Genomic DNA, 125,473 nt, shown 5'->3' with positions numbered 1-125,473 from the left:
TTATGAAGAAGTAAATTCATATAAACTAGACAGGTTCATGTGGATAACTTTTAAATATTCCATAATTTTCATCTTAATAAAGTGACAATTTAAGCATAATAAAAGGTTCCTGCAATTCCACTGAAATTCCAGCATATACAAAAAGTGTAAAATAGGCACAAAAAATTTTTGTATTCTGAGTGTCAGCAAATCAAACTAAAATTTTGACAGTTTTGAATTGATGAAATTTTAGGGAAATTCATTTTACTGGAAGTTCTACTGATATGTCAGCTCGGAAAAATGTAGTAAAATTTTGCTGATATTTTTCAACGAAAATGTAGCGTGTATTCACTATTTTTTTACAAATTTATTCGTTTTCGTAAGCATGTTTTGTGTTGTATATGCATTTGGTCATCAAATTTAATGAAACACCACAAAAAAGTATATTTGCTACAATATATCTACATTATCTTAGCGTACGTAATGAAGATGCTGTGATCACAGAGAACAGACGTCCATCTTCAGCATTCAACTTGTGTAAAATCTCTAATGGTTTCGAAGGTAGTTGGTATATCCAAACCAGGTGCGCTACTGTCGTCATTTTTTTTTTGTGGCTGAGTTCGACAGAATTGACAGCGGTTATTCCTCTACCCAGTCAAACTAGTCCGGAACCGGTTCGGACTTCCAGCATGAATTCCAGCTCAAATGCATCAACCGATAGAGTCGGAATCGGTTGTTTTCTTTGAGCAAGATTCCATACTGAATCCATTCAGGATTTCGAACCAGTTACGGAATGGATTTGACGGATAGTTGGGATAGGTTGATGTGGCGGCGCTAGTGTTTTTCGTATATTAGTTCAAATGTTTACACACGTTTTTTAAATATTTTTGTTCGATCGTGGATGTCTGTTCTCTGTGCTGTGATATAGGTAGAGTCTGTGGTATTATAGAGTCCCGTACAAAGAAATGCGCAACACTGCATAAAATGATGCCTACTTCTTTGTTGCTTGCACCCACAGTTTTTGCTGTAACTTTGAGTGACTTCAACCGAGTAACACAATAAATTCATACGTAGTGAATTGAAAACTTGCTGTTTCTGGGCTTACTGGATTTTTTTTGTAATACTCTTCCATGTAATTTATTGTACATTGTTACTAAAAAGTTTAATAAAATGAATAAAGTGTATAGTTTAGTCGATTGAAATATTTTGTCATAGTATTATTTTAATCTACTTAAACTTTTATTGCATGTCTACGAAAGAAGTATGTGTGTTTTTTTGCACGATAGGTAGCCATCTGACTGTTCGATTAGTACATTTGGCTTCACCCTGTGCGAACTATTAAACATAAAAAACACCTTTGCTGTGATGTTTTCCAATGCAAACATTCAACCAGTGTTTCTAGTATCACTCCAATCAGCTGTCGTTGCAAAAACCAACGATTTAGCAATCCTCGACTAATGCTGACTTCGTTCGTAAATCTGAGTAGCTTTAATGTTTACAAAATAGATACAGAAGTTACAGTTCCGGGTTAACCTATAGCGACTTGGTTTTGAAGCATTACCGTTCCAATGGGTAGGGGAGACCAAGGAGGGTTGAAAAATTGTTTTGATTTTGCTAGATAATTAGACATAAAGTGTCATTCGATGACTGCTTACTTTTAAATTTCTTACTTCTGTTTATGCATTATTAAATTACATCAGAATAACTGGCACAAATCAATAACAAAGCATCAATATATTGACTTTTGTAAAAGTCTTCTCTTTGTTTCAGTACTCCTCATACCGAGGTAAGTTGAAACAGCAACGAATGTGAGCGGAAACAAGTAACCAATTATTCTAAATATTATCAAAACGTTTTCTAAAGCATTAAATGTAACAATTGTGTCATTTTTATTCGTTCACGCTAAGATAATTCCTTAGAATGGCATGCATTCTTATCATTATTTCTCACAGTGTATAAACTGACACTTAGTTTGAAAATTAATGTTAGATTTTGGGACCAAATGCATGAATTTCTGCAATTATCCCAACAGCAATAACAGTAAGATACTTTACCTAACCACTAATTAACTGTAACTGTAAAATAAAGAAATTTGATATCTAGTTTTCATATATTTAGTTATGTATTATTTTCCCCTAGAACATTCTGCATTCATTTCAATGATTGATACGACCAGTGATACTATTTATGGATACAAGTGATACGGGTTTATGAAAACAGGCAATTTGGTATCCATGTCGGTAGTATTTGATTCATATTGAGTTATGGTCACTTCACTCCAAGCTTCAGAAGCTGATAGGAGTAAACAATTAGAACAAATTTATTTATCCATTTATTTAAATATTTATTAATTAATTAATTTATTTATTTATTTATTTATTTATTTATTTATTTATTTATTTATTTATTTATTTATTTATTTATTTATTTATTTATTTATTTATTTATTTATTTATTTATTTATTTATTTATTTATTTATTTATTTATTTATTTATTTAGTTGCCTTAGATCGAGTGCAACAGATATTCATCTGTTGCATACGAACTCACGTAACTCCCCTAAACCACCGAGAAGTGCCAAACGAAGTTCATCCGGCTGATTTTGTGGGGCTATGTCGGTTGGTGTAAAACCTAATAGTAAGCAGACTTTAATAAACAGAAAATACACATGAGTACGTGAAAAAACACGTAGATTGATTGACAATGGCAGCTTCAACGGTCCACATGACATGATTATTATTTGAATATCTTCTGAAAACAATTGGGTCAACACGTAAAATGTTCGTGTTTTTAGGAAACTTCAAAAATCTTAGTGACTTTGAGGTGTGCAAATTTACACTTCTAAGATGGCGGACATTTCGAATCTTAAGAATAACCATATTTTTTTCTAAAAGTTGATCTACAGTGTCCGGCACTCGAAGTGAAACCAACTTAAAAGGTCATAAATTCGGTTTGGGATATTATTTTTATTTACTTCAAAGCACAAAATGTGTGAAAATAATCAAAAATTCAGAGTCCATTCACTTTTGTTCTAAATGACCACCTTTTCCCTTGACTATGGCCTAGCGATGGTCAAACACGAATCGCAAGCTGCCCGAATGTGACTTGCCGATATCTTGGCCCACTCTCGGACAATGGCTTTTTTCAGTGTCTTGGCGTATTTTTTACTTCGGACCTTGCTTACCAAAATGGCCCACGGAGAATAATTCATTGGCTTTGCGTTTGATGAATTCGAGAGACATTGTGTGGTCGAAATGAAGTTTGGAACGTTGATTTTTTGCCATTTGTTATTCAATCGTGCTATGTGAGACGGTGCCGAGACTTGTTCAAACGTCTGCTTCCGAAATGTTTGTCCGCCCACGGTTTCAAAGCCGCCTGCAGACCACTTTCCCGTTAATATGTCGCATTTTATTTGACGCCAGGCTCAATGAAAACGATTGGAGAGCTCTCATCTGCGGTTACAGCGATCCGAACCATTATTTGTGGCAGTTGCTGCCTCTTGGTGGCCAGCCGATAACTCTAATCTCATATGAATGGTGAGTCAAGTAAACCCTATCGTTTTGAGTGTTTGCGAATTGCTCAATTTGACACATTTTGACATTGAAAATGTCTTACTGCACTATCTGGGGCACGGTGTCATTCTAAAATCTAAAATCAAACGATGTCACGTTTTTGCGTCACTATTTTGAACAATAATAACTTTGTTATTTATGAACGGACTTCCGTCTGGTTATCACTAAACAATCCAGAATTAACTGAAATTATGTTTTATTGCCATAGTGTTATTGTTTTTCAATAGCACACTATTGAAAAACAGCACAAATGAATAGATCTTGGAAAACGTAAAAACTCTCATACATCAGTCAATCTATCCCCGGCAAAACCGTCAATAGGGAGCACTTTAGTGACTCAAATGAACACGAAAAGTTATAAATAAATGTACCGCGTGCCTGTTTGAATCAGTTGTTGCTCTTTTGCCAGACAAGTAACATCTTGCCTATCGCGTCTCGTACGACAGATTTGAGCACCCAGCACACTACGCTTCTATGAATGACGTCATCCTCGACTATTTAAAGACTATCATTCCTCGAGCGAGTTCATTCTCCCGTCGAACGTCGGTCCGTAAAGAACTACAGTAGCAGCCAGGCAAGTTAAGGCAATGCGGTGCTATGAAGTGCTACATTTTATCACTGCTACCGCTGGGGGTGGGGACGACGACAGGTCTAGGCATCCAGCGACCAAGCGCTCGTGATCTGGGATGCCATATTGCAATCTGTGTTTCGATCAAAAAAATCTTTTTACCATCTGTGATGACTAAAACAAACGAAAATCTGTGAAAATATGTTATAAATTGCATGGTTCTTTTTAGCTTTCATTTATGTGCGGAAAACTGTACATACTTTTAATATGGTGACAAACGATGTAAAATGTTTGAAGTATTCGTAAAATATAATGCTGTTTTTTCCATTTCATATAGATTAATCCACGTATATATCCAAACACATAAAATATGTGCAGGTTTCGTTGGCATCAAATAACTTAATTGATGTTTGACAACCCGGTTGTCAACAATTTCTCGACAAAATGAATACTTTGTCCGACCATATCCGTGAAGAGAATAAACGTGCGACATTTCGATTATAGTATCGCTTTTGTGGGCTGTTTTTGGCAAATTTAGGACTAAAAGAAACGAAAGCTTGGATATAAGTCGTATGCGTTACGCAGAACTTTAACTAGAATTTTCGTTAAAATTCTGTACATATCCATCCTTTCCCTACAATCGTCCCTACGGTTAGTATGCTTAGACAGCACCCAACCCTAGATTGGTTCAAATATTCGTGAAAATAATTAAAAACGCTGTTTCGGCTCAGTTTAACTCCCGATTCGAGTAACGTTAAAGAATTAGTTGATGAAATAATGAGGCACCAGAAGACATATATTTAAATCTATCGATTACTGGGGATTCGTTTGTTTTTGTATAACATTTGATTTGTGAGCATCGTATGGGTAGAACATAAGATCCAAACCATCCGATAAATTCCTCTAAGCTATATTAAATTATACTGTTAGACCCACTCACACACTCATTCACTCCCTAATCAGCTCAAAAATTCACGCACTACAGCTCGTCTGTTGTTGTAACGGATGCATAATCCTACCGATGGCCCTCTAGGCGAGGACGTGCTAAATTCAATTTACCTTCCATCATCACGCCACCCGCAAGTGTTTCACGCTCAGGACACAACAAAGTTCCACCACGCCTGCTGCAGTGGGGCAGTTGATTTGGTTTGGCGTCTAGGCAAGCATAAATGTACATGTATTTACGCAGCGTATCTAGGTACCAGATAGCGGCATAATCGCGGCAAGCGGCGACAAATGCGCGCTTGGCTTATTAATTCGTTATAAATCACCTCCAGCAAATGGCGCAATCGATGATGAGTGACTGCTGGAAGCCCCTTAAGCCCAGCATCCTGATTATTATATGATAATTATCGCCGCTACGCAATATCACACCAGACCTGCCGCCGATGAGGATTATGATGATGATGATGATGATGGCAATGATGTCGACGGTGATAATGGGTACTCGAAATACTCAGCTCATCGACAGGGGCAAATACTGTTGGCTCGAATCAAAACTTGTCGAAAGTAAACAAAGTTCATTCTATACCGTCAAACTTGCGCCCCAATGCTAAAAATATTGGTGCTGATGAACATTTTATCAGATTCCAATTGGATAGAACAGTGTTGTCATTGAATTTTTCGCAATGGTATAATAAACGTAAAACACTCTCAATACTATAGACTGGCTTTTGTCTGCATTTGCACAGTTGGATGAAATCACGAGAGAAAAGAAAGCTCAACCGAAACATTAAATAACCGGTTTTCCGACATTACAGGTTAGAATTTCTATATCGTTCCATCCTATGATACAGACTTACACATATTCTTTATTTTTTTTAAAGCCAATAATATTTATCTGTATAAAGACGGTTCGTTGCTCAAGGAACACATCGGTTTTCACAAAAAACAGCATTTTTTGTGACGGCAAAATACGAAATTCTTGAAGAAACCTTAATTCGGAAGCGAGTCTGCGCTGAATGTTTATTTGCACATCGTACCAACGTTTTTCACCAGATTGTATCTTTTTTATCTCCACAGATGCCATTATGCAAAATTCCCAGCTGTGTTCATAGATTTTTTTCAGTATTGCCATTCGTGCTTCCCAAGTCAGCTGATTATCAACATCCCAGTTCCGCTGCTGATAAACAGCCTATCCAATCAGTGAATGCAACTCAAAACCCATACGTTCCTGTTTGTGCTCATTCAGGGAAGAAATCTATGAGCGAATCAAAGCGATTTTAAATCTAATGGCATTGTATATTGGCAGTTGGTTTCCGTATCTTTTCTCAAGAGTTTGCCGTTGGGATCTGGTATATCGGAGTTGGGCACTACATCTTCGTTTATAATACAAAGACCGGAAACTGCTGCGAGCGCGGAACGTTCGCCTGAGCACATTAACAAATTCTGCCAGAAGTGGCTCGTTTATTGACTCCTGAATTTGAATCTGCACAGCATCAGTGATGCGACCTGCGGTTCAACCCGGTTCAATTTATAGAACAAATAATTAAACTAAGCATAGTAACCGCAAGCGAAGATTTTTTAGCAACGGATCAGAATACACGATTGAAAGCGATAGAGGACAAACTGAACGTGCTAAAACAATTCGAGTTTTCATCATATGTTACTGTTCTTGGAGGACTTGAGTGTTGCAGCTTGAATGAAGCTAACTTGTTGGAATGATTTGTAGACAGTCAGGAAAAAATGGAAACGGTTTTAAAAGGAATCAAAAGTACTACTTCAAAGCAGGATTTTATAGTTCAAATTAGAAGACAAACATATAAAACCTTCGCGAAAAAACTCGAATGTTGTTATATCTTTTTGTCTGACATTGGGCTAGACCTCGCCAAAACACTTCTCTCAAACGTTGCTCTTGGGAGAGGATCCTTTGCTTCAGATATTGCATTCTGTGACGAAGAAAGATTATCAGACCCATGCGTGATTTGAACCCGGATGAAATAGATCACTATTTCACTTTCTCAGAATCGACTGAATTATGTCGTGCTGGAAGATCCTTTCAAGAATAGCCCAAGTATTCAGAACCTAACTAGCCAGTTCGTAGATGGTCTACAGAAAACCTTTCCTTCGACAGTTTCCACGGTGTTTCGAACAGGAGATAAATTATGCATACAGAATGCTCCAGCTATGGAGGGACAAACAGACGACGATGAAGATTTGCTAAACCTGTTTGAAAAGTCGTTACAATTTGACGTATCCAACCCTGTTCCGACAAGGTGCAATTTTTGTCATTCTGTATTAGATTTCCAAGGATCCAGCACACTTTTTGCAACGGAATTCTCACGAATGGTATCCTCGCGTATCAATATAGAGCTGCATCATGAGGGCATAATATAGAGCACGCGCCTAATGGAGCAAGATACCGCTAAAGCAGTTAACGGCGAACTTGAAGGTGATGGACAGGAAATGGAATCGCTTAGGAAAGAGTTGTGTCATAGCTGTAGGAATATTTTTCTGGGCTTTTCCCCCGAATGATGTCTAAGCAACCAAGCCGCGGTGGTCGTACAAATTGCAACACAGTTGGACAAAATAATTTGCAATCGTGGACAAATTGAATAAAACTGAGTTTAATCTCAAAAAAGTATTACGAAAATAGATTTCTTTTCGTCTTAAGTTGGCTACTCATCCATTTTATTTCAATCAATTAGTAACACATTCGGATGATCCTTTCAATTTCGTGCGAACACTAATTTCCTTATTCAAAAGCAAGCAAACCAAATGAAACCCTCTGATAAAAAGTGACATGCCATCCGATTATCTATTATAGGATTTTCTCTAACATTACATCTGTAGACCCGAGCCATATTTCATATTTTATTGAACTTGCTGTTACTTATACCACTTACGCTTGTATACTGAACGTGGAATCCCACGCTTTGGCGTTGACCTGTTTAAGAATTGCTTTCAGTCCTTGACCTGGTCCACACTCAAACGTTCGGGGGAAGTAATCCCCAACTTTTCTTTCATATATATTGTGTAACGTTTGTTCCCACTTGACAGGTCGCACGATTTGTTTCGGCAACTGGTTCAGTACATGACCCGCATGACGGTATCGTTTGCCGTCTACATTCGAGTGAACACTGATAATTGGATCCTCGATCTTTATCTTTTTCAATGCCAGTGAAAAGGGCTCCACGGCGGAAGCCATCAACTCGGTGTGAAATGCTCCATTAACGGGGAGTCTTTTGATTCGTTTTATGCCAAACGTCTTCATGTTGGCCTCGAGGTATTTTAAAGCTTCTTCGTTTCCAGCAATTACCTAGAATAAATACGAATGAGTGTCTTGCAAAATTATAAAAAGATATTGAATACCTTGCAGCTAGGATACAAATAGTTTGCAATTTTGCACTCTGGATTTTCGATTCCTCGCTGTATACACCAGTTAACAGCTTCCTTACAAGCTTCTCCTATCCGTGCATCCGGTCCATATAACACTGTACACATGCCACCTTTGCTCTGCTTGCTAGCAAACTGCATTGCTTCCGCTCTAATCTGAAGCCGGAGGGCTCTGTCGAACGGGAATGCACCGGCAAATACCAACGCACTAATTTCTCCCAAGCTAAATCCAGCTGCCGCGAAACAATTTTCAATCGCATTCGGACGTTCCTCTTTAAGCTGCTCCAGAGCGGCCAGTGAGGAGGCCATAACCGCCGGCTGGCAGTATATCGTTTGATCGAGTTTATCTTTTGGACCTTCCATACATAGTTTGAGAAGGTCGTAACCGAGCACTTCATTCGCCAGTGCAAAGATATCCCGAGCGCCAGGATATTTCAGCAAGCGTGACGCCATTCCGACAAACTGAGCACCTTGACCGGGAAACAAAATGATAGTTGTTTCTCGCGAATCAATCTTAGGTCTGATGGATTTGTTAGCTTGATCGCTATTAAAATGTGTTCCCTCTACGTATGGAAGTGTAGCCCATCGGTCCTATTCACTATGTGGTCGCACATCTTCAAAGCTTGCCGCATTATCGAGCAGTTCCTGCACTTTTTCCATTCCTAGTGCAGCCGGTTTCTCCGGCGCAGTCTTACGCCATAGCCGATTGGAACCAGGAATTAAAGGTAAGGAAATAAAATACCTTTTTATTCAACTGATTCACCCGTATGGAAACGAACAACTGGCCAAAATCTTCCGAACAGGGTACATTCACTTATACCAGCGTACCACTGGAGACTATCTCACCGCAGACATCGTAAATATCCGTTTTTCGTGGTGTATCCAGACATATTCAAGACGACAAACATCGCGACAGTGCATTGTTTGTCAGTTCGCAATCGTGAAGCAAAACAAAATCGATACCTTAGATGAGTAGATACAGAACTGTATCAACTTTTAGATGAGATGAATGACGGCAGCCTGTTGAACGATGTTCCGTCTTTTTGGTCGTTGTCTAAAAATTGTTAGCAATCATTAGAATATTACTTTTAAAGAAAAGGATTTACCTACCCTAAATTACAGTTCTTTTTTGTACATCAACTTTATCCCAGAATTAGGGTTGCCACCTCCGGAGATGCTTTGACCCGGAGATTTTCACTGACCTGGGGGGTGATGAATTTTGAGTGGAACAAGACAGAAATTGGAACCAAAGCGATTGCTCGGCATTTTAGAGCACTTCAATCGCTTTTTATAACTACGTTAAAGTAAAGCTGAAAATTTTTAATGTTTGAGAATGGTTTTATCGGTTTAATTTGGTGTAGTATTTCACTTCCCCGCCTAAATGTCACCAGCTACTCTCACTGTGGAGGATAAGTCGCACGAGCACAACTAACAGGAAAAGAGGCAGGGCTGCGGTATCACATAAGAAGCACTATGTGGTGTCGGTTATTCATTACCAGAGGTCGCAACAAAAGGGCAAAACAGGGGGCAACCCCCTACCCAACACACAAGGGTCGTTGCAGGAGTAGCAACAACACCGGAAGAACTCGTTTGATGTTGACCTAGTCAGTTGGATTAGAAAAAATCTGCCATACCTTGGTGCAGCTGGTGATAAGCACCACTAACAGTGAAGTGATTAGGTAAAATTTGCAGCAAATAACTTTTTTACACCATTTTAAGCGACTTAGTAGAATGCAACATTTCAATTGTAGCCTATAGCGAAATATTACCTTAAATTGTAATAAATTTTATTTGTTTTTCATTTTTATTGCTTTGTGAAACAAATCAGCAATATTTGGTGAACTCATCTTCGCCACCTTGAAACGAAGGGTTAGTTAGGAAAAATAATTCTGAACCAGAGTAATAGTTAACTATGACTTTTTAAATATTTTGTAAAGAATCAATTAATTCCAAAAAAATTAGGACTGGTGGTATCCAGCGGGGAAAAACGATCGGAAATGGTGAGTGAAGCTAAGCAATCATGTGAAAAAATTCCCCCCAGAGGCGAGACTCGAACTCGCAACCTTTGAGACTCCGGCCCAATGCACTAACCCTTATGCTATCCCGGAGTCTCAAAGGTTGCGAGTTCCAGTCTCGCCTCTGGGGGGAATTTTTTCACATGATTGCTTAGCTTCACTCACCATTTCCGATCGTTTTTCCCCGATGGATACCTCCAGTCCTAAATAAGGTATTGGCACTTAAGTCAAAAGACAAAAAATTTAAATTATTAGTTTAATTCGAACGGGCGGGTTCGCTCCCGTCATACATCTGTTCACTGGGCAAGGGACCAGAAATCGACAGTCTTCATTAGCTCTGTCACCCACCGAAGTACGATGGGTAATGAACTAAAAATTAGACATCACACGATAATAAAAACCCGGGCCTTGGTATCCAGCGGGGAAATGAAATAGATCAAATGTGTTGGGGTGATCAGCTGCCGTTGTGTGTGATTCTCGCTTTGCAGGCAGGGTACGATCACCGTCGCCAGTGGGATAATCATATGTTCTTTCTGGGATGTCGCCATACCCAGGGATTGCATAAGGGTTAGTGCATTGGGCCGGAGTCTCAAAGATTGCGAGTTCGAGTCTCGCCTCTGGGGGGAATTTTTTTCACATGATTGCTTAGCTTCACTCACCATTTCCGATCGTTTTTCCCCGTTGGATACCACCAGTCCTAAATAAGGTATTGGCACTTAAGTCAAAAGACAAAAAATTTGAATTATTAGTCCAAAAAATTGATACTATGCCTCTTCTCACCAAACCCGGAGAAATTGATGTAAAACCCGGAGGTCCGGAGATCGCTCCAGAAAACCGGAGTCTCCGGGTCAAAGCCGGAGGGGTGGCAACCCTACCCAGAATCTTCTATTTCATAAACGCCGCAATATTTTTTTCATTGCGCAAAATCCTGCAGAAATCCTGGATGACAGTAAACATGATCACCGTTATTGGCATCTTTTTCGCCAAAGAAAGCCGGTTTTTGTTCTCTCTTATCGTATTTAATTCAAGTTTACAAAAAATACTGGAAGAGCTGATTGCTAAACTGCGAAGTAAAAATGTAGAGAACAATGACAGTGAAATTATCTGTGGGCATCGACTTTGCAGAATATCATGTCACAACGGTAATTGTTCCGATTCGCGGCTTTTTCGAAAAGAGGGTTAATTTCTTTTGGAAATGGGCCTAAATAGCCTATTTTACAACAAGCAATGCAAAAAATTCGGGGGGAAAGCTTTAAAGTAGTTTAAACTGGAAAAACAAGTTGTTCCCACTTACCTTACTAACAATGGCATTGCTCATGAGAAAGTGACATTGAGGGTGTGATGCGGCTGTGCCGTATAGCCGATTTCAAGGATTCGAAGCCGCTGAGAACCTGACGGACGAGTTGGTTTAGATCTTGCTATCGAAGGGTGCAATCAAACCTGTAATCCACTTGTTTGCCCGGTATACACTAACATAGGGGCTATCCCTAGTTTATCAGCATGCCAAAAAGCGATGTGGCGTAGCCACATTAGGCATTAACAATGTTTTATTTAGTAACAATAGGATAGTATATATCAACAAATAAAATATTGTCAGTGCCGAATGTGGCTACGCCACATCGCTTCATTCAAGTGGGGATAGCCCCTATGTTTGAGTATACCGGGCAAACAAGTGGATTACAGGTTTGATTGCACCCTTCGATAGCAAAATCAAGACCACCTAGTCCAGCGGATTCTCAGCGGCTTTGTGCCACTTCGAATCATTGGACTCGATTATGCAGCCATGCCGCATCACACTACCTTCGCCGTTAACATCACTTTTACATACGCAATGCCACTGTTATAAAGGTGAGTGGGAACAACTTATTTTTCCAGTTTAAATTACTTTTACAGCTTTCCCCCCGATTTTTCTTTCATTACTTGTTGTAAAATAGGCCATTTAGAACCATTTCCAAAAAAAATAAACCCTTTTTTCGAAAAAGCCACGATTCGGAACAATTACCGTTATTTTTGTTTTTTGTAGCTCAATGAATTCCAATAATGACCTTTTGTTATGATTCGCGATTAGTTTTCACTCAGGATCCTTAAACATCCCCTTCCACAGAACCCCGCATTTGGGGCATTTTTTATTACGATTAAGTTCCTTCCAAATGCAGTTATTACAGTATGTTTTATGTAAACAGGGTTCCAAGGTGAAAGTTGGGTTATCTCCGCAAATGCATGCTAAAACAAATTAGAAAGTCAAGCAATTTTAAATTATGAAACAAATAAGAGACATGTCTTACACCGATGAAAAATCACACAATAAAACGAAATGAAATTTAACATCATTTTCATTACAGACACTAAGCTTGGCAAAAACATAACTCTCTACGGTTATTGTGAGATAATTTTGGCAATTTTCTGATTAACTAGTGCTAAAATCCATGACGACTTACAGAAGGAATGAAGGAGTACATACTTGTCGCTTTTTCGCTCAATATGTGATAAAAAGCGATTAAAGTGCTGTAAAATGTCGAGCAATCGCGTTGATTGCAATTTCTGTCTAGTTTCACTCAAAATCAACCACCCCCTAGGTCAGTGAAAATCTCCTGATTAAAGCCTCTCTAGAGGTGGTAACCTAAAGCGGACCCTTCACAATATTGACAATAAAGCAAATATTGATCAATATATTAATTGTGTCAATCTTGTCAATATTTTTATTGTCAAAATTCCTGTCTTGTGTAGGGTCCGCTAAAAACAACAATGGGTCGATATATCGATGGTGCATGGTGTTTTAAAAATATTGATTCGGTAGAATACTTTTGTTGACACTATTCTTGTCTCGCGAGCAAATCCAGTCCTAACCTCAATACTGAACCAGCTCCTGATTATAGGAACTATACTGCCGCTAGAAGCATAACTGTCCCATGTGCTATGGGAATCCCTATACACATGGGACAATTATGCTTCTAGCGGCAGTATAGTATATATATATACTATACTGGCGATCGGTTACCCGCCGTTACCGTTTACTGTAAAAGAAGTGTGGGTTTTATCAATCAACAGCGTTCATAATGTTTACAAAAGAGTTAAATAACAGTGCTGCTCTTTACAAGCAAGCCATAGAAAATTTAATCATTTTTGGTGCATAAAAGATAAATAGATTTATGAATAAAAAGATGGGCTTTTAATACATACAAACATTGTAGAACAGAGAACAGACATCTATGGTGGAACAAATATATTAATAAAACGTATGTAAACATTTTAATTAATATACGATAAAACACTAGCGCCGCTAGACCAACTTATCCCAACTATCCGTCAAATCCATTCCGGAACGGATTCGAAATCCTGAATGGATTCAGTATGGAAGCTGGTTGAAAAAAACCCACCGATTCCGACTCAATCGGTTGATGCATTTGAACTGGAATCCATAGAATCCACAGTTTATTCTGGTTGCAGTTGAAAACTGGAAAATCCAACCAGCGACAATCGTATTTTCTCTGGTTTTAGACAATGGAAGCAGGTCGGAGGTAGTGCGCTGAATTTGTACAATGATGTGCTAAACAGCGCACTACTTCTGGCATCATGAATTAGCACTAAACAAGAGAACAAACGATTGTCGCTGGTTGTATTTTCCAGTTTTCAATTGCAACCAGAATATAAAGAACAGTTGCGCAAAGACTGAAGCAAATCTACCTATCGAACACTCAAAATGTCTACCTATCGGACACGAAGAATAACAATGCTCGAATGCGTGGGGAGTATCGTTATTATGTGATTATAATTATGAGAAAAAATTCAATGATGTAATATTAACATTATTTCAAACCAGGAATATTAAAGATATAATTATTAAAAAATATATGTGCACTGATATTTAAATTTGGCACTATTTCAAACACCGGAACAGCTCTGGGTAGAGTTAATAATCTTCCACCGACAGTGGAAATATGAAGGCAGCTAAAATTTTGACAAATTTGTGTATGCATTCTACTTATATATACCTATATGTACTTATTCGAATTTATCTTACATTGCAAATTCGACTGTTTTTGTCACTCTCAAGCGGCAAAAATTAATAAATTTCGTTCTTAGTTGCGGATCAGTTGGGAACCGGAAATTCTTAAATTCTTTATACAATGTTATTTATCGTACTAATTTCACAAAATAAAACTAAACACTAAATTTTAAATTTTTAAATGCACAAAATTAACTTCTAACTGAAGCGTTCGGGTGAAGTCATTTGAAATTCAACTAAAAATAAGAGGTTGCCAAAATTTAAAAAAGACCAATGATTGATCCAATGTTGCCAATCCTCTTTACGCAACTCTACCATTAAAAACTCTGACTGAATCCACTAAGTCCGAACCGGTTCCAGTTTGATTGGGTAGAGGTATAACCGCTGTCAAATCAGTCGAACTCAGCCACTAAAACATGACGAAAGTAGAGTACCTGGTTTATGTCCAGTTTACATTAGTGCTGGTTGCCATCTGCTGGTGCCAGCAGGCTGGCAACCAGCACGTTACCAGCATAATGTAAACGCTTGTCAGCAGCTGGTACCAGCAGTTTACATTATGCTGGTAGCGTGCTTGTTGCCAGCATGATGGCAACCGAGTGTAACCAGCCGTACTATCGAGGGCAATTTACAACTAAACGTCAGTACAAAGACCTATGCCGAAGACTGCGAGATAATGGGTAGTTGGTAGTTTGATTGGCTCTAGCAGACGAACGAAGTTGAATTCGAGTAAATCCTTTCTTAAGCATATTTTTCTTACCTTAGAGATCCGAAAAAGGCAAAAAAAACATTATTTTTTTTTTTTAATTTTGCGCTGTCAGACCCCCTTATGGGAAGTTTAAGCTAAATAATCAGGAATGGTTATGAGGCTATATCTAGGGACTAAAGAAGAATGTTTTAAGAGCTTCGGTTTCTTAAAAAGAAAGAAAACTATATGTCCCGATTTTATAAATGTCCCTGTTTTATCAGTCTAAAATTCACCAAGGGGCAGATAAAAACCGGAAGGAGGAATCTTTGCTGAAAACTGAACTGGAAAATAAATTTCTCATCCAGCAGGATAACGATCCCAAGCACACCGCCCGAAAAACTACTGCTTTCTTCCGTGCCAACAGAATTAAGTTATTAGAATGCCCACCCCAGAATCCAGACCATAATCCTATTAAAAATTGTGGTCTATTTTTGATCAACAAGTTGACGAAGGAGATGTCACAAATAAAACAAAATTGTTTTCAGCCCTTGAAGAAATATGGAACAAAATTGATGGTCAGTACCTACAAAACCTCGTCGAAAATATGCCCCGACGTTTGCAGGCCGTCATTAAGGTTAAGGGAAGCCACACTAAATACTAGCTACTATAAATACAATTTTTCAAATGCGTACTTTTTTTGTCTCTCAAAAATCAAACCCTTAATAGAAAAAAATAAAGCCTAATAACTCACAGACTTTTTCATAAAAATTCGAAATATTACAGATGTGGATCATTTTACTAAAACATATAATTAATCTAGGCGGCCAATATGAAGAGATATACAAGAAAAAATAGTTTTGTATAACATGCGTACTTTATTTTGTCGCGCACTGTAAGTCAAGTACCAAAAATGGATAGTTGTTGCTTCTTATAATTAAGTAGGTAACTCTCCATTACTCCATAAGCTTTGTAAACTTGTGAAGAACTCTACGGGGAAAACCTCTATAGTCAAAACAAAAAAATCAAATGGGCCCAAACCAACGTAATCTAGTAAGATCTTGCAGAAAAAGCATTCAGGAGCTCCCAAATTTTCCAAAAAATACGGTTGTTACCATTTCGATTGCGTATTTGTCGGGCAATGCCCTAAAAAGTGGTCATCGATGTTTCTATCGATAACTCGTCGACAAATCGACGCTTTTTGGCTTGCATGAAGATTTTTGTTTTCAATGTCACGTACTACCTGAAGTTATCGGGTGATTCAAACTTCTGGTAATTTAAATATGCGGAAATCTCATACAATTCTGTGCATTTTCGCGTAGGGTAAGATGCATTCCCTTACGGTATCACAAATGTATACGGAAGTTGTTCGATAACATGATCGTATACCGCCTCGACAGCTGGATCGCAGCAATTGGCTTAGACCGCTTGCAAAGTATCGGCGAGAAACTGAGTTGGTACTGATAGTAGGTTGCGAGATGTGCGAAACCTACTTGCAGTATATCAAATGGAGCCTGTCAGAGTAAACACAGGTAGTCAGCACAGATCCGCTTGGCTTTCACTCTGACAACATCTCTTTGATTTGCAGCAACCACGTTTCTCTCATTTTAATGTCAGTGCCAGCACCAGCTCAGCTTCTCGCCCCCACTCTGTAAGCACCCTTGCTGTCCGACACTCAATCGGCAATAGGACGAACGATTGTCTTACGTTGTCCTACAGAATTTCAAATAGCCTATACTAGCAAAGTACGGATGGCATTAGTTTTCTTGTATATTAAGGGATTAGATATTATTTCTATCAACATTCTTTCTGAAAAACTGCACCATCATGGCTGTTCGCCGATTTAAACTATTTTTTGTTAAAACTGTTGTTTAAAAAGCACAAGCTTTTTCGCACGACGTTTCAACTACATCAAGATTTAGCTATATGGGTCTTTGTCCGCTACTCTATAATTTTTATGTAAATCACATTGACGATCGTTCAGGTTTTAACGATTAAATGCATCGAGTGTGATTAGACAGGTATTATGGGGTAACCGTTAACAAATTCCGCAAAGGAAAATTTTATCCCTTAACCTGGTCGCCTGTAGTGTGATAAACAATAACGATTGTCGTCAAGGTTGGATCACTCGTGTAATGAGGGGTGGACCAAATCATTGAAGTCTTAGGCCAACCCGCATACCAAATTAAGATAGGTGGTTCCCGACGCATGCTCCCCCTACAACTAATAACCCTCCACTTAGAACCCAGCATTTAAAAAAATGGTAACACGAACACACTCATGCTGAATAAAGTAATTAAAATTATTTTTTGTTTGTTTCTAGTGTGTCAGTGTTGACATGTTGCTCATCGGGTTCGTGGCGGTCGTACGCTTGTATATACGTGCCAAGTATAATAGTAATGTAATAGACATTTCTAATTATATTGAACAAACCAGCTATTGAATCATAGTTTGGATAAATGAGAAAGGCGCTATTGCAGTACTAGAGGAAATAAAGCAAGCCTTTCAGTTTAATTTTAACGTGTCTGTTTTGAAAATAATTCGTATGTTATTTAGTACCCTTCCCCAAAGAGAATAGGGAAAGAGACGTATACTGCCGTAATACGCATATTTGTCCCATGTTCTATGGGATTCCCTATATACATGGGACAATTATGCGTATAACGGCAGTATAGTGTGAAGCCAAAAATACCTTATTGAGCAGACCAATCGTGCAATGTAAATAAACATTACTTATGCCTGATTTGGAGGAGATAAGTATTGTACATCCATCAAATTTAAATTTTCGTCAGAATTTAGTTCAATCGTGATTGTATGATGCATTCCACAGTATATTATCAGTAAAATTAAGCTTTAGAATTATTTCATCTCTGTATTTCGAAATGCACATTATTTGATAAACAAATTCAACGATCACCATAGGTTATTTTCAAAATATAATAGGAATCATTTAAAGTGCTGCCTGAATTCTAGTGTTGAAATCATCATAAAGGGAGTGTTGTCGTTTTGACTGATTTTCACTCTTCGTCTCTCTCCCTATTCTCTCTGCCCTTATCCAGTACCCTTCTTCTTCCATCAGCAAATTATGCCAAACCATAAGCATATTGTGGTTATCAGTGAAAATTAGCAAAAATTGCGAAATAACAAGATAGCGACAAGATTACGAAACGACCATTTTTAAGATTTAACCTTTTCAATTCCGCAATGTTACAAAGCAGAAAAAAAATTGATCGATATATGAAAGGTTTTCGAACGACTATTGGTTTTGAACCAAAAAAAAAGCTTAAGAGGATGCAAAGGTATCGTGTGGGGAATAAAAAAGCTCACTAATAGGGTATCAATAAATTACATGGGTATAAAATAAATAGTAGCAAATACTTTCCAATTTTCGATCAGCAGGTAGTGAAGAGGTGATAAATCCATGAACGGTCAATTCATGACCGCCCGATTTCTGACCAACAGGGCCTCTATTTTGCCCGATGTTTGTTCTAAATTTTGTGGTTGGAGTCAACAGTATACATTTTCAATTCTTTCGCTATTTTGGTTCGATTCCGTCGCGTGCTAATCTTCGGTGAAAAGCACAATAAGAGTCCCATATTGAAAAACTGCAAGCCAAGAAAAACGCTGTTCAAGATTTACATTTACATTGAACTAAATGGATGAGCCAATAATGTTTTGATTTTCTTTCAATATTTTCTAAACAAAGCTGGTAATCTTATTTGGGAATTGTGACTCAGTGGTGATCCAGAATACAATCGGACAGATAACTCCTTTTCGACAAAAATCCCTGTGGCACTCTTATACTATTATGGCCAGTATAGTTGTCATGTAAGTTCTGGAAGTTTATAATACACAACCAACCATGAAATCGTAGTGCAGTGGAGACCCCCGGGGCTGATAATACGGGTACATTGATAAAATCGGGACATATATTTTTCTTTTTTTAAGAAACCGAAGATCTTAAAATATTCTTCTTTAGTTCTTAGATATAGCCTCATAACCTTTCCTGATTATTTAGCTTAAAATCCCTTAAGGGGTCTGACTGCAAAATTTAAAAAAAAAAAAAAACTTTTTTTGCATTTTTCGGATCTCTAAGACAAGAAAAATATGCTCAAGAAAGGATTTACTCGAATTCAACTTGGTTCGTCTGCTAGAGCCCATCAAACTACCAACTATCAATTTTCATATGAAGCTGAAAAAATCAGGTCAAAAAGCGAATAAAATCGGAGTAGATAAAATCAGGTATTCATGTATTCATGATTGAGAAAGGCACAATTCAAGGCACTAAGAAGATTAAAATAGGTTGTATACTTACTTTCGTTTATTTCGATGGTTTCATAATTGATGGCAGTATTACCTATTGCATCATAATTTTTAGTGTTATTGTTTAATGCTTTTATAAATTTCCTCACGTCCCCATCATCGTCAAATTGCCGAGTTAAGATAGCAACCTGTCGTTGTCTGGTAGTTTGAGCTCGACTACTGGAAATGTTGCTCAAACGCTTAATTTCTATATCTGTATTTTTGGACATATTAATAATTTTGTCTGTAATGCAACATCATTATTAAAATTTTTAATTGACTGAGCAGATATTGAGATAGATATAGAATATACAGTATAACATTTGGAATATATACAACTTCGTAGTACACGCATACACAACATTGAAACGAACACATTTAAGATTTTAGCACTCCGGCACTCACGCGAATGGCTCCTCAAATGAGCAGCCGTAAGTAAGTAAGTAAAGTAAGAGCTGGGCCAAATTACCTAAAAATACTTGATTGTCTCGCCCAAAACAAAATATTAAATAAAAGGTATTGTCCGGCAGATCCAAAATCACCATAATGCACTTGATCTAATTAATTGTTGTTGCCTTCAAAAATTTTGTTTTTCCTCTTACACTTTTTTCAAAAAAAGCATTCCAAAACAACATTTGCTCCTAGCGCACGCATACGAATACTTAGAGCCGCAAACAACAGTCGAACAGAGCTACATTACAGCCATGAAAATGATATATTATTTAGTTAAAAGCAGGCATTGTAATTCTCTCTCACTCACGAAAAGAAGCTTAGGGATCATTCATAAATTACGTAACGCAAAAATTGCCCAAAATTGACTCCCCCCTCCCCCCATGTAACAAATTGTCACAAATTTCTTTATCCCCCCCTCCCCTATTACGTAACGAATTCCTTGAAAAAAAAATTTTCCTGGGGGAAAACATGTTACGTAACGATCTAGCTTACTCCCCCCCCCCCTATGTCACAATATGTAACAACTTGTCGAACCCCCCCCCCCCCCCCCCTAAAAGCGTTACGTAATTTATGAATGGTCCCTTATCCGATGTCCAACTTTTCCGAGATGAGTCGCAAAATTCTCCGTCTCCACAAATAGCATGAGAATGATTTTCCGGATAAAATTTATTTGACTTTTTCCTTCTCACCGGAGAAGGTGATAAAATTTTAATTTCGTGGAAATCAATAAAAACTTAAAAAATACACTTAATTACAAAGAAAAGCGGCAAAGAAAAATGATAGACTTGTTTTTTCGTGTTTTGGAATAACGGCAGCAAAGCAACGAGCGAAGAAAAGATACCGTGAAAAACTCTTTCACTCATTCTCCTGCTGTTTTATTTATCCGGAGAAATAACACGTTGTATTTATCCGGAGAAGTTGTGTGAGTGCCAATAACTTTTCGTGTGAAAATGTGAGTTTTTATCGTCGCAGTAGCAAACTATCCGGGCACATTTACTCATATGAGCGATAAATGCAATGCCTGGTTAAAAGTATAAGATACTTGTTTTAAAACTATGAGGTACGGGATTTTTCGAGCTTCCCGGTCTCTTTGGGCATAAGAACTTTATCGTAATACATATATACCACAACAAACATGTAGACAATAGATAGGAGCTACTATTACCACAGACCAACAAACATAACACTTAAAAATAATGCTTCGCCCACTTTAACGGTCATTTAACATATATTCGTAGTTGGGACTGTGGCGGCTTTTGAAACTATGGCGCCTCTGACATATGGACAAGCATAGACCACTAGTGAAAAATTGTTCCCAAGCCTGAGGGGTAACCCACCAGCAAATGAGTGTTTGGGACCGTGAATAAAAGCTGGAGCTAGTATTCTGGGAAAATTGCCGGATCGATATTTTTAAAGGGAATTCCCTCATAGTGTTAGGTCTGTTAGTCTGTGCAATTACTACAATACTAACTAATTAGATTGAACTACTAGTATCGAGTTACTGTCTAAACATGAAATGTTTTGAAATGAAATACAAAAATGAATCTTCTCAGCGTTCTTCATAAACGAACCGTATCAGGTATAATGCAGTGGAACCATCCTTTGAATGTGAATAATTCAATGTTAAGGACAAAGAATAATTCAAGCATGATTTTTGAAAACACCGTAACTAACAAATGTAAACAAACTGAGATTATCACTCCCCCGCATTCTACGCATCTTAATGTACATACTGACAAACTTTCGTTTGATTATTCGGTAATGCAGCTGAAAAATGCGCAATCGAAATAATGACGAACAAACAACTGACACATCCACAGTGCATAAATACAGTGTCGTCATGTTAGTTACGTTAGGTTTGATACTGCTGTAACACTTACGTTATTTTAATTTAATACTAAAATGCTTAATATAGGTAATGTTTCTATAAGGGGAACAAGAGCACGCAGTTCGGCAGTTTCCTAATTCTTGCCAATATTTTAGAGATAAAGAATGCAAGTTATGTTATTCCACAGATAACAGACGTTTAGGCTCGATTTGAATCGTGTGTAAATACCCGCTACTGAAATTCCGAATAAATCAGACGTCTGAAACACGTTTGGCAAACGTTTGTAGATGGCGCAGTGAACGATACAATGCAGTTAGAGTGCAGCTGTCAAACACGTGTAGTCAACAATTGCGCAGATGGCAATAGTGAAACACGGATTTCCAACGTTTATCAATTTGAAAGTTTACACAGGTTTTTGAAGAAATTGTGTTCTAGCCTAAACGTCTGTTATCTGTGGTTATTCTAAGCATCACTGATACACTTTCAGCACATTTTTATTTTTGATTCTCTGAATCTATCCTACAGTAGATCAAATCTAAATACTTGTGGCAATGCGAGCAAAAATGAGATACTAAAATCGACTAATTGAAAAATGTCGAAAGTGTAAGAGTGATGCTCAGAATAACGTAACCTTTATTTGTCTTCAACAACACACTGCTCAAAAGTGACAAACTACAAATGTTGGTTGTCCTCATTGGCATACTGCCTCGGCGGAACAGTTTAGTCATAGAATTGATTAAAAATGATAAGATTAGTCACCACAATTGACGAAACTGAAATAACGTAAGTGCAACAAAGATACCAAAACTAATGAAAGTAAAACGACGAAACTGTGAGTGTGATACTAATAACATCGTTACTTTAATTTTTCTTCAATCCGCTCTTTTAAATGTCTTGATCGCGAATGTTCGTTCCATTCAATGAAAAGGCACCTTTGGTGAGCATTTTGGCTGAATAATTGGTGTAAAAAACGGTATGGTTTCTAAATAACATACCGAATTCTGATATAAAGTCTTTAAAAAGAGCTAAATATTGTACCCGTACCAAAAAATGAGTACCAATGAAAAATGAGTTTCATGCATTTAAGGGTTAAGTCTTATCAATTTGGGATTGAATTCCAAGAATTGTAAATGAAATAATCATATCTAACTTCTGTGAATGATTTCGCAAATAAAACGTTCAAGCTTATAAATATAGTATTAACAAAAACCAACAATAACGCTGCATTCAAACGATTACGAACAGTTCGGCTACATTGAGATATTTAAGCTTTGGTTCGAATATGAAGGTACCGGGGAAGGATATTTTAATACTACGATTACATATTTACCTAGAAACTCCCATGGTGGCGGGTTGCAGCCAACTTCCCTCAACATTTTCGAGTGAAATGATTCTGCGGCATTGTTGGAGGTGACAGTTGTGCGGTATGCCGAATATATTCGGGGATGAATATTTAGTATCCATTGTTTTCGGAAATATTCCATAAATTTGCGCACGGCCTCTTTATTTTCGACCGATGACTTGAGATCTTCGTGCAGCAGGTTGATACCTTCTGCGATGCGATCCGCCGGCAAGTGAGCAATCTGCATCGCCATGCGAAATTCAATATACTCTTTCGTCCCCTTTGAAACGCGTAACTTCTGAATTATATAATTCTTTATGGCCTGAAATATATATTTAAAAATTAGAATTTAGATATGCAATAATTAGTTGCTTCATGAATTTCTAATAAGAAAGATACTGTTCGTGTGGAGCTGTGGTGATCGTAAAGGCTAGTTTACAGTTAGGGAACTGTATTACGGGATTTGGACCCCTGTATTTAAATAGAACACATTTTTTCAGTATGAATAACATTATTTAAAAAAAATAGGATAATCGGATGAAAAATTTATTTTTAACATGTTGAAGCAAGCGATATCGAGGATTTCTGTTCAATGCAATTCATACGATATTTTCTTATCTTCGAATATCTAATGGCGATATCTCAAGAACTACACGCCCTATTGGAGTAGTTTTGAGTTCTTTGGAATGAAGAATGATTGTGTTAAATTATAGATTTAATATTATTTTAAATTACTTGCGTTTATTCTGCACCAAGAAAAGGCAATTGAGAATTTGAATGCCATATCAGTAACATATCTTTATACTCCTTGTAATTTTTAAGAATGTCTCCCATGTGTCGCTTATCATGAATCTGACTCAAAATTTAGTGTAGTTTCAAAATATTTAGGTCTCATCTTGCACATTTTTGAGCCGAACTTTTTATATCTATGTTTTTGAAAATACCCATGTGGAGACGCCCTGTATCTCGTAAATTTTCTTACAAAGTGGTCACCTAAACAACAACATATTCTTTAAAAAAATAGTGATTATTACTAGTTTTGTCAACTATTTCTGCTATCAGATGTGATTGGCTACTATTATTGATGTGTATATTAACCCTTTAACGATCAACGCCTTCAAATGGGTTCTCATAAAAATAGTTTTTTTTATCCCTTTATGGGCAGCTAGGGCCGAGGGTGGTGGCTAGCGGGTTTCATACATCCTTGACCTGACGGACGAACCTATGGTGCCTTGAACACAGGCAACGCAGTTCCAAGGCCATCACTGAAATGAAAAATTCTGCGTTTGAGATGCACTTCCCCCGGTTGGCAGACGAATACCTGTAATTATTGCTTATAACTTTGTATGTATGAATCTAATTGTGAGTCCTGTGGTGGTGTGTGCGTGGAAGGTTTGAGTTTTAGCGTTCGAACCCAAAGGTGCATATCTGTCTGGGTTGGCGTGTGTGTTTATTAATTGTGTAATAGTGTGATCGCGAAGGGCTCGAGCGTTTGAATGCTAGCGTGTCTTTAACTTTGCGTGCATAAATTCGATTATATAGTCGTGTGGTCATTCGCATATTCGCGTGTATTCTTCAACGATCGCGCGCGGGCCGTGAATCTGATAATTAATTTTTAGTGTATGGTTAGAGGAACGTGTTGTCTAGTGAATATGAGCGTCATTTTTATTGGTCCAACTGAAGGCATGAGTCTAGGCTGATCGAGAGTAGAGACTCCCGGACGTAACCGATTCATGCGCGCGATGGTGTGTTAATGCTCGAGACAGTGGTTGTAAATTTATAGGTGCTGAAACGTTCACTTAATTACCCGAGTGTTTTAATGTTGGCGAAATTGCAAGCGTAAGTATGTGTGGATGATTGAAATTGTATGTTCGTGTTTGTGACCAGGTTTGTGTTATCCCGAAGACTAGGGGCGTTTGTGCGTTTCGGATGAGAGAGATTGTGAGTGTACATGAAAAAATATGCAATTGATTGTGTGAGTGTTAGTATGAATCTAACTCAAGATATAGCAATAAAAGGAACAATAACATGCCGAATTATAAGAAATAAATATGGATTTTTCGATTGCTAAATGTTTGTTAGGCATTTTTTCAACAATTTTGTTAATATTAGCTGCAACTTCCTGCAAATTTTGGGTTTTATAGGCCCCTTAGAGTGAAAAAATCCAAAAAACAGTCATAAACCCTTAAAGAGAAGAGATAGCGAGTTGGAATACTCCACAAAAATGTAGCTTTTTGAAGCATCCACAACTTTCCAAAACAAACTCGATTTAAAGGTATCGATGTGTATATCTGTTTCACTTTATAACATTTTTATCTTAAGAGATACCGTCGTGCGGGATATTTTTGCGCACTTTTTTATTAATTTTTCAATTTTGACTAATTATTACTCCTTTAATAATCAATGGATTTGTATCATATCAGCACAGATTTATCGTCATCGTATATGTATTATTTATGCCAAATATGAGCAGAATTGGTTCACACATAAAAAATTTGTTCATGTAGCGCTCAAAAAAAAATTTTGTGGACTAGCTGGGGGCTACTTAGCACTCTTCTTGAATTCGATATAAAATAAAAATCAACCAGTTTTATTTACTTATATTGAAATATTAATTTATACTCATATCAGAGGCTTTTTCAGCAATAAAGCATCACGCATTTATCGCATTTTCTAAAATAAGGGATTCATTTTAATTTAACATTTACAACGTTACTTGCCAGAAAAACTTGAGTGGGTTGAGACTGCATATTGTTTTTCGTATAGAAAAAAGAAAATGATGATAAATGGCAATATCAGTTTATTTCTAGTATGTAAGAATAGGTTTTTAAGAGCATTTAAAGATTTTTTGAATTATCAATTATAAAAATAGTCACACGGTCGGATTGAAAATTTCGTAAAATGAAAAAAGTGAAATAAGGGGCTATTTATGACGTATATTTGAGTGCCACGTTCTCAAGTTATGCACTTTTTATGTCAAGGGTAATTCTGAAATAAAGGTTCGAAACCGGTTTTTTCACGGCCAAGATCACATTAATTCGTAACCACTAACTTTGGAGGTTCAATGTCTTCAAAGAAATTATACAACATAATACAGAGCATCTCTTGAAAAAAAACAATTTTGGTAATTATCTTGGACATAATTACGGAGAATAAACTAAAAACATTATTTAGAGCCTTAATATCTTTGGTAAAGTTGTTGATAATGATATTAAAAACAACTTTTTTAAAGACACCAAATATCTTCAAATGCTCATAAAAACCGAACCTTACATACTAGAAACAAACGAAAAACGCCATTTTTCATCACACAAAACCTTCAAATGATCATAGAAAGTGATCCTGACGTACTAGAAACAAACGGAAAACGCCATTTTCATCTTTTTTCTTCTTCTTCTTCTTCCGTATGTGGTCTCGGTACACTTATGATTTTTTGTTTTGTTGAGCAGTCTTATTTTACGAGCCTCCAATCACTTTTACCGACCCTTGAATACAAATATCAAAGGTATAGTAAAACTAATAAAAGCGCGTCTGTTAGTAAATATTGAAAAACTAAAGTGTGCAAAATAGCCCCACATATCCAAGGTAATCCCGCACGACGGTACATATTTTGTAACTTCAACAAAGTTTCTCAAAATTAAATCCTCCACAAACTTTTAATAGACACCATTTTAATAATAAATGAAATTTTTTATGTTTTTCATCTGAGTACAATTGTGATTCGCTGGTTGGATACTTTTTAACTGGACCGCTTTTTAGTTGAATGTCAAAATCTTATGCCAAATTAACTTTGACAATCAATCTGACAATTATTAGAGATGTGAATAGATGCAATTACATTCCTAACGTCTCCTTTGGAGAGTTTTTGACATCTGTCAGTCGGTCCAACTAACGAATCAAATTCGTTGGTTGGACAGAGGTGTGGGCCAACCAGCGAATCACGACTGTATATGCCTAAATTGCTAAAAAAAATAGAGAAAGCTTCCTGAAGATATCGAAATACTATAACTAACAGTTTCGTCGCAAATATTAATATCCGGATTTTTTGGATTTCTTCCCATTGTGCGCCGTTTGTGGGAAGCAAAGGAGCTTTCGTCTCCCCGGCTGACCATAAAGGATCTAGAAGCACCGGCCCGCCAGCTAACAGCCAAGGAGGGCGATGCAGGTAGCCAAACGGATCCACCTGGGAAGAACACTGAGATGTCTTCCGGGAATCTTTGTGGGGAGCAAACGAATCCGGTGATTCGTCTCCATCGTCGCTAGGGAGGTTCCAACAAACGATCCACGCTCACCTCCCTAGCTTATTGCAAAGGACCGCTGCCGGAGCAGCAAACAATAATCCAAGGAACTATTAGTTTAACTTTTTGTTTGTGGGCATCTAGGCCGCTCTGACAAAAGCGTCTGTCGGGCAAATTTGAATTCGAGTATTTGGAAAACACCACTCATCTTTAAACCATAGAAAGTTTGAGCTGTTTTTAGACCAAAGCGAATAATTAACTATACACGTCGATATGGTCTTACCTGCTTAAAATGGAATAGGCATCCTTGATGTGACGCTTCCGGAAACACTGCAACGCTCGCATTAATAAGAGACTTCTCGAAATCAGTTACGACCCGCTCTATTTTAATAGGGAGGAACGTTTTCAATTTCCGTAGAATTTTCTTATAGTACTGCTCCGTCGGATGTTCACTGTCCACAAGAATAAACGCTAATGGAAACACCTGAAAAAACGTAACTGATTTAAGGACGATTCAGACGATACATCAGCTTCCGTCAACGTCAACGGAACGTCACCGTTCCGTCAGGATAAGTTTAATACTTTTCTCTTGTGCCCGTTCACACGTGCCGTACGTCGAAACGTTCTGTGCCGTTGATGTTTTGTGTGAATGCTTCCATTTAACTGCATGCAACTAATCTTGACGTTCCATTGACGTTCCGTACACCGGTGAGGGAAGCCTGATGTATCATGTGAATCGTACTTTAAACTTGACACCTACACCGAGGAAAAAGAACTTAAGAATTTCGTAAGTTTCAACTTATGAACCTGAACAATTTCGATTCCATTAAATGCTTATGCATTTCATATGAATTTCATAAGTTCGCCTTGGAAAATTCATATATATGTCCTAAGATTATTATAAAATCATTATTGTGAAAATGCCACAAGTCAAGACAACATTATTGGATTTAGTTTTGATATGGTGCTCTGCTTTAAATAAATGTAAGTGTGTTTTAGTTAAATGATATTTGTCGCAACTTATTTTTGTTATTATTTTACAGTATCTTTTCAAGGTTGTGTAATAACAGAAGTTTTAACCGTAGGTTTTTGGTCAATTCCGAGTCTAGCTTCCTAACACGGAATTTTTTCCAATTATAAAAATATAATATTCCCATAGACGAACATAAATTATTGTACGGATCGCTTATATAGTTCCGAAAATATAGACCATCCTGCCACATATGAAATTCCCATATAAGTCGAAACTATTTTTTTTTCAAAGGGTACCCCATTAAATATCTTTAAAATGCATGAAAAGAAAATCGATTTTATGTTATCTCGTAAAAAACCTGTATCTCCGAGTACAGTACAGATGCATGTTTTTCTCTTCGATTTCGAAAGGGTTTCTGAAAATACGTTTTTGCTTTATTTATACTGCCGGTACCCGCATAACAGTCCCATATGCATTTTCATCAGTTATGAGTTAACCTCAGGGTTAGATCTCATGTTTATTGTACTATCAAATAACATACTGAAAATTATTGATTTATTCAAAAAATGTACAAAAAACAACGAATGTCAGTCCCATATGATAAGTGCCCACATACCAGTCCCATATGCATTTTGGATGAAAGCTGCATTGCCCATAATCCAAGTCAATCACATGTTCTATGCGATTCCCTAACTACATGCAACTGATTACAGGCAGTGAAGGCTGTTATATTTGTATTGCAATTTTTTTTTACTTTCCTGATTAAATGCACAGTAACGAAACTGATTTGGGGGGTGCTAGGGCATAGTGTAGTTGTAAATCGTATGCAACTCCCCTGGGTACAAAATAAAACAAAAATCTTATGGGCGCATTTTCTCGACATGATGATTTTGCATATGGGACTGTTATGCGAGTACCGGCAGTATAGTAGTCACACATTTTACGAAACTGAAAACAAAACACGTGCACATATTCCCGATCAGAGAGTGTAAAAACATAGTGATTTCGTTAAGTACTGGAAAAATATCTCAGCAGAAAATTTTGAAACGGGACCTCAGTATTGAAACGGTTAAAGTATGCTGTTTCAAAATTTACTCCACGTTTTTTTATCAAATGGGTAACGTTTTTCGAAGAATCTGAAAATACTGAATATCTGAAATCGTTGGGGTATTATGACGCAGAGTGCATCGTCTAAACCAGTGATTCTCAACCTGGGGTACGCGTACGGGTATACTTTCCGAGGACATATTTGAAGTTCTAAGTCTTGTTTCCTGACAAATTGAAAATACAATCGATAGCATATAAAATCGACGTTTACCCGTGGGTCCGCAGCAACCCAAGGTGATTTCTAAGGGGTCCGTGATACGAAAAAGGTTGAGAACCGCTGGTCTAAACCATCATCATCTGACCGCTTGTACTTAATAAGCATCCCAAGAGCAGTGGGCTTAAGATCCCAGACATTATAACGTAATACCATTGTCGGACATTGATGCATACGCATGCTTCGTTATAGAACATTCAAATGAACGGTCTTTTATAAGAAATCTGAGCATGATCTTTGTGTTATTATTATTTTTATATTTTTTTATTTTGATTATAGAGGTTTTAACCTTAAGGTCATTAGCCTCTTCGGGTTAGAAAAATCTCTAACCCTATGTGCGGGGTTGGGACTTGAACCCAGGTGAGCTGCGTGCAAATCTTTGTGTTATTAGCTTTGTCTCTAATAGATATGATAAAGGAAAAAAATCATTCACTTACGTGTTCACTTATCGTGGCATATGCCATAAAGATCTGTGCGAATATTTTCGGGCAGGTTTTGAAAGTACCATCTAACTGCAAAGTTGTGCTTTCCACCGTGGACAGAGCAGTCAGTGTTGCAGGTACAACGAAAAATATGGCCAAACTATTAAGATAATTGATGTGTCCGTAATAAAACTTATCATCTCCGATAGTGCAGAATACCTTCCCTTTTTCGCTTTCCAATAGGTACAGAAAATTTTCTGGAGACGTTGGTGCTTGTGGATATGAACTGCTTCGTGCGGTTCGCATCGTTGCAACAACGGATGCATAGGTAGTGAATATGGCTGCTTCCTGATACCTTTGAATCAAAGAAAAATATGCAGATATTAGAAACACAAAAAATGTTTTTAGAAACGCATCGTTCATTTATACGCTATGAGTGATGTAAATAAATATCGCCACGGCATTTTGACATTAAAAATGTCTTGCTCTACTATCTGAGGCTAGGTTTAAAATATCTCCTAAAATCAAAAATACCTCCTATGAAACGAACCTATGTGAGGTTTGCACGCTTCTAACTCCGCTATTACAAAATATATTTTAATCATTTATGCACTACAGTCGTGATTCGCTGGTTGGGCCACACCTCTGTCCAACCAACGAATTTGATTCGTAAGTTGGACCGACTGACAGATGTCAAAAACTCTCCAAAGGAGACGTTAGGAGTGTAATTGCATCTATTCACATCTCTAATAATTGTCAGATTGATTGTCAAAGTTAATTTGACATAAGATTTTGACATTCAGATGCTTTTTAGTTGGACAATGGTCCAACTAGCGGAGGTCCAACTAAAAAGCGGTCCAGTAAAAAAGAGTCCAAACTGCGTTTTTGCTTTTATGCCATTATGCGACTAAAATACTACAAGATTGAGGTGAAAATTAGGTAAAATGGCTTTTAGTTAGATTTATAATTAAAGAAAACAAATCGGTGAAATATGCATTTTTATCGAGATTTCGACTTAGGCCCTTCTTCTCATATGGAATATAAAGGCTAAACTTACATTTTTTGACCGAACCGGGGCGAATGGTTATTATTCACAAAATTATTCTGTAAACGGCGGTTCTATTATATAAATGATAAATCTCGTGATAAATAATATTTACTATGATCATGTCTACTCGGTGATTGTTGCACATAAACATTCGAATATTTCGATATTTTCATGAAATTTGAGGAAAAGATGCACGCGCCCTTTCATTTGCATTGAGTTTCTATGCGCCCATTTGCTGAGCCCTATTAAAAAATATCCTGTCAAGCTCACCTATTTACCCAGCCCTACCTAGCAAGACAGAGTCAATTTAGCCCATTTACCGCGCCCTTCTGAAAATCATGTTCACTGTTTAGCCCTCTCGCAAATGGCGATTGCTGAAGGGCGAAATCACGACTGGAATGTAAATTGGGCGTAAGCATTCTTTTAGTTTCTATCCACTAAAAACACATAGGAATCAAATTCTTTGTTATATTGTTATAAGGTTTAACCAAAGCTGCTTTAGAAAAAAACATGATCATAAAGTAATTTATACCTATAATAAAAGCTACATTTAGAAAAGCATCGCCGAATATTGAAACTGATTTTTCTCCATTTGAGTACATTGCGACTAGGCCCTAATGAAAGATCTGTGTCGAAATCATATACATACCTAGGCTGGGTTTTCAAAAGGTCGTAAGCGACAAAAGTAAACAAACTGAGTTATCTACGTTATACTATTCTTCTATTACAGAACTTTCATATCACACGAACAGGATTCTTTAGAAACGGGTTTTAAGCAAACGATTAAATAAATTAAAAACCTATTTTAATCCACCTAGCGGTGCAATTGTGCCTTTCGCAATCATGACTCACGAGAATGTGTGCGTTGTTTATATTCATTAAAAGCACTTAAATGCATATATTACATTTTATTAATATACATCACATGACAAATATATACAGGAAAATAAATCATTATTCGAGTTCTAAAATTTTTAAAAATAAAAAACAGCCACGGTAATATTGAACTGAAAAAAGGTGCGAAATCGGCAAAGTCCCAAAAAGTCGATTTTTATAAAAAAAAAAAATTTTTCGAGATAACATAAAATCTCGACGTTTCATGCATTATAAAGATGTTTGGCGTCAAAAATACGAATTCGATTTCTGAAATTTCATGAGGTCCCCCCTTTGAAAAAAAAATTTGAGTTCCGGTTATATGGGAATTTCATATGTGACCGGACGGTTTAGTCTATATTTCCGGAACCATATAAGCGATCCGTACGAAATTTTATAGACATCTATGGGGATATTATAGCTATCATTTGGGACTAAGTTTGTGAAAATCGGCCCAACCATTTCCGGGAACTGATGTGAGTTCGTAAATTTTGAAAGATGGCCGCTTTTCCCGGGACTTCCGGAACCGTCTATGGTGGTCAATGTAGTCAACGAAAGTTTGGTTGGCCGTCGGTGACCTAGAACAGCAAATTTAAGTTGTTTGAGAGACATTTTAGCGAAATTTTTACCTTTTTTGCTTTCATCGGAGTATCGGTTTGAATCACAATTTGCTATGTGATCGCACGCCACCTGTAACTCCGGAACCGGAAGTCGGATCGGGATGAAATTAAATGGCCATTTACGGGGACGCAATATCTTTCATTTGAGGCCAAGTTTAGTCGAATCGGTCCAGCCATCTCCGAGAAACCGATGTGACTGTTATTCTAAATTTAGATACTTCCGCCGGGGCTTCCGGAACCGAGGATGGTGGCCAATGTGGCCAAATAGACTTTGAATGGATGTTAGTGACCTAATACTACAAATCGAGGCAGTTGTGGTCATATTTTGGAAAAATTTTCACCTTTATACATTCATTGCAGAATTTATTAAAATCGACATTTTCTGCGTGTTCGTACTCATCACCCTGTAATTCCGGAACCGGAAGTCGGATCCATTAGAAATTCAATAGCAGCCTATTGGAACGTTGCACCTTTCATTTGAGACTAAGTTTGTCAAAATCGGTTCAGCCATCTCTGAGAAAAATGAGTGACATTTTGTCACATACACACACACATACATACATACACACATACATACATACACACATACATACATACACACATACATACACACATACATACACACACAGACATTTGCCGAACTCGACGAACTGAATCGAATGGTATATGTACCTCGGCCCTCCGGGCCTCCGTTAAACAGTCGGTGTTCAGAGCAATTGCAATACCTTTCTATTGAGAAAGGCAAAAAGGTTGTACATGCTTTAACTTAAGGATTATTTCAAATAACGTATACGTCCTTTTGGTTTCACACGGTCGTATATACATCACCCTTGAAATGGTTAGAATGTGGAGATACGCGGGAAGTACAAGGACGTATGTAACATTTATTTTATTATTTACGCTTACAGTAAATGGACCTTTGTCCGAAAACTCTTGATTATTTTGAATATTCACATACGACCTGTTTAATCCACCTAGCGGTGCAATTGTGCCTTTCTCATTGATCACTTCCAAACGCGATTGATCACTATCGATCGATAGGTAGAACTGGGAAAATACCATGTTGGGATCAATAAGGGATTTTCAGTATATCAATGCACGACCTACCTAATTGCTCTGTAAGAAAAATTACCTTTCTCCAAAGTAGGAAGCATCGCATATTGCAGACAGCCGTAGTAGAGGATAAATTGATGCATATTTTCCGAAACTTCATAACACAATATGCAAGTAAACTCGTGGAATTGAAAAAAAAATACCGAAGTTCTTCTACGTCGTATTGGCACGAAATTCAATATAAAATGGTCCTTACGTCGTTTTCTTTTTGTTTACATGCCGCGTATGAGATCAAGGAGAAAAAACAGATTTTCGACGTTACGACCGAAGACACTAACATCGATTGAGATTGTTTATTTTATTCTATTTTATTCTAACCCTTACACTGCCAGTATTGAAAAGCATTCTGGTTTTTCTAGCAGGTATTTTACATGAATTGAATCGTGATGATCTAATAAATCGACTGATATTCTTCTTTTAGAGTTTTAAAAAGGTTGAAATAGATAATCCGGTGGCAAAGCTGAACACAAATTTTCCTACGCACACTACCAAGAGTTCAATTCTAACACATGCTTAAAAAAGGTAACTTGAACCTTAATTCTTCAAAAGGGCTAAAGTGATTTTTATAAACAAACTTGTTTCGTTCATTATGCCGCTAAACCTCTAATTGATAACGACCAATAATATGAATAAGCGATCCACCCTAACACACAAACCCTCATAAAAACTGGAACCAGTTCGGACACCAATAGTTACCATAGTTACAAAGAGCAAGCAAACATAAATGACCATATTGTATACCGATGGAAACCGTCTATTAATTCGATTGTCACTGTCCTTGCTTCGAGGCCACCATATTACAAACGCGTTTATTCTCTTTGCCTCGTTACTATTCCGTTTATTGCCTCAGTGCGCGTACCAATCTAACTGTACTCATTTTTTTTGTTTTGTCCTAGAGCTGCCTAAAACAATACTCAAAAATCCAGACAATGCAAGAAAATAATGTTCTCGTCATCTTCCCCGAACAGGAAGTAGGAATCCAGTGGATAAACTCCTGGATTTAAACTGCCCAATATTCCACATATCATTTATGCTGACTCCGAAGAAAAACAGATTTTGTCGACCGACTAGTGGAGCTTTCAATGGAACAAAAACACAGCAAAACCCAAGGAACAATTTCTAACAAAACAAAAAAAATATAACAAGAACGGGCTCACCGGCAAAAAATATGGAGCGCATAATTTTCCAAATTAGTCGGTTCCAATCCACCATCCTGAGATCTTCCGTTTCTGCAGCAGCGGATCGCCTGTGGTATTGCACTGCTCACTTCTTCGGTTCTTACCGTAAGGCACTTTCACTTTTTCTGCGGATCAACTCTTGAACATTTCCGAAATTTAAATCACGAAACTGTTCTTTACAAACTTCTAAATTGAGAGCAAAATGTCGCGGAGAAAAATTAACAAGAAAAAAAACGAACTCCTAACATCGATTGAGTTTTTTTCTCACTAAACTCAACGAAACATTCAACGCACTCTATCGGGGAGTAGTTGAATCGTGAATCATGGCTGCAGTCATTAATTCAATTTGAAATGTAATTGTATCTTAAATACAAATTAAATTATATTTTTGAAAAGTCGCATATGATCTGCTATCCAGATATTGGTTCTATGTGCTACGACGTATGTGAAATATCTACATGGAAAAAGACGTATCGTAAACTGGCAAAATGTCATATTAACAGCACAATATCGTAGTGTCCAGTGTCACTGGAGCCGGAAAACTGACTGGAACCAGCCGAAATTCCGGCTCATTTCCGGCACTAAATCTTCAATACAACGCAGTGCCAAAAGTCGCACTTAATTAGTTACTTTAAGTACTATTAAGTACCATGATGTACATAAATTACCGCCAATATTTTAAAAGTACGTGTTAAATTCATTGCAGAAAAGTACATCGCATTCGTACTTTAAATATGCAAAACATTTTAATTATTACCAATATGTACTTGAAGTACTTGCACATCTACAATAATTACATTGAGTATCTTATTAAGTACAACAGAAGTATTTTTAAATACTTTCATTCATGATTTTAATTACATTCAAAATACGTCGGTATTTTCAAAACGACGCACTCGAGCCTGCTAGTGCTGGCCCCCGTACACTGCATTTTCGACGAAAAATCTTTGCAATCTGATAGTAAATTGTTCCATTCTCTAATGACGAAAATTGAATGGTTCATCAATCAATGTGCTTGAAAATGTGTTTTTTATTTACTTTTCATGAAGTCAACCGGAGCACAAAGCTAGTCAATACCGCTGTACTTTCTACTTGAAACGTTAATATACGATGCTCCGCTCATTTGAATTCGAAAAAACTTCTGCTCGTTTGAATATGTCAAACCCGGGATGTCGTATATTCTAAGCTGGTGACGTTAAATTATACATGATCGTCAAGTGCATCAGGGATTGCTTAGCTTTACAACAGCTCTTGGAAACTTTCAGTGCTCTTTACTCGCTTACAATTAGTATTCACAGGTGCAGTGTAATATCGTATCATTGCAAGCACAAGCCAATTTCATACGACTACTATATTGAAGATCAGAATCTTAAGCGTGTACTACAAGTGTGGATTCTGGACCTTGGAATCACTTTGGATTCCGCACTGCACTTTCCGACATCATTCCTACTATATTATTAACAAGGCAAACCGCCAGATGGGATTCATATTTAAAATTTCTAATGAATTTATTGATCCTCTCTGCTTCCGCTCACTGTACTGCGCATTGGTACGGTCGATATTGGAATCTAACTCCGTAATATGGTGTCCATATCAAGCAACATGGATAGCAAGAATTGAAGCAATTCAACGAAAAATCGTTCGTTATGCACTAAGACGCCTTCCATGACAGGATCCTGTTAATCTTCCGCCATACGAAAACCGCTGAAGATTATTATGTTTACTCATGCTTGAAACAAGAAGAAGAGGTGCCCAAGCTGTTTTCGTCGCTAAGATTCTTCTTGGAGAGTTAGATAAGCCGGAAATATTGGGTCAACTCCACATCTATGCAACGTAACGAGTGCTCCGTGAACGAAGTTTTTTGCTATTGGAACAAAGGAACTCCCTGTGTGGTGGTCATGATCTGATTCGCTACATGTCTGCCACATTCAACGAAGTGTTTGCGGATTTCGATTTCAACGTGTGATCTACTACTTTGAAGAACCGGCTGCAATTTTTATTTGCTACAATTTCTTTTCTTTTTATTGTTAAGTTATTATTTACTGTTAAGTTCAGTATTGTGTATTCAATTGAAAAGATATGGGGTTTTTATGCCAATTTGAGAAGAGTTGATGTTTCACTCAAATTGGCTTTTCCCCACTCCCCATATTCATTAAGACCAACTCGGTCAGATTAATAAATAAATGAATGAATAATTAAATAAATAAACAAATAAATAAATGAATCTTGTCCAGACTTTTACTAGAGGACAAATACCCAAGGTGTACAATAGCCTTTACCAATAACTAAATATATATACAATACTTACTGTGGATCTCGACAAATCCTGTCGAAAATAGTTTTGTATGCTTCGAAGCTTCTTGATGCTTCTGTTCTTAATCTTTGTTTTAAGGCAGCCTTTAAAATCTCTATTCTGTTATTTGGGTGGTTGTGGACGCGTGATGTGTAAATCCCTGTACCGTTCCTGTAAAAAATAAATGTCAGTACGTATAAGCTATATAATTGTTGGAAAATTATAAATAACATAGAGCGACAGAGTGTGCGTATTTCACAATTTACTTGGAGGTGTTATAATTAATTGATTTTAGTTGCTACCACCATCTTAGAAAATCCAAGTAAATCGTGTGATCATGTACACTAGAGTGACAGGAAAAATGACCCCTATCGGCCCACCCCTGAGTCGATTCATAGTCCCACCAGGTGTGCTTGCTCCAAATTTGAAGCAAATCGGATAAGCCTAGCTACCGGACCAACTTGCTTGAAGTTTGTATGGGATTTTTCGACAATTTACATGGAGAAAACCCACTAACTCGCGTTTTTGCCGCTAGGTGGCACTGTATGCATCGAATTATTACTATAAGTGAAAATAAGAAAGATAACTTATCTGTCTATAACTTTGTCGAAGGTTGCTAATCAATCTGGTTTTGATAAAAGAAGTTATTAAACTTTTAACGAAATGATGTCTGAGCCAGCATGCATGGTAACGATTATTTCAGAAAAATGTTTAGTTCGTGCGAATCAAGTACTGATATACAACCATGCACTGCTACGCCCCATGCAAAACTGGCTCAAACATCACTTCGTTAAAAGTTTAATAACTTCTTTTATCAAAACCAGAATGACTAGCAGTCTTCGACAAAGTTATAGACAGATAAATTATCTTTCTTATTTTCACTTATAGTAATAATTCGATGCATACAGTGCCACCTAGCGGTCCGGTAGCCAGACTTGTCCGATTTGTTTCAAATTTGGAGCAAGCACTCCTGGTTGGACTAGGAATCGACTCAGGGGTGGGCCGATTGAGTTTTCAAAGATTCATTATTTTTCTGGACAGTCTAATGTAGACAATACGTAATAACCAGAAAAAAACTTACTTAACAATAAATCGTGCACTACAAACGCTCCTAGCGGCACATTTATAGTAAACAATATCTTTAAGCTTTTTATCCATATGGAAAATGTAGTTGTCAACGATGATACTGTTCCGTCCCCCGCGCTGACCAACGAAAACATCATGCGGAACACTATAATGAAAGAAAAAAGCTATACGAATAACCGTCTAATATACCGGCATCAGTTAAAATTAGGGTTCGTCGCGGTGCGGATGTGGGCGGTAAATGGATGGTCCTCACCGCAGCCGCAAAAAAAAATAATAAAACCGCACCGCTTACCTCAGAATGTAACATTCATGAAAAAATTCAAAAATCAAAATGCCGTACATTTTGAAACAAATATTTTCGAAACAAGGTATAACATTGTCCTTCCTCTAATTATTAGCATTGCCCTGAAGTCCTATGAAATGTAGCTGTATTTCATCATTATGCATACAAAAACGTTCTTCCGTAGCAATTAATAAGAAAACTTTTACTTTATTTGTCCCACAGTTAATTGAAAAAATAGGATAATAAAGTTGTACATTTTTTCTTTTAGTTTTCATATTTTCAATGACTTTGACACATGAAAATGAAATGAAAGTTTTTCGCATTTACGTAGTAAAAATACCTTTAATTCTCAAAGGAAATTCACCAAAAAATTAAAGGAAAAACATCAGTACTTCTGTATAGTAAAAAATGTTTTTCTAGGAATTTGTTACGTAACAGGGGAGGGGGGGATGAAGAAATTTGTGACAATTTGTTACATGGGGGGAGGGGGAGTCAATATTGGGCAATTTTTGCGTTACGTAATTTATGAATGTTCCCTAATGGCATATCTCTTCCCAGTATGGCATGACTGCGCCGCCAGCCATAAGAAAAATCTCTAAGTAAAACAGAATCGGATACTGAAGATGATGTTAAACTTGGATCCACTTCACCCAACACCACAATGTCGTGAAGATGGAGGAAATCAATGATTGGTTCCAGCGTGTACTCCCGTAATTTCGGATGGGCTGCGTAAATTCTGCAAACCCTTTGCTGGCACACTTGGCCACGTAGCCTGTGATATTAGCATAAGAAATTTTACCCTTCCTTTAACAATCCCCATTTTTTAAAATTTTCCTTCAGTTGCTTAATCCATCCATAAAAACACCAGTAAACTAAAACAAATGAACTATAAAACTGTTGAAAGGTAATCCATATCTCAGCTTAAGAAATTATTGTACCAAGGTAGTAACACTAAAACAAAAAGAATAAAATAAAAATGAAAATAAAAAAACTCAATAATCAGTCCAGTTTTTCATTATAAAAATTCAATTGACGTTAGTTTCTACGAAAAATGTTAAGTAGGACTGTTATGCCGAGAAATCGTATAGAAATAGGAAAATTCTACGCATATCAGTCCCATCACAATCTATGCAAACGACAGGTGTGAATCTAATTTCGGGACTTGGCCATTTCCTCGGATCTTCAGGAATTCTTAAGGTCGAACAGAGAATGGGCAAAAATCGAAAACGAAAAAAGCAGTTTTATTCCACACCGTGTGTTAGATCTTCATAAAAATCAATCAGCAGTATTGTAACAACATTCTACATAAGCTGATTGATTTTTATGAAGATCTAACACACGGTGTGGAAAAAAACCTTAACGGTCCCAATGTGATCATATAAACTTTGATTTACAATTAGTGATCAGTATTGACAATCTCAAGCAATTTAAAACTCATTTCAATTAGCTTTGCACTATTTAGTGGTTTGTATAGGAATTTTGCATGTGACCGCATACCACAGACTAACAGACATAATACTCAAAAATAATGCTTCACCCACTTTAACGGTCATTTGAAATATATTCGTAGTTGGGACTGTGGCCGCTTTTGAAATTATGGCGCCTCTGACATATGGACAAGCATATGGGGGATAGACCACTAGTGAAGAATTGTTCCTAAAAAGCACCAGTAAATGAGTGTTTGGGACCGTGAATAAAAGGTGGAGCTAGTGTTCTGGGAAAATTGCCGGATCGATATTTTTTAAGGGAATTGACTCATAGTGTTATGTCTGTTAGTCTGTGCGCATATTTCCACCCGTAACACAGGAACTAGAACTTCGATTCCAATGGAATTTAATAGCAGTCAATAGGGATGCAGTAGCTTTCAATTGAAATTAAATTCGCGAAAATCGAGTGAGACATACCTAAGAAGGAGATGTGAATGTCAATATGAGTTTGATTGGGCATCACTGAGCTGAAACTATACATTCAAGCCACCTTTTAAATAACATGCTTAGACAAAAGAGGTTATAACTACTACACTGATGATTTATTATCTCGCTTTTACATATGCTAGGCCCATTTGTTTGACAGATATTGCCCCGGGTACACACATGTCAAAGTAATGGAATACAATATGCTAGAGCGAGACCCCATGTTTAAGTCCGTGAATACATGGAGACAGTAGCGCTTTGCTCCCTCTAGTAGTTATAATCTCTTTTGCTGATACCGATTTATATAGGAATTTCATGCGTAACCACCAGGGTGGAACAAAAATAACATTCCTGCTCCGAGCAACTTTTTGGGTGCCAAACAGTTAAGGGAATTAAAGCATTTTGTATATAATTTGATCGTCTGCCACGGCTGCCGTGATGCTATGAAATTTCAAATTTTCATCAATCGTCCTCGAGCATCAATCGGTTTTTGCTTAATAACTTTTTTCACAAGCGTCAAATCGTTTCGCGATTTTCGAGACTTGGTTTTCTCTTTCCTATAAAATCTCCACGATTTATTTTTAGGAGGCAATGAACGACTCTTGGAGGAATTATTTTGTCAAAGTCGATTTTCCCATACAAAATCGCATGTAAACTCTAGTAACTACACTCTTCAACCCATAATTCCGTAAACGGAGGACAAAATTGAATGTAATTTAATAGCAGCCTATGAGAACGTTGAACCTTTCATTTGAGACTAAGTTTGATAAAATCGTTTTGGCCACCTCCGAGTAACCGGTCACATACATACACGTAGAGACATGGTATGGGACTCAGCATTGGTTAAAAAGCCGATTTCCAGAGTGATTGCATAGCATTTCTATAGGAGAAAACCAAAAACCATTGTATCTGATACCCGACTTTCACAGATGTTTCAAGTATTTGCCAAAACAGCAGTAATGGCCATGAGATCGGTAATACAAAACATATGTATCGTAAAAATACTAGGAAAGTCAATTACTGCTTAACTATGCTGTTGTTTATTATGACAATTTGCTCACTCCAACAATGCAAGAATAGCATAGCAAAAACTACCGCACTCATCATGGGTGGCTGATACAGTGATATCTTTTTATCCAGATTTTCACGTGCCATAATGGCGGTCTAAATTGTTCAGTTCGTAATACGTTAATGGCCCTTTATGACAATAATCGTTTACGTCAACCGCCCAGTGAGATTAAGTCATCCTACGTTAGCCCAATGCGTTGGATGTTTATTCAATTAACGCCCGAAATCTTCAACTGGGCGTTGCTGTCAAGCTGGCGTAAACGATTATTGTCAAAAAAGGGCAATTATCGTATTACGAACTCAACAACTTAGACCGCCATTATGGCACGTAAAAAGCTGGATACCACAGTATAGTACACTGCACAGCTGGCCATGTCCTTACGACCGCAAAAGGGAAGCGAACGATAACCTGTTAGCATAAGCTTTATATCAGGTTAAGGAAATAGTTGAATACCTACTTAAGAAGATACGGGGAACCCACGCAATCCCCATAGGTATTACGGATGTTCGATTTTGTTAGTAGGGAAGGAAAAAGAGATGTGTTTGGAGCAGGAGGGTGTCACTCCTGTCATCCGCTATGGAGATATACAGACTTTGACAGTAGTCAACATGTGATGGGCCTAGCGGCTTCTAGGCCCATGTGGCCCGTGCAATAGTATTGGGTTGTTTCGGTTGTTTTGATTTTAACCGTTATGTATCCAACGCGGTATGTGGCCCGTGCAATAGCATTGGGTTGTTTCGGTTGTTTTGATTTTAACCGTTATGTATCCAACGCGGTACCCGAGTACCGTTTTAGGTTTCAATTTATGAAATTCCAATATTTTATCCATAGCTGGAAATTGAAACTTTGGGACATCTTAGAACTTCACTAAGTCAAGCTTTTGGTTAATAATACTGTTGATATAGTAAGGGGAGGAGTGAGGAGGGGGTCCTGATTTTTTTTACTACGTAACAGGCCGACGTGGATACCTGGGTACCCAGAAACTGAAATACCAATAACTAAAGCAATTTCTAACCGACTTCGACAGTTTTGGTTGCTTTGGATTCAGGAACTCATCCACTTTTGGACATGATAAAAATTAATCGGGTTAATCCATTCGGCTCCCGGGAATCCGGGAGCATGTTCCAGTGCTGGGATACTATTTGTGAACTTCAATGAAATATTGGCAATATGGGTATCATAATTCTTGGAATTGCATCAGCAGGCTATATCTCGTGGTTTTGGAAACATTTGGTGATTTGACCTCGGAACGGACATTCCGGAGCAGGTTCCCGTGGGGCCGTGAGTGGCCATTCCGAGGTCAAATTGCCATATGGTCCCGTAACAGTAAATAACAAACTGCTAAGACATTATTAAAATTTACAAATCATACGCTAGTACTGGAACATTACCTCGGGAAATCCGGATTACCAAGAACCAGATCCATTCGTCCGGTTTAATTTTACCTAATCAAAAAGTGGACAAGTTCCTGAATCCAAAACATCTAAAACTTTCTAAATCGGTTAAAGAAAGCCATAGTTATAAGCATTTCAATTTGTGGCTACCCGGGTACCCACGTCGGCTAGCTAAAGGTATTTTTTTTTGTTGGACACAACAGTTAACAAAGGCAGATGTTGACTAGGACAAAATGGTTGCCTAGCAGAGGCTGGTTTGGAGTGATTCTATATATTCAACAAAATGAATAATGATAATTATTATTGATCTCACCAGATTTATTTGGGTGATGGCACCACACATCCAAACATCCCGTTTAGCTGGGTTACCACAGCAATGAAAAACTAGAAATGTAGTTGACGAAGAAGGCATCGGCGAGGACCCGGGTGACGATCCTGACTGCAAATCAGTAACAAACCGATGCTGACGAGTTCACTAAACCGACTGATTTCCACTATTTTGCATACTCGCACAAGAAAGCTTCAGTTTTGAACAATTCATTTCTTCAGTACAAAAAGTCTAAACTTACAGTATCAAGAACTATTTTCCAATCGGTGAAAAAACGTGACACACCTACTTCGATCATCTATTTGCTCACTCCAACAATAATTAACACATAAAAACTGACAATGGAATATTTAGTCTGAATGACTGGTAAAAATCAGAGTGTATGTAAGAAGAGTGAAGACAACTGTCATGATTATCCGTCAGTGATATTCCAAACGAACAAACGACCTATCAAAATACATGAATTTGACTCGTTTGGAATGACACTGACAAATAATAATTGTTCCAATTTTGACAGTGTCGTCACTCTCCTTATATGCACTCAGGTAAAAATGAAAATATAACACTGATAAAAAATCACACTATGAAACCAAAGGAAATTTAACATCATTTTCATGTCATGGTAAAAAAACTTTACGCATTTTTTGTATTCAAATTACTTATTTTCGGAAGTTATTCGAGCTGTCAAAATGGGTATTTTGTTGTTTCTAACAATGAGTACTTTTTATCCATTTCACAACTACTCGATGAGGTAATGTCAATGGGTATGTTGATCTTAACAATGGGTGAAAAATCCTTAAGAATTATTTCAAGCGAGTTAACCTGCAAACTAAGGATCGTAGCGAAACCTGAAAATTATCGGCCTGCATCGGAGTCCGTGGCAGAAACGGAACATTTCGGCAAAGCTCCGAAAACAACGGCTGTTTAGACTACTGAGGATGTTGCAAATATGCACCAGCTCGGCATTTTTAGAGCAGCCAAAAGATCCAGCCATCAAAAATACCAGTTGGCGGTTTTATTTTGTTAAGGAGTTTTGGAATAGGATCTCTATCTAGATTCCTATACTTTTATAAGGAGACAATATTGTGAAATGAATGTTATTTTGTTTTTTTAAAATTCAGAAATAATTCTATTCACAGTATTTTTCATTCTGGCGCGATTTTCATGAATGGGTATTTTTTACGCATTTTGTTGTAACAGTTCTGCGAGAAATAATGAGTAAAACATACCCAGGTTGACGTACAAGGTATGTACTCATTTATGGGTATAAACTCTTTACCCATTTAATGGGTTATTCCACTTTTATTGAAAATGCGTAGTTTTCTACGCATTAATGGGTACTTTATTTTATCAGTGTGGTCTCTAGTCTTGACAGATCGAATCGATGTCTCTGCCGAAGATGATCTTCGCAATCTGTCACACGAGATGTAGAAACTGCCTGCAAAGGCTAGCAATATTCCATTTTTAGCAATCACGTCGAAATTTGAAAATGAATGTAAGTAATACATTGGCTAGCAACCAGTACTTCCCCCAATTATATATTAATCTAACCTATCAACTAATTTACAAAAAATATTTACAGATTATCGCCAAACATCGTGATATAAGCCCAAATTGTGACTATTGCATCTGGATTGCACAGATAACCTATCATAATTCGACGCCAACGTACTCAATGGGTAAAATTTAGAGACCGGAACGGTTATCTCCATGTTCTACTATTCTACAATCTTTGGCCTCAGATAAATACACGAACTGCATAAGCCCTTTACGTTCCGTAGTATCCAGTATCACCATTACTGGTTGCCATTCGTTGCAAAAGATCCCCAAATTAAGCTTTCGCCCCTCGATTCTTTCGATATATATGCGTTCCAAAACAGAGGATGAGGACAGCTACGAAGAACATTGACATGACATGGCGAACATAATCATATACGGTGGCATTACAACTGATATCAACCATCTCCTGCCCATCATCAGTCATTGCCTAATGGAGCTACCGACAACGTCCTTCACAATAACAACCACAGCACCACAAGAACTAATGTAGACCAACTACTCGTACAAATAGCAGATAATGCGCTGAGCGTTTTTACATAGATTAATCTACGCGATGGGTTCGGTTGGGGTCGCAATAATGCAAATGAATGGATGCAAGCTGATTTCGTCTGTACTATTTTTATCACACTGATCATTGAGGTGCACATTTTTGTTGCACAGAGTGTTGATTATGATACGCATGCAGCGCCAACCGAAAACTGTATCGAGAGCTTTCGCAGTGCTATCAGAAGGTCACTCTTCTCACTGGAGTGTCCAACGTGCTGGACCTTTTGGAAGCTATGTGTACGTGTACGTCTGGTTTATCAAACTGGAAGTGTCCGAGAACATCGATGCCCGATACGAGTACAGATACTTTTAGAAGCGATCGAAGTGCGGCAGATCCGCATCCAGCATCATCCTAATAAAATAGTATTGTATGCCTATAGTAGACACTTATGTCATTTTCGTTTTCAAAAGTGCAAAACACCAATGTATGCGGTGCTACACGGATTCGAACTTGGGTGTAATCAGTTTTGCACTACACCAGTGTAGCATCAGTTAAACACGAATACCAAATATAAACGTAATGATTACCGTGCAGAGGTCCGCGGAGTGCTTTTGTTTTGCCCTTTTAATACAACACTCCAGTTGTTTACACTTCTGCTCGAATGTGGAAAGCCTGCTCACGAAACTTAGGACCACAGAACTACTCCGGAACACCATAATCGAAAACCCCATTAGTAAAGTATAGTATAGTTAGTCGCTATAACACTTAGGACCAACTTCTTCATCGACGTCTAGCTTTTGAACCAGGTTTAACAGTACATTGAATCTGGTTTAAAAATTAAGCGTAAGTGAAGAAACTGTGCCCTTAGTGTGATGGTTCTTTCGTATTTTGAGTGAACTTGTTTTCTCGTAAATTTGTACGAGTGGGCGAGCTGCCGCTATACGCATAACTATCCCATGTACTATGGGTTCCCCCGTTGCCCCATGTACATGGGACAATTATGCGTTGAGCGGCAGTGAAGGCACGGCCTGTCAGCATGATACTATCAGCCTGTTGAATAGTTTAAGCATTCGCGAGTATGTGCGGCTAAATATACTAGGACAGCCAACGACACATAATATTTCCGACTTATATGAGAATATGCTATGTGACGGGATGATTCAGTCTATATTTCCAGAACCATATTACCGATCTGTATGTAATTTTATAGCCGTGTTCGGGGATAATATAGCTTTCAATTTGAGACAAATTTTGTGGAGATCGGCTGAACCACCTCCGAGATTCGCCGCCCGTTAGCTAGAACTGCAAATGCTGTTTGGCATCCATTAGAATCGGATTTTTTTATGTGACCACACTCCATAACCCGTAACTTCGGAACCAGAAGTCGGATCGGGATGAAATTTTATAACATAGTGGAGTGCAACACCTTTAATTTAAGAGAAAGTTTGTCATCTCAGACTGTTATTCTGAATACTCCCGGCCGGGGCTTCCGGAACCGTCGTTTGTAGCCAATGCGGTCAGAGACTTTGAATGGCTGTTAGTGACATAGAACTACAAATCCAATTAGTTGTGCCAACACCTTAAAAAGTATTTAAGTACTTCGGAACAAATGTTTTGATTTTACTTCGCATGGACATGTAACGGTAGATCGAATTCCAGCTAAATGAAATCAATAACAGAAAAATTTAGCCATCGATTTATCCAATGGATGGCCTAATATTGCTGTCCGTGAAATGCGGTGTTCTTCCGGCTATATTACCCTAAAGTAAAGACTTACTTGTTGTCTCTTATGTCCAATTGAGACATATCCACCATAACTTTATTGTTTTCCATGGCCACTATATATAACGGGCACGTAAAATTTAAGTGCGATATATTTATTATAAACGTTTATATTATTTAAAAAATAAAACAAGCCAACAACACAGCCACGTTATCACAACAAAAATTTTCTGCTGCACCGGAAGATGCGACCGATAAAATTTTTCGGAAGGCTTGACGATCAAGCCTGTCTATAATATCATGAAAAATCTTAATATATTGTATAAAACTGGCAACTTTGGCTCTAATTGGATTTATAATGAACCAAATTGAATGGTTGATGAACACAGCATGAACATTGCGTCAAATGACATTTCGACGAGTTTTGTTTCGAGCCAAAAATAGGGGCCCCATCGACAGCTGTGAAAGGGCAGAATTATAGTTACTATATTCATAGTTAGGCGGAGACACTGAGCGGAGCCAATTGAACATGTCAAATGGCGGAGCCAATCGAGCATGACGTCACATAATATGTTCTCTTTGGATGTATATGGAAAAGGTATTGTGATTATGGTCATAATTATTTTACTCTTTTCTTGTGTTATCGAGTGCAGAGAAACGAAAAGAACAAGATTTTTTTTGTAACACAAAGAGATATTCGCACAAGTATGAAATCATATCATCAGATCTACGAATTGGTTTTCCATTCGTACATGTGAAGTTCTTACTCACGACGACAATGAAATCATTAAGCTAGAGCTTGAACATTGGCATGGGTTGCCAGTGTTTTCTTCCTGGAATAGGAGCTGCCAGTTTTCCGGCTTTTGTGTCCGCCTAACTCTATATATATAGGAACTCTAGGCAGAATCACTGTTTGAATGCATGTATGTACATAGAGGAAAGCATCCATTCTGCAATCTGAAAATGTGCGAATTTTAGAATGCAGCTGCCATCTACAGAGATTGCAAACGCGCAAGTTTTAAGTATTATCGAAAGCAGTGATGGAACAGTGGTAAACAGCACTGTGCTTATCTAAGAGGATTCGTCAATAATGCATCAACGTGCGGTCCATTCGACAACTTTGTACACACTGTGCACACGTCTTCGTACACGAGCGTCAAAAATTTTGGAAATTGAAACATAACAATCCGACTTAACACTTACTCAACTCAGGCTAAAACTTGGTTTAACCAATTTGTTCGATAAGGAATAAACATTAGCACATTGGCTTGCAAGAAAAAGTTTCGACTTCACTGTGGCAAACTTCATGTAATATTTTGACGGCCGTGTAGATAAATTCAGTTACCGATAAGACGAAAACAAAACACAAAGGGTTTATTGAAAATGGTATAGTTTTACGTTTGTTTGTGCTTTATATACGACGTTAAATTTTATTTTACAGTAATTTTTCTATAGAGGTGTTGTCTTTTTAAGTATTAGCAAGTATGAATGTGTACATTTTTTGCATCGAAACAAAAGGTTTTAAATATTTTAATGAAGCTCAAATGGAAAGCGTTATTACAACAAATTTACGTTTGGACTGCGATTCATCAGAATCTAACAATAACTTAGGGACAGGACCAAGCTAACACCGGATTGGCGCTATCTCCAAATACCAGCTTAACCGAACTCGCTTTCTAACGGCACATCACGCTTGGCTGGGGGTCCGTCAATCCGGCATCAACTTAGTCATGACACTAAGTTAATGTCGGATTCTGATGAAACATAGTTGAGACGCAAATCCCATAACTACTTTGGTTATAAGTTAGGTGCCCTTCACACCCAAATGTGCTTTTACCTAGAAATCAGACCAAAACAGCGCGGCGTAGTGCTAGCAATTATCTCACTGGTGAAATTCGTTTTTTTTTGGTGCATAGTCTATATTTGGGTAACCAGAGGTAAATTGCTATCCTGTAACTAACAGTACGAAACAAAACTTTTCCCTACCCGAACGACGTATTCTATTGAAACCAATTTCCAGCGTCGACCACTCACCAGAACCATGAAACGGGGGGAAATGCACAACCTTTTAATTGATTTATTATCTCGCATCGGTGAGCCGGTTTGGTGCATTATCGATTGATGTGTTTATTCGTCGGTTAGAACCCAACTCAGTAGGTCATTCCGCGTACGATCCGGATTGGAATCAATTAGGAGCTAATCGTGTTAATTACCTAACTGATTAGTATCCAATAATGGATCACACTTTCTAATGTATTTATACACTTTTCCGTCTTTTTTCCAGGTGAGCTGTCAGTACCACATTTGACGTAGGTCTCAAGAAACGCAATCTAGGTAAGTGTCGTTTTGTCAACGATATAGTGAATACACACCTGATGCAAAACAGGTATTTATTTCCCCCGTCGTAACCAGACGGTTGCATACCCATTTTCTAGTAATTACTGGAATTACCTAATTTATTTGATAACTCTCACATATTTATATTTGGGAAAAAAGCTATTCAGCTGGAAAGTTTCTCATTCCAGACGCCACAGCAGGCACCCACTCTTACAGATCGCAGGTCGTATTATGCTTCGAAAATCGCTATCCACTGTGCTAATTACTGATGGAAACACACAGAATCGTGATGATGCAGCTTCCTGTCAGGAACACTTTCGCCGAGATTTGTAAATGGAATGCTGCGGCGTCTGACTGGCGGGCTCAAGATTAACGCATTCAGAGAGCACTACGCAGATGAGCGGTGATCTGGAGTGAATTGGATTGTTTCGAAAACCAAGTGGTAACCGGAGAATTCCATTCTTTTATTAAGTTTCTATGGCCTTCAACACTGCAAAGGACAGTTGATGCTTAGCGTGTACACAATTATAATTTGATACCTAAAACAAACTTTTCTACATGACCATGTTACAGGAGAAAAACGCTTTTAATCCACCTAACAGTGTGATGAGACATTTCTTATAACTCTTATCACTCTCTTCGGATATTAAATCGTTTGAGAACATTTAGAACTTGATGCTTCGCGATGTTTTTCATAACACATACTACATGGGATAGTGGCAGGACTCAGAGAATCACTGAAATCAGCATAGGACAACATCAGTGCAGGAAATCTCAAACCAAATCAATGGGAAGGCGAAAAAATGGCCCATAAAATAGACATACAAACGAATTATTGCTAATGCTCTGTTAATAAAATGTCTAAATTCCTCAATCGATGCATTGTGCTGGGAAAACTGATTTTTCTAAAGGTAAAGTATATTGTACTAAGCCAAAAAAAAAATCGAAAAAATTTTTTTTAATCGATTTAAAGTTTATACTTTACTCAAATTTCCAACGCGACTGAGAATTAAGAAATCAACGCTTTTTCTTGAAAAAACCCACCATTCAAAGAAAATCAACAGTGCATATTTCCAGACTTGGTTTTATTTCCTATTTAAGAACTATTGTGTTTTTTACATCCTACATTGCATGATTCAGTGATCGAAACCAAAAACTTCATGAAGTATTTGAAATTATTAAATTAAATTAAAATTTGTGTTTGCTATTGAAATTGACAAAATGATTGTACATATAGTATATAGTCCCTTTGGCTATTGTTTACTTTTTCGGTCCCACCTATCAGCATTGAAGTATCGCCCTTACGTTTTTTTACAATACCAATTTTACAATTGGTGGGGGTTTGGTGAAAATCGATCTTTATGTCTAAACGGCATAGTTCCAAAACCGTAATTTTTGAAGTTTTAAAATTATGCAGAATTAATTTTTCAGAAAATAGTAACAGAGCAAAAAAGTACCAAAGTCCAAAAAAATCAATTTTGGTCAAACGTTATTTTTTCGAGTTTACATCAAATCTCAATGTTTCATGCATTATAATGTCATTTGGCATCAAAAATACAAATTTGATTTTGAAAATTTTTCCTCTCAGTTTATATGGGAATTTGCTGTGTGATTGCACTCTTCAACTCGTAACTCCGGAACCGGAAGTCCAATCAATAAAAATTCAATAGCAGCCGATGGGAAGATTGTACCTTTCATTTGAGACTAACTTTGTGCAAATCGATCCAGCCATCTCTTCGAAACAGAGGTCACATTTTTTTTCCACATACACACATACATACAGACATACATACACACAGACATTTTCCGAGCTCGACGAACTGAGTCGATTAGCATATGACACTCGGCCCTCCCGGTCGGGATTAGATCGACGAATTTTAGAGTGAATGAGAAAGGCAAAAACATTTTTAGCAAATGTTGAAATTTATGCATTTTTTGGTGAGCAGTTCTATGTTTCATAGACATTAAATCAATTTTAACTTCGCTTTCTATTAAATAAAGACCCTTATTACAGTACATCTCTACAAAAACGAGATCAATTTGAAAATAAATCTGAGGGTTATGATTGATTACAGAACTCTGCAATTTTCTAGTGGAATGTTTTCAGGCAGAAATTTGATTAGCATCAATTATTAGACAACTGTGAAATCAAGACCAATAGATCAGTTACATATCAGGACTCCATTCCGACAATTTATCAAAAGTTCTCATGATGTTTACAACAACAGGTAATCAATCTACGGATCAGATAATTGTTATTGTAATATTGAATTAAATCAGTCTGCATCAATAAATTTTCAACTTCAATCCAATATTTTTTTGTGTGTGTTGTGGGGGGGGGGAGGGGTTGTATGGTGTTAAACCCCAAAACCTTCTCTTGGCTACGCCGTTGCTTGGAGTTATTTATTTCGCTTTTCATTTTCCGATATGTTTCAGATCGATCCGATGGTTATAAGTTAGAAAAATTGCAGTCAGAAGGTTCGCACAAATGAGCATTTTTGTATTGATAAGTTATCAAGTTCCTTCCAGACAACTTGGAAGTGTTCGGTGATTATTTCTAGTGGTTGTAGATAGTAAAATGAAATACAAAATTCGTTTTATCGAAATAATGTTTGGCTTATTTCAATGGATTATTACTATATTGAACAATAAATAGGCGACAAAGAATAATCAACAAACAACAAGCCATAACTTTTAAAGCATTCAAAATAGATATTTGAAGTCTTCAGTAAAGTTATTCGCAAAAGTAAGAGCTACAAATTTGCTGAAGGCATCATTTCGATATAATCACTTCCAAAAAAAATTTGTGAAAATATCTCACTCATAAGGGGATTAATCAGCAAAGGCACAATACCAAAAGAAAGGGCATATTGCCTCCATTAAATTCTCCGAAGATACTATTGACCTAAAATAAGCCGTTTTGGCGTTAATAATAGATTACATGTTTTTGGTCATATTTCTGGCTATGGGAAACGATAAAAATCTTTCGTCCGCATTTAATGGTAAATATCTCTTTTGATAATAGTCCGATTTCAACAATCTATAGCTTGTACGAAAGGTATTCGTTAAAGCTGTCTAAAACATATAAATTGTAAATCTATATTGTCAATTTCGTCAGATAATTTAAAAGAAACTGCAAAAAACGCCATTTTTGCGCATTCAAACATTCATACCTTGGAAACTAAACATCAGAATCAAAAACAAATTAATAGCGTTCATACTGTTTTTTAGTTCTTTCATTTAAAATTGGTTTGGATAAGATCGGTTCAGCCATTGCTGAGTAACACGAATGAGAATTTGTCCGTTACATACACACACACACAGACACACACACACAGACATTGTCCCAAATCGTCGAGCTGAGTCGATTGGTACATAAGACTCGGCCCTCCGGGCCTCGGAAAAAATCTTGAAAGTTTGTGCGAATTCTATACATTTCTTTTATAAGAAATGTAAAACCAGGACAAATCAAGCATTTTTCTCGACTTCCCAGGACAGTCAATGTAAAGCCAGGACATGTCCTGGGAAACCAGGAGGTATGGTATTGGAATATAATGAAAACATATTTTGCGGAAATCTGTCTTATTTCGGGCGGAATTTCGGCTTAAAATGAACAACTGATTTCGAATCGTGGTAGTTGAAGACAAATGAAGACAGCTTTTCATTAAATGTGAAGACATTTAAAAAGTATTCCTGATATCCCTGGTAAAGAGTCTGTAATGGTACACGCGAAAATACTTTCAATAGAATTTTGATCTAAGCACAACAATGTGTAGTTAACCCACAATTACAATCCGATGACTGTAAATTCATTCTCTCGTAATAAACTAGATCTGTTAAAATTCAAATATGCTTAGTTTTGAAACTAAATCGAAGGACATTTTTTATAAAAAAGGACGCTTCTCGAAATCGGCGAAATTAAGGATATAAACTTTAAAATAAGAACGGTTCGTAATCTCAACCAAACTACATTGTTCTGAGAATATCTTCCGGTTATGCAAACAAGCGGCACTAAATTGTTTACTCACGGCATCCGAACTAATTGTTAGAAAGCTATCTAAAGCCAATATTGTGTTAATCTTTTTCGTCTCAATTCTACCGGAAAACCCCTCTCACTAGAACCGGCTATACAACCAATTTCCGAGTCGGATTCGCTTGTCACGATTAGACCGCATAATCCCTTCATCCCATTAGAAGATCATCGCCCAGAAGCACTTGTTCGAGCAAATGAAAACAGTATGGTCATTAGCTAGCCACACACAGTCGGGAACTTTGCCCACATTAAAGAAGGTCATTTCGCTGCCACTAACCGCAGCCTCCCAGAAGCGCCAACAGTACAAGCCAAACAGAATTATACACAGCATCCATTAACATTATCGAATTCCCCCTCGCATCTCTGTCCCTCACCGATATTCACACACAATTGGCCATGTCATGTCTACAATAGAAATTAGATGATCAAATGGCGAAAATAGACAGCAATTTCCTCCCCGGCGCAGACTTTATGTATAGTATCTCTTTCACCGCTCGGGGAAGCATCGCCATCAATGTGCGGGAATCGCGGGCTAGGCTTCCGAGCAGACCGAAATTACCGCCACCGAACCAAACCAGCGCACATCTCATCTGTGTCTGCTCGAGATGGGTTCGGATCCTTGCATGTTTCGAACGTGCCGCAACTGAAAGGGAATGTTCGATAGACCGAGGGACCGGCAAAAAGTGGTAAAAATGATTGATTGCGAATTATTCGATGAATCATCTGGCGGGATCTGGTTGTATTAAGAAAAAAAAAAAGCCTCGCATCTTTAAATGCCGGTCGTGTGTTGTGTATTGTGTAGTAGGTACCCGATGTTCACGACTATTAGACATATTATAGTCATTGAACCTTATCACTCTCGCTCAACAACAGCGATTTTTCTACTCCGCCTCCTGAGAGTGGCGGTAATCTAGTCTTGATGCATTATCGTAAGTAACATCTAAGCCTACTGTCTTGTGAATTGCAGGTGCTGCATTAGCAGAGGCTAGGCAAAACAAGTGGCACGGCGGTACTTTTTCCTGATTTCCCATACAGAATAAAACCTTAAATCGCCTTGCGATTGCAGCAATTCGCGTTGTAATATTTTAATAAATAGGTACCGTAAACCGGGGTGACTTTGATCACTCGAAACTTTTTTCGTAGATCGCTTATTAAACCAGAATAGTCTACCGAATCATTTTAGTTTGAAATGATTTTTACTCTTAACTTATGAAATACTGGTTTGTTATACTTTTTGAGAGTTTTGTTCGGTTTTATTACATTTCTTATAAAAGAAATGTATAGAATTCGCTCAAACTTTCAAGATTTTTCCGAGGCCCGGAGGGCCGAGTCTTATATACCAATCGACTCAGCTCGACGATTTGGGACAATGTCTGTGTGTGTGTGTGTGTATGTAACGGACAAATTCTCATTCGTGTTTCTCAGCAATGGCTGAACCGATCTTATCCAAACCAATTTTAAATGAAAGAACTAAAAAACAGTATGAACGCTATTAATTTGTTTTTGATTCTGATGTTTAGTTTCCAAGATATGAATGTTTGAATGCGTAAAAATGGCGTTTTTTGCAGTTTTTTTCAATTATCTGCCGAAACTGACATGACAGAATAACAATTTATATGTTTTAGACAGCTTTAACGAATACCTTTCGAACAAACTATAGATTGTTGAAATCGGACTATTATCAAAAGAGATATTAAACATTAAATACGGACGAAAGATTTTTATCATTTACCATTGCCAGAAATATGACCAAAAACATATAATCTATTATTAAAGCCAAAACGGCTTATTTTAGGTCAATAGTATCTTCAGAGAATTTAATGGAGGTAATATGCCCTTTCTTTTGGTATTGTGCTTTTGCTGATTAATCCCCCTATGAGTGAGATATTTTCACAAATTTTCTTGGAAGTAATTATATCTAAATGATGCCTTCAGCAAATTTGTAGCTCTTACTTTTGCGTATAACTTTACTGAAGACTTCAAATATCTATTTTGAATACTTTAAAAGTTATGGGTTGTTGTTTGTTGCTTACTCTTTGTTGGCTATTTATTGTTCAATATAGTAATAATCCATTGAAATAAGCCAGACATTATTTCGATAAAACGAATTTTTTATTTCATTTTTCTATCTACAACCGCTAGAAATAATCACCGAACACTTCCAAGTTGTCTGGAAGGAACTTGATAACTTATCAGTGTAAAAATGTTCATTTGTGCGAACCAATTTTTCTAACTTATAACCATCGGATCGATCTGAAACATATCGAAAAAAGAAAAGCGAAATAAATAACCCCAAGTAACGGCATAGTCAAGAGAAGGTTTTGGAGTTTAACACCATACAACCCCCCTCCCCCACCACACCCAAAAAAAAATATTGGATTGAAGTTGAAAATTTATTGATGCAGACTGATTTAATTCAATAATACAATAACAATTATCTGATCCGTAGATTGATAACCTGTTGTTGTAAACATCATGAGGACTTTTGATAAATTGTCGAAATGGGGTCCTGATATGTAACTGATCTATTGGTCTTGATTTCACAGTTGTCTAATAGCATCAATATCAAATTCCTACCTGAAAACATTCCAATAGAAAATTCCAGAGTTCTGTAATCAATAATAATCCTCAGATTTCTTTTCAAATTGAGCTCGCTTTTGTAGAGATGTACTGTAATAAGGGTCTTTATTTAATAGAAAGCGAAGTTAAAATTGATTTAATGTCTATGAAACATAGAACTGCTCACCAAAACATTGCATAACTTTCAACATTTGCTAAAAATGTTCTTGCCTTTCTCATTCACTCTAAAATTCGTCAATCTAATCCCGACCCAGAGGGCCGAGTGTCATATGCCAATCGACTCAGTTCGTCGAGATCGGAAAATGTCTGTGTGTATGTATATGTCTGTATGCGTGTATGTGTATATGTGGAAAAAAATTGACCTCTGTTAATCAGAGATGGCTGGACCGATTTGCACAAAATTAATCTCAAATGAAAGGTACAACCTTCCCATCGGCTGCAATTGAATTTTTTATTGATTGGACTTCCGGTTCCGAAGTTACGAATTGAAGAATGCAATCACACAGCAAATTTCCATATAAACTGAAACGAAAAATTTTCAAAATCAAATTTGTATTTTTGATGCCAAATGACTTTATAATGCATGAAACGTTGCGATTTGATGTAAACTCGAGAAAAATAATGTTTGACAAAAATTGATTTTTTTGGACTTTGGTACATTTTTGCCTTTCTCATATAGAAAGGTTATGCAATCACTCTAAAAATCGTCAATCATACCGGCCCGGAGGGAGTATGCAGTGAGGGGTTGCTACTTTAAAACTAAAACTAGTTTAAAATTTCTTAAGTTAAAAATTTTCGGCAGGACCCGGATCTCCCGGATCTTTCCCCATAATCCGCCGCTGGTTTCAAGCGATGTTTCAGTATCACATAGTATCTCAAGATCGTAGCTGTCGATCCGTTGTATGTATGTGCAAATCGTACTGAACATGTAATATTCATTTCCACCATTGTATTGAACATAACCAGCCATGGAATCGTAGTCTGGACAAATTAGACAAGCACAATTGCACCACTAGGTGGATTAAAACAGGTTTTTATTTTGGGAATGCGTCGAGTTGAGACGAAAACGTAATATGATTAATAACGAGGATAACACTTTCCGAATGTAGAGAGAAATTTATGAAAAATGACGATTTCCATTCGACTCTAGCAGGTCCTGATCGATTTTGATGGGCATTTGATTTTTGTTGTATGACCAATTATATGTATAGGTCAAATGTTCAAAAACAGTAATTTAAGGTCAAGATACCATCATTTTGAAACCGCCAATTTCGGAAGTTTAGTATCTTCAATGAGTTTTACAAACGTTAAACAGCGCATCATTTGATAAAATAATTTTGACGGTATATCGTCCAAGAAGTATTTATGGTGAATTTTCTCGGGTTAATATTCATGACAAGTCTCAACAAATTCGCTAAAGACACGAACTCTGTTACTATTTTCTGAAAAATTAATTCTGCATAATTTTATAACTTCAAAAATTACGTTTGCGGAATTATGCCGTTTGGACAGTAAGATCGATTTTCACCAAACCCCCACCAAACCGAATTTCTGGCTACACCGCTGACTTCCAGTAAGTAAAAACAAAGTCGTTCTACACTCGTTCACAAGAAACGTCTTCGAATGCTGAATATCTATTATAATACATTAAAACCCCGATTTTATCAGCCAAATATGAACATCTGTTTGATGGGCTCTAGCAGACGAACAAGACAGAATTCGAGTAAATCCTTTCTTGAGCACGTTTTCCTTATCATGGAGATGGAAATATGTAAAGTAAAAAGTTCAACATAATCAGAAATAGTTATCAGACTACATCAAGGGACGGGAAGAATATTTTAACAGCTTCAGTTTATTATAAAGAAAAAAATTGCCCGATTTAGTCAATGTACCCATTTTGTCAGCCTAAAATACACCATGAGACTGATAAAAATGGGTCTTTATTGCATGTATTATTCACTGTGTTTCACATTAATAGGTATATTTCACTTTTGGGGATTTTTTTATTGCATCGAACTACAACAATTTTTAGGTATGCAATAAAAATTGGACTAAACCGTTTTGCGCGTTTAGGGCACAAGACCTAATTTTAATTAAGTTTTGTATTTTTTGTGTTTCGAATTTATCTTGTCAGTAACTAGCACCATCTGGGTGTCTAGTTAGACGATGTATCTGAACTAGTACCCAAATTAGCACTAGTTAGACACAAAAAATTCCAAACAGTTCACACGACATATGTGAACGCCTAAAGCCATATGTCGTGTGAACTGTTTGGAATTTTTTGTGTCTAACTAGTGCTAATTTGGGTACTAGTTCAGATACATCGTCTAACTAGACACCCAGATGGTGCTAGTTACTGACGAGATGAATTCGAAACACAAAAAATACAAAACTTAATTAATTTTTAGGTAGTTTTCAAGGGGTTCTTCTAAAATTTGGCGAACCTATTCCAATTCGTATACCAATTAATCGGTATACTTAAGGGTTTATATGTTGCAGATAGAGAAAATACTGAATTTTTTTTTTCCTGCACAATATTACGAAAGCAATTTTTCTTAATAAGTTTGTGAAAATTATAAACTATTGGAAATTTTTAAATAGTTTTATTTTTTATTTAACCGTGATTTTTTAATAAATAGTGACCATCGCTTCACAACGTAGTCTATTTCTCATGGCTTGCGGTGAGCACGATCTCTCGAATTGCTGAACTGAAAATTATGGAATAGAAATTAATTTTTAGTATTCTTTACAGATTTAACTAGCCGCGCAGATAGCTCTGAATTAGACCCGCTGGTGCCCTAAGACGATTTCGCTAGATTTTCAGAGCACTGTGCACCCAGTGCATTAACGCAAGTGACGGAAGGTTATCGAAAAGTTTCGCGAAAATGAAAATTTCAGTAATGATGATGATTTTCCCAAACGGTTCGTTTTCGAGAGGTTTTTATTTGTTCTTTTGCATTAGGATTAGCGATAATAATTCAAATCAAGGATACTACTGGGAAGTCACCTTTAGAAAAAGTCGATGTCGAAGTAAAATTTGGAACTATGTACGCATGCACTTCAGAGATAGCGTGATATCAGGTGCTGCGATTTCATTAAATTTTCTTAGTTCTCAGTCGCGTTGGAAATTTGAGTAAAGTATAAACTTCAAATCGATTAAAAAAAATCGATTTTTTTGGCTCAGTACAATATATAAATTTAGTTTTCCCACCACAATTTAGATATTTAGATATTTTATGGGCCATTTTTTCGCTTTCCCATTGATTTGGTTTGAGATTTCTAGCACTGATGTTGTCCTATGCTGATTTGAGCGATTCTCTGAGTCCTGCCACTATCCCATGTAATATGTGTTATCAAAAACATCGCGAAGCATCACGTTCTAAATGTTCTCAAACGATATAATATCCGAAGAGAGTGATAAGAGTTATAAGAAATGTCTCATCACACTGTTAGGTGGATTAAAAGCGTTTTTGGGTACAAAAACTACAAAAAACCGAAATTTGACTTTACCTTATTTTTACGAAGCTTCATAAAGTGTCTATTTTTTATAAAACAAATAAATCTCAGATTTGAGCAAGAGTAATAAATTACAAGCGAGATTTCATTTTCCTTTAGAGTGGGATGTACCAAATTTACTTTTAAGAGTTTGTTTATTTTAAATACAATTTTTTGTGAAACTAGTTGGCAATTATTTCAAGATTTTTAAGCTAAAACTCGCAACTTTTTTTATTGTTCAATATTCCAACGTGTTAAAATGGATGAAACATTTGGTACATTGATAAAGCACTGAAATAAAACAATTTTAGCAGTTTTAAAGGTTTTCGGAATCTTTTATTCTAGTTGGACACAAATTATACTTATTTTGGTTAATCGAATTTTACAGTACATTGAATACTTTGCATAATACCATTTATCATCTATTTAACAATGAGTATCTTTCCAGAATTAGTTTAAACAAACATTTGAATGAAAAACATTAATGTGCGTGAACATGCAGGTTATCAAAGTCACCCCGGAATACGAAAACGGACATCAACTTGAAATCATTTTTGGAAAAATAGCTGTAAGCGGACAATTTTAGGTAAAACCATCCAATCTTGTTCTCCTTACATCAGTACATGGTTTAAAAATATTACATTTGAAAAAAATGAGTTGCGTCTAAAAATATGCAATGATTACTTCGAAAAGTGATCAATGTCACCCCGGTTTACGGTAATTTAATTTATACCCATTATTCGTCATGGTGTGGGTAGGGCGCTACGCTGGTATTAGAAACCACCCATAAATTCTCAAAGCCAAAATCATACCTTTTCGATCCAATTCACATTTGTCTGGTACGATCAGGGGTGCCAACCTTCCAGATTTATCTGGATTCATCTAGATTTTCAAGCCTCGTCCAGACAAACAGATTTACCTTTGTCTGATACAGATTTCAGGGCATTTGCCCAGATTTATCCAGCAATTTGAAAAATAATGAAGTAAGGGATCATCCATAAATGACGTAGCATTATATGGGGGAGGGGGGAGTTTTGTATTTTGTGATGATGTGTGCCGACAGGGGGGTAGGGGGTCATGTCATGCTACGTAGCTTTTTTAAAGGGGGATAGAATAGAATTTAAAAAAAAATTACGGTGACAATGGAGGGGGGCAGAGTTACCATCAAGCTACGTAATTACCAGGGGGTATTTAGAGGTTTGTGACGAAATGCTACGAGGGGGGAGGGGGGTGTTAAAAATCACTCAAAAAATGCTACGTCATTTATGGTTCATCCCTAAGATTCAAGAAATCTTCTTTGATTCATAAACCACTTTTTTAGAAAGCTGGAAACACAACATACCACAGTTTTTTCGCTGAAAGTCAAGAAATTTTTTACCGAATTATATCAGCTACAAGTTCCAGCAGTCCAAGATTCTGGAAACTCTGATATTCAAATTTAAGGGACCATCCATAAATGACGTAGCATTTTTTGAGCGATTTTTAACACCCCCCTCCCCCATCGTAGCATTTCGTCACAAACTTCTAAATACCCCCGGTGATCTACCTAAGCCCTATGTTATTTATACAGAACTATGAAACAAAACTTTCTACACCTATCTAGACCAACAAAATCGTTCACAAAAGCTAAACCAAACAAAATTTACAAGAAAAAGTGAACGATCATAAGGAACAGTGGTGAGCATTATGTTACATGTGAACAAATACACTCTACGGAGTGTATACCCTATAAATGGTATATTTCTACCCAGTGCTAAATTGTCACCCTGACGGGTTACATATTTCAGTGCTAGAAGCTGCCCAATTTTTACCGATGATGAAAACAATTTTCCTAGACTATTTACAATAGTTCAAATGTACGGAAAAAGTAGTCGAAAATAGTTTAAATTAATGGGTATTGTCAGTTTCTAATAATATTGCAAGATAATGTAGATACATATATCAAAATATCACTTTCACATCTAACTGAAAATGTTGCTGGCAGTACTGCTCTAGCTGTATCCTATCAGACTAATAGTGATAACTTCAGTTTCATGAGTAACATTTATGCCTGTTAGGCAATAGTCCCATTTACTAATCTCACCTATTTTCATGAGAATATTTGTAATTTGTTTATTGAGGGCTTCAACCAGATGGTCATTCTCCCGTACTGTAAGAAATTTTGGCCTAAACCAAAAGTTATAGCCGTTTAAAAACGTTGTTTATAAACAACATGGGCATGAAGTGGTTAAAAGCAGATATAAGATTATGTTTTAATGGGTATTAGAAGCATATCACTCTAGGAATGTATAACAAAGTTGCATCCAATTTGATGAAATATATTTCATTTCCGTTTATGCATCATCTTTGCACTCCCTCGCCGAAAAATATGTTCTACAAACGACTTTCGCTAGTCTACTTCGTTCGATGCTTTGTGGGAAAATAGAACTAGTTTCATGCAGGGCTTTGACGTCTTAAACGCAACACAAAATTCATTTTAATTTTTTATTTTGATGAATAGTAAATCCATTTAATTTCGTTATTTTTTTAAATGCATCACAAATGTTTAGTCCCTATAATGGGTATCATATCCATGCACAACACTTTCTTTTTCAATGAACATCTAAAATCAAGTGACTAAAACTAAAACAAGTGACTAAAACAACGCCATAAAATTAAAATTAAATAAATCGATTGGGAAAGACAGTCCAGTATAATTTAATTTGAACTCCTTACATCCCATTGCATTTATTTTGATTTCACTCATAACAGTTTACTTTCTCTTTCACCGTACGGGACTACGGTCTATAACAGACAATTTTAACACATCAACCGTAAATATACGCCTATTCAAAAATCCACCTCACGTAAGTCTTATCTAAGCTAAATATCCTCGAAAACCAGACCTAAATGACCCGATTCCATCATCACTTACCATCATTCGGCCCATAATCGTAGATCCGATCCGCTATTGCAATCCAAACGAGGCGAACGGTTTGCTCCGAACCAGACCCTAGAGCATCCCCGTGAACGGCCTACTGCTGGTCGGTACCGGGCGGTGGAAGAGCAATGAAAAGGAATCACCACAGAGACACCGACCAGAAACGCAATCACGTGTCGCAATTTCACGCACATTTCCCCTCCCCAAATCGCTGTCGCAACCTACTACTATACAGGAATGTTCTGCATCCAAATACGTGGAGGCACATCACGTCCAGCCAATTTCGCCCTGGGAACAGAGCAGAATTGACACAAACCATTCTAATTCTAAACGCACTGCACGCGCACCATATTCTGCAACTATACAAACGACCATAGCAAGCCGCAGCTTTCGTACACTTTCGACACAAACGAAGTGAAATTGATTTGACAGCGCAGGTGAGTTGTAGGTGTTCTGTTGTTGGGTGCTATAAATATTGGTTTAGGTTATGGGAGACGACGACCAGAGAAACGCGATATATTTTTGTTTACGCACCTCGTCGGTAACAATAGTGACGGGCCGCTACGCTCTGCTGCGACTGGACTTAGAGGCACGATCCCGAAGCAGCCTAAAAAAAGCAATCGTCCCCGCAGTGTGGTAACGTGTCCGAAACGTTTGTTGTTAACTGAAAATTGATTGTTTTTGTCCGCACACGCACACACAGCGGACAAAACACTTCCCAAATGAAGCTGGGGTAAATCGATGGATCGCGCGAAACGTGCTCTCTTTTCATTGTTTCCGATTGAAGTGAAGCGATTCTTGAATAACATCATAGCTTCAGTGGTGTTCGTGTCAACTAACAGCATCTGTGTGTGGTAAAAAGTTAAAACTTTGTGTGCGGCCAAAATGGTCTGCTGGGAGGTTGATATTTTAGTTAAAATATTCATAGTTAGGCGGAGACACTAAGCGGAGTTAATTGAACATGACATTGTCAAATGCCGAAGCCAATCGAGCATGGCGTCACATAACATATTCTTACATCTCTATGGAAAAGGTATTGTGATTATGGTCATAATTATTTTACTCTTTCCTTGTGTTATCAAGTGCAGAGGAACGAAAAGAACAAAAAAAAATCTGTGACACCAACGGATATTCGAGCAAGTATGAAAACATCTTCGAATTGGTTTTTCTATTCGTAAATGTAAATTTCTTACTCACGCCGACAATGAAATTTTGAAGCTTAAGCTTGAAAATTTGCATGGGACGCCAGTATTTTCTTCATCGAATAAGAGCTGCCAGTTTTCCGGCTTTCGTGCCCGCCTAACTCTAAATATAGTAACTCTAGTCGATATCAGTCGATTGTCTCTCTCTTTCTGGACCAAATCCGCCTAAATGCCGTTAAGATATCTCAGCTGACGAATTTCGCGCCAACTCGAAAAAAGCCAGCACCCTCTCAGATTTTGTCGAATCTTTCTGTACATGAGAACTTTGTCACAAAAAGCCACTTTGCATACTTTGTTTTTCCAAAAATGATCTAGACTTACTTTTGAAAAGGGTCAAACTTTTTTTACCATTTTTTTTTTCAAATGGCTATAGTCTAAAAATGACAAATCCTACAAAAAATGTTGTAGGAGTGATTTTCACAAAATTAGTCAAATTTATGAATAAAAATATTTAAAAAAATACTTCATCGACTCCTACACTGAAAAAATCGCTTTAAAAAATTTAAAGTTAATTTGCAAAAAACTCGCATCTTTGATTTGGATGAAATTTTGTTCGAAGATAGGTAATTATGTTCCCTACCTACCGTCAAAATTCAACTTAGGCACTTTAAGGAAAAAAAGTTATTTGAAAAAAAAACTTTTCGTTGTCCAAACTGATTTTTTTTCAGCATATTTTTATCGAAAACTGAACTAATGAAAGTCATAACCATCTCAGAATCCAATTTCCCACCTGATAGTTGCCTGATACATGCAAAAAGTTTCAGAAACGAATTTGGTATAGACTGGACTTGGACGAGGCCGAAGGGATTCGTTTAACGGAGATCTGGTACTACAATACTTAGCGCACGACCAGACAACATGTTTAATATCGCGATAACCGCCACCACAAGTGCAGAGACCGGTCTCCACGATCTCAATACGCCAATGGGCCTTCTACGTATAATGATTGTACATGACCCGAGATATCACCCGAATGAAGTCATGACCCTCATCCATTCTCCTGGACCAAGGTTTTTTGATACCTTTGGGATTCCTAAACTTCCATCGCTCCACGAAATTTGCCAAATTTCGAGTGTCCTCTGAGAAGAAATATTTAAAAACTCGTTGAAGCTACGCGATCATTCATAAATATCACCTTCTAATGCCTAAATGTCCACGTTCTCATTATCATACTAATCCAAGTGTCTACCTTCTCATTACCCGGAATGGAGCACTTCGAAAGAATTCAAACTAAGGTTATCTGCTATGATTATTCAGCTAAAGTACTCAAAAACTGCCATGTTTTCCCCGGGAAATACAAAGAGTGCTTTCCATGCTCCATCAAATTGAGAGCCTCCTGTAACTGTAACGATGTGGGCATGGTCGTTGATAGGTAAATATAAAACCATCAATTTTGTGGGGAGAATGTTAGCAGCACAGCCTCTTTTATGATTGCCCTCAACACTACTGTCATAATAATTAGCATAAAAGCGATGCATAGCTGTAATCATATGACAAACGTTCCGTGTATTCCAATCACAGGATGAATCGAATACACAACGTAGGCCCTAGCCATCAGACGAAACACCGTTTCTTTGATGATCTGTCCGTTAATCCGTTGACGGACCAGTGCCAATAATCGCGTTTTCCAGCCTTCATCAAGTTTTTCATTTGCATTTGTAGCGTCGCGTATATTGGGAAAAAATCGGGCGATCCGTCGTTCAAAAGTCCCTTTCGCGTATAATTCTAAGCAACCTCTGCCCACCACAAAGTAGGAGACTGTTCACGGTTGATCGCGTCGGTCGCTCGTTTCGTCTGACCTTTAATCATAGAGCTAATGCATTGTGTAAAATCTGAGGGAAAATGTAGGGACTGAAACATAGGGACACTTGGGGTTTTTGATGTACCATGTAGAAATTCCTGCGAGTTTCTAAGATTACCGAGACCAGGACCCACTTACTTCGGTTTTATAACAGCACCCTTCAAAGGACACTCTCAAGCCTTTACGAGGAAGCTTAGCAGAGAAAACTGATTTTCCTCTTTCGGAAATTTATAGGATGGCGAACCAGAATTTTCACTGACCGAAGCAAAGGGTTCTTGAAGGAGCGAACCCCATACTTCACAATTAAGGCCCCTACACCATCAATCTCTACTTCCCAGGCGGGTACATAGACAAGATACTTCTTCGTACACTGCCAAGTGATATTTAGTTAAATCTCGTATATATCGATGTTAAATGGATTATCTTTGCCCTCATTTAAATACCAAATTCGTAACTGATACTTTTTGCGTGTCTCAGACAACTAGCAGTTCAAAAATTGGATTCTGAGATGATTATGACTTTCATTGGTTTAGTTTTCGATAAAAATACACTGAAAAAAATAATTCAGTTTGGACAAGGAAAGTTGAATTTTCGACGGTAGGTAGGGAACATAATTACCTACCTTGGAACAAAATTTCATCCAAATCAAAGATGGGTTTTTTTGTAAATCGACTTTAAATTTTTAAAATCGATTTTTTTCAGAGTAGGAGTCGATGAAGAATTTTTCAATATTTTTATTCACAAAGTTAACTAATTTTGTGCAAATCATTCCTACAACACTTTTTTGTAGGATTTGTCATTTTTAGACTATAGCCGCTTGAATTAAATTGGCAAAAAAAGTTTGACCCTTTTCAAAAAACAGTCTAGATCATTTTTGAAAAAACAAAGTATGAAAAATGGTTTTTTGTGACAAAATTCTCATGTAAAGAAAGTTCAATTAAAATCTGAAAGGGTGCTGCGAACTCTGAACACGATTTAGCGCGAAATTCGTCAGCTACGAATTGATCGATTGGGTTTCTGTCGCATTTCGTGTACGGCATCAAGAACAAGAGACCCTAAGTTCAGTCTATGTTGCACCGTGACGAAGACTAAAAGGGACTAAATATGTCAGCAATCGGAGTATGCTAGGCGTATTGTGTCTTTCACGTCTTCAGCAAAGTCGTTCCAAATAATACAACAAACTTTGCTGAAGACAGAGAGTCTCCATTTTTTTTCTCGAAGGGTCAATTCTCAGTATTTAATTTTAGAAGAATTTATCACCAAAAATATTTTATAACACGATTCGTTGAAAAACGTCGTCGAAGATACTTAATTAATAACGGCTTGAAATGGGGAGAGTGATATTAGAAACAGGGTGAAAGTAGGATCTAATTAACAGTAAACGGAGCTGCAAAGTTCTTAAAATTTATTTGCGGTTACATTGTAATAGTATGAAATTACGATTAACAAAAAGTAGTGTGCAAATCTTATAAAACATAGTAACAAATCTTATAAAATAAAATAATTAAATTTATTTCCATTGGGACTTTCTAAAATTCGGAAACCTTTAAAAACATAACAAAAACCAGAAACCATTACCTGCAACGTTACACTGCCTTCAAAACCTGATCAATTAGCCGCGTTTAACAACATGGCTGCAACAAAGTCGTGCCAAGGCTAGTAAAAATGATTGCGCTTTAAATCCAAGAGAAGAACGAACTTGCCTTGCACGACTTGAACCTGAAACCGGCCGATATCGCCGGCAATACACGACCTCACAAAACAAAAATCTTCTTCAAACCCCGACACGGCCAACGATGCGCCCGGACGGTTTGTAGGTATCCAAGTGGGATCGGCTTTCCTGTGCTAAGCTTCCCTAGGCCGACCTTAACTTCGCAGCGAATCAAATTAGCACATCTTACCGCCACGCAGCCGCACGAGAACCACGTTCCCGGGCCCCGGTTCCAAAGATGGTGGCAGGTGCTTTCACAAGCCTCCGCACACCACCGCGGCTCCGCTCGGGAATTGATCGGAACAAGCGAATTATAATAAATGCAAATAGGGCCAGATTATGGCAGCGTGTCGCGCCCTCCCTTTGGGTAAAGATTCCTAATCTGGAGTTGCCGATCTCCAGCCAGCGCGGGATGTTGTACCGTTTTGGCCACGCGTAGGACTCGAGCAGGACGGCTGCTCGCTGGAACACGATTTTGTGGAACGGCGCGGACAGGCAGAGACAAAAAAGATGTTCTACATTCTACAAACTGCACCACAGCCCGAATGTAGCGCAAAGTGAGAGGACACTTTTTGTCGATCGCTCCTCCTTTGGCGATCGAAAGTGGGTCAGTAAGTGGGGTTCAAGAATGTCGCACACGATCGCGGAAGAAGTCGCTGCAGCAGCTCAATCGCAGATTGTTATCGCGAAAATGGATTTGGGACGTGCAGAAATTTAACGGCACTGCGAGATGCAGCCGCGGTAGTTCAATGTGTCACGGAAAGGCTGTGGAATTTATATTCACTTAGCCTACAATTTATGAACACTGCTGCCTGGTTGTTTCCTCTAGCAAATGAGTTGGCAAAATTGCATTGAATTTATTTTACAAAAAAACGAAACAAAAAGATTTCATATGAACAAACGAGCAGGTATTAAAGCGCACTCCACCTAGTAATGGCATCCTCCCACAGCGATAGGAGAGTTAAGAAATTAATTTACATAAATTGTGCACACCCAAGACTCCCCGCGTAGACAACCGCGATACCCTACTCGCACCGAACTCCCGCGCTGCTTGGGTAGAACCAAGTGGCGCTAAGGTCGTTAAAAAGTTGTTTGCCTCTCCGTAGGAAAGTGTGATAGAAAGGCATTCTTCAGCACGCTTACGAGAATGTGTGCTCTCCTGTGTGATGGAAAGCCACCTCCCGCAGCCATGACCAGAAGATTATTATCAAAAGGTTGTGCTGCGCTACATTCACTGTACAGGGTACCAGACCACTTTGCCGATCCAGGGAGGTGAGTTCTCTCCGGAAGATGGAAATTCTTCCAGAATGACGCAAAAAGTGGCAACCGCGAGCGCAATGGCGTATGGAGGAATTATTTTGCATATTTTACAGAGCTTGTCTTCACTGACATTGGGCTGCATTTTTTTGACGATGCTCCGGCCCACACGATGCCTGTTTGATCTCGATCAATGTGTTTCGTGATGTAAGGAAGACGTCACCAGGGCAACGAAAGTAGCAGAATGAAATATTGCGAGCAGCATTCCGAAAATACTCGGAATCCTTTTCACTAAGGTAATGCATCCGGGTATGCGACATATTTTTCGTTAAGCCGTAAATTGTTGTCAGTGAAAGCATATCGAGTGTTCTATATAGCGTTGTAATGGTATTAGAAAGACGTATAATTTTGTCGATGATGGCAAAATGATGAGGAAATGGTTAAACTTATATAAAATGTTCCCAGGTACGAGACACCTTGAAAATCAACCTTTTTCCCAATCCTGCTTAACGTTAAAGTAAGTTTTTCGATTGAAAAAAATTAAATAATCTTTTAAATAAATTTTTTTATTGTACATGAAATAGCTGATTTTAAAAGCTATTAAATTGGTTCCAGAAATCTCATGGTCGCCGCGAAGGAACTTTAAAAAAAAATAAGAAATTGTTTTTCAATGGATTCTCGGTTATTTCAGTCATGTACTACAGCACAAACGATGTTTATGTTAAAAAAAATCAAAAAAGCTGTTAGAGAAAGTAAAATAGTGCTAATGCTATAAGTCATTCACCGTTTGTACAACCATTGTTAAATATCAATCATACCACATATGTTTTAAATTAAAATAGGACGATACTTTCCGCATACAAAACTGGACATTTACACACTAAGCCAGCCAAAAGTTGTTCAGTAATTTTTTTTTGACGACTTGCACAGTAAAGTCATATTTTTACGGAGCTGTCAGCAAATTGATTAAAAAATTGCGGTAAAGTTTTCATTTATTAGCGTTTTTCAGTAATTTTTCGAATAATTTGCTGAAACCCGCAATATTTTTCACTGAATTTATTAGCACTTCTGTTTTTTTCGGTACATAAACATTATCCAGTAAAACACTGACTGATTGTTCGGCAAAATTGTTCCAACATTACCGAACCTCGTTAAAACTTACAAAACAGGTACAGCAAATCATCTGTCAAGTCGCCATTTTCAGAGAAAACTGCTGACTGACCAGTATTTTTTGACGTTTGGATGGAACGGATGGTGGCAGGTGCTTTCACAAGCCTCCGCACACCACCACGGCTCCGCTCGGGAATTGATCGGAACAAGCGAATTATAATCAATGCAAATAGGGCCAGATTATGGCAGCGTGTCGCGCCCTCCCTTTGGGTAAAGATTCCTAATCTGGATTGCGGAGAGTTCGGAAACCGAATTGTTTTACTGAATTGATTACCGAACGGTTTGCTGTTTAAAACCCCAGTAAAAATTTACTGTAACCAGTAATTTAAATTAAGTGTGATACGCTGTATACACAAACACATAGAAGACCGTTGAATTAAATTCAAGATTCCTGTGAAGAAGGCACTATAAATTGTCGAAACGTCGGAAAACATAAAAATACATCGTTTGTGCTGCAGTACATGACTGAAATAGCCGAAAATCCATTGAAAAATACATCAAAACAGTCGACAGGCTTAACTGGTAAGAAATTCTAGATGAGTAATACTGCCATACAATTTGTAGTGGCTACACGGAATGATAGAAATCAGCTCTAGTGCTAAATCCTATTTCTGTTTTCAAATTAGTTGAATTTAACAACAAATTCCTAAAAATAACAAGCGATTTAGTTAAAATTCAGCTTTTATTTTTCAAATTAAGATTTTGTTTTTAAGAGAAGGTTTTAGTTAAATAAAATCCAGGACACAATCCAGCAAAACAAAAACTAAAAATAAAATTTGCATTTTCAACGTTGTTTGCGGTTGAATTTAGGAATGAAAACAGCATTCTCAACCAAATAGATAGAGAATGCTATTTTTTTTTATTTCGGGGCTGTGTATATATGCTGTGAAAATTCAGCACGGCGAATAACAAAAACCTTCACTGAATTTTATAACCATGTCGTAACCATGCTCATGTCAAATTCACTTGAGTGAAAAAAAATTGTTAGTAATTGGTATTGTGGCAGATTTTTGCACAAAATATGTTAATGTTGCATGAAATTGTCCACGAAAAGTGTAGTATTTTGGTTGAAAATGGTGGTAAGTTTTTATTTTTCTCTTATATTCTGGCGTGGTGGAGTGAAATTGTGGCAATGTATGTATTGTCAAGAAAGAAGACTTAATGTCAGTGAAACAACTGTAGTATATTCGCAGAATGTATTTATTTAGCATGTTTACGTCCGTTTAGTTCCCTACGTATAAGATGTGTCAGGGGTGGATGTTAAGCGCCATTTTGAAATCCAAGATGGCGACTCCCAGTTAATCAAAAATTTTTGCAGCACGATCAGTATAGGAAATTTTTAAAAATGACCGACGAGTGAGTGTCGATGGTTGATGTTTAGCGCCATTTCAAAATTAAAAATGGCGACTTTCGTTTTAACGAAGTTCGGAAAAACCTAATCATTAAGGTTATTCTAGGAATGGTTCGGATGAGTTGTTTCCAGAGACAGATGTTTTACGCCATTCTAAAATACAAGTTGGGAACTTTACACGCAGAAAAATTAAGCGCATTTAAACCAAAAATATGTGTTATTGAATCCTATCGTTTATTGTTTATTACTTCAAATAATAAACTTATTGGTCTGAAAATATTTTTTTTTATCGCAACAACAATAAAATTTTGTTTTCAATCAAATCATTTTTAATATCAGTAATTTTGTTTTAATTTCAATAAAATATTTATTAAAAAATGGAATAATATTTTTTTTGAAACAATAAATATATTTTATTGAAATCAAAATAAATAAATTTATTGTCTCCCGACCAATAATTTTATTATTGAATTTAATCCATATTTGTATTGAAACTACAAATCTTTTTTGTGCGTGTAAGTTAAGTGAAATTCTATAATCTAATCACAGTTTTTTCGAAATGGAGGTGACGAATAGGTATTAGAGGTCGATGTTGTTTGGGGTTTTATGTGATTAATCCAGAAATTATGAAAGATTCAAATAAGGAATATTTGTCAAAGTTTGTGCGTTACGTTTTTAGATCCCATTCACGGGAATATATTCCTAACAAGAAATTGTTATAAGCCAAGGTTAGGAACCAAGGAAAAATTCTCGCAAATATTCATCAATCCTATTCGAAAACAACTATACTGAATGAGTTACAGAATTATATTCATCTTGATTGGGTTAACCCTTTGCGACGCGAGTTTTTCATCTTGATTGGGTTAACCCTTTGCGACGCGAGTTTTTTTTTTTCATTGTTAATACTGTTATTTTTAGCTTTATATAGGTTTCTGATTCTCACGTCAAAAATGTAAAATTCAAAATGCGGATCCAGTATAACGACTATGAGACCCAAAAAAACCGTGAAACGAGTTTTATACTGACGGTAACAAAATTTGCCAAATTCGTAAAAATGGTTGCCATTTTGTAGGCGCCATTTTGAATTTTCGAATCCTGGCATCAGAATCGTAATCAGTGACCCCAAAAACTCTCGTTAATGGAGTTTTATGCGCATTTTTTCGAAAAAACTGACCTACGAAAAATTCTGCAAAAAATATATTATTTAGTTCAATGTTTGATACTTTCAAAAAAAATGTTTGAGTCTCTAGGACTTTTAGTTCAGACACAGCCGAATTTATTGTAAAAAACGAGATTTTCGAGTTTTAATTGTTTAGTAATCAACAAATTCACATATTTTTTGTGCTAGTTATACTCCTTACATCCTTAAAAACATTGCGACGCGGAGGGACGTGTACGTCCCTCCGCGTCGCAGTATTTGTAGAAGGACGGGGGGGGGGGGTGGAAAGGTTTCAGCATGAAAAAAAAACACTTTTAAAAAAAAAATAAAACTTAGCTTGAAGCGAATTGATTGAACTTTAATACATCACAGTGAATTATTTCTATAACATGTTATAATTTTTCTATGCAAAAATATCGACAAACGACTCGGTGACGAAGCTTTTTATAGAACGCCTCTGGAAAAACATAATTTGCGGTGTTACCTGCCATTCAAAAACTACTCAACCGATTTCTTTCAGACTTTGCATAAACATTCTATTAAAAAAATACCTGACTCCTACGTAGAGTTTTTAAGATAAATTTTCAATTAGGGGTTTTTTACTCATTTAATTTTTCTTTCGTTTCGCGAAAAATTCCGCCTTTTTATTAATAAACACCCCTTTAATCGAAAAATTATCTCAAAAACTCAACGTAGTAGTTAGATACTTTTTACATAGAATGTGTATGCAAAGTTTGAAATAAATCGGGTGAGTAGTTTTTGAATGGCAGGTAACACCGCAAATCATGTTTATTTTCCAGAGACAAAAAGCTTCGTCACCGAGTTGCTTGTCGATAGTTTTGCCTAGAAAAATTACAGCATGTTGAAAAAATACACTATAATGTACAAAAGTTTTGATCAATTCGCTACAAACATTGTTCTAAAAAAATTCGCAAAAAAGTGTTTTTTTGCGCTGAAACCTTTAACCCCCCCCTCCCTCTTAAAGAAAATTTGGTTAAACCGGAAGTCGCCATTTTGGATTTAAAAATGATGCTAAACATTGTCCTCCGATACCCTCGTCAAATCCATTTCGAAAATACCCATATAGATTTTATTCTAAAGGACTTCAACTGAATCAAATTAATGTCGAAATATAAGTCTTAAAAACAGGAATTTTATTAAATCAGTAGAAAAAACGCCAAATTTAACCAAAGCTGTCGTAAATTTAAAAAATTGACATTCTAAATTTAACTACGAAAAATTTTAAATTTAAAAACAGAATGGCTTAAATTCAAAACTGACATTTGTTGAAATCAACTGAGGAAAAAACTAGATTGAACAAAGCAACCTCCCTAAAATTAAAATATTTTTTCAGGAATTCAACTAAATAACTAGATATTTTTAATGCCAAAAAGTTTTGAATTTAGAGTATATATTAGTTGAAATAACAGAAAATAGCACGAAATTCAGCACAAAATTTAGTTGAGAAGATGGAGTATGTGTCTTCGCTAAAAGTGACAGCATCATTTTCTCGCCAAATCAGCAGAGAAAACAGAAATTCCAACTAGCATTTTAGCTCTTTTCAGGAAGATCGAGAACAACTAATCAAAATCAGCAAATTGAAAATTTGCTTAGTTGTCCTAAATAATAACTAATTCAATTCAGTAAATCAACTAAGGTTTTCGCATCTGAGCCGAATTTTGGTTCTTCGTGTAGGACAAGCATAATCACACACCATGTCTTTACAGTTCTCAAGAAAGGAAAGGAATGCACCTTTCCTCTGGCGGCTGAACGGATTGCTAAGGACGTCTACATGGATGATGTTATCACTGGAGCAAACGACGTGGAGGAAGCAAAGATCATCCGAAGTGAACTTGATGAATTGCTGCGAACGGGAGAATTTCGGTTACGCAAATGGGTTTCGAACAATGAAGACGCTCTTGTAGGAGTCGTTGAAGATAATCTGGCTCCTCCTTTCGAGAACGATGTCGATTTTGATGCCGAACGAATGGTGAAAACTTTGGGTTTGGTTTGGGAGCCTCGTACGGATACATTCAGGTTTAAGATCCAATTCGAGGAGGTTCAGGCGGTTGCGCCAACTAAACGGAAGGTGCTTTCCTGTATCGCGAAGGTGTTTCATCCATTGGGGCTAGTCGGACCCGTCGTAACGAAGGCGAAGATGTTTATGCAGCAAATTTGGGAGCTCAAGGATACAGCACAGAAGGCATTAGACTGGGACGATAATGTGCCGTCATCGTTAGTAGACTCTTGGACGGATTTCTATGCTCAATTCCCCAATTTGGATGAAATTCGTATTCCTCGATTCGTTGCTTATCACAATGCGATTTCGTTTCAACTACACTCATTTTCGGATCCATCGGAAAGGGCACACGGTGCCTGCATCTATTTGCGTTCTGAAGACAGCAAGGCACAAGTCATGGCGTCGCTCATCTCGTCCAAATCTCGAGTTGCACCACTCAAGCGTCAGACGATTCCCCGGTTAGAGCTGTGTGGAGCACAGCTGGCGGTAGAACTGCATCAGAAGATGACGAAATCTCTCAACCTGACATGTGAATCGTTTTTTTTTTTGACGGATTCCAAAACGGTTCTACAATGGCTCGTACAGCCACCGAATACCTGGACGACGTTTGTAGCACATCGTGTCTCATTCATTCAACTCTCTACCCAGAACTGTCATTGGAGGCATGTACCAGGGATTCAGAATCCAGCGGATCAACTCTCCCGTGGGTTAGATCCGGGCCAAATTATTTATAGATTCAGCATGGTGGGATGGTCCATTATGGCTGGTCGAAGGTTGGAATTCATGGCCAACGCAATCAGGAACTCTACCAGAATCAGATACACATGAAATGGAGAGAAGGAAAACTGTCGTAGCTGTGGTAGTTCCTGTGAAAACGTTCAACGATTGGTATTTTGAACAATTTTCTGAATATACACAACTCATTCGTGTTACAGCATATTGCCGGAGATATTTAAGAAACCTTCGCACGAGAGCAAAGGAAAATTGCGGCCTTTACCACTTACCACCCAGGAACTAAGCGAAGCAGAAATGTGTCTCGTTCAGCTGGTCCAGCAGGAGGCCTTTACCAAGGAGCTCAAGGCACTTTTCACCAACGAACCGGTTCACATTCCCGAAGAAACTAAACATCCTATGGTAATTCCAGGAAACCATAAATTCTCAAAGCTTCTCGCCAGCAGCTATCACAAAACACTCTTGCATGCGGGTCATCAACTCCTGTTTAACTCAATTCGATTACGTTTTTGGCCACTTGGAGGGCGAAATCTATGCCGTTTAACAATTCATCGTTGTCTAATGTGTTACCGAGCTAAACCGAAACTTCAACAACAATTCATGGCTCAATTACCTGCACCAAGAATCACCGCTGCTCGTCCATTCACTACTACAGGCGTCGATTATTTTGGTCCTGTATATATTCGCCAAGGCTACCGGAAGGGATCAACGAAGGCTTACGTAGCGGTGTTTATCTGCTTCTGTACGAAGGCAGTACATTTAGAGTTGGTTTCCGACTTGTCTACTGCAAGGTTCATCCAAGCTCTACGAAGGTTAACGGCACGGAGAGGAGAATGTTCGGATATTTATTCCGACAATGGAACTAACTTTGTCGGTGCATGCAACGGTATAGCAGAACTCCTTCGTAACTTACGAGACCGCAAACACCACGAAGCAATTCAGAAAGAGTGCAGCAACAATGGCATCACATGGCACTTTAACCCCCCTGCCGCCCCTCACTTCGGCGGACTATGGGCAGCCGCAGTACGCTCCGCTAAGAAACACTTGCTCCGTGTCTTAGGCAATTCCTCCGTCTCTTATGAAGATTTTACAACCCTTCTAGCCCAAGTAGAAGGTTGTCTTAATTCCAGGTCCCTCACACAGCTTTCGGACGACCCCACAGATCTCCAACCGCTCACACCAGCTCACTATCTTGTTGGATCATGGCTACAAGCACTTCCCGACAAGAAGTATAACAGTGTTCCAGCCAACCGGCTCTCACACTGGCAGCTAATCCAGCAACAGCTTCAACACTTTTGGCGCAGATGGCATACCGAATATCTGTCGCAGCTTCAGGCACGAGTGAAGAATTGGCAGCCAGCAATCAATATCGAGCCCGGCAGACTTGTCATCACTGTCGATGAAAACCAACCACCGATGAAATGGAAATTGGCACGGATTCACCAAATACATCCAGGCGACGGCGGTGTAGTTCGAGTCGTCACTCTACGAACTTCGACTGGTTACCTGACGCGACCGGTGACCAAAATATGTCTGCTACCACTACCGTCAGCAGATGAGGGGCAAGCTAGTAATCAGCCGTAAGAATCAACTGAAATCGTGCAATTTCAGGGTGGTTCGGGATGTTTGGTTGCTATGTCATCCCCCTGTACAACCAACGCTACCAATATTGCGGTGTAACAGCTACTACCCGGCGCATGTTATCAGATTAAGATATTCACCACGTTTGATCACCGAAAGGGACAACGAATGATAGTGCTGATGAGAGTTAGAAAGAATTACCCATACAGTGCGCAACCGTGTATTAGATTCGTGTATCATACATTCTTGAGCGATTACTTTGAGGCCCAACAGCATCGACAGCATCGGCATCCGCATTCGTACAGCCATCATCGTTGGCAGAAACCGTGTTTGCACAAGCATCCTCCACAAACACGTCGGCAGTGTCGGCATCACCAGCCGAATCGTCAGCAGAAGCAGCAGTAGCATCAGCATCCCACAAAAGTCATCATTCACTCAGACTCACTCGTGCGTATTTCCCACGCGCATTAAGGACCCAGTGGATTCGTTTCCTAGTTGATCAAATAAACACTAAATAAACAAATAAATTAGTTTGCTCAGTCTAAAAAATGTCAACTCGATTGGCATAAACCGACAGATACGTGTTCCCTTACAATGCCATCAAATCAAAGAATATTTAAAATTACATCCGACAAAATATGTGCAATTCAGAATATGACGAAATGAAGACTGCTTAATTATTTGTATTAAAAAAGATCGGAAAAAATTAAGTGTGGTGTACAAGACACGACCACGATGACATTAAAATTGCAGCCAGTTTTATGAGCAAGCAATATTATCCGTGGCCAAATTAAAACCCCTTAATGCCATCGACTGTTTCAGAACTACACACAGTCATGCTATTCTTCTCTTGAGATAATTGTTAAATATTTAAATTAAAATCGATAACCTATAGTGTGATAAATTCAAGTTTTAAAAAAGTTTCAAATCCATGAAATGAGAACATAAATTAATGATGCTCACAAACAAACCCTTACCCTATCTTTAAATACCTGCTATCAAATCAAATGTTTGCAAGCGCGATAGAAAAATAACTGGTCATGAATCAAATTATTCGTAAACGAAGAAAGTTTAAAATATGTGCCCTTATATAATCGGCGGTTTAATTAACATTAGCTCTAAAATGTTCTATATTTGAAGTCCTAAAAAGAACCATTTTAAGGGAATCATTCACATTATCTCTTTGTGGAGTCCTGAAAAGGACCATTGGAATCCTGAAATGGACTATTTGTGAGATCCACTAACACGCGTGCTATGGAATGAAAAGTACTAAACTAACTAAGGGCTTTTGGTTTAACAAAAATAAAATGCATAATGGAACAATTAGTCAGCTGTAAAAAAAAGGTTTGCCATCTCTTCCAGCCGCACGTTACTTACATCAGATAAATATTTCGAAATGAAAATAAATAACCTTTCCTTTCTAATATGAAATACTGATAGCTTGAAACGTGACATCGGCTTTTATCACTTTCGCACTGATGATGGAAGGACTACCTTCATGCAAAATAACGAAAAAATATTTGCGGATTCTTTTTGGTACGGCCACAGATAACAGACGTTTAGGCTAGAACAAAATTTCTTCAAAACCCTGTGTAAACTTTCAATTTGATAAACGTTGGAAATCCGTGTTTCACTATTGCCATCTGCGCAACTGTTTGCTACACGTGTTTGACAGCTGCACTCTAACTGCATTGTATTGATCACTGCGCCATCTAGAAACGTTTACCAAACGTGTTTCAGACGTCTGATTTATTCGGAATTTCAGTAGCGGGTATTTACACACGGTTCAAATCGAGCCTAAATGTCTGTTATCTGTGGTACGGCTTTCGCTAGCTGGCAGTGTTGCCACATCCTCCAATTTTCTGAAACATTGCAGAATTTTGGATTATGTTTCCGAAAGACTATTTTTAATAAATCACAGGTTTTAGCTAATTTCAGCCTGGAAATGTACTTTAAGTAGCTGCACATTTTTGTATTGTTTCGGAAGGATAAATTTAAACAAATAACAGATTGTTGCAAATTTTAGATTGTCAATATACGCGCAAGCAACAAATAACGAATATAAACTGCGCAATTGGATTATCGCTGTCAATGATTGGAAATATTCCAATTTGTTCTTTATTGTGTGTTATTGTTATAACCCTTAAAAGGGTTTTTAATTTAACAATAATAACATGCAGAATGGAACAATTAGCCAGCTTCAACTGAGGTTTGCCAACTCTTCCAGCCGCACGCTATTTACATCGGATCACCCCCAGCGGTAGCAGTGATCAAATGCAGCACTCATCGCAGCGCATTGTCAACATGCATGATTGCTACTGCTGTTCTTTACGGCCCGACGTTCGACGGGAGAATTAAGTCGCTCTAGGAATGATATTCTTTAAATAGTCGATGATGACGTCATCCATTGAAGCGTAGTGTGCTGGGTGCTCAAATCTGTCGTACGAGACACTATAGGCACGATGTTACTTGTCTGGCAAAAGAGCAACAACTGATTCAAACAGGCGCGCGGCACATTTATTTATAACTTTTCGTATTCGTTTGAATCACTAACCTGCTCCCTATTGACGGATCTGCCGGGGATAGATTGACTGATGTATGGGAGTTTTCACGTTTTCGAGATCTGTTCATTTTTGCTTGTTTTTCAATAGTGTGCTATTAAACTACAAAAACACTAAAGCAATATAACAAAATTTCAGTTAATTCCGAATTGTTTGGTGATAACCAGACAGAAATTCGTTCATAAACAACAAAGCTATTAGCGTTCAAAATAGTGACGCAAAAATGTGACATCGTTTGATTTTAGATTTTAGAATGACACCCTGCCCCAGATAGTGCAGTAAGATATTTTCAATGTCAAAAATTAGTTGCATAACCAAGGTGGTTCATTTTCAAAGCTAACACTGCTGATGAGTCGGAATTATTTTCTCCGTTTAAAGGTTGGCCTTTATCAGCTCTCAAATTCATCTGAACTAACTATTCTATTAAAGCAAACCAGTTGCAGGCAATCCATCAGATTCTCATTTTAAGTAATATTTGAATGTCTATAGTAATACCACCAGGTGGCAAAAATGTGAACCAGTTTCATTGTCAAACCTAGGTTACCAAGCAAAAACTTCCAAATAAAATGTTGTTCTGGGGCCCTTGACCCATTATTTTAGATTTAATTCAAAATGAAAGAAAAAAGTCCATTCTTTCATATCCAAAAGTTTTAAAGATTTTTTTTCAGCAAGAATTTGTTCTACCGAACACACCGTGATAAAAGCTCAGGAGGCATTAAATTTTTTCTTCAGCCACTTGCTGCAAGTCCTTAACAGTTGTGTAGCCAATCTTCGCGGGGGTTGTCCGTACCTTAACTGATATCAGAGGTGCATGGACACATAACGGGGTGTTGGATTGCATCATTTACAGCTTTGGAAAGTGGTTGTGGAATACTGATGCTAGTAATTCTACATCCATACATATTATATACAAAACATAGGCCACCGAAAAGATGACTCATTTAATTGTTCGGTAGATCATCAACTCAATCATTTCTTCTTTTGTTGTTGCGGATCGCAAAGATATATAAAACGGAGAAAAAAACGATCAATTCGGTTATGATCTCATCTTGTTGAGGAGGTTACAAGCAAAAAAATAATTGGTGCAAAAACACCTTCCTGCCATATTTGGTAAACATCATGACGAGTAAGAAAGATTTGAATTCACACGTTCCGATATGGCATTATGTTTAATGATTGTACAATAGGCCGTGAAATAAATACGATATTCACATTAAAATGTTTCGCTATCCACACTTTCAACTAAATACAGGATAGAACAACCGCAACATAACGCATTATTTATTTCTACCCATTGACTATTGTACCAAATTCGCGTTGAGCTAAAAACGTAGCAGCTATTGTAGGAATCCTTGTTATGAATCTCAATCTCCAATGCGTATAATTATGCATCAATCAAATCGATCAATCTTCTGAATCTCGCATAATACCATATCATTATTCATAGTCCATTTTGAGTAAACCAAGAATGAACATCATATTAACTGAAAACTGACAAGATAAGCGAATCGTTGTGTGTTGTGCCTTTGAAGTAGTCGACTTTTTTTGCAATTGAAAAAAAGCTGCTGCAACTCGAATGAGTACTTCAACATTTGTTGATCAGCGATTTCATTGGAAACAACTAATGATTTATATAAGGTCTTTGTACAATGGGTTGACCAACCGTTTGACTTAAAATAATTTTAGACGACGGAAATTTTTATTTCCACTGTGTGCTAATCAAATAATTTAAATACCATCGTAATGAATGGAATTTTGAAGATTCGGTTAAATAGTGTCACTCCTTTCACCTCGTATACAATTGAATGTTTTCCGCGACAACTTAAGTCCAAAAATAGGGTTTTATACTGTTTCGGAATCCATTATGCATGGTAGTATCAATCATTACCAATATTTCCAATCCGTTTTCGAATGTTTGACTTTACAATGCAAAAAAGGCGTTTGAAACAAAACAAATGCTCATTTGATCCACATGCTCGAATTGGTACAGTAGCAATCAAAATAGGAAAACATTAGCACCGTCACCCTATGTTATTATCCGATACAAAAACAAACCGTCAACAAAATATGGACGCTTCTGCACGTACTTCACGTGCGAAAGTACTCCAGCCAGCGCCACAGCCGCTGAAAAATGCCAATAACACCTCTAAAGATCTTCGGACACTGATACGTGCCCAGGATGTCAAATGTGCACCGCAGACGCGGCTCATTAATTCTGGCTGCGAATTCGGCAAATTCTTCGCCCTGTGGCTGTGTGTCTGTGTTGGCCAGAGTCTTACAAATGCCAAAATGCGCACGGTCATTAGTCAGCCAAGCCAGTGTGCAGTAGGATCATTGCGATTTCAGGTCGCGATACGCGATGCTATCTTCCTTTCAGTTGCCGGGCGTCCTCCTCCGAGTATCCCGGTAACCTAGATCGAGCCCGCGTACGCGTACGCATGATGTCATTCAAGACGTGTGCGCGGAGAAATTCCCGAAATGGCTCACTTTCATTTTTACGATCAGTACTAGCTCGGATCTATTTTAATTGACTATAATTTCATTAAACAACTGTCACCATTCCGTACCGGGAGAAGGAAACATTTTAGCGACGGTGCCGAAACTAGGTCAACGGACTCCCACCCAAAAACAAAACAACCGTTGTTTTGACGTCGGATCGACAGCATCGCGTGAAATCCGGTTTAGACGTGACAATTTTGCAACAGGTCTGTTCGGTTTCACATATTTTCAGCATTTGGTGGAACAACACACACGCACCCGCGAGGGGAGATAATGAACTCACGATGAAATGTCAATGTCTGGAAACTACAAACAAGGCAATAAAAATGCCGACTATTTTATGGGAGATCTTCGTCGGTTCGATGGCTTTTCGTAGGTGACAAATGTCACCCGGTCCAGACGTTCTGTATCAGGCGCGATTAAATTAAGGAAATTTAATTTTACAGCTTCCCTCTATACTGGTGCAAATTTTCGGGGGCTATTTATGTAAATTTGAATCTGCAAGAAGAATGTTGGCTGTTTCCACAGCTTCCAAGTTGACCGCTAATCCGAGACAGCCCCTGTACTGGAACGAAATCGGGTTAACGACTTTGTTTGCCTGCTCCGTCTGTCAACTAATGCATATATATGTAGATAAAATTTCTCTATGGATGGGTCTGTTTTGGTGGCTCCGTTGTTGTCATTCGTGTGCAAATTTGAAAAATAAATATGATTATCCCAATTCTCATGTATTTAGTATTCTGGGGGAATTTGGTGTGCACTGCAGACTAGAGGCTGAACGCTGCCTCGCAATCGTATCAGTTTGATTCTTTTGATTGGTTCACGTAGCAGTCAGTATAATAATTATTAAATAGTTTACAGAAAATTTGTTAGAACGATTGTTGTAAACTGCGGAGTCGCACAAATTAGATATAGAATCACTCTACTATGCCTAAATTGCCAAAGGTTCACGAATTAATGAATGTATTAATATTAATTTTTACTCATTAATACGATTCATATGATTAATTAAAATTTAATTCTAATTTTATTATTTCTCTTCTGTTTCTGTTTGAGAGAGCTTTTTCTGTTTCTGTTTGAGAGAGCTTTAGGAGTCAATAGCTGGAACTACATGAACGAATACAAATTTGGTTGGTAATAAATCATAAGCAACATGCAAATTATAACATCCTAGGGATCATCCATAAATGAGGTAGCATTATATGGGGGAGGGGGAATTTTATATTTTGTGATGATGTGTGACGACAGGGGGTAGGGGGTCATGTCATGCTACGTAGCTTTTTTAAAGGGGAATAGGGGTTGACCTGATGTCACGACAATCTTACCCGTTTCATCTTACTAACATAGTCTTTTTAATTTTTTTTAAATTTTGTGCGGTGACAAGGGGGGGGGGGGTGGCTTACCATCAAGCCACGTAATTACCAAGAGGGTTTTTTAGAGGTTTGTGACGAAATACTACGATGGGAGAGGGGGTGTTAAAAATCACTCAAAAAATGCTGCGTCATTTATGGATGGTCCCCTATTTAGAGCAGTCTTAACACACTTAAAGCCAATTTCTTCACTTGGATGAAAACCGGTTTTCCTTGGAAACCGCGGATTTCGGTTAACTGGTACCCAGCAACTCGAAAACTTGTTTTTAACGAAAACCGGTTTTCATCCTGTGAAGAAATTGGCCTTTAGGATCCCTGTGCAACCCAGGGACACATTAGTGAAGGTTAGGGTAAAGCATTTATCATTTCCATGCAAATGATAAAGTATCATTTCACAAATCGATTTATTTCAACATACCACGTGTTAACCCAAACTTTACAAAAAAAGAGATCGTAGTAGCAAGTGAGAAGCTAATAAAATAAAGGGTGTTTTTATCTTTTTTTCAAATGAAATATAGCATACAAACACTCGTTTACAACAATTGTTTATCACAGAGAACAGACATGCATAAACGAACAAATTTTTTAATAAAACTTGTGTAGACAATTGAATGAATAGGGGAACCCGGGGCCAGTAAGACAGTGGGGGTAATTCGGACCCCTCGATTTCTCAGAAAAGCAAGACTTTCTGACTATCGTACATATTCATGGAACCGCTATTCTGAAACATTAATTTCGAGAGCTAAATTTGATTCTTTGTTCTTTGTAGAAAGGAGGTACAACGTGTTTACTTGGCATTTATGAAGCTAACACAGTGGCAAAATTGTGGACATAGACGTATACTAAATAATAGTGTGTGAGTGTGTGTGTTGTTGCGCACGCATGTGTGTGCGTGAGAACTTTATGTATCGATAGCATACTTTTCTGTCTGCCTCTCGTTTCTTCTGCTGTGAATTTTGTGCATCGGACATATTCGGTCTAGCCACGCATTGAATGCTTAGAAGTACATGCTGGAAAGTGTACAGAAGTCACAGCGGAGTGAGGGAGACGCAATGTTGTATATACAGGTCTGGCGAAGATGGCACTTTGGTATTCGTAAGATGAATCTTACATGAGTGGTGTGAGTGATCACAGTATAAATCGACTTGCTTTCGTCATACCGGTCGTTCCGCTCCCATTGAATCGTGTGACCGCTATGACGTCGACTCGTTGTGCTTCTGGATTGTTTACATAATTTTGTATGCCAACACTAGCAAACCGTGTGTTCTGCCACAGCTGTATATACCTCATTGAGGGAGACGCGGATGGAGGGTGTGCTGGCTATGCGTATTTTTATTTCTCAATGTGCATGTGGATTGGATCATTGACCATTGTATGAAATGCCTTAACCTCACAAATTTGACAGGTGCTGGTCCTTTTGTTTACAGTTTGGACTTAACAAATGTGGAATCCATTAAAATAAGCTTAGTGCTAATTCCCAAGAAATTTTACCGCAAAACTACTTACCGATTCAGAGAACACTAGAAGTAATCGATAAACAAATAATTAGTTCACTTATTTGTTCTTGCATAAACATTTTCCTACAGTAGGGAATAGGACAATAACGCTTTATTTTTCAGTCAATAATAAAGAACAAATAATTGCATTATACACGGGATTGTTTTGTAGTGCACACATATAATCTATTAATGTGAAAAACTGATACTTATGGATAGAAGTCAGATCTTCCTCCAAATACAGCTCCTTGGAGATCTCCAATGGAACAACTTACACAAGTCCAACAGGCAGTGACACCAGACTAAATGAAACGGAAGCGCTGAGGAAAACACGGAGTCGGTTCTTTTTTTATTATTTCCCCTTTTCTTTCTTAAATAAGCAGGAATTCAAGAAATGTGGATGAGAGTCATAGGAGACATAAATGGGAGATAGGAATGAAGGTAGAAAACTGCAAAAATGGTAGGTTTTCTAGTACACATGTGTTATATATATATATATATATATATATATATATATATATATATATATATATATATATATATATATGTATATATATATATATATATATATATATATATATATATATATATATATATATATATATATATATATATATATATATATATATATATATATATATATATATATATATATATATATATATATATATATATATATATATATATATATATATATATATATATATATAAATTGAACCAATATACTAAATACGCGTCGATTTCCTGCTTAAATGGAATCGAAAGATTTACTGTAATGTTACAGTCCAATTGATACAAACATTATATTGAATTCGTTTGCATCAGTTGAGTAAACAACGCTCCCACATTCTTTCAGATTTTTTACGTGTTACGTGTTTAGTTTACCTTTGTTATTTGTGTTACGATCCCGTGAGGTGACGAAGGCCAATCGAAGATAGTGTTATCCGTTAAGAAGCAATTTAATTTCACAGTTCAGCTTTGTGTGGTGTGGTGTGATTGAACGAAAATGAATACGCTGCTGTGCCACTCGTGTGCAAATGATATTGCGGGAACGCACATCTCCTGCCGTGGATTTTGCAATGCTACTTTTCATCCCAAATGCAGCGGGATTGCCGAAAACTGCTTTGACGATGTATTAAATAATAAGTAGATATTTTGGCTATGCAAATACTGCACTAATCTGATGTCCGATAAGCGTCATCAACTAGCTGTAAGGGCTGCCTATGAGATTGGACAGGAAGAGGTGTTAGGTGCACACAACCAAATTGTCGAACAACTTAAGGGTGAAATACTAACTGAGTTGAAGTTCGAAATTCGTTCGAATTTTACGGCCCTTATAAATTCTAATTCGTTGACACCGAAAACTACTCAACGTCTCATCTCTATTACGTGGTACTGGTATGCCTGTTTCACCATCTCTTGGCACGATAACAGTAGCTGATCGCACACCAAAGTTTTGGCTTTACCTCTCACGTATTTCACGCGATGTTTCTGTTGACCAAATTTCCATTCTGGCGAAACAACGTCTTATCACCGATGAGGTGGAAGTCGTTAGACTTGTTGCAAAGGATCGTGACGTAAGACAATGAATTTAATCTCGTTTAAAGTTGGAATCAAACCTGAGCTCAAGGCGCGAGCCCTATCTGCTTCAACATGGCCCGAAGGAATTCTTTTCCGCGAATTCAAGAGCAATCGCACTGTATCAGCTGGAAATTTTTGGAAACCCCTCTATCCGCAGCCAGATCAGTCGCCAGTTCAGTCCGATACTCATCAGACTGCTTCACCATCATCAGTTCAATCAGCTATGACGGAATAATTCAACCACCATCGGGACGCATGTCACTGGGTACAACTCGTTCCAATAATTTGCCGTTGCTTGAACAAAGAATAATTTCGCCGCCATCGCCGAGACTACACAAACAAATTCACGCTGCGCTGCCATCACCGGGATGCCTGTTATACCGTACTACGGAAGCCCCCGAGCGCTCCGACGCAGTCGTGCTACCAGCCAGCGACCAGCTCAGTCGTCCCGGCCCTGCGTTCGGAGGTCGTGAGGGGGTCTTCCGAACTCCCTTCTCAGGCGAGTATTTTGCTTTAAATGACGATCCGCTCCCTGAAAACCTTTTGGTTTCTAGCGTGCCATCGGGTACATCACGCCCCTTCGGCATGTCGGCACGATTGCCACGTGGCACTGGCGATTTACGGCTATACTACCAAAACGTCAGAGGGCTAAGGACGAAAATCGAGGACTTGTACTTGGCTGCTCTTGACGGCGACTACGATATTTATGTTCTGACGGAAACTTGGCTTGATGATCGTATTACATCGATGCAGCTCTTCGGGGATTCTTATGCGGTTTATCGCGCGGATCGAAGCGCACATAACAGTGTTCATGGTCGCGGCGGGGGAGTTTTGATCGCTGTTTCTTCCGCACTAGCCTCCTGTGAATTTGGTGTGGATAGTTCATCAAGCATTGAAGTTGTTTGGACGAAGATTACTACGCAGACAAAGAGCTACTTTATTGGAGCTGTTTACATTCCTCCTGAAAAGCGACTTGACTGCACTATTACGCAGCTCCATCTCGACTCTATAGAACACTCTTCTTCTCAGGCAGATGCAAACGATGTGATAATAGTTCTTGGTGATTTCAACCAACCAGGACTGATGTGGGTTTCTTCTGGACGTGGATACGCTTACCCTAACCCGTTATCCTCGACAACAAATCCTGCCAGCCGCTTACTTCTGGACGGGATGGTTTTTCACGGACTAAATGAAGTAAGCACGATTTCCAACCATCTATCCCGTTTTCTTGACCTTGTGTTCGTCAGTGAGAATGCTTTGCCTGAGTGTTCTGTGAGTGAAGCTTCCAGTGTTATCGTTCCTTTGGATAACTATCATCCCGCATTAGAAATATCCATTTCCATCATTAGTTCACCATAATATGAAGAAGATTTAGCTGTGAATCGTCGTAATTTTCGTAAAACTGATTTAGCAGCACTACGTCGCACCCTATCGCTGATTGACTGGAGTGTATTACTTGATCAAGTTGATGTAAATGCTGCAGTCGGTCTCTATAACCGATTACTCATTGACTGTGTTGAAAAATCCGTGCCAGAATATCAACCTCCCAAGAAGCCTCCATGGTCTAACGTCATGCTTCGGAATCTGAAACGCATCCGTGCCAAAGTCCTACGTGCGTACACAAATCGTCGATGCCCTATTCTCAAGCGCTTTTTCGCACTCGCCAGCAATGAGTACCGCTGTTACAATAAATTGCTGTACAAAGGATATGTGAACCGCATCCAACAAAACTTACGACGAAATCCGAAGGGATTCTGGGCTTTTGTAAAAACGAAGAGAAAGGAAACGGGTCTTCCGTCTAGGATGGTGTACAATGGCGAAGTAGCGACTACAACGGCGGAAAAATGCTCCCTATTTGCCAGCTACTTTTCAAGTGTCCTCACGACTGATGTGCCATCTGCCATCGAGCTCGAAAACGCGACCCGTGATGTTCCCATTGGTGCAGTGGAAATGGATATATTCACTATTTCAGTACAATCGGTTCTCTCTGCAATACGGAAAACCAAATCGTCTTATGCTCCAGGACAAAGTGCTATGCCGTCTGCTGTTCTGAAAAAATGTTCCGATATCTTAGCGATCCCACTGACGCACCTTTTCAATGTGTCGCTTCAGCAGCAAAAATTTCCCGATGATTGGAAGTTTTCAGTTATGTTTCCGGTTCACAAGAAAAATGACAAAAGCAACATCGTGAACTACCGGGGAATCACTTCGCTGAGAGTTGAGTCGAAAATCTTCGAAGCGTTTATCAACGAGGTGCTGTTTTTTGCCAGTAAACATTACATAAGCCCTTGTCAGCACGGATTCTTCCCTGGTCGATCGGTTGAGACGAATTTAGTTAGCTTCACATCGTTTTGCATTGAAAACATATCCAGGAAACTCCAGGAGGCACGGTCTACACAGATCTTAAGGCCGCTTTCGACACAGTTAACCATGAGATACTGCTTGCAAAGCATGATAAACTAGGATGTACCTCGTTTCTGCCACTGGCTTCGATCCTACCTTGTTCACCGCGAGTGCGTCGTGCAAATTGGTGACAACGTGTCTGAATCTTTTTGTAATAATTCCGGAGTTCCCCAAGGTAGTACACTAGGTCCATTACTATTTTCATTATTCGTGAATGATGCGGTCTTTGTTCTAATGCGTGGAGGGAAACTATTTTTCGCCGATGACTTGAAGATATTTCTTGTGATAAGGAATGAAGCCGATTGCCGTGAGTTACAGTGTCTCATTGATACATTTTACAATTGGTGTCAAAGAAACATGTTGATCCTTTGTGTTACGAAATGTTTTGTCATCAGTTTTCATCGTACAAGAGACATGCTTAATTTTAACTACAACATTGCCGGAACTCAGCTGCAACGCGTTGACCACGTAAAAGATCTAGGTGTTATTCTCGATGAAAGGCTAACTTATACCAATCACCTGTCAGCGACCATCGACAAAGCAAATCGACTTCTAGGTTTTATGTTCAAAATTTCTAGCGAAATCCGGGATCCTCTGTGTTTCAAGGCTTTATATTGTTCACTGGTGCGCTCGCAGTTGGAATTTGCAAACATCGTCTGGTGCCCTTATCATGCAACGTGGAGTGAAAGGATTGAAGCTGTCCAGCGCAAATTTATACGATGTGCTTTACGTCAATTACCTTGGAATGATCCGTTGAACCTGCCACCATATGAGAACCGTTGCAGACTATTAGGACTACATACTTTGCAAGAACGTAGACATACTTCGCAGGCCATTTTCATATCAAAGCTTCTGTTGGCTGAGTATGATGTTCCCGATCTCCTTGGACAAATCAACCTCTACGCCCCAACCCGTGTTCTTCGCCCTCGGACATTACTACACATCGAAATGCGAAACACCAACTACGCTGCTAATAGTCCGATTTTAGCGATGGTTCGTCGCTTCAACGAGCTTGCCGAGCACTTTGACCTCAATTATAATTCATCACAATTTCGTCACCGTTTGCTGTTACACTAGGTTAATTATTTTTAGTTTAGTTCATTAAGACTTAGTGTCAGATGAACACAAATTTTAAATACAAATACAAATACAAGTAAGGCGGGGTTAGTTGATGGAATGATGACCTCGGAACATGTCTGGCACTGTACACGAAATGGGTCATCGGAAAGTCAATTGAGCTAACACCTTCCTAAATCCGTGAATCAAGTTATTTGCATGAATGTTTAAATACATGCAAACATCTTTTTTCTGTAAATCATTACCAGCTAGTGGGAGATAGGAAGGTTAACACACACACACACACACACACTTTAACGCTGGAGTTGGGCGTCTGTTCTTTGTGTGTTCATCATCGGTCTAATTTTGGCCATTTCTGTTAAGCACGATTGTGATTTTTGTGAACAACGCACTCAATGTTAACCTCTAGTTCATCAATTGGTTGCTGGTTGTCGGTGTAGACGATAGACTTGACGTAACACCATAAAACAACTCCAAAGACGTCAAATCGTAAAAACGAGACCAACCGACATTACTGTTTTTGATAGAATTCATCTATCGCACATCATATTCAATAATTCGATTGTTGCAGCGCCCATATGGCTTATTGACTTATTTGACGTCTAGTACACCAACGTTGCTGGGCCATTAGCCCGAAGGTCATTCGGCCGAATGGACAGAACTATGAATGGACATTAGGCCGAATAGTTATTAGGCTGAATGGTCATTCATCCGAAGGCAAAAGGCTGAATGGCCAATAGACCGATTAAACCAAAGAGTGGATCATAGGTTTGCTTGCGAGGCGCCGCCGCTTCCGAATTAATTCTTAAAATGCCTCTTGGTTCTATGTACGTGAATTGTCATATGGGTCCACTTCCGTAATTTGACTGGCTGGATAGAAGTCGTGAAATGTACTGGATATAATTTGAAAACAAAAACAGCTCGTATTAAAAAGAAGGATAAAAAATCATTAATTTAAATTATTTTTTTATTAAGTTAGGGAAATAATTAGAGATTTTGAGAGAGGATGAAAGAATATAAATGAAGAAATTTGGATTAAAACCTATGTTTTCCTTACACAAGACGTTATAATGCAGGAATAATTAAATTGTCATAGAAAAAATTATTTTGACTACAGGAGACATGAAATTGTGTCTACAAAATGTTAACCACTTTTAGTGGTACTCTGTTTTAAATGAATGGAACTTTCTCAATTTTCAGAAAATTTCAAAATCATTATGTCAACATATTGAGCATGAAACTGTCGAATTTTCGTAAAATATTAAGAATGAACAAAGTTATACAATATTGGATTTAGAGTTTCTGGAAACAAAATTTAATTCAAAAGCAAGACCTCTTTCGGGTAAAGGTTGTAATTTATGTATCTACTTTTATATTGAACTCCTTATTTTCTATTTTGTCTATTTTGCAATAGGCAAAACATTTATTTCTCATTGACTTTTGCGATTTGTGTTCAGCGTATAGCGATTCCGTAATTTCTTCTTAAAGAGAATTATGACAGTATGCTTTGATATCTTTCTCCTAGGTTATGTGAAATGTGTTCCTTTTAAAGTCAAAGTGTGATTGGAGTACAAGAAAAGCCTTGTAGGTATATCGTTGGATTAACAGAAATCCTCCTATTTTTCTTAAAAGTTAACAAAGTGGAACCTAAATCTCATAGAATTATATTTCTTTCCATCGTTTTTATACTAATTTTGAAACGGTCAATCAGGATTTTCAAATTACTAAATGTCTAATCGAGTTTGTTGAAATTTAAATGTTAATATTTAAGCCAAGTCTAGGGTAACAGAGGTATTTTGGCCACCTCATATATTTTGGCCAGGCTTACCAGTTTTTCGAAGTAAATTTAAAGAAAATGCATACGATTTCATAAACTAGTATCTAGTTTCATCGAATAACTTATAACACAGTTATTTCATATCGCATTGATGGTAAACTATGCAAGAATTGATCGTAAATTGCAAAATATTTACCATACGCCAATTAGTGTACTGGAACGATGAAAATCAAGAGGATGTAATATTATTGCAATTAACTTTGAAAACATGCTGATTTAAAACTATACCATGTTTAGTTCAATAAATACTTGTACTGCAATTGTAACATTTTTAACAAACCATGAATGTTAAAATAACAATAAAAAATACGTTTAGTTCTTAAAAAAAGGCTATGGCCAATATATGTTGTACGATTTGCGAAAACAACATATTATTGCCATGCCCCATACAATTCTTTTTGAGAGCTGTTTGTTTATCACAAAAGGTAATTACCACTCTTGTCAAGTCAAAGTGAAGTGATGGTTGGTAAATTTGGTTGCTATCGATTGTTTTAACTACCACATATTGTCAAATAATCTGTTGTGATTGCAGACACTTTATACGCGGACTTGCGGAGACAAATCAGTAAAACTAGCAACTTCCCCTCACAATATTCTCGTTTGGCTGCACTTTTTGGCACTCTGTCTTGGTCTGTCTATAAAGTGTAGTTGTGATGTTTTTCGTGGTTTTCTTCCCGTTTTCAGATGGCTAAAATACCGAAAATTCACCGGAACAAAACATATTCGGAGGAAGCTGTACAAAAATGTTTAAAAGAAATCAGTAAAGGGATATCAGTTCGGTCCGCATGTATTCACTATGCAATACCGCGATCAACAATCAAATTTCGCATGTGTAAGGAATACAAGCATCAAGGAAGATCCGGGCCACCTACCGCTCTCCGACCCGAAGATGAATCGGTGCTGGTAGTTTGGATAAAAAAAATGGCCCGGAAAGGATTTCCAGTTACCAAGTACCGACTGATAAACAAAGTAATGAATTATATAGAACGGAATCCCGACAGAAATGTCTTTAAAAACGGCAAGCCGAGTAAATACAATTGATATTTTTTCTATTAAAACATATAGCTAACTTCCATACATCTCAACAGGTAGTGCATGATTCAACAGCTTCATAAATCGTCACAAAGAGTTATCAATTCGCAAACCAGAAGGTGTTACGAGTGCTAGTGCAAATGTAACCGAAAATGACATTCGGAAGTGGTTCAGGGAAGTTTCAGGAATTTTGGAAGAGGAAGAACTTTCAAATATTCTTCTAAACTCAAAAAGCGTACTGAATAGCGATGAGTCTTCCTTTTATCTGGATCCATCTGTCGACAAAGTTATCGCAAGGCGTGGTGAGAAAAATGCATACAAAGTCGATCAGGGACCTGCAAAGAAGAACATAACTGTTATGTTTACTTGCGCGGCTGATGGTAAGATGTATCCACCCATGATTGTTCTGCCGTATAAGAAAATACCGACCGAAGTGGCGCAAAGTGTACCTGGAGATTGGGGTATCGCTAAAACGGATTCAGGCTGGATGACTAAAGTATGCTTTCTCAAATATATTAAGGTTGTGCTTCATCCACAGCTGGTGGAAGAAGATGCGCTACCAGCTATTTATTTTGTTGACGGTCATTCTTCTCATACGGCATGGGAAACTGCGGAAGAGTGCCGAGAATTGGGTATCCATTTAGTTTGCCTTTATGCAAATTGCACGAGAATTTTACAGCCCCTTGATGTAGAGGTATTTAAACCAATGAAAAGTTCGTGGCTTCACGTTGTAGATGATTGGGAATGTTCAAATCCCAACAGATATTTGAAAACAGAAAACTTTGCGCCACTTCTTGCTAAGGCAATTGCGTCAGTGGACAGAAGAGTAGTAGCTAATGGATTCAAAACGTGTGGATTGTATCCATTCAACGAAAACAACGTGGACTACAGTAAATGCCTTGCGCGTAGTCAGCCGTCGATAAAAACGGGTGACAAGAAGGCTGAGTCAAGAAACCAACCTACACCAACTGTCTCCGTCAATCGCACAAAAGTCGAGGAAATAATTTTATTGTTGGGATCCGATCGTATATCGCGCTATAGAATGCACAAATCTGATGATTTTGAATCAGACGAAGATAGAATTCTTTCTCGGGTGTACTACCTTTTTGAACATTTGAATATTTCAACAGAGAGGGATCAACCTATTGAAAATTCAGTGGCAATGCATCTAGGAGAGATTGTGAATAAATCGCCGAATGAAGACCAGCCCGCTGAAGTTCCGGAGCAATTGAGCAATTCGATTAATCACCCAGGCTACACCCATAGTGATCACCTAGCAATACGCTTCAAGATCAACTTTGGTGTGCAGCATTCTAGGGCGGGTAATCCCTGTCAGGTACGCGGGTGGAAGACCAATCACTTCGACAGCGAAGTTTTCACCGCGGCCCTGGGACTGGAGGCCAACACCGACAGTCTAAGCGGGGATGCGCTGGTAGCTGTTCTATCACGCGCGTGCGACGCCACTATGCCGAGGAAGACCCTGCCAAGAAATGGCAGACGCTCGGTATATTGGTGGAGTGCTGAGATCGCAGCCCTACGGTCAGCTTGCCTACAAGCTAGACGTAGGATGCAGCGAGCCCGCACTGAGGAGGGTAGAGTGGAACGACGTGAAGTGTTTCGTGCCGCGAAATCGGCCCTTAACAAGGCCATCAAGCGCAGCAAGAGAGCGTGTTTTGACAAATTGTGCGAGGAGGCCAACGTGAATCCGTGGGGCGATGCCTACAGGATCGTGATGGCAAAGACCAAAGGGGGCTCCTCACCTCCTGAACGGTCGCCAGAACGGTTGGCGAGAATTATCGAAGTACTCTTCCCGTCCCGAACCATAAGTCCCTGGCCCCCAGCGCCGCAAGGCACGGCGGGTACGGACGACATGGTGGCCCCGGTGACGAACGAAGAGCTACTTGCAGTTGCTAATTCTCTAGCGGTGAATAAAGCTCCAGGGCCTGATGGAGTTCCAAACAGCGCTCTCAAGTCAGCAATCATGGCGAACCCGAACATGTTCAGGTTAGCTATGCAGAGATGCCTTGACGAGTGCCGTTTTCCGGATAGATGGAAAAGGCAGAAGCTGGTACTGTTGCCGAAGGCCGGGAAGCCACCTGGCGACCCATCGGCGTACAGACCAATCTGTCTGATTGACACGACGGGCAAATTGCTTGAGAGGATTATCCTCAACAGGCTAACTCCATACGCAGAAGGTATGGACGGCCTGTCAAGTAATCAGTTCGGTTTTCGAAAGGGAAAGTCTACGGTGGACGCTATCAACTCAGTGCTAAGGACCGCCGAGATAGCGATCCAACGGAAGAGGCGGGGCATTCGATATTGCGCGTTAGTGACACTTGACGTGAAGAACGCATTCAACAGCGCAAGCTGGGATGCCATCGCGCTCTCGTTACACCGGCTTGGCCTGCCGGTGGGCCTGTACCGGATCTTGGAAAGCTACTTCCAGAACCGTGTACTATTATACGAGACCGATGCCGGTCAGCAAAGTGTTCTTATTACCGCAGGAGTTCCGCAAGGTTCAATCCTGGGCCCGGTACTATGGAACCTTATGTATGACGGGGTTCTGAGACTAAAGTTCCCTCCGGGTGTGAAAATCGTCGGTTTCGCCGACGATGTCACCCTGGCGGTCTACGGGGAGTCAATCTCAGAGGTAGAACTAACGGCGACACACGCGATAAGCATAGTGGCGGAATGGATGAGCGCGAGAGGCCTAGAGCTCGCCCATCACAAGACGGAGGTGGTTGTTGTCAATAACCGCAAGTCGGCACAACAAGCAGTTATCCAAGCGGGAGAAGTTGAGATAACTTCTAAGCGGAGTCTGAAGATTCTTGGGGCCATCATAGACGACAAGCTGACCTTCGGCAGTCATGTCGACTATGCGTGCAAGAAGGCTTCGGTGGCTGTTGCGGCATTATCGAGGATGATGTCCAACAGCTCCAAGGTGTGCGCCAGGAGACGCAGGCTACTGGCCGGTGTCGCCGTATCTATTCTTAGGTACGGTGGACCGTCCTGGGCGAGGGCACTGGGAGTAACCAGTTACCGTCGCAAATTGGAGAGCACCTATCGCTTGATGTGTCTCAGAGTGATATCTGCCTACCGCACGGTATCACATGATGCATCCTGCGTGATAGCGGGTATGATGCCAGTCGGGCTGGTCATCCGGGAAGACGAAGATTGTTTCGAATTGCGTGGCAATAGGGGAGTCCGTGAGCGTGCCAGGGTGACCTCGGTCGCCAGATGGCAACGCGAATGGGACAACTCGTCGAGAGGTAGGTGGACCCACCGGCTGATACCCAACATATGTAGCTGGGTGGGAAGACCCCATGGGGAAGTTCACTTCCATCTGACACAATTCCTGTCAGGCCATGGCTGTTTCCGACAGTACCTCCACAGGTTTGGGCACGCTGAGGCCCCAGTCTGCCCAGACTGCCCAGGTGTCGACGAAACTGCGGAGCACGTACTATTCGTATGTCCCCGCTTCGACGTCGAAAGAGGCGCTATGCTAGGCGTCTGCGGCTTGGACACAACCCCTGATACCCTTGTTCAGGGAATGTGCCAAGCGGTAGAGAAGTGGAATGCAGTTTCGACTGCCACCACTCAGATTGCCTGCCGGCTGCAGAGAGCATGGAGCGCCGAGCAGCAGGCGAGGAGTTAGAGTGAGTGAATTGGCGGATGATAGACGAAGGTATGGTCTACCCATGCCAAGATGGGAGCGAGTGTGCGAGAATGTAAGGCACGAGTGAGAGCGTACGCTAAGTACGGCCATCCCCCCAGAAGTAATGCCGAAAGGTAGTTCCTGGGGATGGATGGCGGAGCCCAATGGAGTTTAGTCGGTATTAATGGCTGGTCACCATTTGAGTCCGACACGCCCCCAGTGCACCCCGTGTGGTAGATTGGACCCTACCGTTAGCACGTGTACTGGGCTAGGACATAAAGGTCTTCTCCATTGTTAAAAAAAAAAAAAAAAAAAAAAAAAAAAAAAAAGATCATGTGGACGAAAGAATTGAAGAATATTGGATTGAAGAGATTGTACACAGCTGGGAGTTACAGTCTCATTATTCGCATTGCGAAGATCCACTGAACGAAGGCGATCGTGTGTTGGAAAAAGCCCAAAAATTAGAAATCTGCGATCAACCCATCACTGCTGATGCACCCGACGAAAGCGTTGGAAAGAACTCATTGCTGTCTGAATTTTTGGATTCACCAGAAACGCCACGTAGAAAAGGGAACAGGCGATTTAAACATCGGAGTCCAGCTGTTCTTACGTCGCGTCGAAGACTGCAATACCATAAGGTGTTGAAGGAGGTCAAAATTAAAGAAGCTGAGGAAAAACAAAAGAAAGCAGAACAACGAAAGAATAAGCAAGCTGGAAAAAAGAAAGCAAAAAAATAAAATAATTGTCGAACCTAAATTTGTCTATATTATTAAATATACTAATAAATTAAAAATTTAAAACGGTTTGTTAATTTTACATGGGTTTCTACGGATTTTAATGTCATTTAAACCCTAATGAGACATGTTTATTCCAAAACAAATGGAATTTACCTTAACCAAAAACATGTTGGCGAAAATATGTATGCTATATTATTACACTGGCCAGAATATATTTCCGACATGGGCCAAAATGGAATTTGAGTGGCGGAAATAAAAAATAAACCTGCAATGGTAAATTTTATTTTATTATGAATATCTTATATATTTTATACTGTTGAGTGGTCTGTATTAGCAAGAAGATGCAGCTTCATGTTTTACATTTGAAGTAATGCCAAACTTAACAATCCAACCGTATTTGTTTCGCAAATTTACGAATCGACTTCCTAAAGTGGGCCAAAATACCTTTTTTACCCTATCTTACAGGATATTGATGGAAAAGGAGTCTGGTTCAAGGTTATACCAGCCATCCTCCAGAACGAGGAAAGAAATGAAAAAGAAGAAAATAATATAGTTTTGACAGGAAAAACTGTTCCTTTTTACTACATTACCCAGCATATTTGAAAAGAGTCATTTTAATATCAATTTTGTCTGCTCTTCTTCTCCTTGGTCATTTGTACGTCAGAACTGGTAAAATCTGGAATTATGTTTTTTCTGCTTTCAGGTGGGACTTTGTCAGCACTCAGATACCTTTGAATACACTGTTCAATTAAAGTAAACCATTTTTCACAAATGAAAATATTTTTTGAAATTGTCTTAACGGGTCCCGTGTAAATTTAAAACTTTGGCAAAATTTTAATAACTTTCCCAAACGATTTTAGATCGATTTATGATTCTCTACGTAGTTGTAGACAATGAAATTTCCCATCCGATTTTCACTTTTAGTAATTTTGAAATGTCTATAGGAATACCTAGTGGCAAAAATGTGAAACAATTTCATTGCAAAACCTACCTTTTCAAACAAAAGTTATTCTGGCGTTATCGAAAATTTTGCGTTGATTTCTGTTTTGAACACTTACAAGCTGGTGCCTATACTATCTAATAGAGGCATATTCATGATACATTTATTTTAATAACAAAGTTACGTGAGTTCGAATGTAACAGATAAGCACCCGTTGCACTCGACTCATGCAACTGACAAAGTAAACAAACTACCGAGAATCGTCAATATGAACGTCATTCATCATGAGTTCATTCTTGTCGTCATCTTGTATAACTCAAATGATCCTCATTGATATTAAATACTACACCTACTTTGCTAATCGATACTTCGTTCCGCAACAACGGATTAGCGCCACCGTTAAAACACAAAAATACTGTTAAGCAAACGGCATACTCCGTTATACGCTTTTTTGGCGACAGTTGGAAATAGGCGAGACGAGAACGTGAGACACACTCGTCAACCAGAGCAAATCCATCCGTGATTCTCGTGCACTAGTTTGGCACACAACAGAAACAACGCGAAACCAGTTTCCCGTAGCACCGAACTTCATAATAAATAAAGACTTCAATCGTTTACCCAGTCACATCAGGAGCTCCGCTCTTTTCGCCCGGTCGCTCAAGCACCCGACAGTAAGTCAACAAACTGTACCGAGTTAGGTATGATTCATGCAGAATATTATTTTGAAGTGGTAGGTGTCAAGTGGTCATAATAATTCGCTTAGCCTGCTATTATTAATGACGTTATTCGAGTAAGATACCGTTAGAAGTATTTTAGAGTAAAATTTCAGTTTAACGTAAATAACAATGAGATTTTCTTTGTTTACTCGCTCTTCCGTGAATTACTCATTTGCCTCTGAGTTTTATTGTGTAATGTGGTTCTACATTCGATCTGTAGTCTGCACTGTGAAATTCTTGAAAAGTTCTGAAGTTGCACCGTAATTATCGAAAGTGAAATCCAGCAAAAGATGAAAGATTAGTCCGTAAGATTTTAAGCCTGACGTCATCTTGCAATATCTCATTGTTTGATTGTGAAAGTAGGTGAAAGAAATTTGAAAATTTTGTTACTGTAGGATCGATTTAGGGATGTACATAGTTTACTGAGTGATGAGTACAATAACCCAAGGCATGCATAAAAAACTCAAACATTTTGCAGTGCACCAATGTAAATATACCATCGTTAACGTTAAAGCCTATATTCGGACACTGGCCATTGAGCCGATGTACATCATGATTTTTTGCATAATCAAAACCTGAAGCGGTTCGAATGCAAACGATCGATTTGTTTGATACATGCGTTTTTACACTCGTTAATTTCTGACATTTTGGCATCTTTTTTCTCCGAGAGAATAAATCGTAAAACTTTATTGACACTTCACGTAACGGTAAAATTTTCGGCTTGCTTCGATCCGAAACAAGCGACAAAGAAGGAATTTTAAGCCCAGCCTCTTCATTGATGTGCGATTCTGCTAAAGTTGCTGGTTCTGGGAGCAATACCGCTTCTTTGGCTGCAAACGAATCCCCTCTTCCCGTATGTGTGTGCGTGTGGCTGTGTGTGAACGAGAATCTGCGCTTCCAATGAAGTGCTGTCACGCGAGCACTCGAAAATTGCTCAATTTTTGCACTGGCATCTTTCGGTGCCGGGCCGGGACCTTCGCGAAGAAGTTACATAGTTAGGAAGTAAGTGAGCAGTTTAACTGTGCTATTAAGATTTACGGCCGTAATATGCCCGAGGCGGGTTCCCTTCGACAATGGGTGACAATCGACCATAATCGGCGGCCCGGTACAGTAAGAAATAATTGGGTATTGCAAAAGTTATCGCAAATCGGTTGCTGATAAATGGAAATCATGATGTTGCATCTGTTCCATGGAAAAAGTTTCTTCGTTTTATATTTGAAGATGGTAATGTGGAATCTTTCTCAATTTTTACCTTTATTGACTATATAAACTAAATCAATATGAAATAAATTAGCTGATTCCTGGTATCTGTACCATTGTTTGTTTTAATCGCAGAATTATATTCGGTTGACTAATAACAAGACCTGTAACTTTCATTCCTTATCGGACAAGTTTTGTTGTAATGAATTGTCTGCTTTCAAATAGTAAAAAAAGTTAATTGTGATCCAGCAATATGGTGAACATATTCAATATCATTAAAACACAAAAGGTAAGTCGTAATTCTCTGACACTACAACAAGATCGTTTTTTAGTTGAACCTTCGTTAGTTAGTATGCATTGTGCGACTTAAAAGTCACGTAATTAGTAGCTCCTAATTGATTTTAATTTCTTAAATCTGGATTATCCATGTAAAACCTTTAATTTCTCTTCGGGTTCCAAATAACAATCAAATCACAGCAAAGCAGTGATCACGCAGATTTCATAAATTAAAAAAAAAAAGAAATATAATATAAATATAAATATAATTCACGAAGTCTTTTTAAGAAAAGAATTGAATTTAACTTTTCTGGTCTGGAATCAATAATATTAAGATTAGGTAAATGAACATAAACCTCAGTGGTAATACGTATTCGAAAAAATTACAAACGGTACTATTATCTGTCCAGTATTATAATTTTAAATACGCCCTCATAAAAGCATTCTCTTCCTTTTCAACACCCGGGCAATATGCCGTTTCAAATTACTCACTAATCACTAACCAGTTTAACAACAAATAACCATCGTGTGCGAAACCTTCAAAGACGCGGCTGACAACCGGTAACTGGTAGCGCCACCGTGACGACATGACGACCACGACACTGAAGTCACCCATCAAGTTCAAGACCAGGCTCGTATGGCGGCAATTGTTTTGTTGCTTGCGCGGCAAGCGTACGACTGTTGCAGACACTTCGGTTCAGATGTGTCGCGCTACACGTCAACAACTGTCTGCTACACCTTCGTCGATCCACCGAAAGCGTGCGTAACATCAACCTCTCACAGCAGGAAACGAACACGATTCGAATTATGAAATCGTAAAGATCGTGTAGAAAAAAAAACTGCCTGTGGATGGAGATGCTTATGTAGCTACTTGTCCGTACGATTATGCTATGCTTTCATCACTACTCCTCACGGTTTAACCTACGATCGAACTGGATTTCGACCGCTGGAAGTGCTGCCATTTTAGGTCCAAATGAATAGTTGAAATTATTCAAAGGCAATTTATTCCAGTCAGATACTTCATTAAATTTTAAGTTCAAATATAATTTTCTAAGTGTTTTATAACTTTAAACAATGATCCCAAAAAAGGAACACACCCCATACAACCGGAACGAGCTGAGCTAGTCTGACAAGCAAAGTGATATTCTAAGAACCGTAAGAACCAACCAGGCGCAAAATGAAGCGAGCAGAAATCAAGTACCGAGCTGACAAACCTGTCCAACAGTAGCGGGCCCATGCAAACAAACAAACAAACAAACAATGCTCAGTAGTAGGCTGGTCGTGGGTTGATGCGCTGCTTGGGAAGTTTTGCATGCCTGTTGCTGGAAACTCGCTCGCTAGAGTCTAGTGCTAGGCCATGCCACACACAAACACACACACATAAACGGGATTAAAGCTACCGTCTGGTGCCTGCCCGTGAGGACCGTTGACGGATTAACATGATAGCAAGCGGCCGTAATTTTCTGCTGGTTTGCTGTCATAGCCATCTTGGCAGTTATCTGGTGTGTTCTGATTGGCGGGTGAATTAAGTAAGTGACTGGTCTGATGGGAACTTGTGTTAATCGTTGATATGGGTAATTGGGCGTTTGGTTTTCTCTAATTGGTTTACGATTATTAGGTTTTGGAATGATACAGTATGGTGGGTACTGAATAGGCATTTTTGTAACTTTGTAACATTATTTTTGCTGGTATTTTATAGTATTTTTTTCAAATAAACTGTAAAAGTATCGTAAACCGGTTGGCTTTGATCATCGAGTTTACTTTGGTTACTCGAAATAGTTTTAGTAGATTGCTTATTTATAGAGAAAATTTTCAATAGAACGTAAGTAACATTGAGAGCCTCTCTTTGTTTACTTTCTCTTTCGTTTATTACGACGTCATTACAACACTTTGCACTAATTTTTCAGTACATATCGAAAGCCGACGGTTTTTTCTAGAAGTTTATGCAAAGAGTAGAGTAGTAAATGTTGAAATGGCCAGGTAATGAACAGAAGAGAAAGACCCCAAAGAGAATCTCTCATTGTTACTTACGTCCTATTCTAAATTTTCTCTAGATTTAGCCAGAATAGTCTACCGAATCATTTAATTTTTTATGAGTTTTACTCTAAACTTTTAAAATGCTGATTTGTTATACTTTTTCAGTATATTTATCGGTTTTTGGATACGAAAACTACAATAAACCGAAATTTTACTTTACCTTATTTTACGAAGCTTCTTACAGTGTCTATTTTTATGAAACAAATAAATCTTAGATTTTGGCAAAAGAAATAAATTCCAAATTTTTCTTCAGAGTCGGTTGGGTCAAGTATGTTTAAGAGTTTGCTTACTTTAAAAACATTTTTTGTTAAACTAGTAGGCAATTATGTTAAGCTAAAATTTGCAATGTTTTTATATTCAATAGTCCAACGTGTTAAAATGGATGAAACTCTTTGTAAATTGACAAACAACTGAAATAAAACAAATTTAGCAGCTAAAAACGTTTTCTGATTCTTTTATTCTAGTTGAACTCGAATTATAAAAATTTGATTCATTCGAATTTTGCAATATATTGAAATATTTTGTAAAATCCCATTCAACATCTATTTAACAATTCAGAATTAGCCATGGGTGGACATTAGACTACCCATGAAAATAATAAATTTTTGAAAACTCAATCGGCCTACCCCTCAGTCAATTTCGGGTCCCACCAAGAGTACTTGGACCAAATTTGAAGCAAATCGGACAAGTCTAGCTACCGGACCAACGTGCCTGAAGTTTGTATGGGATTTTTCGACAATTTACATGGAACCCACTAGGTCGCATTTTCGCCGCTAGGTGGCATTGTATGCATCGTATTATCGCTATAAGTGAAAATAAGGAAGATAATTTAATTGTCTACAACTTTGTCGAAGACTATTAGCAATCCGGCTTTGTTAAAAGAAGTTATTAAACTTTTAACGAAGTGATGTCTGAGTCAGTTTTGCATGGGGCCTAGCAGTGCATGGTTGTGTATCAGTACTCGATTTCCACGAACTATACATTTTTGTGAAATAACCATTAGGTTTAGCTCAATAGTATGTCGAACATGTCAGCAAAGATTGGCCCAAGCGAAAATATTTATTTCGCACAACAACTTAAAGCACGTACTTGTTTGTGACAAAACTAAAATTAAGATCCCCATATTTATGGATAATGGAAACATTGAAGTCAAGTTACACGATCTGGCACCTGCAAAGTGGCTATTAAAGAATTGGTGTCGTTTTCCATTATGAAGTCCACATAAAGGAATTACCTTCGAGGTATTTTAAAAGGTATGTTTACGGCAAGAATGCGAATCATGTCCTCCTACCGTTTCCTTCATTTTGAAGGTAGTACCATTATACAGAAAACTCTTTGTACATATTAAAAACAGTCTCAAATATCATTACCTGGATCGCAACGGTTGCCAAATTTGTGGCTGCTGTTCAATAATGATCACTGCAAAAGCCGTGTCAAATACCACAAACTCAACAGCCAATACCATCATCATCAGTGAGAAAGCTTCTACCAATGACGGAGGGTTCACACCCTTGACCCGTGCGAAAAGGAAATTAGGAAGGATACCTGATCGCGAACATCACGGCAGTAACAACGCTGATAACAGGGACGTGTACGACAAACAGAGTGACAGGGACGGCGAAACACTTTACGCCCGAGTGGGTAGAAAGCATACGGTGAGGGGTCCATTAGTAAGGATTTTTTTCCCTTTTCGCAATGCACACGCTTACATTCCATTCACATTAAATCACGTTCGTTTATGCAAATGGAATTGTGGTACATCGATGTTTTCAAATGTGGGTAGTGCGCGATACATGCTTTGTACATCTAAATTTTTTGAAATGGTTCAAAATTTCGAGTGGGTAATTACCCACTCGGTTATTTTCGAGTGGGTAGTACTACCCATACTACCCACGCTTTCCGCCGGCCCTGCAGAGAGATATGAATGACCCCTAAGGTGCAGTTTGTGAGGAAGCAAATACTTCTCCACCACTAAAAGAGACCTTCGCTAGCAATGGCAAGTCGCGCATACAAGATCGGACAGGTTTTCATTATTAAACTTTTCTTATTTTAATTTTTGCATCTTGTAAATATTTAAAAAATGCTCGTTTCTGTTAAACTATCCCATAAAGTTGTGTCAAATAATCGAACTAAAAGAAAAAAAGTCCTCGAGAGTTAATCTACCTCACTCCGACTGAGAGTTTTTCTCGACGGAATAACTCCCGATATCACGGAAACGGGAGCTACAATATATTTCCCAGCAAAGTACTAGTATGTGAAAAGGGTAATTTCTGCGCTCAACAATACAAGAATGTAATATTCGAGACATCGTTGATTAGGATAGGATTCTCACAAACGCAAGACTCATAGGTGCTTTCTGAATTTAGCTCCGATCAAGTATGAATGGATTTTATCGTTTTCCTATTCCATTTGCCATTCTTCTCACTATCATTCTGATGCAAAAAGAACCACATTTTCGAAAGCATCGAACATGTTCGCGCAATTGTACGCTGAAATAAATTTGTACAAGTAGGTTCTGCTGGTTCAATGAGAACTCGAAAGATGGTGTTGGAATCATTAAATTGATGATGTCGAAGGTATGGCAAAGATGGCACTTTGGTATTCGTAAGATGAATCTTACATGAGTGGTGTGAGTGATCACAGAATAAATCGACTTGCTTTCGTCATACCGCCCTGTCAAAAAAAATGCGGACGAACATGGTCAGGCGATTTAAACAGTTTGACGTTTGACTCAAATCGCCTGTGCTAATTGCCCCTCGGAACAAATGCAATTTGCGAATGCGATTTAAAGGCAATTTCAATACTTAGACAAATTTTCTGGCGGCTGAAATGGACTTGGTTGTTTTTTGCGTTTTTCAAATAAGGCGGTTCATGTTTGGCTTAAGTTTAAAATTGTTTTTTTTTAAACAATTGGCGCGTTACCGCTTGTATTTTGTTTGTTTAGTGCACTTAATTTAGCCAACGAATGTGGAAAATTGTGGAAACGTGTGTGAGTATAGTGGAACAAGATCTCTGAGTCTAAATGAAAGTCAGATTGTGGTAAGTTTTGGTGTGCAATACGAATTTCACCATCGATTCTTCCTATAGTCTGGTGGTGATTACCTAGTGTACCGATAAATTTATCTGAGTAGATAGTGAATCCGAAAATAATTATTATTTCAGGCAATTAAGGGCGATTAAATGGCGCGTTCCCTGGGCGATTTAGGGGCGATTTAAGGGCGGGTAGAGCGGCAAAAAAATGACGGCGGCAAATCGCCCAAATGTTGCATATAAAATAGCCCCCTAATTGCCAGCAAATTGCTGGCAAATTGTAGGGCAATTAGCGCATCCGAGTTGGCAAATAGCCCCCCGCTAGCCAGCAACTTGCCCTTTTTGACTGGGCGTTCGTTCCTCTCCAATTGAATCGTGTGAACGCTATGACGTCGACCCGTTGTGCTTCTGGATTGTTTTCATATTCTTGGTTGCCAACACTAGCAACCCGGTCAAATAAAATGCGGGCGAACACGGTCAGGCGATTTAAACAGTTTGACGTTTAACTCAACTCGCCTGTGCTAATTGCCCCTAGGAACAAATGCAATTTGGGAATACGATTTAAAGGCGATTTCAACACTTAAACAAATTTTCTGGCGGCTGAAAAGGACTTGGTACTTTTTGCGTTTTTCAAACATGGCGGTTCATGTTTGGCTTAAGCTTAAAATAGTTTTTTTAAACCATTGGCGTGTTCTCGCTTGTATTTTGTTTGTCTAGTGCACTTCATTTAGCCAACGAATGTGGGAAATTGTGGAATCGTGTGTAAATATAGTGGAACAAGATCTCTGACCTAAACTCTTAATAATAGTCAGATTGTGGTAAGTTTTGGTGTGCAATTCCAATTTCACCATTGATTCTTCCTATAGTCTGGTGGTGACTACCTAGTGTAGTGATAAGTTTATGTGAGTACATGAATTCGAAAATAAGTGTTATTTGTAATTTTCATAGTAGGCAATTAAGGGCGATTAAATGGCGCGTTTCCTGGTTTATTTAAGGGCGGGTAGAGCGGCTAAAAATGACGGCGGCAAATCGCCCAAATGTTGCATTTGAAATAGCCCCCTAATTGCTAGCAATTTGCTGGCAAATTGAAGGCCAATTAGCGCATCCGAGTTGGCAAATAGCCCCCCGTTAGCCAGCAACGTGCCCCTTTTGACTGGGAAACCGTGTGTTCTGACGCACCTATATATACACCTCATTGGTCGAAGGTATGTTCGTGGAATTTGACAGTTGGATATCTTGTACTTTATCATCTTTGGTCGCTCCCAATCAGGGGTGCCAACCTTCCAGATTTATCTGGATTCTTCCAGAAGCTTCGTCCAGACATACAGATTTATGTTTGTCTGATCCAGATTTCAGGGAATTTGTCCAGATTTATCCAGACAATTTGAAAAATAACAAAATAAGTTTCAAGAACTCTTCCTTGATTCATAAGTCACTTTTTAAGAAAGCTGGAACCACAACATACGACAGTTTTTTTGCTGAAAGTCAACAAATTTTTTGCTGAACTATATCAGCTAGAAGTTCCAGCAGTCCAAGATTTTTTAAACTCTGAGATTCAAATTTAATCAATGTGCTCTATGTTGAAAATCAAGCATTTGACATTTCCAGATTAGCAGTGCAATCACCGAATTTTTAGTAAGCTGATATATTTAATAATATACAAACATGTTTCATTAGCAAAATGTAACAAATATAGCCCATCGGTGAGGAATACACCATTTCCTAAAGAATTTTGGTCATCCAGACAATTCCAGACTTTTTAAAAAATATTTCAGATTTTTTGGAAAAAAACACTTGGCATCCCTGCTCCCAATCACCCCATCACCAGCCCACACTTATCCCTTTATTCAGCTCCGAAAGAAAGCGCGTTCTACATTTTCTGTGGTGTGTGATCATTATAGCCTCTGTTTATGCATGAAACAGGCCTGTCAGTGCATCATTGAAATGAATTACTATCAGTGCCTGGCGAAAATTATAGAACATATTAGGTTTGTTCCAGTATACGGAAGTTAATTCGGAGCAAAAAATACTTGCTTCTTTTTATTCCGGTTTGCTACCAGAAGATGAAGAAGAGACTACAGGAACGATTTTCTCCGAAGTACTTCCAGTTTCTCCTGGTACTGGAACAAACCTATTGCCACCAAAAAAATCGAACTGGCTTGAAAAGCAGCAACTGCTAGTTTACTTTCTCTTTCGATTATTGAGACGTCACTATAACGCTTTGCACTAATTTTTCAGAACATATCGAAAGCCGATAGTTTTTACTAGAATATTAGGCAAAGAGTTGAGTACTAAATGTCGAAACGATCGAATAGTTAACAGAAGAGAAAGACCACAAAGAGAATCTCTCATTATTACTTACGTCCTATTCTAAATTTTCTCCAGTAATTTTTTATGTTCCCTTTTTATACTCGTGCGGCAGTCAATTGAATGAACAAGGGGCAGTCCTACCCGGTCAAACCATTCGGAATTTGATTCGGAATCCTGAATGGAGTCAGTATGGATTCCAAATCAAATGCAACAACCGATTCTGAACCGGAATCGGTTGTTGCATTTGATTTGGAATCCATGCTGACTCCATTCAGAAATCCGAACCGGTTCCGGAATGAGTTTAACTGGGTAGCAGCACAGACTAGCTCGGTCGAATATTGTGAACCAATCATAGTGCTGTTAATTACTGCTTACACAAAATCCTTTATTTCCGTTATTAAGAGTGCTGTGTTCAACATAAAAATCGATTCTTCAAAGCTACACACTTAGAAAAATGAAAATTACATTTGACGTAAACAACATTGCGACGTATTTTACAGTCTAATATTGAAATTTTAAATGTATTGTGTCTCTTTTGATGTAGAACTCGGCATTTTTACATGTTCTGGAATGTAAATTCAAGTAAATTTTGATGCTCCTGTTATGTGCATCTTGCGAGATGTAAATATTTTTAAGTGTGTAGTAACCATTGAGGTAACTATTCTTTAGTCGATCACTCAACACAGAGCCCACGTTTTTTTTTGGACAATTCAGCAACTCAACACGTTGTTGTTTCTTGCATATATTTAGATATATATGTTTGATCTCATGAAAAAATTCTAGGAAAAACTCAAAATGACGATCTTCCAAAATTCCGCTCCTCAGAAGATTTTGACTGTGAACATCCTGCAGCCGTGAGTAACCATCTAAGATACCACTAGTTAGGCGATATGTATGAACCATTGGCAGTATAAAAATGATCGAAGCTAAGCATTAAAACCGCCATATTAACCTTTTCATTCTCAACTATTTTCTAGCGTATATAGCTAGAAAATAGTTGTCAAGGAACACACAAAAACTTGTGATCAAGATAAGTGCTTTTATTGCAATGCTAGAAGCTGTTCCATTTTGCTTAATACCAAGAGCCCACAGATTTGGAAAATGTAGTCGAAAGCAGTTGAATTTGATGGTTTTTAATCAGTTCACAATTATATTTCAAGTCAACGAAATATCAAATTTCGTGCAATTTTCACCTATAGCTTAAACTGCTCCTGGCAGCACTGCTCCACACGAATCCAACCACAATAATTGGAATAACTTTAGTTTTTCGAATAATACTTCTTACAACTCTTGGTGCTCAAATGAAATATAATATTCACACCTATTAGTCTTGCTTTTACTTGTGAGCATATCTTGCCTACATCAAAAGTTATAGAAGTTTAAAAACGTTATTGTTTATAAACAACATGGGCATAAAGGGGTAAAAAACCCGTTTTTTAACAATAAGAGAATTCATTTTATTTTTATTTATTTTTTAATTTCCGTTGTTCAAGCAGTAGTGTAGTTAAACTTTTACAGCAAAGGGTATACTCGAGTAAATCAGTGTGAAAATTTTACGTGTTGACCCGGCGCAACTGCGGCGTGAAAACTGGTTATACTATATTTGTGTCCGAAAATATTCGGAGTTAAGCTTTGATACCTTGCAATAATACCCTCAGTTAATATAAATTGATTTCATAAGAAAAAGTGATATTTTTAAAAACCTTTTGATAGTTTCGTCCCCTTAATCGAATAAGGTAATTTGGATTATCTAAAGTTTGAAGTACTTGTGGGTGTCAGCCAAACAGATCAGGTCATATATTCTGACTCACACTATCCCAAAGTCAACAACCTTTCATTCATTCATGATCCCATAATGTTCTGATTTATTGCACGTTCATATCTGTTTCAAATCTGGTATTTATCCGACCGCACGACGTGTGGGAATGTTCATCCATTTGATATTTTTTAATACTTTTGACATTAAAAATGTCTTACTCCACTATCTGGGGCTAGGTGTCATTCTAAAATCTAAACTATCTCCCATGTAACGAAACTATGTAAGGTTTGCACGCTTATAACTCCGATATTACTAGATGGATTTTAATCATTCATACACCAACCGATTCAGAAACACCTAACTTAAATATTGGTAATAATTTAACATCTCCCCAATAAAAGTAGACTTTTGGAAATTGGTAAAATTAAAAAGTTCACGAAAAACGGGAAAATTACCATTCGTGAGGCAGATTTCTCAGACACAGCCGTCAAAAGAGGGCAGCTCAGTGACTCAATGAAAGACGAAAAGTCATAAATAGAAGCGACGCATGTCCGTTTAAATCAGTTGTTGCTCTTGTCTCATACGAACAACATCGTCTCCGGGCGATGCAATAAGCGCTATCGATTTTCGGCAACGTTGCCATTTGCACACACTCGCACCTATGTGACTAAACCATATACGGTTAGTTTATAAATAGAGGTGACGCGTACCCGTTTGAATCAGTTTTTGTTCTTATGTCGAACGGGTAAGATCATGGCTGCAGCGTGTGGGCACTACAATAAGCGGTAGACGCTATGCATTTTCGGCAGCGGTGGCCGTGTGCGGATTTTTCGGGTACCAGCACGGTGTCACAGAATGATTTGCAAAGTGGGTGGGTGGGGTGGTTTGGATTTAATTCAATACGGTGTGTGCTGCTTAAGAGTGTTGCGTTTGAATAAAATATATTTATTTTTATGCATGCGTGTGCGTTGTAACTTGTTAATCCATGTTTACGGCGCATTGTAGCTGCCTAGGGTAAAGAGCCTATTGGTTTTCATGTTTCATATTTCGGTTATATGTTTTTTATCAGTAAGGCATCTGACAGTGTGCTTCTGTAGTTATTGCACTGTTCAGCAGCGTAGTATTTTATATAGGGGAGTACACTCAGGTTTTATTACGCGGTATTTTTTACGCGAATTTTGAAATTTCTGCGGTTTTCATTTACGCATTTTTTTGAAATTTAGGCGGTTTTCATTTGCACGGCCTGTATCCCCTGCGTAATTGTAATTGCATCGGAAACAATAACATTCCCAGCAGAACTTTTTGTTTTCTAATTTCAAACACTTTTGTTTCGTACTGTACACAACGGAAAATTTTAAAACAGAACTTACCGTCCCAGCAGCAGTTTAGGCGGGTGTTCTTTTTCGATTCAAATTCAAGCCATGTCTTAATCGTTACTGGACTTAAAATTGTTTTCCCAGTTTATCCAGTCAGAGTATCTGTCCTGCCCTATGAATTTAAAACACAGTTCTAATTGCGTTTTAAAGTATACAACAAATAGAACGGTTAGGTATACTAATTTAAATTTTAAAATATATCTGTTTGAAATTATGCAACAAACCGCTGTACTGAAGATATAATTATGTCAGTCCTATTACCACATAAAACACCTATATAACATAAAACGCTGCAGAATTGGTTTAATAATACAATGTTTACACTACAGAGTTATAACACGTTTTAATAATTAGCAACAAGAGAAAATGTCACCAAGATAGCATAAAACCCGTTTTAACTGGTAGTGCGAACGTTGCATAACAATGTAATTTATCAAATAATTTCATTTTTTTCACCACTAATCGATCAAGAAATACTTAACCTTAAGATTGTTTACTTAAGTTCATTAATACAGTATTGAAAATTTATTATATTTGAAAATTTTGCTGGGCGTGGGCTTCCTCGTCACGGTTCTAAATATGGAACTTTTCTTTTAAATATATTTTCTGGACAGACCAGCCTATTTTTACTAGATGGATTAGCCAAATAATGCCAATCACCTAGTGAGATACTTGATTAATTAATAGATTACCGTTAAAAGACCTTCAATAAATTATGTTTTAATGGGGAGGGTATATAGCAAATTGTAACATAAAAAACAGGCGGGTGAGCAAGAACTTGAGTCGATATGTGTGATAGATAAAATACATTTGCACGCTCTTGAAAAAAGCTACATTTTTAATGTCACCGTGGTCGTGTCCTGTACACAACCCTTTAATTTTTTACGCGAATTTTGAAATTTCTGCGGTTTTCATTTACGCGTTTTTTTGAAATTTAGGCGGTTTTCATTTGCACGGCCTGTATCCCCTGCGTAATTGTAATTGCATCGGAAACAATAACATTCCCAGCAGAACTTTTTGTTTTCTAATTTCAAACACTTTTGTTTCGTACTGTACACAACGGAAAATTTTAAAACAGAACTTACCGTCCCAGCAGCAGTTTAGGCGGGTGTTCTTTTTCGATTCAAATTCAAGCCATGTCTTAATCGTTACTGGACTTAAAATTGTTTTCCCAGTTTATCCAGTCAGAGTATCTGTCCTGCCCTATGAATTTAAAACACAGTTCTAATTGCGTTTTAAAGTATACAACAAATAGAACGGTTAGGTATACTAATTTAAATTTTAAAATATATCTGTTTGAAATTATGCAACAAACCGCTGTACTGAAGATATAATTATGTCAGTCCTATTACCACATAAAACACCTATATAACATAAAACGCTGCAGAATTGGTTTAATAATACAATGTTTACACTACAGAGTTATAACACGTTTTAATAATTAGCAACAAGAGAAAATGTCACCAAGATAGCATAAAACCCGTTTTAACTGGTAGTGCGAACGTTGCATAACAATGTAATTTATCAAATAATTTCATTTTTTTCACCACTAATCGATCAAGAAATACTTAACCTTAAGATTGTTTACTTAAGTTCATTAATACAGTATTGAAAATTTATTATATTTGAAAATTTTGCTGGGCGTGGGCTTCCTCGTCACGGTTCTAAATATGGAACTTTTCTTTTAAATATATTTTCTGGACAGACCAGCCTATTTTTACTAGATGGATTAGCCAAATAATGCCAATCACCTAGTGAGATACTTGATTAATTAATAGATTACCGTTAAAAGACCTTCAATAAATTATGTTTTAATGGGGAGGGTATATAGCAAATTGTAACATAAAAAACAGGCGGGTGAGCAAGAACTTGAGTCGATATGTGTGATAGATAAAATACATTTGCACGCTCTTGAAAAAAGCTACATTTTTAATGTCACCGTGGTCGTGTCCTGTACACAACCCTTTAATTTTTTATTCGAATATTCGAAATGAAAACGTTCTTTTGTGTGCTTCCTTCCGCTCGTTTGAATAACGAACAACAGAAGCTATCAGCCAGCTTCTGGGCGAAGAAACCATCAAAAACATCTCACCCCAGGTCTCGTGAAAATCATTTATCAAAACCACGTTGTTTTTTTTTTCATCCCCCCCACAAAGCCAATCCGTTATTTTCGGTTGAGGGGGGAAGCCCCGTCGAAGGGACTTGCTTTGGAGTATCTTCTCCGCTTCGCCAAGTCCAATAAACGAATTCTGAAAATTGCAGGAAAGAAGGATCTCTTCAGCGGGAATCAGCTATAAATTGCTCCATTCACCAGCCCTCTCAGCGATCCATCATGAAGCAATATAAATATAGGTCGTCGATGTGGTGCTGATGGCGGGTGTGCTAATGCCGGTAGTTGGAGGGACAATAATAGTCCAATCCACGATTTCAACTTCCCGGCCGTTTTGACGTTTGCTGCGGGTGGAATGACAGCTGTTGTTTTTGCTTGTTGGGTACATTTTGCACTGCAACCAACGTTTTGTTCGATTGTTTACATTTGGTTAATACGATTTGTAGTAATTCTTCGTAATTTAATAACATTTTGTAATCTTATTAAATGCGACAATCTGCTAGTTTCACTGAATATCAAGTCAACGAAGAGTAGCTTTGGTTAGTTTTTATTTAGAGCATTTTGTTATTTGTGGGTGAAATCAACATTACGGTTCTTGGTACCTCTTTGTCCTCCGATGTGTAAAATCTAACAATAGCTAACCAGAAGTTTATTTATCGATTGATACATCATGGTACATCAATAAAACAAAAGTTATTAGAAACATTGATCCATGCTATGTTGTATTTCGACTATGCGAGCTATCAACATCCGTGACGACTGACTTGTTGTTGATTTTTTAATGAACTTTCGTCGTATACTGGCAATATAATAAAAAAAACGTAGTTTGGATAGCTACAATAAAAATTAAACTGGTTTGTAGACATGATAGTAGAGGAAAATAGGTGGTTGTGGGAAAAGTAAGTTTAACCAATAAAATAGTTTCACTTGCTAGTTCTATAGTTATAGAAAACATTCGAAAATTTTTTGTTCAAGCGATCTATTCAATGCGGATGAACGAGAAAATGTCCCGACCTCACACTGCCATGGTTTTGCTTGCTCCCATTTGAATGCCATAATCTGCTCCTTGGCAAATTTGCATGCACAGTCGACGGACAGACGGATTTAAAAAAAAATAGTTATAAATGTCACTTATCGTTCAATGGGTTCAAAGTTCAATGGCACCCGGTGATCGGAATCCTGAGTGGGTCCTGTATGGATTTCAGCTACATTGCAACAATCTAAACCTTACGGGTTAAAATGGTTTGACTTGATGCGAGACTGAACATTTTGGAAGATAGTGTCTCCGGAAAGTTGTGTCCAGTAAGTCAAGGTTTTCTGGATAGTGAAAAGGGAACCTCTGAATTGCCCTACCAGCTGGCAATAAACATTTCATGTATTTTCTTGAGGATTTATCCCAGTTTCGGAGTTGATTGTTGCATTTGAGCTGGATGCCATACTGCATCGATTTAGGATTCCGAATCAAATTCCGAATGGTTTGATCTGGAGCTTCATAGTATTTACCAGTAATTTATACCGAAAAATGAACCTGGTTCTAAATAGTATTCCGACACCAGGGACACTGGAGCCGGAGTGCGAGTTAGAAACAGGTAGGATTCCGGCTAAACTTTACTGTGTAGAAAACTGAGTATGTTCCATTGACACTTCTGCTAGAAAGTGGAAAACCAGTGCACTCCACTACACCGGTGCACATCAACCAAAAATCCCATTAAAAGTCTTCGACGCTTTATTTCGATGGCAATGTTCAAGGAATAAAAAATACCTAAAATACAAGCCAAACATACAATCACATCAACGGTATTAATTCCATTTCTAAGAGTCGACTTGAATTGTTCCTTTAAGAGAAATAAATTTGAATTTCAGAACACCAATTATTCACGTGAACTCTAAGCGACGCGATTCATTTACCTCTATCAATATTTAACGGATTTAATTTAGTCCCTTTATTAAGGAAGTAGTTTCTTTAGATGTGATTATATTGGGGATATCAAATCCTTTGTCAGCAAGAACTATATCAGCTGCATTCGAGAATATCGAGAAATTCGGACTTTTTTGATGATGAACTGATCGAGCATCGTCCCGTATAAGCAACAGATAAACACAAGCATTCCATTTGCTGCCGGGCCGATTAGAAATTTTGTAGTTTGCATAAGTTTGTAAGCGCTTTGATGATCTTTAGCTTTAGGATTCAACCGTCTCTCTGTACTAATTTCGAAAATGCCAATAATAAATAACTTTCTATCCCCATACTGTTATTTGAACGATCGAGGCGTATGCTTATCGATTGTATCTTTTGATACGATTTCGATTGCATACTTTAAGCACTCGTACATTGCGAATACTGTTCGGTAAAAATACTTCGAAATTGTTGTAGCACACACGGAGTAATAATAATAATCAAATGAAACGTTACTTAGAAGATTTTGCAATATCATTACGAAGACTTCATTCTTTGTCATTACACAGTAAGGTTTGGCTACTTTCTACAAAATTGTAAATACGTTGAATATTTGCTAATACCAGTCATTTTTCAGCCAATAAACCGTCGTTTTAATTATCGTAGTATCGTTTCTAGAAAGTCAGCATGTTGTTGCAACCGTGCCAATTGCAAACGATATCGTTGTTTTAATAATCGACACTCGCGATTTTCATCGGAATGGACTCGGAATAATCCGTTTTTGAATTCTCTACATTTGGTGTTTCATCTGAAATGAAAACAAATCTTGTTAAACATACTCAGATTCATGCCAGAAGATAATTACTCAAAAATAGTGACTAAATAAACTAAGGTCCGATTTCTTTACCCACGCATTATTTTTAAAAGTTCAGCGTGGGTGAAGAAATCGGCACTAAATAAGTTACTTTTCATATTTCCACTGTAAGGATATACTTGAAATTTTCATACAGGTACAACTATTTACATGAAGAAGAAAAGTGCCCGGATGCTGTTGACCGGATTGGGAATCTGTCTGAACAAATTTTTTGATAATATGGTGGAGAGTTGCGATTTTCATGCATCACGATGTACCTTTTTTCTAGTTAGATGATTTTTTCAGATCTGGCATGTATTGCATTATCATGAAATCCGCTTTTTTCTATCGCTACAATCTTCTACACGAAGATTGTACATTTTCATATTTTCAGGGACATTGTTGCTCTCAGAATCTAAACAGCTTATGTGAGAGTACCCAATCGATGTGTATCACAGTTCCGCTGCTCTACCTACAGCAGGAATTGACACAAACGAGCTTCCAACGTCTTTTCAGTAAACTTACAGTTACCTACTACACAGTCATGAGTTTTTTTTTAAATAAAAATCACAACTATCTAAATACAGTTTGGTAAACAAAAGCAGTGATTGTCAATTTTCAAACAAAAATAAACACAACACAAGAAGAAGAAAAACATCGAACACAGTTCCACCCGCAGCTACTGTCAAAGTTAAAACTGATGACGTCATCGTGGATTAGACTATGGGAGAAACGAGTACAAACATTTGCCACTTGTGTTGGTTAGAAGAAAGAAGAAAACGAGATTGCTTCCATTTGACATGAGATAATGGTCGATTAACGTTTTGATTTTGCCAACACCTCAAAGGCAACCGGGAAAAGTACCGCCGGATCCGGTTGCTTCCAATATCGGAAGTAGGAAGACAGAATGAGGGATCGATTGGAGCGAGAGCGGTAATCTACTAGCGATAGATTCATCAATGATAGACCGATGGAAGGATACCGTTGAAAAAAGGTGTTTTCGGTGGCTTCCTTCGATTTTTTCCGATTCTGTTTTCGCGTGAATGAAATCCGTCCCGCATTGATTGATGTAGGATCGTTTAGGGCCAGTCCAGCCAATTTTCTCTATAAAAGTGTTATTTTGAAGAACAGATGGTAGCGATATAATTGATCTGGACAAAATTTCCTATTTAATGTTTAGAAGTAAATACACTCAAGTTTTTTTTACGCGGTTTTTTTTAGCGGTATTTTTTACGCAGTTTTTTTACGCGGATTTTCAAATTTACGCGGTATCTATCAACGAGGTTCCCTTTAACGCGGATTCTTAAATTTAAGTGGTCTTTATTTACGCGGATTTTGAAATTTACGCGGTTTTCATTTACGCGGATTTTGAAATTTACGCGGTTTTCATTTACGCGGATTTCGAAATTTACGCGGTTTTCATTTACGCGGATTTTGAAATTTACGCGGTTTTTATTTACGCGGATTTTGAAATTTACGCGGTTTTCATTTACGCGGCCTGTATCCCCCGCGTAAAAAAACCTGAGTGTATATTAATTCCGCTTGAAGAACTACGGTTATGACATTTTCGTTTTATCAACGCCAACTCTCAAAGTTGTCGCACCGAATATGTAAATAATCCCTTCGATTCACGGCAACGAATCAGCCGGAATCTACTTAGAACGAAAGCATGCACAGGGACACCAACGAACGGCAATCAATTGTCTCTATTAACCTCTGCCGAACCTGCCAGGAAGTTTAAATCATGTTCACCCTTGTCATTTTGCAATTCTTGCGTCATCGGAGCAGTCCGCCCTAGGGGAGCATCCCCATTGGGAACCATCGAATATATGTCTGCATTCAAACAGACCGAAAGGAAATTCCCAATCGAGTCCCTTATTTTCCATACTATCGCCTGCAGGGGCCCAAAGTCACCGCTCGAGACAGGAACAAGGTCTGATGACAAAACAATTGCTAATGATTTGTCATTTTTCTTGTTTGCTATGTCGATTGGACCTTCCGGATATTCTCGGGCAGAATTTATGGTAGGAAATGAGAGAAAAAAGCAACCATCAATTGTGGCGCCTACCGGTGGTGGTGGTGCTGTAGTCATCCCGACGTTGGTCACAGAAATTTAGCGGGTGGAATGGCGGAACATGTTTTACCGCAAAGGGAATAATTTATGGTAGGGTAAGCAGAAATTTACAATTTATCTGTTTCAGTACCTAAAGAAACGGGAATGTTTTCGGAATAAACTAGGAAAAAGTTGTTCCTGTATTTGGCTCTGCTCTCTTTTTTGCTTTTGTTAGCATGCAGGTCTAAACAAGAGCGAGTTCTTTTTTGCGAAAAATCAGGGATAACAAGAGGTGGATGCTAGAGCTATCCTAATGTATACGAGGAGGAACGTGCCGCTCCTTTTCAACCAGAAGATGTTTTACTAGAAAAGCGTATGTAGATAACGTTTTCGAAATTACTTGTTTATGCTAAACACTTATCCTTTTCGACCAGTAAGGTGAAATAAATTACCAAGATTCAAATAGATAAACTCTTGGCGAAAATCTCGGACTTCTGTAAAACATTCACACCAACATTTGGTTTTGGTTTCGAGAATTCGGTTATTGTGCTGTCAATTTAACAATTTCTTCAATTAGGTGAATTGTAGGAAAAACCGACACTGTGGGTAAAACCGACACCCCACAACTTTTCCTAGAAATCAAATTTTTATTCATTTCATAATGATACATTATTATTAGTACGTTTATGTAGAGCATTTGAAGAAAAATTGGATTTAGGTTAGTGCGCAGAATGTCATAAAAATAAACAAAACATACGACAGCAGCGTTCATACTCGTCTGGATGTAAAATTTCGTTGGTAGATTTTAACCGAACAAAAGCTTTTCAAATCACCCCATTTTTCAGTACCTATTATTATCGGCCTTTCCTATGATCAATTAGGTGCATTGAAGACGAGTTTGAGAAATTTAATATTTTTAATTGCTTTTATAAAAACCTGTTTTAATCCACCTATAGGTGCAATTGTGCCTTTCTCATTTCTCCAAACTATGATTTAATAACTGGTTCGTACAATATAACATTGTGGAAATGTCTTTCATTCTTATTACACTTGGTAAGTATATATAAGAGCACCTTTTTGCATTTATCGCGGTATCGGTTTGAATCGGAGTTTTCTATGTGATCGCCGTAACTCCGGAGCTGGAAGTTGGATGGAGATTGAATTTAATATCAGTTTCCGGGGACGCAAAACCTTTCATTTGAGACTAAGTTGATCAAATCGGTCTAGCCATTTTCGAGAAACCAATATAACCGTTATTCTGAATTCGGATGCTTCCGGATCCGTCGATGGTAGCCAGTGTGGCCAAAGAGACTTTGAATGACTGTTGGTGACCTAGATCTACAAATTCAACAGTTGTGTTTATATTTTGGAAAAAAATCACCTCACCAATTCATCGCAGAATTCGTTAGAATCGGGATTTGCTGCGTGATCGTACGTATCACCCTGTAATTCAGGAACCAGAACTCGGATCCACACAAAATTCAACAGCAGCTGATGGACCTTCCATTTAAAATCAAGTTTGTCAAAATCGGTTCAGAAAATTCCGAGAAACCGATGTGGACAAATCAACAAATTTTGTTTTGTAACCATACTCTTCAACTCGTAATCCGGAACAAGATGTCGGTTGAAATTCAATAGCAACCTATAGGAATATTATACCTTTCATTTGAATCTTAGTTTGTAAAAATCGGTTCAGCCATCTCCAAGAAACCGATGTGGACATTTTGTTAACAAATCCGCACATACACACATACATACATACATACCTACATACATACATACATACATACATACATACATACATACATACATACATACATACATACATACATACATACATACATACATACATACATACATACATACATACATACATACATACATACATACATACATACATACATACATACATACATACATACATACATACATACATACATACATACATTCATACATACATACATACATACATACATACATACATACATACATACATACATACATACATACATACATACATACATACATACATACATACATACATACATACATACATACATACATACATACATACATACATACATACATACATACATACATACATACATACATACATACATACATACATACATACATACATACATACATACATACATACATACATACATACATACATACATACATACATACATACATACATACATACATACATACATACATACATACATACATACATACATACATACATACATACATACATACATACATACATACATACATACATACATACATACATACATACATACTTACATACATACATACATACATACATACATACATACATACATACATACATACATACATACATACATACATACATACATACATACATACATACATACATACATACATTCATACATACATACATACATACATACATACATACATACATACATACATACATCCATACATACATACATACATACATACATACATACATACATACATACATACATACATACATACATACATACATACATACATACATACATACATACATACATACATACATACATACATACATACATACATACATACATACATACATACATACATACATACATACATACATACATACATACATACATACATACATACATACATACATACATACACACAGATATTTTGCGATCTCGGCGAACTGAGTCGAATGTTATATGAGACTCGGCCCTCCGGGCCACGGTTAGAAAATCGGTTTTTGAAGCAATTGCATAACCTTTCTATATGAGAAAGGCAAAAGAATAATATTTAATTAGCTTAATAAGCATGAGTTCAATGTTATCTTCATGTGATTATAATTTGGAAAGGTTGGTGGAATGGGTTTGAACGTGTAGGGAATGGGGGGTTAGTAGAGTGGGAGTGGAGGATGCGTCAGAAATCCTTCATCTTATTTGATGAAGGAGGGAGGTGTAAGGGCAAGACAGGGGGGGGGGCGGCGACGCAATACTCAACTGCATATTTTGCCTTCCATTTGAGACTTGGTTTGAGAAAATCGGTTCAGTCATCACCGAAGAACCGATTTGACTTTAATTGTGGAATATGTCCGGAATTCCGGACTTCCGGAATCGTCGATAGTGGACAATATATTCAAAGAATGTTTGATTGGCAATCAGTGATCTAGATCTGCGATTAGAAGTTATTTGGTGACCATTTCAATAGTTTTTAGCCTCTGAGGTATTACGATTGTACCGATTTATATGGGAAATTCCAGTGTATCCTTACTAACACCCCTGTAACTCCGGAAGCAAGAGTCAGAACCGAATGAAATTCAGCAGCAGTCAATGGCATTACTGTATCTTTCATTTGAAATCAAGTTTGTAAAAATCGGTAGAGAATTCGTTGGGGAATGGGTGTGATATTAGCTTAGGAACTTGGCGGGTTCCCCGGGGGCGTCATGAACCGTCATAGGTGGCCAATGTGGTCAAAGCTACTTTGATTGATCATTAGTGATCCAGACCCGCAAACTAGAGTAATGTTACATCAATTTTAATATGTTTTACATCATTTGAACATCATGGTGGTACCAGTTTATATGGGAATTTGCTGTGTGACCGCACTCTTCAACCCGTAACTCCGGAACCGGAAGTCGGATCAACTAAAAATTCAATAGCAGCTTATGGGAGCGTTATACCTTTCAGATGAAACTAAGTTTGCGAAAATCGGTTTAGCCATCTCTGAGAAAATTGTGTGAGTTTAAATGACACACACACACATACACACACACATACACACACACATACATACACACACACAGACATTTGCCGATCTCGACGAACTGAATCGAATGGTGTATGACACTCGGCCCTCCGGGCCTCGGTTAAAAAGTCGATTTTTACAGTGATTGCATAGCCTTTCTTTATATGAGAAAGGCAAAAAATGTGCGCTGTTGGTGTAAATTGGAATTGGAATTTTTGCTTATCTAATTCTATCGAAGCTTTTGCTATTTCTGCAAAAAGCCCATCAAACCGAATTTCTAGTGTTCTCTTGGTTTGTCATAGACGAACTCTATCACAATGAGACAATGATATTGTGTATACCCCAATAGATCGTTGATAATCAGAGTCGGAAAAATCAAATCTGAAAAAGATAGTTTTACTAAGAAGTGTGTGTGTCACTTATAAGTGAATGAATCCAATTAGCAGAACGTAGAACGCTTGCAAATCTTCTCTTACGAAACAAAATAACACTGGAGGTTGCAGTGATGTGCGCAAGGATTATTTGGAAATACTCATATCAATAAACAATCCTATAGCATAAAATACTTTTATTTATAGTACTACGCTTCGAACTTTCTTCCCCTCACTACATGATGAAGCAATAAAAATCACATATTTTGCATCATACATACGCACACTTTATTAATCAAGCGTATATCTAATTTTAAATAAAGATAAAGATTGTAATAAAGTGGAGAGAAAATAAATTAAAGGGGGTGTCGGTTTTACCCGCAGTGCCTACAAAAAGTCACTTTGTTTTCCAAGTTTTACAACCAATAATTTTTAATGAGAATTATTTTTCGCGCTGAAAAAATTAAGTCTTGTTAAGAATTTTCTGAAGAAGAATTGTGCATTAAAATTATAATTTTATTGGTTTTGTGGCAACTTAGAAAAAGTGTTAAGCTTAAGGTGTCGGTTTTAACCATAATTCCCCTACTGATTTTCAGCAAAGTGAATCTATCAAATGAGATAAATGCAAAATGCTGAACTTTCCACATCTTGGATTGCTGAAACTTCCAGCTGACGAAAATTCATCAAAATTTTGATGACAATTGGCACCAGGGATATCAGGTATATTTTTCAAATGTCCTCACATTTCATAACAAAATGTCTTCATCGACCAGGATTCTGAATCCGTTTTTGATATTGGGCCAGAATTCTGTCAGAAATCAGCAAAGACATCCGAAAAAAATAGTTTTGAAAATGAAAAACCCGTCTTCACAACCTTTTAAAATGTCTTCAAAATGAAGACATGTCTTCACATCTGGCAGCGCTGTTCGGTACCGGCCTTAAACTGAGCCTCACTCATAGTGCTCTTCACTTCACCATTCGAAGACCGGGCAAATATTTGACTTCCCACCTTCCTTCGGCAAGGAGCGAGCGACCGAAATCAGCTGATTCCATAATCCGATCTCATGACTTGGTTTTTGAATTGTAAAACGCTTACGGCCAATTTCTTAACTGGATGAAAACCGGTTTTCGCTGAAAACCAGTTTTCAGGTTGCTGATGACCAATTAGCCGAAATTGGCGGTTAACGGCCTACTGGTGTGTGCTCTGCTGCAGGTGTAACTGCAATTAGGAGGGCACAATATTCAAGATATACGTGGAAAAACTTACTCATTCAAAAAACGACGAGATAAATCTTTTGTAATTACCATATATGTAAATACAAAAGACTCGAGTAATGTTTTTAAAAGTCTCTAATAAATGTTAAAAAAAACATCATTTTCAAGCAGGCCGTAGCATACAGCTCAAAAACTGGAAAGTTTATTCATTATGATTTACACCAGGAGGAACTGATCGATCAAATTAAGCTGCAAAATAATTTTCCCGAGACGACCGAGTTGAAAATAATTCGAGTGCTGAAGAAACAAAACGGAGATGAAAGCAGAATGTCAGTCTTAGTTGAAACTGATGCTTCAACATTCGATCAACTTATGAAACTGCAACGTGTCAACGTATGCTGGGAACGCTGTAGAATTACCGAAGTGGTCGATGTTATGCGATGCTATAAGTGCTCCGAGTATGGCCATAAAGGTGCGTCCTGTGAGAAACCACTTTGCTATCCAAAATGCGTGTTGCTGTCAACGACTGTAACTCTGACTTCTCCAAGTGTGTTAACTGCAATAATCTGAACATACTGCGAAAACCTGATGAGCTACTGGACATCGGCCATTGTTCTTGGAGTGCACAGTGTCTTCTGTATCAAAAGCGATTGAAAAGGGCCAAGCAGAGGATCAATTATACTGCGTACACAGAAACAAATATTTTGTAATTTTAAGTTTATTTCCATGCACATATTTGGAGCATGAATATAAATGTAAAATTAAGTCCCACCACAAATACACACGACTTGTCGTGCTATCTTTATCTAATTTTATTATTTTACACGTGGATTGAAAATTGCAGTTTCTTTAAACAGAAAACCAATGCACTTCAATGTATTTTTACTCGAATACTGCTGTAAAATGAATGACATGTAATATTACACGAATGAAAGTGTAAAATTGTATGCTGTTTGATGGTCCAATTGATTTTAACGTAATTTTCAATCAAATTTTTGATTCAATCGTTGTATGTTTACAATCGTATTGATTTACATGTCGTTTAAATTTCATTATTTTTTGGTGTGTAGCAATCAATATACAGTGAGGATTTTTAGGTGAAATCGGATAAGCCAGTTGAAACTCCTGCTCTGCCAGGTAAAAACAACTGTATATGGTCCTACCTAAGCTATGTTAGATGCTGCGCACCCTCAAAGTGAACTTCAATTGCAGTCCTCTATTGCTGTTTTCGACTCGACGATCTACATGGAACACAACTCGGCTGATGGATACAACATTTCCAACCGCTGTACTAACAATCATCTACTCGCCAGTCAACTCCAATACCAACCAGAAAATCAAGATGACATCACTTATGTTTCCTCAGGTAAGGCTAAGAAGCGTAGATGTCCTTCCGAAGCTATTCAAGATACTGCGCACCCTCAAAGTATGCCTCAGTTATAGACAACTGACTCACACGAAATTCGAGATGGCAACGAGGTATCTCTTCAACACACCAGGCAACCCGACGAGCATGGAGGATTTGTTACTGTTTCATCAGGTAAAGCCAAAAGAGGTATATGTCCTCTCGAAGCTATGCGAGGTACTGCTCACCCTCAAAGTGTGTCCCAGTTTCAAGCATTCGGCGGATGTAACATACCCGACAGCAATGTTTCTGTTCTGCCTACCAGTCAACTGAGAAAGAACGTTCTTGTTTCATCAGATGGCTGCCGACATCAACAACTTAAGATATACTACCAGAATGTTAGAGGACTGCGTACAAAAATTGACGACTTTTTCGTCGCTGTTTCAGACGGTGAACATGATGTTATTGTTCTTACTGAGACGTGGTTGAACGATGAAATCAATTCGCTTCAACTGTTCGGTTCAATGTATACGGTTCATCGCAACGATCGGGACACGACCAGTGCTAGAAAAAAACGGGGTGGAGGTGTGCTCATCGCTGTGTCCAATCGATTGTCGTCCGAACGAAAAACCGGTATTGTCTGCAATCTCGAACAACTTTGGGTAAACATACGTATACGTGATGCTAGAATATGTGTGGGTGTTGTTTATCTTCCTCCCGACTCAGCCAACGACATAAGCGTTATTCAGAAGCACATCGACTACGCACTCCACATCGCAAGTTCTCTTGACCCCCAGGCTGTTCATTTACTATTTGGAGACTACAATCAACCTCGCCTAGTTTGGAGAGACACTCACTTAGGGTTTTCTGCCCCCCGACTCTTCTGAATCGACCTTCTCGAGGTCTTACGCAGCCTTATTGGACGGGATGTCTTTGTTAAACATGCAACAAATGTCAACTGTTACTAACCATCGTAATCGAACACTGGATCTTCTGTTTGTTAACGAGGAAGCTTCACAAAACTGTACTGTTTTGGAAGCACACGAACCACTAGTTGGCATTGATTCACATCATCCTCCGCTACTAGTTTCGCAGACATGTCTACCGCAGGTTCGATTTGACGAATTGACTGAAGACAGAGAGTTTAACTTTTCTTAAACTGAAACTTCACTGGGCTTCTTAGCTCATTGCAGACAATTGACTGGATGTCTATGTTAAATCATGCAACTGATATTGACTTTGCAGTAGAAAGATTTTCGCTTGTCTTAAAACAGCATTTCAGTGTATATGTTCCTGCACCTCGTGCACGACCAAAACCACCATGGTCAAATCGACGACTACGAGAATTAAAACGCTCAAAGGCAGCTGCACTCCGACATTATACTAATCGACGCAACCCCATGACAAAGAGGGAGTTTACACACGCCAGTAACAACTATAAATCGTACAACCGCTTCCTTTACTCTAGGCACATACTGCAGACCCAATCTGACCTCAAGCGGAACTAAGGCATACATCTCAAGTGAACAACATGGTTTTTTTCCTGGTAGGTCAACAACTACTAATTTAGCTCAGTTCACTTCGCATTGCATTAAAAACATAGAAAATGGTGCGCAGGTTGACTCCGTA

General features: G+C 38.0%; 2 protein-coding genes, 1 long non-coding RNA gene and 1 pseudogene across 10 annotated transcripts; 2 read left to right on the top strand and 2 right to left on the bottom strand.

The window, feature by feature from the left end:
• The first annotated feature begins 6,564 nt into the window (after positions 1 to 6,564).
• Positions 6,565 to 7,700, top strand: LOC131695177 (cytoplasmic tRNA 2-thiolation protein 2-like; annotated as a pseudogene).
• A 219-nt stretch (positions 7,701 to 7,919) lies between these two features.
• On the bottom strand, positions 7,920 to 9,634 carry LOC131677474 (probable malonyl-CoA-acyl carrier protein transacylase, mitochondrial). The gene is given in 3 exon segments (XM_058957313.1): positions 7,920 to 8,377; positions 8,431 to 9,508; positions 9,565 to 9,634. Coding segments are annotated over 2 exon segments (1,101 nt in total). The 5' UTR covers positions 9,115 to 9,508; positions 9,565 to 9,634; the 3' UTR covers positions 7,920 to 7,960.
• A 1,356-nt stretch (positions 9,635 to 10,990) lies between these two features.
• On the bottom strand, positions 10,991 to 63,021 carry LOC131677473 (uncharacterized). 8 transcript variants are annotated; one of them, XM_058957306.1, is made up of 9 exons: positions 43,220 to 43,512; positions 38,243 to 38,392; positions 37,177 to 37,332; positions 30,052 to 30,391; positions 27,604 to 27,804; positions 23,071 to 23,404; positions 19,473 to 19,703; positions 12,515 to 12,692; positions 10,991 to 11,532 (listed from the first exon to the last, which is right to left on the bottom strand). In XM_058957306.1, exons 2-8 carry the CDS (start codon positions 38,317 to 38,319, stop codon positions 12,541 to 12,543), a joined length of 1,491 nt encoding a protein of 496 aa, XP_058813289.1. In that variant the 5' UTR covers positions 38,320 to 38,392; positions 43,220 to 43,512; the 3' UTR covers positions 10,991 to 11,532; positions 12,515 to 12,540. The 8 variants fall into 8 exon arrangements, with proteins under 8 accessions (XP_058813289.1, XP_058813290.1, XP_058813288.1 ...); XM_058957307.1 differs by lacking the exons at positions 10,991 to 11,532; positions 43,220 to 43,512 and adding exons at positions 62,363 to 62,834; positions 62,903 to 63,021 and having other exon boundaries at positions 12,137 to 12,692; XM_058957305.1 differs by lacking the exons at positions 10,991 to 11,532; positions 43,220 to 43,512 and adding an exon at positions 62,363 to 63,005 and having other exon boundaries at positions 12,137 to 12,692.
• LOC131677477 (uncharacterized) lies at positions 44,597 to 45,722 on the top strand. The gene is made up of 2 exons (XR_009303366.1): positions 44,597 to 44,729; positions 44,817 to 45,722. It is a non-coding gene; the product is annotated as an uncharacterized LOC131677477 (long non-coding RNA).
• Positions 63,022 to 125,473: the final 62,452 nt, after the last annotated feature.

Source organism: Topomyia yanbarensis, chromosome 1, assembly GCF_030247195.1.
Source record: "Topomyia yanbarensis strain Yona2022 chromosome 1, ASM3024719v1, whole genome shotgun sequence".
Taxonomy (NCBI): domain Eukaryota; kingdom Metazoa; phylum Arthropoda; class Insecta; order Diptera; family Culicidae; genus Topomyia; species Topomyia yanbarensis.
This window is presented reverse-complemented; position numbering and strand designations above follow the sequence as displayed.

Excerpts from the sequence above, each read along its gene's own strand:
- LOC131677473 (XM_058957307.1), bottom strand. The coding sequence starts at position 38,319 with ATGGATAAAAAGCTTAAAGATATTGTTTACTATAAATGTGCCGCTAGG. Across the intron at positions 27,805-30,051 it reads ATGCCACGATAAGTGAACAC|GTGTTTCCATTAGCGTTTAT; the intron begins GTAAGTGAATGA and ends ACGTTTTTTCAG. Across the intron at positions 12,693-19,472 it reads AACCATCGAAATAAACGAAA|CATGCATTTGCGGAGATAAC; the intron begins GTAAGTATACAA and ends AATTTGTTTTAG.